This window comes from Meleagris gallopavo, chromosome Z (assembly GCF_905368555.1).
Source record: "Meleagris gallopavo chromosome Z, MGAL_WU_HG_1.1, whole genome shotgun sequence".
NCBI lineage: Eukaryota > Metazoa > Chordata > Aves > Galliformes > Phasianidae > Meleagris > Meleagris gallopavo.
The window spans coordinates 41,769,921-41,890,979 of NC_139435.1; the positions used below are offsets into that span (position 1 = coordinate 41,769,921).

At 38.4% G+C, this 121,059-nt stretch overlaps 1 protein-coding gene and 1 long non-coding RNA gene across 3 annotated transcripts; one reads left to right on the forward strand and one right to left on the reverse strand.

The window, feature by feature from the left end:
• Positions 1-2,516: 2,516 nt before the first annotated feature.
• On the reverse strand, positions 2,517-16,304 carry LOC109367427 (uncharacterized). The gene is made up of 2 exons (XR_014880317.1): positions 16,128-16,304; positions 2,517-3,938 (listed from the first exon to the last, which is right to left on the reverse strand). It is a non-coding gene; the product is annotated as an uncharacterized LOC109367427 (long non-coding RNA).
• Positions 16,305-16,533: 229 nt separating this feature from the next.
• On the forward strand, positions 16,534-69,073 carry ERCC6L2 (ERCC excision repair 6 like 2). 2 transcript variants are annotated; one of them, XM_085212787.1, is made up of 19 exons: positions 16,534-16,667; positions 19,342-19,766; positions 20,361-20,480; positions 21,401-21,612; positions 23,131-23,292; positions 23,697-23,904; positions 24,942-25,082; positions 26,559-26,672; positions 27,822-27,941; positions 30,817-30,888; positions 31,890-32,035; positions 35,912-36,007; positions 37,370-37,469; positions 37,802-37,954; positions 39,496-39,576; positions 40,615-41,812; positions 42,527-42,681; positions 58,549-58,736; positions 60,597-69,073. In XM_085212787.1, exons 1-19 carry the CDS (start codon positions 16,649-16,651, stop codon positions 61,564-61,566), a joined length of 4,680 nt encoding a protein of 1,559 aa, XP_085068913.1. In that variant the 5' UTR covers positions 16,534-16,648; the 3' UTR covers positions 61,567-69,073. The 2 variants fall into 2 exon arrangements, with proteins under 2 accessions (XP_085068913.1, XP_085068914.1); XM_085212788.1 differs by having other exon boundaries at positions 21,419-21,612.
• Positions 69,074-121,059: the final 51,986 nt, after the last annotated feature.

A 121,059-nucleotide genomic window follows, 5' to 3' on the forward strand; every position in this document is an offset into this window, starting at 1 on the left:
AAAACCATATTTGTACCTCATTTCTTCTGAGAAGAGCATCAGCAAAGCTGATATCTTCTCAACACGCAGCTTTGTACAGAAGCTCTGAGTACTGGCTGAAAGTGATGAGTTTAAGACCATTTGGAAGGGGGCTCAGTGGAAGCTGTTTTTTTGATTGGTGAAGAACTTTTTTAGATAGAAGTACTGGGGAGGAAAGGACTTAAGAGTTTCTGAGATTGAAAGCATGAAAAGCTTCATTCATCAGCTTAAACCAGTAAGGATACCAAACAAAAATATGTGAAAGATCTCGCTCACTTCCTAAACTTCCAGCAGAGGAAGGAGGATTTGCTGCTTATAGGGAGGTATGTCAGTTGCTCCACACATGAACCAACTCAGAATATTCTAGTAGGAGAGACAGCAGGTCTGATAAAATAAGCCTTGGTAATAGAGGAGGTGAACATGACAGTAAATATCCTGATTTTTTATTTTATTTTATTTTTTGGCTATTTCTCAGTATTTTAAAGTAACTCTTGCTGTAGTAGAAATATGGATCAAATATATTTTGGTTTATATTAAGGTTTTGGTTAGGACTAGGATTGGGTTTAGGATTAGGTGTTAGTGCTGTGGCTAGTGTTAGTGATTATAGTTATGTTTAGTTATAGTGTTAAGATTATGGTTAAGATTAGCGTTATTAGGCTTTTGGTTAGGGTCAGAGTTATAGATAGGCTTAGGGTTAGGGATATTAGGGATATTATGGTTAAGGTTTAGGTTTAGGGTTAGGGTTAGTTTTTAGGATCAGGAATTAATTTAAGGGTCAGAGTAGAGTATTAGGGTTAGTATTGGTGCTACAGTTAGAGATAACAGAGTTTTTGTTAAGGTCATGTTTAGGTTTGACGTTGGGGTTAGGGTTAGGATTATGATTATTACTTTTTTGCTAGGGTCAGGATTAGGATTATTAAGGTTTTGTTATGGAGTGGGCTAGGGATTAAAATTGTGGTTAGGTTAAATTTATGTTTAGCATTTAGGATCAGGAATTATGGTTAGAGTTAGGTGTCAGATTTAGGATATTAGGGTTAGCTTTGGGTCCTAAGGGTTAGCTTTAGGGTTAGGGGTTATGGTTAGGGGAAATGGTTAGGGCTAGCAGTTAGGGCTAGGGTTATTGTTAGTGGTTAGGTTTAGGGTTACAATTTACAATTAGAGTTATGGTTAGGGGCCATGGTTAGCGTTGCTGTTAGGGTTATTGTTAGGAGTTACAGTTAGGGTTATTGTTAGGAGTTACAGTTAGGGTTAGGGCTTACAGCAGGCATGTCCAACTCACGGTATGCAGGCTGCACGTGGCCCAGAGCAGCTGACAGTGCAACCTTGTGCCATCTGCTCCCCACTGTCTCTGCAGTTCTGCTCCTCCAAGTGGCCCAGCCCTGCCCCATGAGCGCACACAACCCTCAGCAGCTTCCAAATGTCAGAGCACTATTAATGCTGTCTGAGCTGCAACCAGGGCACAGGGAGAGTGCAGCCTGAAATATTATGCTGAGGAGATACGTTTCTGCATCTGCTGCTTTTCTGTTGACCAGAGCATGAATAGCATCTAAACATTATTTGTAAACGATCTGGTATTTAGCTGACGTAAGGACAACTAATTTGAGCCCAGAGCTAGCTTAACACTGCACAAAAAAGTATTTAATGCCACTGTGTAATTATTATCACAGTCTTGACACTCTGTATGGAAAAGATAATTAAATTTCCATGTTTTAGATAGCTGTAGAGATTTTTATGAGCACAGCACACAGCTCTTGTTCATTGCTGGCAAAAACGCATAGCTAACATTGGTGACAATGTTGAAAAATAGTGTTCTGTAACTGAGAATTAGCTCTGTCAAATAGTGTTACTGTGCTCTTTGTATCTGTCATAGTTTCCATGGAAATTAATAGGAGGCATTACTTTAGAGTTATCTCAATTTTATAAACACTATGCAAGGACTGCAGTCTGACATTTCCACCACTGTGTGTCATAAATTGAGTTATAAATTATCCTGTCTGCTGTTCTTGAGTCTCCAGGCCTATGTTTTGCCCAGCAAGAATAATTTTGTCATTTCAGAATCTCTTCTCAGCACTAAGACTTTAGACAAAACTAAGAGCTCACCCAGAGTGGACTTATAGGGCCCCTGTCAGAAGATTTCTTCTCTTTTATCTTGTACATGGTGAACAAAATGCAGTATTGTAGAAGACAACAGTAAAGAAAAGGGATCCTAAATTCATACATAAAAACATTTGTTACGTGGCACTGGGTTAAGATGCAAAGCTCAGAGCTGAGCTGTACCTGTATCTGGTTCTGAGAACCTCCCTGAGCAAGTCCTGCAGGTATAGCTGGTGTAAAACTACTTGTAACCAAGTTCAAGCGTAAAGGAGAAGGTTCTTTAATTCCTTCATATCAATAAGAAGCTTGCTGTTACAGACAGTGTTCAACATGAAATGAATGACACAAATCTTTTTAGGACAACTCCCTCATGCCCCCCCAACATACAGACAAGAACACATAAGTTTTGAACACATAAGTTTTACTTTTTCATGTCAGTGAGAATGGTGAATTACAATGCAGTGCTGAAATCCCAGAAGTTGTTCGAATTATGTTGTCATTTAAACATTTGTCTTCCAGCTCCAGTTACTTTTGTTTGTTTTTTCTTTATGGAAAATAAATATGTAAACTTCTACTTGTCTCATCAAGTGTGTCTGGATCCAAGGGAGGCTTCAAAGAGGATGTAGCCAGTCTTTTTCCAGTGGTGCCTTGTGGGGAAGTCTCTAGACTCTTAGGGCTCACTAAAGACATAACAGCACACCAATGTGGTTAAAAGCTATTAGTCTACTTTTTTTGTTAAGCACTACTCTATTTATACATGTTAACAGAGCATTCTGTAAAACACTCTTCAATTGTTCACACAGATGTTTTATCCAATCAAATCTGTGAGACATTCTTTGTTCTTCAAAAGGTGTCCTTGGTTCTCATACTGCTTATCTTGCTCCACAGCTGCTACTCTGAACAAATTTTCTTGTGTTCTCACAGTGCCCATTGACAGAACAGGACACAATGGGCACAAGCTGAAATACAGAAGGTTCCTCCTGAGCAGCAGGAATTACTTCTGTGCAGTGTTATGCAGGTGGTGGAGCAATGGAAAAGATTGTCCAGAGAGTCTTCCTCTCTGTGGAGTTCCTTTCCTCAGATATCTTCAAAAGCTGTCTGGAGATGGTCCTGTGCAACTGCTGTGGGTGTTCCTGCCTAGGCAGGGTTTGGAGGTGGACCAAATGGATCCAGAGACCCCTGCCAACCTCAACCTGTGATTCTGTGGATACAGCTAGTGCTGTATGTGGTTACGAAACGTAGCAGTGAGGGATATTGCAGTGAACTGAAAGCATATTTTGGAGGGCAGAATACCGCTACCTGGAAAAAAGTGGCTATTAGTGTCATGTTAAAAGTTTGAACTACTACTATTAAAGGAGACCTCCGTCCATAGTGCCAGCTGAGCCATTTTCTTTTTTGTTCTCCGCTAGTAAGTAACACACACACACACACACGCGCACACGCACATGCACACTCCCCCAGCCACCCACCTCAAAGGAAAAAAAAAAAAAGACAGAATGAATAATTACAGATAAAGTATCTGAAGAATTAGAAAGACACTGTTTAATACAACTCTTTAGTCTTCTAGAGAAGTCTGAGAAAAATCAAATTACAGACATTTGTCCTTTTATGAAACCAAAAGTTTTACAATATTGTTCATAGAATGCTATGTGTGGAAAAAAATGGCTTTGATCCAAAAAGCCAGTAATATAGACAAAGAAAAGAAAGGGCAAAGTATCAGAAGGCACACGACAGCAAAATGATGTATCAATGAGAATGAGCTTCTCTCTCTCTTTGCTTCAAATATGTTCTTTGTTTTTTCTTCTCTTTCTCCATTAGTCACCATACTAAAGAAGGGATTGAAAGAAGTAATAAGCTAAATATATTAGCAATAAATGGGAAGAAAATGACTATCAGCAGTTCGAAAAAATGCTTACTTGACATTAAACTTGAACTTAGCAAAAGCTGTACCTTTAAAACTAACCTTTCCTGAAAAGTACTTGCTTGTGAAACAAATCAATTAGAGACAGAACATAAGGCATTTAAACAAGGAGCCCATTTGTAAAGATGACACCCCTTTATCTGTTATGGAAGATAACAAGCCTTTACAAACTGCATTCTAGCTCCATCTGTAGGAAGCTTGGACATAAATAATTTTGTGAATCAGCAAACATGCGCATGGATTTTTGTGTTAGCTCTGGTATTTCTTGCAGGTCTTTTTGAAAGCCTGGAGTTTACCCATTAGGCATCTAATTCTAGCTGCCCTCTGGAATCTTTTCTGAAGTGAAAGAAAAAGAGGGAAAAGGGAAGATGAGAAGGAAATAAAATTGAAATCATATTATATGTCATCATCCCATATGTCTGAACTGCTTTGTATTTATTTTACATATATATGCATTAGAAGTTACAATAAGGCCTTTTCTTTTTTAATAAAGGATTTTGATTCTAAGGAACTAACCACATGGACAAGTCTTTTCTCCTGGTCTCAATTCATGTGCTATTGCTCATCCTAAGAGGCTATAGTTGTGGTGCTTATGAAAGCATGCATCATAAACTGTCATCATATGCAGATAAGAGTCTCAGCTATCATTGGATACTAAGTCTAACCTACTCTTAAACTGGCTTGTTTGTATGTAGTTTCTGTTTTCAACAAGACAGAGCAAAATGCAGTCTGCAAAGCTACCTGAAAAAAAAAAAAAAAAAGGAAAAAAAAGCCTACTCTCACTCAGCTGATGTGGCTTCTTGATATCCAAACTGACTCATTTAAAACTTTGTCACTGAAGGCAAGCTGAAGGGCTTGATTCCAGGCACAGTTATCTTTATTGCTATACAAAGGGGACTTTTCTGATTTATATACAATCTGCACTGACAGCAGGGGACTTGTTTTCTATAACTTATTCCTAAGACCTATTCACTCAGACAAATTATTGCATTAATTTTTAATTTGCAATAAATTTTATTTATATCACAATACTGAAGAAATTTTCAGCTTTTCATACATGTAGACTAGCTGGTTTTACCAGATGAACTGCCTGTGTTAAATGACAGTGGCTGCTTGTGGTAGTGTATTTCTATTGAAAGTGGTATACACACTGAAACAGTACTTCATTTTCTCTGCTTAGAGGCGCAGTCATTCCAAAACTATGAGCACTGAATTAGTACAAATTTCTCTATGGTCATTTGCAAATGACTACATCCATTGCAGTTGATATAAGAAAATGATTTGGGTGTTTGTATGTAATTATTTTAACTAGTTTGGGCATGAATTATGCTATTTCTTTGCAGATTTATATTTCTGCAGCTAAACTTGCCTTGATTTTGGGGTTTGTTGAAGTCTGTCTTAAATTCAAATTTTCAGCAGAAAATAATATACAACAGCAAAAATTGTGCACAATCAATGAATATACCAATGTTATGGTATAGCAGTGTACAGTCAATTAATATACAGACAGTATAGTATATCCTGGAGCTTGGCTGATGTAATTAGTATATTGGAGTAGGAAAAGAAAAACACTCACCCTATCCTAGGCTCACAAAATAGACTCTGATGGAGCAGATCTCCAGAAGAGATCCTTCCCCACTGGCAGTCAGCTCTTAAATGTGTCTAGGAGAGGTGGAGCCAGGTTCCACCCCTTCCTGCAGCACAGGTGAATTGCCTTCACCTGTGCTACCACGGCTGACTCATTGCTCGCCTCAGGTGATCAGTCAGAGGTTCCGGCTGTGCTTCAGCAGCCCCATACAAATTGATATTAGAATTTGAGTTTAGCAATGTGAATCTGGAGTTCTGAAATGAGAAGCTAAGAATCAAAGGATTTTTTAGTCCTTTGTTGCTCTAAGTATTCTTTATTCTCTGAGACAATTCTTTCACTCAACTTCCCCACACTTGGCTGCCTAGCTGTAAATGCTTTGCTTTCCTCAGTATCTGCAGCAATATGTTACTAATTAAGTATGAGAGATGCTGTGACAGGAGACGTGGTTAATATTAAGTAAAGTATTTGAATATATATAATTAAGAAATTCTTGCAGCTTATGTTGTATTCAGTTTTCAGTAACAGGTTTATCCTATCACCTATTTTGCATTAATATGTTTCAAACTTGGTAATATAGCAAATGCTTTATTGCAGAGTTGTTTCTACAACATACTGAAGTTCATTTAGACTACAGTCTCTGACAACAGTTTGAAAACTCCTGTAGGCATTTTCTCCCAGTGGCTAGATTTGTCTCTAGAGAGCAATAGAAAGGCACAAGGTTTGTTTGCCTTCTTACTGTAATGTGGACAGCACATTAGCATCAGTCCCAATCCCTTAAAAAACGAATCTAGATATACCCTGTAGGACATTCCCTATAGTGTATAAGACAAAAGCAGTTCCTTTCTGAAGTATAATACTTTCTCAGCATTTCTAGAATAGAAACAGTGTGCCAAATATGATACATGAAACAAAGTAGACACCAGAAGATTTTGATTGACTTCTCCAGATCGCAGCTTTTAAAGGACCTCTGACTGCAAAGGAGAAACTGTCAAGAACGAACCTGGTGGACAATATCAAGGGAAAAATGAACCAACTTTGCTAGGTCTCCTGTTTCTAGACACTTGGTTTTGTACTACTGACTGCTTTTTATGATGATTCAGTAAAGTCCATGGGACATCTATTCCAAATAGTGACAAATCTTATGGAAGAGGCAGAAGAAATGACCTTTTGATCTGTTAAAGGCTTTCATCAGAAATAAAAATACTATACATGTAATATATGTCTATCGTATTTTACAGACTGTAAATTCGTACCTCTGGAAGTCCATAATGGAAAACATATAATGATTTATTGAGTGGACAGGTAGCTTATCAGTTGTCCAGCAATGAAAGAAAAAAACTTTATATATACACATTTTATTGCACATCTGCTAATGAAACCTTGAATTCTTTGATATACTTACATTAGAGGCGTTACTATAGAAAGCAAAAACAAAATTTGTTTTTCTGGCTAATTTCATTGCTGTTTAAATTGGTAACCTCTGAGTATTAAAAATATGTATAACTTTAAAAGATACAAACAAATTTCAGCATAAAGTTAAATACTTACACTGAAACTACCCCCAAAAAATCAGCTTTACATAAGCATGGTGACAGCGGTTTTCTGCATACCAGTACTACAATCAGCAATACTTAGCAATTCAGCACTATGTATCCTTGAGAAGGAGACTGACGTCAAAACCACTAAGTATTTCAGGGATCCAGTAACACAGACTGATTTCTTCTTATTTCAGATGTAGAGCACTTTTGTTTAACTGACAAATTGGATTTTATTTCCTAGTCAACTATATCTTTCAGTGACCGATCATCATCCAGTCCTGAAATAAATGTTACCTGATTAAAGTAGTAAAGGTTAAAACATTTAAAACACATGCTGTAGATCTCAGAAATCAAGTCAAGATGTGTAAGGGCAAGAATTATTAGAGGATTTATGAAATCTGCCTTGAACAAATTAATTCATCAGTTTAGCCAAAGGCCTGTCAATGAATTCAAGAGCTTTACAAAAAAAAAGGAACATCTGTTGCATATTTAAGGGTTCTGTTTATATGCGAATGTAGTGGATTATTCTTTCTGAGACAGGACACACAGTTTCCATGAATGTATTTGAAAGTCAATTTGAAATTGCTCTCGTATCTTTGAGAATTGGGATAATCCATGGAGGATTGCAAAATTATTAGTCCTCAAGCCTTTGGAGTGACAGAGGAGCATTAGATCCTGAGTGAAGTTGAAAGATATATACATTACTCTGGATAATGATATTGTCAAAACAGCCTACTGCCTCATCTGATTAATACCAGCCTCCCCTCCCCTCCCTCTCCTTTCTTCTTGCTACATGATGTTATGATGTAGAATACCTGTAACCAGAAATCATAAAACCATAACACTTGCCCTTGTCCTTTTCCTTTTTCCTTTTCTTTTCCCCTTCCTCTTCCTTCTCTTTTTTCTTTTTTTAAAGCAATAAAGATTATATGTCTTTCCAGGAACAAAGCAGAAGTTTTCGTTTTGTTACTTGTATGCATTAACTACACTGTATATGCTGCCCAAAACAATCCCTCTTCACTCAATGCAAGACAAAGTCATGCCCCTAAAGTGTTGAAAGAAAACATCACACCACTGCAAATGCCATTCATATCACTCAGAAGATACAGAATATTAAAACAACAGTTTGACTGGGATCTTCTCTCTCTCTACTCTGCCTACTGTAGTGGCAGTACCCCTTCCTTTTCATGGCTTCCTCAGCTGTAGTAGTTATGTGACAAATATCACTGAAGACGTAACAACTACACATCTCTTGGACACAGAGTTATTCCCTCTTGTCTACATACATGGAGCTTTGTACAAATGATTCATTCATCACTTGTTTAAAATAAAAAGTGGCATGCAGTACAAGTAGTGACTATGAAGTATTCACAAGCAGTGACTATGAAGTATTGGGAAGTATTCTTCCAAAATCCATTAAATGTTCCCTTTCTTTGTCCCTTGTCTCTTTCACAAATGTGCTAGTAAAACCAGAAAATGTCTTCGAATTTAACAGCAAATATTACACACAGAAAAAGAGAAATCTGTTCTATTTAAATATAAGAAAAATATATTAAGGTTGCAATCCAATCCATAAGTAAGTCTGACTATTTGTTTTTTATCAGGTTTCAATTTTTATTTACTTACTTTTTGTAATAAGGAACCCTACTATATTTTCTTGAGATAAATCTAAAAAAAAGTATGTTTTTAACAGTAACAGTAATTTTTAAAGTAATGTGGTTATTTGTTTATTATTTATAAATAATATTTGGTTTACTGGATAAAGCGATTCACAGAAAATTATAGAACAGTGCACTTAAAAATAAATGCAAATTTGCTTCCAACTGGGTACATGTTTGCTTTGGATGATAAGACTTACCTGTTGTAGCATATGAATTAAGTTGTATATTTTGTGGCTTTACAAAGCTTTCATTGTTGGTACTTTCATTTGGACAACCTTAATTATAAAATAGGAAAGGGTTCCAGTTTGTCTGGGGGCCAGTGCCATACTGTGAAAATAATGCCTCCTATTTATTTCCATGGGAACTACAACACAGAGTTGTTATAGTTCCCACAATAACACTATTTGATAGAGCAAATTTTCAGCTACAAAACAATATTTTTTTGTGGGTGTCAACATAATAAAACAGAAGGCATTACTTTCTGAGAAGCCCTCCTACATTTATATGTATGTGCAGAAACTCACAATGTCTTTCTTCGGAGAAACCTACCAGAAGTGTGGCACACTGCAGTGATGAGGTACCTATCAACAGTTGTGATATTATCCCAAGAAAATGTATGCATGGCACCTCACCCTTTCACATAAAATACATAATACTTCTGATTATTTAAATTAAATTAACTAGCATATTAGTTCATCTGATGCTTTAGAATTCATATCACAGCATGTGATATTAGGCCTTCCTATTCAATTTTATAGATATTCAATGACTCAAAAAATACAACCAGTGGTTTTAATAGTATTGTAATTTACTGATGATGTCACAAAAATTTTTGTATTCTTCATGTAACAGCAATTATTGAAAAAGGGCTCAGAATTTGCTGAAATCAAAGGCACACTTTGCTGTGCAGTTTCCACTGTACTGTGAAATGTGTCTGTGTTCAGGGTAGTAGTTTAATAGATTATTATAATAGATATTATAATAGATATTAAGAGCTGAATCAGCAGGAATAATATGTTGTACCTGTCCCAGACATCTGTGGTTTCTGACATCAGTGGCAGTCAGATCCTCATAGTAAAAGAGGTTGATTGACTTTAATATCAGGGGAAAATACCTCATGAACAAAAATATCCCTGCCTTTTGCATGGACACACAGCATTTTTACATTGTTTAGGGACATGACTGGTGAATTGTTTGACAAGCCTTCATTTCAGCTTGTCCAGCTTCAGTTTGCATCTTTTAGCATATTTGCACACATCTGTAATGTTCCTCTAAAAAGTGCCACTTCATCAAGCCACTTCATGTTGATAGATGTTCCATATGAATAATGCAGAGAAGAAACAGAGGAAATAACTTGTATAAAGCACTGCATTCTACTCATAGTACTGGAACAGGATTTTTTGTTTAAAACGGGAGTCATATATTCTAGTGGAGTTTCAGAGATGTTTTTCAGCATCTTTATTTTTTTCTCTTTTGTTTTTGTATGACTATGTGTCTCTGCACTTTTTCTTAAAAATGTATGTGGTTCACACAACTGAGGCAAATTCCTTAAAATAAATCAGAAAGAAAATAGGTTTTATCTTTATGCTGATAACTACATGCAGTTTTTCTTCATTTTTGATCATCATAGGACCCTAATAATTCACAGAAGGTATCACATCTGAAAGGTAACTGTACAGTTTTATTTGATTAGAAATACATTGGGTAGGTTTGACCTGATGATTAAGTTAGATGCCTGTTTAAATGGGTTGTACATTCAGGTTTAGTGATTTTAGTCACAAAAGCTGCATGCCCACTCTCCTTCACCATACTGTATTTGCATTTGATCTGCTTAGGAGATTTAAATAATGACTTTCTTATCATTTGAGTATAGTTTACTCCACCCTCACATTCCCTCTCCAAGAAAAAGGGAAGGCAAAGGCAAAGAAAGAGAAAAAAGGAAGGAAAGGAGTGAAATTAAGTTTCAGGAAGCAAAATGTTTTATTTTTTTCCTGAAGGAAAAGAAAGGATTACAGGAACCAAGCTCTCCATAAACCTTTTCTACGACTACGCTCCTAATGGAGAGCTCTGCTCCATTTCTGAAATAGTTTTTATTTGTAAAGTAAAATGGGTAACACATAGTAAATGATCCTCTGAAGAACAATTATACTGATTTGGTTTAACCAGGCCCAGAGTAAATCTGAAACTGTTCCACAAGCCTTCTGAATGCTCACATATTTTTCTGAAACATTCAGAACTGCTCTACGCAACTATCTGCTACATAGTCAATAGAGCTGACAAGTCTCATTATCCAGTTCCCAGTCCAGGCAATCATGAAATCTGAGTGTTGCTGACATGATCCATTTATATATGATACTTGTTTAAGGACAAAACTTTCCTCAAGTTACCTTTTACCCTTTTAATTTGAAGGAAATGAATCAATACATTGTAACACTTGTGGAATCAGTCTCAGGTTTATTCAAGCTGTATATCGCATCACCTGGCAGACAAACTTCAATGGACAATTTTGCAGCATGTTGTTAGAATTATACTGCCCTGGCTTCTAAGATTTAGGACTGTCCTATCTTTTAGAGATAAGAAGTTAGTAATACATTAGTTAGTAATACATTCAAAGAAGTTTGTAATACAAGGTATATCTGATTTACTGGGTTAAACTCTCAAGATGTTATCTATTTTTATGTACACATGCAGGTGTTGTGCAGCACTTTCAGTCCTGCTTAGTTAGCATTTTCAGGCTGTTACGACAGAAGGTAAGAAAGCAAAGAATGATGTAAAGGTCTTGTGAGTCATTAACAGGAAGATGAGACTAGAAATATGCACCCATTTATGTAGGTAATAATATCACATCTTTTATCATTGGGCTAAGCGATCTGCCCAGTATCTAAAGCTCTTCATTTTTAAGCAATGGACAGAAGAAGCAGTTAGGCCATGGGTGTCCAACCTTTCGGCTTGCCAGGTTTGCACTGAGTAAACAGGAATTGTTTTGAGCCACATATACATAGGAGACATTACTTTCAGAGCAGCTTGTTTATTTCCACGGAAACGACAACAGATGCACTAGCAGAGATGATCCACTACTGTCACTGCTGAAACGCACCACCCACTGCCTCACTGTGCCGACATCCATTGTTAGGGACTCGATAAACATTCAGCAAGCATCAAAGAATGTCACTGGGTGCCATTTTTCTGCATGGAAGAATTCAATGACACACCTTTGCATTATTTGCACATCCATGTCAGATGCCATTATGTCAGACTGCCCCTCTGCTGCCATTTGTCACATGGCAACAAAATGCAAGGGAATAATGGTGGGAAGGTTCAAACCTCCACTGCCATCCCATCAGCATCTGCTCCTGATGTTCTAGTGGGATACTTGGCCTTGTTTTTGTGAAACTAATGCACCAGTTTGGTTCAAGGGAAGTGGTTGCAAGGTTTTGATCAGAGATTTTTCATGAACTTTTACTATTTCTGAACTTCAACCTTGACAATAGTTGTTCATAAATGCATGTACTGCCAAAAAGCGATCTCATGAGTAAGGTGTGATTGTGAAGCAAAGGACATTTTTCTCTTTAAGACAGATATTATAAAGGTCTAGTAAAGAGACATGATCAGATTTTTCTTTGAGTTGAATATCTGATTGCAGCTCTATACACTCCATTTGAAAACTTGCAGGTAATAAGTCAACTGCAAATGGAGTCGCAAATATACTAAAAACTTCATGACTTCTTTTGGCAATCCTGAGAACTATTCTCAAATTCCTTTATCAGCTTGGAAAGCATATTTGCATAAGTTTTTTGCAGTTTACAGGGCTGTGTTTAGTCCACGTATCAAAATGAATTCAATTGTTTGCCGTAGCTTGAGTTGGCATTGCTCTACACCCTCCCAGTGCCTTGGTTTCAGCTCAGATAGTGCCAGCCACACACCGATGTTTGGCTGTTGGTGAGTGATGGGTGTGATCCTGGAGCCAGGTTGGAATGGGCCCAGAGTTGCTGCCATGACAGTTTAGGGCAGGATGGGCTTGGCCAGGCTGCATGCAGCCCACAGGCCACAGGATGGACATGCATAGTCCAGTTTGTCAACCACTCCTCTCAATTGTTTATCAACTATGCACCTTGTCCCACCATCTGAATAATAAATGAAAACATTTTGGTTAGTACTGATGCCAGTATTGAACCCAACATATGCCACCAGTAATGGGACTGCAGCTGAATGTTGCGCTGCTGGTAACAATCCCTCGAACCATGAAGTTCAGCCAGTTTTCAGTCCATCTCACTGTTCATTTATCAGTCCATACTTTATCAGTTTGTCTATAAAGGATATTACAGGAAAGAATGCTGAAAGCCTTGCTGACATCAAAATAAACAATATATGATGCTGCCCTCCCCTAGTCCACCAAGCCAATTTTTCAAAAGGCTAACTAACAGGTTGGTCAAACATTGTCCGATTTCCTGAAGTACAGGGTTATAACCCTACCGTTTGACCTTTTCCCTTCCTCCATGATCCCAGACTCCACCTGACTACTGCAGCTAATTCTACCTGCAAGTTTCACATTTCTGACCAGATCTTCGCAACTATCAGACTCAACAGGGCATTCTCCATCTGTTCCTTCTCTGATCACCTGTGCCAAGTTGTTGTCATCAGCATCCTAGAAACCTCCTGGATTGCTTTCACTCAACTGTATCACTCTTCTAAATATTTCTGTGGAGGATGAAGACCCCAAAGGGTCAATTGTCCACTAGCAGAAGATTTTCTCAGGGTATCCAAAAAGGGCCTCATCTACCTGTTTCTGACCTGGAGGACTGTAGCAGACATCTATTGTAATGTTGCCTTCATTAGTTTGCTTGTCTCAGTTGGTCTGAGATTTGTCCTCAGGCAGAGCTCTTTTGAGTATTATCTGCCAGTCCCACTCCTCAGTGTCCTGGCTAGCATGTCCTAAACTGCCCAAATCTGTCGTCACCTGCAGTTTGGCCATGAGCCATATTGTCACATTTCTATGATCCCAACCAGACTGTGAGCCATACAGCTATACAAAAGGACTCTAATTTGTTTTCTTGATACCTTATGGTGCGTGTGTTAGCGTACTGACTCTTCTGAGTACTCTGCTAGGCTGATTTCCACTAAGAACTGTGAAAGCCTGTTGAATACTACTTTCAGAAAATGTTTTAAACAGTGTGGCAAATATCTGGGACAGAAAACAAAGGCCTTCCAAAGCATTTGTTCAGTGCATATCACATTACTGCATTCCTCTTAGTAGCGCTTCTAATGCTGCCATGCTTAATTTTTGTCACTAAAATAAACAAACTCTTTCACAATGTTACACACGAACATTTCAGAGATACAGCGCATCTTTTAAAGTTTTTATCCCCATTCTCCTATTCTATTTGGCTCTTATCTAACACTTCTCTTATGAAATCTAAATCTAAAGTCAAAATAAGCAAAGTTCAAATTTTCACATGAGTTTAGATATATCAAACTTTTCAGCAACAGCAATAGTTTTCCAAAATAAAGTCTTTTCACAAATCTTTTCCTGCAGAAACACACAGTGTGAAGTGTTTTTTATATCTTAGCAAATAGCTTCTATTAAAATAACTTGAGCTAGAAAGAATTTCTATATTCTAAAAAATTTAAAAGATAAATTACAGAAGTAAGTAATTCACTGACTTCTATAAACAGTTTCATTATGGGCCTGGTCTTTTAAGAATGTCCTCATGAAAGAAGTTTTGATCTCACTGGGCCAGCTTCCATTTTCCAGCCTTTTTTTTTCCTCCAAAGGAAAAGATACAGAATCTGCTTGTAATTCATGAGAAGAATTTTATCTACTGGCATAAAAGGTAACCAACTCCTGTTAAGTATGTGTTCCTCCCTCTTTTGCCCCTGCTTGAGAGAAAGCCTTACAAGAGTGTACTTGACTGAAAAGGAGACAAACACTAGAAGCATCCACTGGAATTTCAGTTCTTTCTCCAGCTAAGCCACTGACATCTTACCATGGACTTAAATGCAGAATGGAGCACAGGCAGAACACTAGCCCGTAATATTAGAAAAATTTAAGCAAGAGACTAATGTGTTTCTTATTTCCTTCTATTGTGACGTTGCAATATTGTGTTTACGACAGTAAAATAACAGCTGCACTCCACAGGAAAGAGCCCTCATTAAGCAGAACTATCTCTATAATAGTCAAATGCAACATAATATTCTTAAATAAACATCCTATGGTATGAACAAACATTTATCTTCAAACATGACCCAGTTTAAAAGTTTGCCTTAGAATGACAACTTACATGTTCTGCAGAATTTTCTAACATGCTTTGAGAGCTGAAATTCATTAAGTTTCTGAGGGCTACATTCTCATTATTTTGCCAAATTTTCAAAACATCATGCTGTTTCCAGCTTTGTTTTTATGATGGTCTGGCTATTGTCACATTCCTTTAGAATCAATGTAGCTAAACATGACTACATCTGTATTTTAAAAACAACTGAATTTATTGGTATTGTATTTTTGAACAACCTCCCCCAACATATATGGTATTCAATATTTATGTAGATTATCGCTGCAGCAACTCTATCACTGCTTTCATGCCTGCTATTCTTCTGTTAGTCTAATACCACTGGCTCATAAACCACCACCCATATTTAATTAAGTTGTTACAACAAAATTCCAGCTAACAGCAAAGACAATGTATAGAAGGAACTTCATCTTGCTTTGGGTTCTGTTGAGTCCTCATTCCTTTCAGAGTAGGCAGGTGGCTGCTACTTGCAGAAAAGCACACAGACTCATGTTTGCTGGAATCCATTGCTGTGCTTTGCTCCTTGCAGTGTTTTATTCAGAGGAGCAAGTGCCATGACACCCACTAGATTCCTTACTGGCTTGCTCACACAATCTCTTCTATTTTTCCTTCCTCTCTGGATATTGCTACAAACAACAGCAGCATTATAAGAAAATTCAGTTAAAAATATATTTAGTATGTATCAAGGTGTCTAATTATTCAAGCTGGCAACACTCCATTGAGGAGCTCTTCAGGTGCAAGGTCACACTGTTCACCTGTCATAAATCTGCACAGCAGTAGCACTACAAGTATCACAGTCCAACTCTCCACATATCCTACAAAAGTGCGTTTAAATCAGTGTGGGTACCACTATGCTGTTGCACTCTGTGCAGATAGGTGCTGCTCCCAAACAGCCCTTTCCCAGACACTGGCCTCACCACAACAGCCCCATGGCTCACAGCCCCATGACAGTCCTAAGGCCCCTTTTGGGGCCTCACTGTCCCAAAAGGGCCCCAGGCCGCTGCACTACAACCAGTGACAAACCGTAATAGCGAAGAAGGTCAACCCGAAGACCTCCGAACCACGCCCTGAGCGTTATGTCGCAAACTTCTCACTTAAGGCCCAAGGCTGGCAGCACGCGGCCCAGATTTCCTTCCGCTCTCGCGAGAAGTAGCGCAAGCCTCGCGATACGAAGAGCCGCGGCCGCGCCAAGGCCGCTCTTCTCGCGGGATCTCTCCCGCCCCGCTGCTTCGGTTCCGGGTTTTCCGGCGGCGCGGGTGGCAGTGTCCTGTAGGGTTGTGTTAGACGGCGAGGGTGAATCTGCCCGGCCGGTATCAGAGGCTGAGTAAAGACGGAGCCCTGTAACATGTCCTTAGCAGGCGCGGCGCGTGCGGTGCCCGTTCAGCGTCCTGGCGGCTTCCCGCGCCCTTTCCTGGCCGTGCCTCGCCGCGGGGTCGGTGAGCAGTGCCCGTCTCTCGGCTGCCCTTCGGGAGCGTGAGCGTCCCGCGAGTCCTGGCCCCGCTGCTGGGGTGGTGCTCGCCACACCTGCACTCACGTCGGTTAAGATGGGTGATGCGTCGCCAGGTAAGCGGGTTGACGTGGGCTCCCGGGTTGCGAAAGAGCGGGTCTCGGTGTCACCGGGCCCCTTGCCCTTCACTCAGAGTGTGGCCCGCGGGGCAGAGGCGTCCCGCGTGGGGCAGCTGTCCCATGGATGTGCTGACGGCCCCTCGCCTCACCCAGCAACAGAGTGACGCTGTGAGGAGTGCCGTGGTGCACGGCTTACTGACGTTCCCTTGCAACAAATGCTCCTGTTTTACATTTCTTCCTTGGGAAGATTGGAAGCGTGTGTTTAAAGTGGACATCAAATGTAGATGCTGAAGCATCTTTTAGAAGATGCACCTATTAGTCTCATATGTTTAGTGATTTTGCAATTAGATTTCAAATTTAGAAAAGATAATGCTTTTCCATTATGGTATCACAAGTTTGCTTTTGCAGTGACTTATTAGAGTGTAAAAAACCTTACATTCTTCATTAAGTTGTCAAACTTCAATAGTTAAAAAGCGTTTGTGGTAATTTGCTTATTTTGTATAGGAGTAATGAAATGAGCTCATCTGTGACTGCAGGCTGTTATCATCATGGTCTGAAATGGTCAATATGTGTCTTCCTCATATATGGCGAAAGACTAGCTATGAGCAGTCATCTTGAATGCCATCTGTTTTCGTTGATGGCCATGCTGGGAAGCTGCAATAGATAGATGTCCTGATTTGCAGAGGCTTTATCCTACATAAATGATTATTCAAAAGAAGAAGATAGCGTAGCAGTTTTTACTTTGGTTTGGTACAGCGTTATTTTCCAGAAATCTTATGGTACTGTCATCCTTAATACTGCTGTTTTCTTTTTTTTTTTTTTCCTCATTTTGTTCCTTCCTTGTTAGTTTGAGATTCGTTATTACGGAGTTTACTCTCCGGTATTCTTTATTCTGTTCTGCACAAGTCTTATGCAGCTTATAAAACTCAATAAATGTTAAGAAACAAAGACTTTGTCATATTAAGTTATACTATTAAACTGAACATTTAAATGCTGTGTGTCACTTCAGATAATACTATGAAAGAGGGTAATAATGAAAATGCTCTCTATTTTAAATTTTGTTTTGAATATTTAGCAGAGATCTGTATGTTGCTTGTTTTGTTTTTCAATATTTCTTCTTAACTTTGAGAAATTGCCCAAAGGTTTAGATGATATTGGGAGAAGATCATATGGTTTTTTTGTGCATGAATTTGGTCAGTATATATTTTTGAGGCAGTATATATACAAATACTTCAAGAGGAAAATAATTGACTATATTTTACTGAATATACTGTCTATAATTAACTGCCTCAAAACGTTATTTTCAGCTTCAGATATTTTGGAGAAGGTATGTAGTGTTTTACATGCAGGGCACAGGGTGTGGGATGAAACTTAGTTTGAGCAAGGATGATGCAGGATGGTATGAATGTTCTGTAGAAACGTTAATCTAATGGAAGGACTCCAGTTTGTGAGGTAGTTAGTGTAAGAACTAGTGAGCCATTGGTTTAGGGTGCAAATTTATAGCAGACAAAATCTTGTCGCACATTAGAGAGCAAACCTGTGAGACTCATACATAGTTGGAGGACACGGAGTGCAGGAAAACTGTGTATGTTGAAGGAAGGACAAAGCTACTAGGAAGAAAGGTTCACTGTTGGTAATTATGGTAACCATACCTGGCCTAGGAAGTCTCCTTACTCATACTTCAATTTATTCAAATACACACTTTCTCAATTCAGATTTTAAGAACTTCGCATGTAGTTGATATTTATTGGGCCTGCTTTTTCTGTTGTGGTGGTGGTGTTGTTGTTTTCCCCCTACTGCGAAACTCTTGCTTTTTCTAATATTTTGTTAGGTACTTCCTTGTCAGTTCAGTATGAATTCCTTTAACTCTTATACACTGCTGGTCTGATAGTTTTCTTTCTCTGTTAGCAACACATGCACCATTTAAAGATTGTACGAGAAATGTAAAAAATGATAAAAATAAATAAATAAAAGAAGCAGCTCAGTTTTCTCTGTTAATGTTTGATAAGCGGTATTAATGGGGTAAGACCTTACAGAGAAAGAGATTTTAGTAGTTGAAGACTTTACAGGTGTGTAAGGAATTCAGTCAGTTACCCACTTTAGAGAAGGACATAGGCAAATTCTATCCTTGTATATGTTCTTAGAGTACACTTCTATTACTTCTGAAATAAGGTTTTTTCTTCCTAATGCTAGACAATACAAGGAGAAATATGCTTCATACATGGTTGTATTTGTGAAACAATTTAATAAAACTGAAGTACTGGATTCAAGCAGATGACAAGTGCTATCTGTTATAGGTGGTATTTTGAAACAGGTGACGTGGTTTATTAATTGGATGCTAACCCTGTCAGTGTGGGCTTGTCAAGTGAAACTTATCAATCAGTGTTTACGTGAGGTTTTTTCCAGGCAGGCTTTCAGGTATTTTAAAAACAGCAATACAAACAGTAATGTGTCTATCTTGGAATTTGGTTCTAACCAATAATCAGTATTGTAATTCTAGTGCTGCCTTCAATAGAGTCTTGAAATGCATATAATCTTGAGTTATATGCCTTTCATGAAATGAGTTAGTATCTAATATTTAGATCAGTGTTTCCAAATTTTTGTGCATTTGGCCAGTTTTTCATTGTGTTTTTTGTTGTTGTTGTTGTTTTTGTTTTGTTTGTTTCCATAGATAGATGGCGTGTTGGGGAGAGATGCCTTGCGCCTTGTCCTGAAAATGGAAAGTTTTCTGAAGGAATAATATCATCAATTGAAAAGGACAAGAACGGAAAATCATTTGCTATTGTATCATTCTTGGAATCTGAAGATAAGAAAATACTGATATCTGAGCTCTGTAGAGTTGAAGCTGGTAGATGTTCCTGGAAGAGTGTGATATTTGATGACAGTGACCTGGAAAAGCCTTATTTTCCTGGCCAAAATCTTCCATCTTCAACAGCTGCTTTTAAGTTATCTGATGACGGTGATTTTATCCCATACACAATTAATAGATACCTTCGTGATTATCAAAGGGAAGGAGCCCAGTTTCTCTATTGGCACTATGCTAATAAAAGGGGATGCATTCTCGGAGATGATATGGGCCTTGGAAAGACAGTACAGGTATTTATTTTATTATAAGAACATTGAGACAATATTCATTTAATTGCTTTTTGGCAGCATGTTTTCTGTGAGGAGTATTTCTTAAGTTGACTTACTAAATAAAAGCCATATTGTTGAAGGTTTCTCTCCCTTTTCTGGCATGAAGTTGGAGGAGGCAGGATGTGGCTGTTTGTGATGATACTTGAGGGGTGGGAGTCATCGCTAATTTAAGATAAGCTTCTGACACTCTACAAAACTGGGAGGTGATCAGTTGTACTGTAAAGCTTGGTAGTTGTTGTGGCAGTTAAGATGTTAATTAGTGTTTGTGTTACGTTGAATATATTTTATGGATTGATACCCACACATCATGAAAGTAATTTGTTGCACTGGAGAATGCTATTAGTACATACACCACTTAACAGGTCTTAAAATGTCTTTTTACTTTTTTTTTTTGTTGAAAATGCATAGTTTGACTACTTACTAAGAACAAAAAGAAGATGCATGTACTACCCTATCTGGAAAAAGTACTTAGGTGTTACATAATATTTTTAACATTGTTGGAAATGCAAACTCTGTTGATGAACATAATTACTGAGAGTTGTTTTCTTTCTGAAGGTCATTTCATTTTTGGCTGCAGTGTTACACAAAAAAGGAACACGTGAAGATATTGAAAACAATATGCCAAAATTTTTACAGAGGACAGTGAAAAAAGAATCAAAATGTAACCCTAACAAGGTACAGCTTTTTACTGATAAAATTTCAAGAATTTTGGTAAAAAGCAATCCTTGTTTTGTTGTTTGTTTGCTAGCTTTTGGAGTTAACATATATTAATTTTCAGTGTTTGGTTAATTTAACATGAGAGGGTGAATGCAACTGCTGATTTCCATTGGTATTCTATGTTATTGGAAATTTGAGTGGCAGAATAATTCTATGATTGTATTTCTGTGAAAAAAATTGTTCCTTTGTAAATTCAGGCAAAGTGAAAGGAAAAGGTGAAAGGATATCACTTTATGTGAAAAAACATGAGTGCTTCTGATTAGCTGTAAGAGAAGTAGTTTACTTTGAGGACAATTATGTATTGGAACAGGTAACAAAGAGGTTGTGGGATCTTCCATCCTTGAAGGATATTATAGACTTGAGTGGGAAGAGTTCTAAATGTTTAAATTCAGCTGCCCCTTCTTTCACTGGAAAGCTGGACTAGAAACTGATTTTATTATTCTATGGTAATATTGTACAGGTTGTTTTAAATTTTTAAACCTTTTTTGATACCTTTTCTCATGTATTGACTAGATTTATGGTTCGGAGGAACTTCCTTACCATTATTTTTTCTTCCTCTAAAACACTGAATGGTGTTTGTAATAGATGTTATAATAAAACAGTGTGGTAGTATATTATGTCTTATTTCAGTTTTCTAAAATACCAGTGTAACTTTGGATACTTTATGTAGCGTTAGTGTATTTTTTTCTGTAGTATTTACACACTCTGTAAACTCATTACTTCTGATTTATATGAATATTCAGGTATTTTCTATACTGTGCTTTGAAGCAACCTAATTTAATAGTTCAGACTATGAAGTAATAAGATAAATCTCAAGATTATGACTTTACATATTGAGACAGTGCTGAACTGTAGATCTTCCAGTAATACTATAGCAGCTATTTCATATATTTCAGACTTTCCTCATAGTGGCCCCTCTTTCTGTGCTATATAACTGGAAGGATGAGTTGGACACATGGGGGTACTTTAAGGTCTCTGTCTTACATGGCAGTAAAAAGGAAGATGACTTGAATCGTATCAAGCAAGGGAAATGTGAGGTTGCCCTTACAACATATGAGACTCTTCGCCTTTATTTAAATGAATTTAACAAGTAAGTATTACTCATTGCATTGCAGAAGAGAATTATATTTGTTAATTTATTAATTAATTACATTCCTAAGTCCTAAAAATAAGTCCTTCTTTGTTTGTCCTATAGCTGTCAGTATTTTAAAACAGAGGAGTTTTGCCCTTCCTTTTGTTAAGTTTGAGAATACTTAACTATTCACTTAGTGAAAAAGGATCACTGAGACTGTTACATCTTGGAAATAGACACAAGCTGCATGTACATTTCTGTTAACTGATAGAGGCAGAATGCAATAGCTAACGTTGCTCTTGATCTTGCAGTGTTCCTATGCTAGGAGATTGGAAAGAGTAGTGAGCCTCAAAGAGTGTCTTATATTTTGAATAGTCATCACCAGTAAAAGTCTGATCTCCAGCTCTATTTGTGCACGTCTGAAAAAGAAGTGCAGATAGAAGACATTAAACAGCTATGGCTGGAAAATAAATGCATCTGCACAGCCCATGTTAGTGCATCAGGACTTATGCGTGAATGAGTGCACTGCTTCTGTGTAAGAATTTACCAAACTCAATCTGCTAAGAATGTGTCCATATAGGCATACAATGTTCATCGAACACTCTTAAAGGCTGTGGATTTTGCTTAGATAGAATGAGAAGTAGGCCTCAAACTGGTCTTTAATTGTCATTAATAGTTAGCAGATATTAACAAGATCATAAACTCAGATTTGATTGAAAGTAGTTAACAGGCATCATATGGGTCACAAGATTAGTTTTCAAAATAGTCATCTAAAATTCATGAAACCCAATCAGGAGAGAGATTTCTTTCTAAACATGGCTGCTGCAAGTAACCTTAGCATAGAAATGAACTTGTTCTGAAATATTCATGCATATAAAGCTGTCTCATAAATTTGTTTCTTCCTAGGGACTTAGTTATTTAAAATTTATATCACAGAATACAGTTCGTTTTTCCACCAAATTTGTACTTGATCTGCTTGCAAAGTATTTTTCAATCTCTACTTCTAACTATGATTTCCTTTGTTTCAAAATCACAAATTAGAATTCCTTCACAATATTCATACAGATCTCTAAGTAGTTGAGTGATGCCTTCGGGTAGTAAACTGTCATTAGAAATGCTTTCAGCATGTTTTTATCTGGATGGATATTGCTAGGAAAAGCAAAACACAACTGTGCTAATCGCAGATCAGAAGCTCACATTAAGAGATTTATACTGTTATTCTTAATCTTAGTTATGAGTGGAATTAGTGCTGGTAAGGTGTGTATACAGAAATGAAAAGCTGCTTTCTTCACAGAAAATATTTGATACAGTTGACGATAGTTCATCTATTTTATTGTGTAGTTTAGCCGTTATAATTAAATTTACTAAGCAGACAGGAAAGTGGGTAGTGTAATGTATATGAAATAAGAAAGCAAAAATAAATACTTTTTTTTGTTGTAAAAATCAAGGCTGAACATGTGACTGATGTCAGTTTTTGTGTGTACGAAGTAATGAGATATGTAATTTCAAGGGAGAATTTTTTTTCTTGCTATGAAGTATAGAGTGGTCTGCTGTCATAGTGGATGAAGTACACAGAATCAAGAATCCAAAGTCTCGAATAACTCAAACCATGAAGTCCTTAAAATGCAGTGTTCGCATAGGCCTTACCGGAACCATTCTTCAAAACAATATGAAGGAACTTTGGTGTGTCATGGACTGGTAAATAAAATACTTTTTTTTTTTTTTTTTCCTTTTTATCTTTGTTTATCTTTGTTTACTGAGGATGCCTTCCCCCCTCTTTCTCCCCCTCCCACCCCACACACAGGATCTGTTGCGTAACTTTGTGCCTTTGTTTTCTCCAGTATGTGCAGGTCATTCTGACTTACTTGGAAGTAAAAAATTCTTGCTAGTCCAGAAACTATTTATTGTAAGCCAAAACAATTTATAGTATGCTTTTAATCATTGGAAAAGCATAGGTAGCCTTGAAGATGTTGCAATTCCCTCATAACCAACCCCTTCCCAATGTTTTTGTTTTATTGTTTGGGGTTTTTTTTGGTGTTTTTTTTGGTTTGTTTGCTGCTGATGTTGTTGTTGTTGTTGTTGTTGTTGTTCCCTTTTTATAGGGCTGTACCAGGACTTTTGGGTAGTAGAATGCATTTCAAGAAGAAATTTTCTGATCCAGTGGAGCGTGGCCAGAGGCACACTGCAACTAAAAGAGAGCTAGCAACAGGTCGTACGGCGATGGTGAAGCTAGCAAGAAAAATGTCTAGCTGGTTTCTGAGACGTACAAAAGTGCTTATCAGTGATCAGTTGCCAAAAAAAGAAGACAGAGTAAGAGCGCCTGTACATTTCAAATATATCTTTTTTGTTGTTTTCTCTCTTTCATCATACCTCTGCTAGTTTATGACTTTCTTTTGGACTTACAAAATTGAGAAGAATCTAGAGCCTTAAAAAGAATGCATGTAAGGTTGTGTGCCTTGTTCGTATAGTTACTATGATTCCTTCTAAGTAGATGAACACATTAATTTTCAGATGGTTTTTGTGTTTAAAATTTTGTATTTGTTCTTCATCCTTGGATTATTGTAATGTCATCTAAACTGTCTTGTAAGGGGAAGATTAACACAAACATTAGTCAGTTGTCTTTATAAATCTAGCAGGTTTTATTTCCATTCTCTTGTTAGTCTATGTTCAAGTTACTGCTGTATTATTATAGCTCAGCGTGGTGCTGTAGCAATGTGGGTGGTCTAGGTTAGGGAATGATCTTCCCATATCTGTCTCCTGCTGGTTAAGACTAAAGATGTCATGGAGATGCCACCCATGGTCTCTGAGTGGAGGGATAAGTGTTTTAGTCATAGCTGCATATAGAGCACTGCATTCTCAGTACTTATTCTGTTTGTCCTGCCTGTGGTACTGCCCTGCAAACAGCTAGAGCCTAAAAAGAGAAAAGAAAGGGCAAATTAAGCAACTTGCAAAACAAGGGAATCCTGTATTATAATTATGCATTTATCTCTGTCACTCTTCCTTCGTTCTATTAGTCTTCCACAAAAGCCCAACTGAGAGGTTTGTAGAAACATAAAAGCAGGTTATTATAACTTGATATTGATACTCTTTCTAAAAATTTTGGGAAGGGATAAAATAAGTTTTATATTCATTTTGTATGTAATTTCCAAATACTTTTGTCAGCATACAAGTGGCTTTGTTCTTGTTTTTAATTTGGGTAGTATAACTTTCTATCAACGTTTGCACAAATATATTATTGTTTTCTACCTTATGTGCAGTGCTCCATGCTTTGTTGTTTTTATTTTGTTTTGGTGCTTTGTGTTTCTAATTTTATGCTGCATGTAACTGCATTTTTGGGACTTTTACAGATGGTGTACTGTTCCCTGACAGAATTCCAGAAAGCAGTATACGAGGCTGTGCTGAGGACAGAGGATGTAAGCCTAGTATTAAGAGCAGGAGAACCCTGCAGCTGCAATAGCGGCCGTATAAGGAAGAAATGTTGTTACAAAGTAAGAACTTTAATTCTTTAATTGTCTGAAGTTTATAACCTAGATTTTCTGGTTTGAGCAGGGGATAAGTATTTCTCAATATGCTCTTGCCAATGAGGAACTGCTTAAAGTGACTTCGTGGTCTTAAGTCATCTGTTTGTGAAAACTTGACTAGAAACATTGTGTCATGTTGAAGTCAGGCACTTGAGGATTACAGCATAACTGCTTTGCATGCCCTAAACAAAAGGTCATTATTAATACAGTATATTTGGGATATGTTGTATTAAATACACCTGCCGTGTAGTTGGTGTTGGAAAGGGTTTTACATTGGGACATTTTGTACTTGTCAGGTATGCAGATACCATGCATCTTAGATGGTCAGTACAGTAGCTGCAAATAAGAGAGGTCCTGGACCCAGCAGATTGTGTTGTTTTGTGATTACAGTTGGATTATGTCTTCACTCCTAAAAACGTGCTTTGATTTACTTTACTGAAGGGAGAGCTGTAAAAACAACTATCTTACCATGCAAGTAGGGCGTTATTCACTAGGAACAACTCTGCAGATTTCTTCCTTCTTTGGACTTCTGTAACGCTGATAAATCTAGCTTTGTTTTTGTTTTTCCATATCTCTTAGTAGTCTCAGAATGCTTTTTAAATATTTTCTTTCTTTTACTTCTAAACTGTTTAGGTTGTTGTGTACTGTTTTTTTCCTTTTTGTTTCCGAAGTAATGTAGTGTATGTAGTCTTATGCATCTTTATTTGAAAACAATCTATCGTCCTGTTGAAATATGCCATGAAAACTAACATTAGCTCATTGCATGCTTTATTTATCACTGTTTTGTAGGAAAAAAAGTGCTGTTGAGCTTTCTTCATTCTATGCAGACCTGTGGATACCTGTGTTGCTCTTATGGACAGTCTTACTCCAAAGTTAAACATGAAATTTAGTAACTTGAGAAGGGAAAGGAAACAAGTATTGATAGATCAATCGACTATAACCAGAAAAATAGGTTTTCTGCTATTCGACTATTCAGTGTTTAAAGTTGTTTATGTTAATTGAGATATTTATGATGCTCCACAAATTTTTGAAGTAAAGTAAGCAGTTGTAGATTAAGAAATCATTCAAACAGCACGAGTTGGCTTTACATTTATTTAAACTGTGAAGTTGCTGTCTTTTTTCTTCCCAAGGAATTCTTGGTTATTGTAATAATTTCTGTATATGTCATACTGTCTGAAATGTTTATCAAACAATTGGGTTTTTTTGTTTTTGTTGTCTAAAAAGCTATATTCCATTATAGAATCATAATGTAGAGAAGAAGAACGTGCCTCATTTTTGCTAGAAATAAATCATTTGGAATCAATTTTTGTACTATTTGAATTCCTAATGCACTGAATCTTCTTGAAGTAGTATCCTAGTGTATTTCTTATTTTTAGGAAAGTTTGTTTTTGAAAGCATTAGTGGTATTTGTTGGTTTTGCTTGTTTTTTGTTTTGTTTTATAGATGAATTCTCATGGTGAAACAATTAAGTCACTGCAATTCAGTTACTTGACAATCCTACAGAAAGTTGCAAATCATGTTGCATTGCTGCAGACAGACAACACTAGCAAGCAGCAGGTTAGTTTTGGAAGTACTTTAAAAGTGAACCTTTGGAAAATGAGATGAAAGCTCTTGAATAAAAACTACTGTTGGCTTCTCTTTCAGTCTTAACTTACTTAAATTCATATATTTTACAAAATTATTTTTCTGTTCAGTAATTGAGAATGTAGCCTTTATTTAATAGATAGAAATATTAACATTTCAGTTGATGAGTATCTGAAAACAGGGTTTGCCTTAACAATGGAGAGCTTTAGGAGAAAGTCATTTTTAGTGATTTAGTAATCCCATTTTTGTTGCATTTGTGAGAAGTGAGAGGGTAGATCTGTGCAAATAATAATAAACAATGGAAACGTTTTTTTTTTCCTCTGGAATTATATATTCAGAGCTGAATTTCTCTAAATAATGAGAAATGTTTTGGTAGAACAGGGAGAGAGCAGTATTGATTTATCTTGTTTTCCTGGCAAGTAACTATTAAAAAAATTTTGCTTTTTAAGAAGTTTCACTGCTAGGGTTCTAGGGCCATAAACTGTAAATACCCAAGTGTTTTCACTGTTTTTTTTTTCTGTATTGTATATGTAGTTTTTACTATTAAAACATTTCAGAGTGATTCTTGGGTAACAGATGAGGTATCTTCTGCTCTTCTGGAAAAGAAGACTTAAAATGTGTGGTTGCACTCTAGTTCTGAGTTACCCAGTTCTAGCAATAAAGTTTTATTTGACTTTTGAGTAGTTTAAATCCATTTCCCTTATTGTTTTTTGTCATATCAATTGAATTGTAGAAAAAAGATTCCCAGAAATGCAGTTATGCCAGGGGGTCAAGAGAAATGCTGGTACACAACTGCTGGACTATGAAATGTCAAGCCAACAGCTCGTGGGATTGACAGTTCTGGCCAGTTCTGTTGTAGTCTCTGCCCAGAGGAGGAAATTTTGGCCATCTCTTAATCTGGTAGCTGGAATTTATTCTTCCAGATTGCAGTCTTCTCTCCTTTTCGAATGAGGCAAACTAAAACACACAGTGTTTCCAATGTTTCTGTGCTGACTGAATAAAAATAAATAAGCAATCTATTTGATTTATTCCAGCACATTACTTGTTTCAGTTTTATGGTTTACTATTACCCAGTGTAATTCTGATTTTTAATGCCTTTTGAAAATTTTGCTTTTCTTTCAGGAAACACATATCAAACGAGTTTGCAATGAGGTGTTTTCCAGTTTTCCAGATTTTATGAAGTTAAGCAAAGATGCAGCCTTTGAAACAATTTCAGATCCAAAGTACAGTGGAAAAATGAGGGTAAATATATTCTTCAGAGACATAAATAAATATTACTAATAGTAACAAATCTGCTGTATTATATGGATGTAAGAAAATGCATGCCTAATAGGTTTTTTGTTTTAATCATTCTGTTTACAGTGGTAGTAGCACTTCAGAGATAAGCTGTCCTGAATCCAGATGCCATCGTGCAAAGACTAGAAAAGAGAAATTCTCTCTTGTCCTATGACTGTCTACCCAAGTAAAAAGTTGATTCCCCTCCTTTTTATAATCTCCTTTTAAATGATGGAAGACTGCAATGAGGTCAACCGTGAGCCTTCTCTTCTCCAGATTGAACAAACCCTGCTCCCACAGCCTGCCCTTACAGGAGAGATGCTCCAGTCCTTCGATCATCTTTGTGGTCCTCCTCTGGACCCATTCCAACAGCTCCACTGACTTCATGTGCTGGGAGCCCCAGGCCTGGATACTATTCTCCTGATGTGGTCTGTCAGGGACAGAATAGAGGGGGGCAACCACCTCCCTGCCCTTACTGGCCACCCCTCTTCTGATGCAACTCAGGATACTATTGGTCTTCCAGGCTGTAAATGCATGCTGCTGGCTCATATCCAGCTTTTCACTTACTGGGGCCCTAAAGTCCTTCTTCCACAGGGCTCCTCTCAAGGAGTTCTCCCAGTCTGTACACTTATCTGGGATTACTCCAACCCGAGTGCAAAACCTCACACTTTACTATATTGAATGTCATTAGGTTGATGTAGGCCCACCTTTCAACCCAGGTCCCTTTGGGTGGCTCCCTTCTAACATGTCAGCTGCACCACTCGGCTTAGTGTCATTTGCAGACTTGCTGAGGGTGCACTAGATCATAATTTTCCAAGTACATCACTCGTTCCAGCTCCTCTTGATTATTTCTGATGATGCATGCGTTGGTGTAAAGACAATTCAGCTGGGCTTTCTGATACACCACTTTTCTAGAGGGGCCCTCCCTCAAACCTCTAGAAGAAATCTGAAGTTTTACTGAAAGTGATGGACTCCCTGCCTGGTTGCAGTCAGGTTGACCTGACAGATTACGAGGGTTGGAAAAAAGTCCCATCTGAGCGCCATGGACATACCCCCCCAGATTGCCTACCCTGCTTCCCCAGGTTCCTGTAAGCAGTAGGTTTGGGGAGCTGGAAGGGGAGGTGAGGGAGGCCTAGGGGGCCTAGGGTGAGGGGGTCATCCCCACATGTAGAGTCTGCCTCCGCTAGGAAAGACAGGAGGGTAATTATGGTAGGTGATTGCCTTCTCAGGGGAACAGAGGACTACATTTGCAGACCCGACCCGACCTGTTGGAAGGTGTGCTGCCTCCCTGGGGCCTGGGTCAGCAATATCACCAAAAAACACCTGAGTCTGGTTTGGTCCTCTGATAACTATCCATTCAGGCAGGCACTGATGAAGTCACTCAAGGAAGCCTGTGAACTATGAAGAGGTTTCATGGGTTTAGGATGGTTGAGGGAGTGGGAGTGCGAGTGGTATTTTTATATCTCCTGTTTGGGAGTGATGGAGGATACAGAGTGGGCTGGGAAAACGCAGGCTTGATTAAGTGGCTGAAAGGCTGGTGCCACCACAGGAACTTTGGGTTCTTTGACCATGGAGCAGTTTACTCAGCTCTTATGAGACCCCATCTGGAGTATTGTGTCCAGACCTGGGGTCCCCAGCACAAAAAAAGACGTAGAGCTCTTGGAACGGGTCCGGAGGAGGGCCGCTAAGATGATCAGAGAGCTGGAGCACTTCTCCTGTGAAGAAAGGTTGAGGGAACTGGGCTTGTTTAGCTTGGAAAAGAGAAGTTTTCAGGGAGACCTCATTGTGGCCTTCCAATACTTGAAGGGAGCACATAAACAGGAGGGAGTATGTTTATGAGGGTGGATAGTGATAGGACAAGGGGGAATGGCTTTAAACTACAACAGAGCAGGTTTAGATATTAGGAGGAAGTTTTTCACACAGAAGGTGGTGACACACTGGAGCAGTGTAGATGCTGTGGATGCCCCATCCCTGGAGGCATCCAGGGCCAGGCTGGATGTGGGTTCAGGCAGCCTGGTGTAGTGATTGGGACCCTGCACATAGCAGGGGGTTGAAAATCGATGATTATTGTGGTCCTTTACAACCCAGGCCATTGTATGATTCTGTGAAGAAAGACAGGAGTCTCCTGGATGGAGTCCAGCAGAGGGCCGTAAAGATGATAAAGGGCCTGGAGCACCTCTCTTACAAGGAAAGGCTGAGCAACCTAGGTCTGTGAGAGAGAATGTGATCATGTGACCTAAGGTGTGGAAGGCAAAGGAATGAGACCACATGCTCATTTAGTGGTGCATGGCGATAAGACAAGGGGAAATGGCCATAAACAGAGGCATAGGATGTTCTGCAGAAATGAGCACTTCTTCATAGTAAGGGTGATGAAGCACTGGAACAGACTGCCCAGAGAGGTCGTGGGTTCTCCTTCTCTGGGGACGTTCAAGACCTGCCTGGTCACCAATGTGTGGAACCTGGTCTGCTTTGGCTGGGGGGGTTGGACTAGATGATCTCTAGGTGTTCCTTCCAGCCTCTGCTATTCTCTGATTCTCTGATTCTGGTGTAGCTTGACATAAACAGCATTTTGTTGCAGTCTGTCCACTGATAGAAACAGTTTGTGAGTTTATTTGTTAGGGGCTACTTCGTTGCAGTGGGATTTCAGTGGAGACTACTGAAAAATGAATACATGCATCAACTCTGTTACCTTAAATACTTGTTAATTAAAAAAAAATCATTGTTACACCTCTGTTTGGCTTTGCAAATAGTTAGCTAATGTGTCTTGTTTAAATGTTGTAGAAATGAGTGGCTGTGCATAAGATGACCTGTAGATGAAATGTCTTCATTTGCATTATTACAGGTCCTTCAGCAACTTCTAAACCACTTCAGAAAAAAAAAGGATAAAGTTCTTCTCTTCTCCTTTTCCACAAAGGTGAGCTCCTTATGGCTTTTCTCAGTTGACCACAGCAGTAAGTTCCGAAGTTTAAAGCACTAAGGACATAAGCAGCTGTCAATTGTGTTTCCCTTCTGTGCTATGGGAAATGATGATGGGAAGAAAAGTGTGCATTACTCCAGAAGCATGTTGAAACCTTGTTATCTCATGATGAAAATAGTAGTAGTAAAACAGATGTAACATCTGCTTCCCTCTGTAGAGCTTTTTATAGTTGTTTTAGTACATAGGTATATATGGCTCATACCAAATTCACTTCATGCATCTTCACTGAGAGCCGTGTCACTGCAGATTATGACAGAAGTATACAACTGTTACATTAGCACTGCAAAGCAGTAACATTTCCTTAAAACTCAGCCTTGAGACTAAAGTGCCATATCAGTTTGTTCAAGGTTTAATGCTGTTTAATAGGAGCTGGACTGAGACATGTTCTGAGATTTTCTTTTTGTGGAATAGTGTGTTTCCTGAAATGAAACAACCTATAACATAGATTTCTTTAGCTAAATGATAGTACTGTTTAAAAAATCATTAGAATACTGTGAATGATAGTGCTGAATCATTTTGTGGCTTGAAGGAAGATTGCAGTAGTTAGATGATTTAAGCTGTAATTCAGTGTTCAAGACTAGTCTGACTGCTAGTTTCTTGTTTCTTTTACTCCATGCTTATGAACTCTTGCTTTGCATACCAATCAGAAACTGTTTTAAGATACTACCACCTTATTTAAGTGAACTGATTCAGCATCACTTAGAGGTAGGGTGAGCAGTCAGGGCTAGAGAATGAAACCGTGGCAGACCAGTGTTAATCACATTAGAGTGCTATGAAATCATAACAGTAGAGAGTCAAGGATGTTGATACTGAGATGGAAAAGATTTGCTCTTTTAATTCTTTATTTATTAGAAAATACATTTAAAAAACATGCCTCAAATTACTACATTTAATTGAAAAGACACCAATAAGTACTTGATTTCTTTTTTTCCACCAAGTTGCTGGATGTGCTGGAGCAGTACTGTATGGCATCTGGGCTAGATTTCCGAAGACTTGATGGAAATACTAAATCAGAAGATAGGATCAGAATTGTAAGAGAGTTCAACAGAGTTCAAGAAATTAACATATGTCTTGTATCTACAATGTAAGAAAACTTAACGTGTAATCTTTGTGTTTCCCTCTGCCTTCCTGTTACTTAGAAAATTGGGTGCTCTGCATTTTACTTCATGATCTTGTGGGGGATTACTTTTTTGAGAGGGTGAATTGTTTTCTTGACTGCAGGCAAACATGAACCCACTACTGTGAACTGAGGCATTTCAAATTTCTAGAGACTTCTCCCTTTCCATCTCCTCTCCTGGTTAAGATCTGAAACAAGCATATCGTCTGAATCACAGTTCCAAATTTCCATTGCTGAGGGATATAGAAAACGCTCAAATCATGTTCCGCCAAACACTTACTTTATTGTAGACAGTCTCACCTTATTGTACAGTACTTGTAGAATGAGCGAGTATAAATGTGCAGTGGCTTCAAATTGAAAGCTAGCTAAACTCCGCTACACCACACTCTCACTCCTCCCCCTTCACAAGAGTGGGGAGAAGATAACGCAGGCAAAAAAAAAAAAAAAAAAAAAAGGACTACAAGTTGAGATAAAGGTAATTTAATTAGATGGAAAAAAAAAATGCCAACAAAAAGAAACCAAGTAACTGTTTGAGGTGAGGATAATTTAATTAAAGGAAAAGAAGAAGGAAGGAAAAAAAAATAAGCAAATGCTATGTAGAAGCGAATGGAGAAAACAATTATTCTCTACTTTCTATCAGCAAGTGTTGCATGGCTGCATCTTGGGAGTTAGATTGTGAATCCCATAGCAGTTGCTCAGGAGGGAAGATGCTTTCATAACAATAACCCCCACTTTTCTCCTTCCCCTTTCCCTTTTTATTGCTAAGCATGTCATCAGCAAGGGCATGTCCCTTCGGGGAGTTTAGTTCAGCTGCCTCAGCAATGCTTTCTTTTCCCCTTTTCCTCATTCCCAGCCTTCTGGCTTTCGTGGGATGGGAGGGTTGCTGAGATTATCTTGAAGCAGTGCCAGTGCTGCCCAGCAACCACTAAAACATGGATGCAGTGTCATTATTGTTCTGACCAGAAGTGTGTAACAGAGCCCTATATAGACTACTATAGGGAAAGTTCACTCCATGCTAGTGAGGCTGTCCTGGTTTTATCAGTATTTGATTTCGTGATATCATGCAACAGGCTGTGGGGTGCAGAGGCACAGTGCACTGCAGAGATGTACTTCCTAGTTTCATTAGCAGTCTCATGTGAGTTCTGACTCTCCAAGAGGAAAATCCACTGAGATGTACCACATGATTTCCAATTCCAGGTGATGGGGAGTAGCTCTCTCTTCTTTTCTGGGAAGCCAGCTGTGAGGGCTTGCTGATAAAGACTTGGACTGACTGTCTCTCTCTCTTCCCATTTATTTTTTGTTTGCTTGATTTATTATTATTAATTATTTTGTACTATCTCATATGCATTTTAATAAATTAGTTTCTCCTGTCTCAGACAGATTTTTTTACTCTTTGTTCCTCCTCTTATCCCAGGAGGAGAAAGAGTCGTCAAATGATTAACTCTTCAAAACCACAACATAGATCAAAAATCATATGAAATGCTATATTGAATTTAAAAACTATGTCATGCTGTTGCTGTAAGTTATTAATCAGGCTCATTAGTATATGTCTGTCAAAAGTACTTCACACAACAGATTTTCTGATAGAAATGTTTTTACCCATCGGATTTACTTGTAGATTTATAATAGATAAGAATTCCTTTTTGACACAGAGCAATATGTTCTACTGAAATTAATGAAACTGATCACAGATATTTGATTTTATTGTTTATTGATTTGTTATTTTTGTTACCTCCATATTTTATTTTACATGAATTCAGATACCAGATAAAGGTATAAAGAGAACTGAGATAAACTTACATCTTCCTGCTTAGGGAGAATGGGAGTGGAGCTGTGTGAAACATGCAGTCATGTGTTTATCTGTACTGCTATTTCTGTCCTTTGATGAAAGTTGTGAGTTATGTAGAAAGGTCCACACTAACCCCATTTAAATAGAAGTCAGACATGATCTTAAAAAACAGTGCAAAGACATCTTACAACAGTCCTTGGATACCCTCTGAAGCATGCAGGTAGGGTTATGAGGTGATTTGTGGTGCTGGTCATGCAACTTTGCTTATAACCTCACTCAGTTGCAGATTATGGCCATTAGCTTCCCTAAGACCTTGGTGAATTCCCCCTTGTCCCTGAAGACAGCGAGGAATTACTACATCTGTACATTAGAAGACTCATTGGATTTTCTTTTTGGAGTATTGAATTTATATGGCAAATGTAGAAGTGTTGAAAGATAAAATCTGTATAAAACTAAATATCCTATTTAGTTATTTTTATGTTTTTTATTTTTACTTATGTCTGTTTTACTTTCACTAGGGCTTTTCACTGAAATTTAATTAGTATTCTAGCTCCAAATACTGTTTTTTTTGTGTGTGCGTGAAAGTGTTCAGGAAACTATGTTGACTTATTCTTTAGTCTGACTGCAGAGTTGGCTTGGCAGGTGGGAATCTGAATTCTGCACTCACTAAAAAAGAAATACACCAAAATTCTGAAGAACAGTAAGTTATTTGGAAAAAAACACAAATATTTTTATTCAGTGTTTAAAACCAAGAATGCTAGTTTTCCAGAAACCTCCATTAATACTGTCAGGTTTCTATATCCTCTTTCCAGATTTTATTAACACTAAAGCACACGTGGTAGGGATAAGCCACGGCAGTATTTGCGTTTAAAAATATATGTATCTCATGGCTTTCATGGAATATGGTGGGACTCTATTTTGTCTTGGTTTCTGTCTCCGTTCATTCACTTCCTTGTAAACTTTACCTCTCCCACTGCTTTAAGTATGCAGAATATAAAATAATCTATTAAAAACAGTTGCTTGGTAGTTAAATTGAGTTGGCTTTCTCAGTTTTGCCATATGTAATGGAGAAAATAGCACTTATGAAATTAGTGCCACCTATGACAGTGTAAGTAGTTGGTGTAGAAGTTAAATACTATTATTTAGCGGGTAGTTGTAGAAGAGCTTTTGCCTTTTTGTAAGAATGTGGATTTTTTTTAATACCACTTGAGCCAGTATAAAAAAATTTACAGTATTTGCTTGTTTTGCAACTGGAAAATAGTATTTTCTTCACTGTGATTTCTATCAAATGGTACAGCTGTGTGCATGCAAATCAAGTAATTGAGCAATTTTGTTGGATTCATCAAGAGCGTTAAGTACTTAACTCAGTTTAAGCAGATGCTCAAATTCTTTGCTGTCTTGCTGGCTTTACCTGTAAGCATGCCGCAGGGGTTGAATATTTGAATATGAAGTAAGTAGTACCTTTGCAACTCTCACCCTGCAGTAGTAAATTTTCTTAAATGACTTTTTGATGACTTGTCCAAGAACTGCTCATATACAACTGTGTGAACAACTGTGTTTTCAACAGTTGTTTTAATACGGTACAAATAAACTGTCACAAGTCTATTTTTCTACATGCAACTCATTAAAATGGTCATAATGTAGAGAAAGATATATGGTACTATTTTCAAAACTGTGCAGGGATTAAGGGAAATAAAATGTCATGCAGACTCTCAAGTCCCTCTTAATTTAAACTATACTTGTATGTCATGCATCTATAATGTTAACTGGCATTAAAATGGTTATGAGTTTCAGTATTCTCTACTGTAGTGGAGGTAATGGCAGTTGGCTGTGACTTGCTAAGTCATGTAGTTCACAGTCATCTTGCTATTTGAGTGAGAAATTGACATTTTACAACAGTGCTTGTTTGTTATCATGTCTTCATTAACACAAAGCTGTACCCTGCTATTTTTGTGCTGTTATATTATGTCAGGGAAGAATATGCTTGTATGTACGTAATAGACTAAAACAACAGTGTTTTTTTGTTTATTTTTGTATCATTTTTATGTTACTAGGGCTGGTGGATTGGGGCTTAATTTTGTTGGTGCCAATGTTGTTATATTGTTTGATCCAACGTGGAACCCAGCAAATGATCTTCAAGCTATTGACAGGTATGTTTTCAAAATGCATAACTTGGTCTGTGTTCTTTTCTTCTGTTTTGTTTATGTAACCTGGTTGTCCAGCTAAGATTTTCTTAAAGGAAGGTCTGATTATCCAGTTCATTTTTTTTACCTTTGATATTCTTGTTTTTAACCCTGAATTTCATCTTATTTTCTATTTTATTTTTATGGCACCTTTTTAGCGGGTTCCAAAAAATATTTTATAGTTTTTGTAACTTTTTGTGATCTCTTAAGAACAAGTGCATATGTATAGCCAGATGACATTTTTCCTATGTTTTTCAAGGCAAGTACATTGTAGTGGACCCTAGTTTGAGTGATGTTATGAATTCCAGATTCCTTTAAGAAAAACATTTGTTTATTTTTTTTACCTCATCCCTGTGTAGATGAGTCTTTTACCAGCACTCCCTTTCATGTCTGAAATTATGCCATTCTGGAATATTTCTAGGAATTTGCATGTTTTTTTTCAGGCTCTGACTACAAGAGCCTGTCCCAAACTCCACTAGGAGTTCAGGACAAACATTTGAATTGCTGAAGTAAAAGAATATTGACAGCCTTCAAAATTCAGTAGATCTATATTTTTTTCATGAGCAGAAATGAACTTGTTTGTATTGTCCCATCCAATTATATAATTCTATTTTCAAGTTTTTCTGATCTCTAAAAGAAATTTATGTGCACTCATATATCAGAAATAATTGCTATTGGAAAAGACTGTCTTTGAAGAGAAAGATCACATAGCCATAAAATGGTTTGTCCCCTCATGAATTTTTGAAAATGAGGTTTTGAATATAATCTATTAGAAGTCTCAGAATTCACTATTTAGATACTTTACTGCCTGTCTGTTAGTTGTTTTTATGATGTTGCGACTTGTAAAGTGCTTTTTAAGAAAGAACAGACTGCTGCAAGTAATTCATGATATAACTTGTATATATAATGCAAATACAGTAATGTCTTGTGCAAGACCAGATGCAGGTGGAGGAAAAAAAAAGACCCTGAAGAAATACTGGAGGTTTTCTCAATAGGTAAACATTGTGATACAAGGCATGAAACCCTTTGCAACTAAATAGACCTGAGAAGAGAAACAGAAAACTAAAGAAAAAGGAAAAGAGAACGAACTACTGGGAAAATGAGGAGGAGAAGGAGAAAAGGCATATGGAATTCTGTTTTTTTTTTAAATCAAATTGGTTTAGAGTACTCGTTTTGTTGTAATGGTGATTCTTATTTTACTACCATAAAAGCTCTTTTGTTCTTTACTAATTAAAAAATATATATTTTTTAATAATCCATTTCTTTTTAATAATCCATTTAATCTATTCTTAATAATCCATTTTTTTTTATAATCCACTTTTTCTGCAGAGCTTACAGGATTGGTCAATGCAAAGATGTTAAAGTGTTTAGACTGATATCCTTGGGAACTGTGGAGGAGATGATGTACTTACGGCAAGTTTACAAGCAGGTAAAGTTCAGAAACTATTCAAATCAGTATTAGTATTGAGGAAAGATAAGTAGTCAAGATACAGAGAGTTGTTAGTAGTTTCTATAGCAGATTTCTGTTATAACAGTGAGGTAAAAGACTGTAAAGATATCTTTAGTATTCTTATACTATAAAACCAAGCATGTTCATACTCTACCACTGTCTATTGTATCAACATCTGCCAGAGAAATGAAAGCAAGATAGGAATTTCTGCCTTCTTCAATTGAGGATGCGTATATGACATAGATGCCAGGAAATTCTAATGTATTAGTGGAATAAACACTTCTGAAATCTCTTGTGTTGCTCTGTTTTAGCAACTTCACTGTGCAGTGGTTGGAAGTGAAAATGCTAAGCGATATTTCGAGGCAGTGCAAGGATCAAAGGAGCATCAAGGAGAACTTTTCGGCATCCATAACCTTTTCAAACTTAGGACTCATGGGTCTTGTCTTACTAAAGACATCCTGGAGGTGTGAAGTCTTTCACTTTTGCTTTGCAGTATTTGTTTTATGTTATTTCTTTCTATTTGAAGTATTTTGTCGTAATTTCAAATGGAAGCACTTTATAAAACAGAATGGTGAAACTGAAACAGTAATTGTCTGTGTAGTAGACCTCCTAATTTCTCTCTGATTTATGCCAGAAAAACTCCTCTGCATGAAACAAACAATAAAAACTTCATGCATGGATAAGTTTTATTCATCAGTCAGCTTAAACTGACCTTTCAAGCAACAATTCCCATTGTAAAATATTGTTATATTTATATTTAAGCAAAAACTGCTTAATAAAATATATTTTATAAGGCTTTATTATAAGAAAAAAGTACAGGAAGGAGATGTACAACTGAGACTTTAAGTTTTAAAAGACTATTGGCCCAGTTCCAGTGCAAATCCATTTTAAGTATGTGTATTATATATATTTCTTTCTATTCTGCATCTTTGTTGCAACAAAGTTTCTTCTTGGAATTTTATTCTAGCCTTTTTTCTATCTTTCCTTTTATATTGTTCAATTCCAATACTATGAGGTTGCTCTGAAAGTAATGCCTCCTATGTTACTTTATTGGCTCGTGATATTAGAGATGGATGTTGGTGTTGTGACAGTAGAAAATTGAACCTTCCCACTGATAGTTTGTTACATTTTTTTTTTTGTCATGTGGCAGATTGCAGCAAAGGGGAAGTCTGACAAAATGGTGATGTCTGACATGGAAATGCTTATGGAGCAAAACTGAATTCCTCTGTAGGGAAAAAGTGGCAGCCATTGACCTTTATTGACACTTGCTGAATGTTTATGGAGACCAAACATGCAAGCACAGTGAGGTAGTGAGTAGTGTATTTTAGCAACAATGCCAGTGGTTGCTTCTGCTGGTGCATATTTTTACAAGCATAGCATGCAGGCTCCTCTTGGCAAAAATGCATAGCTAATGGTGGTACCTATGTTGGAAAATAGTGTTTTGTAGATGAGAATTTGCTGCTCTATTAAATAGTATTATTGTGTTCTTTATTATAGTTTCCATGGAAATAAATAGGCGGCATTACTTTCAGAGTGATGTACATATGAGGAGGCTGGAGAGAAGCTTGTGCAATAATAATGTGCAATAGCAGTATAAGCATACCATGCAAGGCAGAAGAGTAAAATGAAGACATGACAAGATGTGATTTGGGGATATTTAGCTCAAATATTATCTAAATAAAATATGAATTATAATATGGCATCTAATATGACGATTGTAGCAGCTGTTCTGCTGTGGAAAAAAAAAAATAATTCAAAAACAGTGTATGCATAAGATGCAATTTTTGCAGTATGTAAGTTGTCCTGCAGGTTATGGGTTGAGTTGAAACAGCAGAAAATTTATTGTCAAAATGCAAAACCTTTTCTGAGGTTTGGTGATTGTGCTTTTGATACTTATACCTCTGTAGTAAAAATTATATATGTTGTTTTTTTTTTTGCTAGGCTTGCCTTCATTATCTTGAACAGGTGCTGTTTTACTTACATATGTATTTTTTCATTCTTTTAGAGGGAAGGACAAGTAGAAGCTGGAGTCATGACAGTGACTACTTTGTTAAAAGAAGAACCTCCTCAGAGCAGTTCAGAAAATGTGAGATACTTTGTGGGATACAAAGCAGAGCATGAAAGTCTGTGTAGTCTAACACCAGCAGTAGTATACTGTGAGGCTGGTAATGCTTTTGTCTGAGACTGCAGTTGCCATGTTTTATTGTCTGTTTGCCCATTGTTTTACTTATTTTGAAGCATTAAATGTCCCACTTTTCTGTATTTAAAATCGTGTATTCTTAACGTCTGTCATTACAGTATTCTGTGATCTTTACGATACTTAGGTATTGTCATTCTTAATGAAGGTTTCGCTAATATACTATTACAGAGCAACTTTATTGACTGAATAATTGCTCAGTAGTGTCTTAAAACCTGATACAACATAAAAGCCTTTTGACCAAGAAGTTATTTGAGAATCTTGCACCTACTATTTTTTGGAAGATTTTTGGTTACTTAATTAAGGTGGGGAATGCAGTTGATGTATGGTCATGGCCTTGAAATGGTCTTAAACATAAACTTTTTTAGTGTATGTTAAATACTTCCTTGTAAGCAAGGTTATATTGATTTTAATTTGTAAAACTTCTCTGCATGGGCAGAAGTTTGTATTTCCATTTGTCGTATTTTTTTGTCACAGAAATACACAGTTTTGGAGCTGTATTTTCTGTGTGTTAAGGTTGCCTCAAGGTAATTTTTGTTAAATTTCAGTGTGCCCCAAATAATTTTAGAGCAGAGTTTTAAATACTTGTAGCTCTTTTAAAATGTTAGTAACCATATACAAGGAGGTTTGCCATTGTGCTCTGATGTATTCTTAAAAAATATCTTTGCACAGTATTAATGCATGCATCGTGAGGTCACTTTTCAAACTTTTAAAAGATGAAAAGATGCAACAAACTTTGAAAAAAAAAAATACTGGTGTGGATTGGGAAAACGGAAGTTGTTTTAGCAGTCAGAAGTATACTTTATCTGAAAACATAATTTTTTATTGTTATCTTCATTATTGTTCTGCTTACGACTTTGATCTGCCAAACTTTCCACTATCTACCTGGTGTAAGTAATTGTTCCTTTTTTTTTTTTTTCTTTTCAGTGTGAACAACCAGATTGTGGGGGAACTAGAGGTCCTTCAAGCACTAAAGCGCAGTTAGAGAGAGAAGAAACTGATTTTCATGATTATTTTAGTGATGATGATATTCTGGAAATTTCCATGAAAAAAACTAACAGAAAGAAGTCTTGCAGTGCAAATAATTTAATGATAGCAAAGAGACAGCTTTCCTTAGTGCAATGTAGATTCTCTAACTTGTTGCAGAGAGAAACTGAAGCTACCAAAAGAAGTGGTAATAATAATGACTCTCACCATTCAGGTTCTGATGGCCAGGCTATAAGAGCACGTATCAACAGCAAGTGTGATTATGTTCAGAAATATGAAAGCTGTGTGCATATTTTGGAGCACAGGAAAACTGCTCAGTTACCAAATGGAACTGATAAACAAGACATGCATAAAGCAGATTGTCTTGTTTTATCAGACTCTGAAGAAGAGGTGGACAGAGAAAATGAGGATCTATGCATTTCAAGGCAAAGTGATGTAGTAATGGAAACTGAAAGCAGTTCTGAAGAAAATTGTGATGTCATCTTTCCTACCCAATTTCCAGCAGGTCCCCAAGCAATGCATACTAAAAAAATTGAAATACAGACTACAGGATCTGAAAATTGTGAAGAGTCACTAAAAGAAAAAAATGAGTTTGTACTTAAGGAAGAATGTAGACAATTTCATAGTACCGAATCAAATTTCAGCAAAATCATGTCTTTTAAAAGCATGAAAAACAGCGCAATAGATTTGAAAGGTGCAAGCGACATAAGTGATGAGTCTGATGATATTGAAATTCCCTGTCACTCCAAGTCAGGAAAGTTAAGAACATTTAGCTTCATGAAAGGGAAACAAAGGCATACACAAAGCAATGCACTAGGCAGATTCTCAAAATCTCTGCCTCAAAGGAAGAAGCCTTGGAAGAAAGAAAGAGGAAGTGATTCTCAGTATATAGATGAATTTTCATCCTTTGAAGATAACTTACAGGTTGAAAAAACTCATACTCGAGAAAAAAGCTGTAAATGTAAAAACCAGAGATGCGGAGTTCAGGTCAGATCTAAAATGCTCCATCCTATTCAGGATGGGATGCGCACCATTGCACAGATGAAGTCTGGCAATTATGCTGTGCATAGGAGTTATACACATGGAGCTCAGTTTGACCATCAGAATCAAAATGTGGAATCAATGGACAGATATTTAGGTAACTAATCACTTAACTTCCTTGTTTTTTTGTTTTGTTTTTTTTTAATCTTAAATAGTAGTGTCTCTGCTGCAGATTAAGTTCTTCCTTCTATATATCATTTTGTTAAAATAGACTAATAAACGCATTGTTAACTTACTTAATAATGTCTCTGTTGCTCTTTTTACCTGTTAGTCTAACTATTCTATCTTCCAAGGAAATGAGCTTCTCTGTAATATTTTGTTGAATATTTACTTGTCTGTTGAAAGATGCTAAGATAGATGTTTAATTAAGAATTCACAAATTTAAATACTTAAACTATAAAAGTCTGGACTGGGATGGTATGGATTTTTTATTTTCCTAAGTTTTTAATTGTGTGTGACTTGAGAGTTTGAAGTACCATGTGCAAGATTTCATTTCATTATTGACTTATCTTTAAACACAAGTATTTTAGCCATTAAACAATAGATGCTTTGAAATTTATTCTTTCTCTATCTGAAGAAGCCCCGTAATGAAATGGCAGCAGTAGCATTAAACTATCTGGATAAAGTTGATGATTGTTCTTAATTTAAGAGAGCTGAGAAACCTAGTGTTGAATGAAATTGTAGCAAAAGTTACAAGTTTCAAATAAAACTTAATGATTAATTAATGGTAGTATCTTTCTTGAGTGTAACTGTGTATCTTGAGAGTTTTGGAATAACCAAAATCTTCTATCTTTTTCATCTGATATATCAGATGGGGTTCAAGAAGTGGCGTATGTGCACTCAAATCAGAATGTGGTTGGATCAAGCAAGGCTGAGAATCACTTGAGCCGGTGGGCAATGCGAGATGTATTTGAGTTGAAGCAGTTTTCCCAGCTCCCTGCTAATATAGCAGTCTGTAGTGCCAAGGTAAAGATAAATGTTTGGGAAATGTTTTTCATTCTATTTGTATCCTCATTTTTCATCATAAAAAGTCTAACAAACTTGTTTTTCTGTTAATGGCCACCATGAATGCTCAGTGTCACTGGACGAGGAGGAGGAGGAGGCTCAAATAATGGTCCAATAAATTACCTTTGTGGGTTTTTTTGTTTTGTTTTCACATTAGTCAGCTCTGAAAGAGTTGAGAATTGTGCAGCATAGTACCCTCTGTGTGATTTTTGTGAGAGTAATGGTAGGAGTAAAGACTGAGTAGTATTTGTAATCAGATTCTGTGCCATCTTGGTGTGATTTGAAACTTCAAAATCTTCAGTTTTAGCTAGATCTAGTGAACAAAAATTGTACTTTCCACGGCACATCTGGGAATCTCTGTGGCATAGAAAGTCAAACGCAAGTCAGATTGAAGCTTTTCTTTTTCTTTTTTTAGGCTGGAAACATGGTTGCTATAATGTGTTAAATTAATGGTCACTGTAGGCTGTCCTTAATGTCTGAAATATAAAACTGGAGTTCAGTGAGAGTACTCTTGCAGCAAAATACATATTTTGTGGTTTTCATTGGTCACGCATTTTGTTTAATTACATGTGGAATACATAAAGTCCAGAATAAATTCAGGTATAGTTTGTATGGTTTTCTTCTTATTATATAATAGTTTTAATCTACTCTAATTATCTGGACACTTCGCTGTTGTTTGCCTTGTGATAAATATTTGCAGTATTCTGGGCTGATTAACAACTTAAGGCACAGACATAGAATGAGTAATTGATGGATATGCAGTTCAGTCTTCACAAACATTCTGACAATCATTACAGAAATGACAGACTTTGTCATTTGGAGTGTTGAACATCTGCAGTGGCTAGAAGAATTTCTTCCAGTGTTGCTGATGTACGTAATTAGTTGAGCCATTAGCAGGGATTTTTACACTGGAAAGATCAGACCAGACCAGCCAGTAAAAGTGAAGCCTCTTCAATTGTAGCACATTTGCATTAGATTGTCCTTTCTAAACAGAAAAGCAGGTCAAAAATACTCAGGAATACTGTGAAAAGACGCTTATTTAATGACAGTGGCTGGCAACATAAATAAAATCCAATATAAATAAATTAATACTTTTAAGGGACTACTTTGTGCAAGTGTCTGTTGATCCACATATCTCCAAAACTATTTTGAGGGAGTTCAGTTGTGTTGTTTGTGTAACTTACGTTCTATTACCTAAAGTTTGTATGACTTACAAGTATCGTAAATTAATTTATTTTGATTTACTTGTCAATCAGTTTAAGGCATTTTGGAAGCAACAGTAACAGCAGTTCTCTTGGAGACCAAATTAGGCAAGAAAAAAAAACATATCAGTAATTATGGAAAAGCTAGCCTCTTGATTTCATTTGTTTGTCTTACTTTGACATGGAGGCATTACTCTAGAAATATTCCCTAAATCACTGCCTTTTCTTAAATGTGAATCTTGGAATTCCTTGTTCTCTACTTTGAGAAAGAGCCATTATAGACTCATAGAAATCTTTGAAAAATTATCTACCTAAAAAACTACTGCTAATATTTTTCTTTCTTCATTATTTTAATTTCAGAAGATGTTCCCTGAAAAACATTCCTCTGAGAGAAACATCAGTGTTTTTGTTTCAGCCATCATCATTTTTCATTTGTTTCTCGTCGGTTTAAGGCAGAACATATCTGAGCAACTAATAGTTTTGTCCTTTAAAAATTGCTGATTTCAAGTAGAATTTTTTTTAAATTAAATTTAACAGATTAAAATGTTATTACATGGAATTTAAAACAATTACACTTTATTTTTAATATTACATCACTATCTTAGAGAAATAATTATATTATAAAACCCTGGAATGTTAACTGTTACCTGATAGTTCTTAAAAAAAAAAAAAAAAAAAAAAAAAAAAAAAATTTGTCAGCTGAAATTTCTTACTGATTTTGCTTTCTAGCATCATTATTCTAGCAATATGTCTAAAATGGTTGTGTAGCCATTATTGTTCACTTTGAATTACCACATTCTTAAATAATTTTTTTTAGTTTATCGAAGTTCTATTTGATAGCATATGAATAATGCTTTAATAATATTTATTTGATCTTAAGCATATATAATCAAATTGTCTGATTTGTAAGTACGAGTGGTCACAAAAGGATATTTTCATTTCATAGACAGGCCTCTTTTGGGCAACAGTTTAATATCCTTTGTGCTGTGCAGGTCGTTTATCTCAACTGTGTCTTCCTGCTTTGTACTGCAGTCTGTAATGAGATGTGTCTGCCTTTAAATACATTTTTTTTTCATGTAATGATCTCGGGGAAAGAGACACAGCAATGCTAAAAACCAATGAAGTATTCCATTGATGTGGATGTGCATATGTTTGGAAATACTGTTTTTCCTGCAAATCTTGAAAACTGAGTTAAACATTTCTTTCTGCTTACATATTAATCTAGAATGACAGGAGTAATAAGTGACATAATAACAAGTAATAGGAAAAAATAGTGATAAACAACTGAGACAATTTTATTTGAGAATACTGACATTTTCTTAAATTCTCAGTGTTGAATCAGCAGTTACTGTTATTTTGGCTTCACTAAATTCCTATGCCGTTTTACGTTTTAGCCATTGAAACTAAAGAACTCAAACAAAATTGTGGAAATTAGATGAATAACAGACAAATTAAGATGCTGGAAAGCAAAATTTAAAAAAAGCAATCTTGTTTTCTACCTGCAGTAGATAAAGTAGATTCACAGAATCACAGAATGACCAGGGTTGGAAGGGACCTCAAGGATCATGAATCTACAACCCCCCTGCCACATGCAGGGCCACCAACCTCCACATTTAATATTGGACCAGGCTGCCCAGGGCCCCATTCAATCTGGCCTTGAACACTTCCAGGGACAAGGCATCTACAACCTCTCTGTGCAGCCTGTCCCTTCCCCCTTGTCCTGCAGTTATCAACCCTTTCAAAGAGTTGATTCCCCTCCTGTTTGTAGGCTCACTTTAGGTTTTGAAAGGCTGCAATGAGGTCACCCCGCAGCCGCCTTTTCTCCAGACTGAACAAACAAGCTCAGCTCCCTCAACCTCTCTTTGTAGGGGAGGTGCTCCAGTTCCCTGATCATCTTTGTGGCCCTCATCTGGACCCTCTCCAACAGCTGTCTTCCTTGTACTGGGGGCTCCAGACCTGGACACAGTACTCCAGATGGGGTCTCACAAGAGCAGAGCAGATGGGGACAATCACCTCCCTGTCCCTGCTGGTCACCCCTGTTTTGATGGAGCCCAGGATACAATTTGCCTTCCAAGCCTCAAGGGCACATTGCTGGCTCATGTTAAGTTTTTCATCTATCAAAAGTCCCAGGTTTTTCTCCACAGGGCTGCTCTCAAGGACTGCTCCTTCCAGTCTGTATGGATGCCTGGGATTCCTCCGGCCCAAGTGCAAAACTTTGCACTTTGCCGTGTTGAACCTCATCAGATTCACCCGATCCCACCTTTCTAGCCTGTCGAGGTCCCTCTGAATGGCACCCCTTCCTTCTACTGTGTCAATTGCACCACTCAGCTTGATGTCGTCAGCAAACTTGCTGCACTCGAGCCAGCACTCGATTTCATCATCAATGTCACTGATAAAGATGTTAAAGAGCACCGATCCCAAGACAGACCCCTGGGGGATGCCGCTTGTTGCCGGCCTCCACCTGCATATAGAGCCATTGATGACCACCTTCTGTCTGTGGCCTCTCAATCATTTTCTTATCCATCGAGTGGTCCACCCATCAAATCCACATTCCTCCAATTTGGAGATAAGGATGTGGTGGGGGACCATGTCAAAGGCCTTGCTCAAGTCCAGGTAAATGATATTGGTCGTCTTTCCCTTGTCCACCAATGTCGTCACTCCATCTTAGAAGGCCACCAGTTTGGTCAAGCATGACCTTTCCCTGGTGAAGCTGTGCTGGCTGTCTCGGATCACATGCTCATTTCTCATGTGATCAAGCATGTCATCCAGGAGGATGGTTCCATGATATTCCCAGGCACAGAGGTGAGACTCAGCGGCCTGTAGTTCCCAGGGTCCTCCTTGCTCCATTTCTTATAAATGGGAGTGATGTAACCCTTCCTCCATTATTCTTCCATAGATTCATTAGTTCGTTATTGCTGAAGCATGAAAACTAATGTAGTAACTTAAGTTACCTACAAATTGCAGTAAATTACTAAGACAGAAAAGGATGAAAAATAATAGTAATGATAATAATGTGATTTACAGCACAAGTGCTCACCAGCCACTAACTGGTGCCTAAGCCAGACCATGAGAATCAGCGCCACCTCTCTACTTACCGCAGTTTTCTAGTTCTACATGATGTCATATGGTTTAGAATATCTTTTTGACCAGTTTAGGTCAACTGGTTCTGTCCCTGCCCAGTTCCTGGTAGTCAGCATTGTTTTTCTCCTGAAGCCAAAACAAAGCATTATATCAGATGAAAAAAATCAGCTTTGTTCAATCTGAAACCAGGACAGTCTGTTGTAAAACTCTTTTTTTCTGTGGAGATATTAGTGCAGATATACTCTCAATTTCTGTTTGTTTTTAGATGAATTGTGTAAAGTGATTAGTTTAGTTAGGATGTTCACTTTTATAATATGGTATCCTCATGTATGACCACTGAAAATTCAATTAGGTAACAGCAATCATATACTAAGTCTGCCATTGGGAAATAAAACATGATGAGAGCTCTTAAGGTCTCAGCTGTGAAAGATAAGAAAAAGTGTGAAAGTAGTAAATGTAATAATATCGAGTATGCATGAATTAGACACTGGAAATATCTATATATTGGATGATTTGTCAAAGGCAGTGCTGTCCATTTTCGGAATTCAAGAAGAATAACTATTTGAAGACAGTTTGTATATGACGATTGTAGTAACCAGTGAATGTGGCAGTGCTTTTTAATCACGTGCTCTTGAATAAACTGTTGTATTTTTTGGAAATATCTTCCCTTTACCACCAAATTCTGTGAGAATGGAATAAGTTTCTGTAACTAAGGGTGAAATGCAGCGGCATTTTCAAAGAAGAGAGGGACTGTTGTCTTGTTACAGAAGGAGTTATGAATACACAACTGTAGAGTGGATAAATGCCTTTCTTTTCAAGAATAATTTGATGGGTACTTAAAAGACTAACAGTTGTGTTTTTTTAGATAAACATGATATTAACGTAGTTAGTTTTCTGTCTTTAAGGAATAATTAGAGTTACGGGTTCTTCGTTAAAATATTGTTACCATGAATCATACCTACTATCTCATGTCTGAAAATTGTCCAAATTCTGTTGGCCACAACTGGCCCTGTCCAATCAATCAATGTAGATTTTGAGAATAAGAGACAGAAGAGTGGAACTTGCTGTTGTATGATAATCTCCCCTAAACAGCTGGTGTTTCCGGTAGCACTGTTCATGTGGAAGGTGCTGGAGCATCACTGAACAGACACCTGTTTGACAGAGGTGCTAAAGAGCCTCAGTAGTTAAAACAAAACCAGAGATTTTTGTTCTGTGACGATTTACAGCTGATAGCTGAAAAAATTTTGGAGGAAGATTATCCCTCATTAGAGTATAACAGTGGATTTAAAGTAATTTCCACTAGACCGATCCTCTGTAGTTCTCAAAATACATTGGACATTTCAGAACCTAAGTGTCTCTGACCAGTCAGACGTATCTCTTAGGTTGTAGTTTGTAGTCCTAAACTGAGGACAGAAATCAAAGTCAGCTGTCTGGTACCATCCGGCACAGTGTATTACGTCAGGTTTCAGTGTTTAGTTACAGTGAAAGTAGAAAATGCCTGTAGTTTATTGTGACAGATAGTGAATATTACTGAAAGGTAGTCTTTGTTCCTTCCTTATTCATTTGACATGAAGACACAAAAGACATTTAATCTGCTGTTTCACGGTTATATGTAATAAGTGATCTTCTGTAGAAGTGTAAGGATGACAGTTATATTAGATATACTAGAGTAAGTAACCTGGTTTTCCCACATTTTCTGTGTAGCTTTTAAGCTGATTGAATGACATACAGTCATTTTTGTTCTGCATTTTAGTTTCAGTTCAAATCTGTTTATAAGTCTGTGCAAATAGACTTGGTTAGAAACTCCCATCAAATGAGTGGGAGAGTCGCTTCATCTATTAAGAAAATACTTGGTGTTCAGCTATCTTCAGGTATTGAAGAAAGATATTGGAAACAAAAACTTGTAAAATAAAAAATGTGAATGAAATCTGTTGACCAGACTTCATGTTCTTTTAAAACCACAATATAATCTTTAGAGTAGATGTAAAGTCATTTTAATCTTCAAAAAAATGATAACAAAAAGTCATTCATGGGATACTTTCTTAATAATTCTTCTGACATTATTAATATTGTGGATGAAAATGAAAGTTATATCATATTCTCGAAGTTCTTAATAATCTATTAGGTATTTCTAGAGTATTTTTTTCCAAGTGTGTTCCAGGCTATAAAACTGCATGCAGCATAGGAGCTTGTTACCTAGTTTTTCAAGTATCTTACACTATTTTCTGAGAAGCTTTTTCTTGCATACATTAAGAAGTAGAAGCTTCTGAGGGCCAAGATTAAATATCTTCTTATAATGTTTCTCATCTATGCAGAATTAAATGACTGCATTCCTTAATTTCTTATAGGTTTTTTGTGTTAATTGACAAAAACAACCTGTGTGAAATATTTTACAGAGGTACAGAATTGTGAAGTAGACTTCCTTTACTTCCTGTAAAACTGAACTTATGAATTATTTCTTCAGTGAGAATCTGGCAGACATGGAGGGCGTTGGAGTATGGGGAAGATTTTACAGAAGGCTTGGTCATTTTATAAAAAAGTCAAAAATATGATCTGGGCATACTGAATAGTTTGAAAAATTGATTATATCCTGTATTACAGCTAACTTGCACTTCCTAATGTGTGAAAAACTGTTAGTCACATAGAACTTTTACTGTACCTGTTGAATATGTGGAGTCCTTTATTTTAGTCAAATGCATATTTTCAATTTAAGATTACTTAGTTTTTACTGAAAAGAAATGTACAAAGACAGCCATTCAATGAAGGATTAATCACTATGGCAACAGAAACGTGGTGACTGGAAAGGGGGAGGATGCATTCTCCCCTCTGCTTCCTGCCAGCTGTCATATTCAACCTCTGTGGCATGAATTCAGGCCAAAATATAGACTGTGACTAGCTCTAAGAAACTATATCTGTATTTTTGTAAATTGGTACAAGAATCTCACTGTAAAAAAAGACTTAATCCTCTGAGTTAGATGACAGACGTTTGGCAGTCTTGCCGATGTTTGACAGAGATGCTTTGTAGTAAAACCTGGATTAATGGTAAACCCTTCTTTATGTTATTGCAATGTGGTGTAAATGAGAGAACTAAGCATGCTGACAGACTAAGAAAAAACATGCTCTTTGTATTTCCAATGCAGGTTTAAGTGCTGTTGAGAATGCTGTAAATACAAAAGTTGTGTTATTGAGAAGTCCTCTTTATCATATCTGTATTATACTTACATTTTGTAGATTATTTAAATGAAGACTTTGTATCAGTTCTACTAACTCTGATTGCAGTTTGTTTGTACAGCTTTCAGATTCAACACGTTTAGATAATAGTTAACAATAAGTAGGCTTTTAGGAGATAATATTCCCTTATCCTTGCTCTTCTGGATAGGGAAGACTCAGCTTTAAAATAATTGTTCCCAAATGTCTGACCTATAATGTTGCTTTATTGACATTACTGCTTCACTTCAATGGAATTAACTATTTCAATATCATTTTTTAACCATATTTTTAAATAGGATGAATTCATACGTGATATTCCGTGAAGCATGTTGTTGCATTATCTGTGTGGTGTGTTGGGCTGATTTCTTGATTTGGTGCTGTTGAATGAAGGAGTAGGAGTACAAAGGAAATCCAGACTTCTGCTGGAATAAATGATTGCCTTAGCTTTGAATTCTGAGACAGGCTGACTATCTCTTTTCATCACAACAGTAACAAGTATGTTAACTTATGGTAAGGTGTTCAGTGCAAAATAATGTGATAAGGTTTATAGACGTTTATTCTGTTTACAAGTCAATAAATTAAATGAAACTGCTCCAGTGAGAAATTTTTGCAGTGCAAATTGGAGAAGAAACAGTGTTACTCAGAAGTTAAAGCAGAACAAAGAGAAAACAGTCCATCCTCAACTGATGTAGTAGTCTATTTTCCACTAGCAAGCAAAATATAGAATTTATTGAGTCCTTGCTCTACATTTAGATGTGTAAAAAAGCTGACCGTGACAAGCAAGGGAAACTTACTACATATTAATCCAATAAATTCATCAGTAGGTATAGCTTAACACTCATCTCTCTGTACTCTGATAAATATAAAAGAGTATTCCCCACTTTGTGCGTTGGCAGAATATTTTGGTGAAGTAGTTGGAAATGGGATAAACCTAACGTTTTGGATGTTATTTCAGTGATTATTCTGCTGATATCTTTGTCATGGAATTCACAGCCAGCGTCCTGAGTAGTTTTGTTTAGTTCGTAAAGTTTGTTCAGTTCGTAAAGTATAATTGTCCTAGAATATTTTAGAATTTCAAGGTAGATTAGCTTTTCATTGATTTTGACTGAGGACCTCATTTTTAGATAAGCTACATGGCATTTTTAAAGACACTATTATACTTTGTTTTCCTTGATAGATAAAATAGTTTAGGAATAAATTCTTGTTTGATATGAGTATGTATAGAAGAGAAAAGATGAGACCAAGGTTGGACAGTCAGGTAACAAGCATTTCAGAGTATTTATGTATGAAATGACCTGACAAGTATAGAATATGTCAACAAAATAAGAACAATGTCTAAAAATAGCATATGTTCAAGAACAGCTTATAGAAAGGTCATAATAGTAGTAGATTATATTATCCAGAACACTCCCAGGAAAAAGCACAGAAATGTATAAGGAAAAAAATGTATAAGGAAAAAAAAAGCTGAAATAATACAGAGTTATAACTAGTATAGACAGTGTCTATATGGAAATGGAGTGAGAATCACTTGGTCCGAGTAATGATAATTGCCCTAGTGATACTCACTGGAACACAATGTATCTGAAAAGTCTTCTGATTTTCCAGGTTTTGAGGATGGTGGAAGAATACAAACTATTTTATTAGTTGTTGCAAGCTGAGTTACTTTCCAGGACAATTATACTGAATTCAGTATTTTCATACTTTTTGTAAATCAGGTAACTGCAACACAACTGAAGCTTTGAGAAGACCTTTCTTGTTTGTAGAAATGAAACCAAACAATGAAAATGTGCAGTGGATGCTATCCTGGACATCTGGTAGTGCTGATTTCATGTGTGGAGAAAAGACAGTAAAACTGTTTCAGTTGTGTGTCAAATGGAAACTGCTGCTGAAAATTGTATCTGCCAAGATACTACCATAAAATAATACTTGAGTGAGGCAGTGAAAAAGAGGAAGATACTGCGATATCATAAAATTGTTTAAGGTAGAAGGAATCTTTAAAGGTCATTCAGTCCAACTCCCATGCAGTGAACAGGAACATGCACAGCTAGATCAGGTTGCTCGGAGCTTGGTCCAGCCTGGTCTTGAATGTCTCCAAGGACAGGGCATCCACTACGTCTCTGGGCAGCCTGTTCCAGAGACTCACTGCACTTATCATTGAAAAGAAAAACAAACAAACAAAAAAACCTTTTTTCTTATATCCAATCTGAATCTCCCTTATAATTTGAAACTATTTCCCTTTGTCCTGTCATAACAGACTCTGCTGAAGTCTGTCCCCTTCTTCCTTATAATCCCCCTTTTGGATAATGAAAGGCCATTATTGGGTCTTCCCAGAGAAGGCTTCTCCTCTCCAGGCTGTGTCTTTCCAGCTATCTCAATCTGTCCAAATTGGGGAGTTGTTTCTCCCCTTGGATCATTTCTGTGGCCCTTCTCTGGATGTGCTCTCACAGATCCGTGTCTCTCCTGTACTGAGGAGTCCACATCTGGATGCAATACTCTTGAGGCCTCATCAGTTCAGGGTAGAAAGGCAGAATCACCTTCTTGGATCACATTTCTTTCGATGCAGCCCAGAATATGATTGGCTTTGTGGGCTGTGAGGGCACATTGCTGGCTCCTGTCCAGCTTCCCATCTACCAGTACCCCCAAGTCTTTTTCAGCAGGGCTGTACTCAATTCCTTTCATCCCCTGGCTTGTACTGGTAGTGAGGGTTGCCTAGGTCCAGGTGCAAGATCTTGCATTTGGATTTGTTGAACCTCATGACGTTTACTCAAGCCATCACTCAAGCCTATCTAGGTCTGTCTGGATGGTATCCAGTCCCTCTGGTGCGTTGGCCACACCCTACAGCTTGTTGTCATCAGCAAACCTGCTGTGGGTGCGCTTGACCCCCCTGTCAGTGTCACTGATGAAGATATTGAAGAGTATTGGTCCCAGCACTGACCCCTGTTGGACACCACTCATCACTGATCTCCATTCAGACATTGAGCCATTGGCCACCACTCCTTGGGTATAATCTGACAGGCAACTCTTCATCCATCAAACAGTTCATCTGTCAAATTCATATCTTCCCAATTTGGAGAGAAGATTGTTACAGAGGACAGTGTCCAAAGCTTTAATGAAGCCATACAGCTGTGGTTGAGGAGTAGTTACACACGTTTTCAGATTCAGATTTCTGAAGGAACTTAATTATCTTCAAAGCCTGATGACTTGAGGAATTGCTGCAGGCATAAGAAAAAAAAGTATCATCCTTGAATGTTTGTACCTCTTTTTCTCTGCTCATCTCATTCTTGGACTCTGCTCTTCTGCTCTGTCGCATGTTTTTGTCTTATTGAACTTAGAAGGATGATCACGTTCTCTATTGCTTTACTTGAAGAGACTGTGACTTTCCCCTTCCTTTCTGCAGACTTAACGTGACCAGTCGTGTGAATGCTCATACATTTGTATTCATTGCCATAGAATGTAAAGATGCCTTTTTATGCCTTAAGTATTAATAACATATGAAGAGGTTCCATCAAAGAGAAAAATCAGTTTGGATATGTGTATGTTACTCTAAAAACTCTTAACTACAGCAGGAGCTACACAGAACAAACAGGTTCAAGAGCTGTTGCAGATTCAAGACGGAGTAGAAGTGACTTAAATTTCTGGTTGATTTTCAACTGAATGTCTCCATTCTACTAGAGAAGAATTAATCTTAATTGTCTACTGGTATAGAATTCTAAAGATGTAGAGGCTTCCATATATGCTGGTCTCTTGATTACAGTTTGTATGTAACTTAACTTAAAGAAATGGAAACTCATTACTGACAACCAAAACCTTATCATTTAAAGAATAAGAGACATACCTAACAAATGAAGAAGGAATGAAGAATACCTTCTGTAGTAGAAAAGGTAGATGTATTGTGATTAAAATTGAAAACTCAAAAGTTACATGGAATATGGAAAGTAGAAGTGAAAGCTTTCTCTGGCATGTTCTTTCATGAGGGATAAAAGTCCAGAGGTTTTCTGAGTACTTTTATAAGTATGTATTTTCTGTACATTTACATAATGATCAGTTTTCTTTCCTGTTGCATTATGTGGAAGCATCTTTAGAGCTAGTGCAGTAAATGAAGAGGGGTTAAGTGTAATAAGTGTAAGATGGAAAGACACATCTGTGCTTTTTCACATTATTTTCTCTAGTTTACAGTAGTGTTTTGTAATTTCATTTTACTGTTATTTTTCCCATTTCCTGGGATATTTACCTCAGTATAACATTTTTTCATATAATTTTTTGAAACCAAAAACCATTATTTTTGCAAAATAACTTGCATTTGTGGCCCTTTGTATGTCTTATATTTGTAAATAATGTACATAAATTGTCTATTTCTCCTGAACTGCACGTGGAGATGTTCTTGAGGAAGAGGAATTGCTAAGTTTTCTAGAAAGTAGTAAAATTATCACAGTTAATAATACAATAATTCATTAGTAGATCCTGTCTTCTTATATAGAAAGAATTTGTTTTCCCCTTCCTATAACTCAGAAAGGAGAAAAGGTGAAGAATGCAGTAGTATATAAAGGTTGCTGGTATTTCAATGTATATGCACATAATTACTGGACTTCAGAGAAATTATGTGGTCAGGATTAAGGAAAACATCCACTCTGAGCAGTGGAAATTTCAGAGTGTGCACTGCAAATACATAGTCTTTGTTCAGTATTCAATAAAGATAAACTGCTTTCATTACTGTTATCAATCCCTTTTTTTAAGTACCTTTAACACATATTCTATGATATTTTAATTCCTTTAGGTTTATATCACATATATTACAGAGGGCTAATTAGAAGATGTGCTATGCAATACATGAAAAACACATTCTTAGTATACAGTATGTTTGTGTTTGATGACGTAAAGTTTGGCAAGAATTATGTTGGACTTCTAAACTGTGGTTTTAGTTGTCATTTGGAATAGCTTGTCCATAGTTGTGTATTTGAAATTTTTAGACATACTTACATTTTAAAGTGAGAGAAAAATATATTATTACTCATTTAGGTACTAGTGGAACCTTCGTTCCAGGAGCAAAAGTTTCTCTTGCTATTTCTGCAATCTGAGTTTTTTGGTGGTTCTTCCTTTCTTTGTGTTACAGTTAACATTTTCTGTAGTTACTTGTATTGATTTAGAGGAGGGAAAAGAAGTTCTTATCTATTGTACACTTTCTGTTAAATAACTATTTATTTCCATTTCTGATATATGCTTATGGACCAATTGTCTTTCATGGTTTCCAGTAATAACCTGAAAACACACAGTCTTCTGATTTTACATCAGTAGCATGGTCTTCTGAGAAGTTCAATAACACTTCTAGTAAATTAATTAATGTACAGTTTTATAAGTTGAGCAATGGTAAGGCACACTTCTAATGCGCAGAATGCTTCTTTTGGGAAGGATTTCTGTTTCTTTTATTTGATTCTTCTGGTCTTTTTAATTAATAAAGGGCCTCTTATTCAAAAGTATGAATACGTTGTTAAATGTATTACCATTAGTGATGTAAGAACAACTGTCCAGGGTTCCTACCTGAGTCCACTTCCATTAATTTCAGTCTTGGCAAAATTGCTTAAGGTGTATGACATATGTGACAGTACAGGTGCTCAAAACTAGGGCTTATGAATCTGAATCCTATGTTGATGTAATTTCATCTAGGAGCTTTGATATAATGGAATACACAATGGTTTGATGGTAGAGAAAGAACTGTTGGTAGAGTTTTAAGGTAGTTTTTGTCATAAAATAGGTTTGGTGAGTTAGAAGGCAGTTAGAAAGGGAAGCATGAAAAAAGTGGCTTCTGAGTGGGAAGAATCAGTGCAGAGTTAACAAGTAACACATGATGTCATATTCAAAAGAAAGCAAAATAGTGCTGTGTTGGAAGTTTCCACTTCTTTAATAACAGTGCTAGGAGAAGGAAACAAAATTTTTTCATCTAGAGGCACAGAAACCTAAACTGTACTTAACCATGTATTGTTCAGAATAACAAACTTCAGATTGGACCTTTAAGATACCATTGAGACATCTCAGTGACCTGTTTAAAGATAAAAAAAATCAGTGGTTGGGGCTGTATTTAAACGGACAAATCTTCAACAACATTTTCAAGTTCAATTGAGTCATTTGTATTTCAGCCTGTGCACTATTTAAGCAACTAGCTTTTGTTTTAGAGAGCTGTGATAAGATTTTCGAAAAATAAAGTGAAAATACAGGAGCCACTAGCATTAGCTATTGCAGATCGTGTTAACTTGTAACTTGTATCAGGTAATTTGTTCCTACTAGCCTTCTTTACCTTCATGAAAAAATCTCTGAGCAGCTAATTTGGGTAGAAGAAAAGAAACTGTGTGTATGCAGTGGTATTTTGCTGTTGTTTTCTCAGGTTTAGCAATGCTGTTCACTCCACTTAAGTTTTGTACTTCCAGAATTGAATATGTTATTTGTAAAGTTATTTGTAATTAGCAAGATTTTTGACAGTATTTTTGATTCTTTAAAAAGATAACTAATTTTATGACTAATATTGTGTTAACAGAACATGTCTTTTTTTCCTCAAAGAGCTTTTTAATTTCTGCATTTGAACAGATGTATAAACTGAAGTTTATATACTTTGGTTTTGTTTAATAAGAGGCAGATAAATATACTTTTTGGAGGATTTAAAATACTTGTAAGGCAGGCATTGACATGATTGGGGTTGTATTCTACAATAAAGTGATACAATCCTGATTTCCTGAAAGAGTGACAAGTACACTAGATCTTGTTACGCTGAAGTCTGAATGCTTAAAATACATTTTATAAAAAAAATTCCATCAAAATATATTTATTTTAAAACTCACATTGCTTTGTTCAATATTATTCATGCATATCATTTTTTTAAGTTAATAGTTTATATAGTGTGCAGAATTACGAAATAACTATAGAATATATGCCGTAGATGATATCTGCTATTTCAGTGTTAATTTTGTTGCTATTATCAGAGCGTCACTAGAAGATTTTTTTAATCTTAATGGGAGACTTGATTTCAGTTTTGTTTACGATAATTTAATATTGCAATTAAATTGTGATATTTGGAGTTCCTCATGTAGCTTAAACAGAGAGAAATTATGCCTGTAGGTCCCTTAGTTTTAACATCTTTCTCTATGCTAGTTTGAGGTTATTTGCCGAAGTAATGGATTGAGAACAGCTGTAAGACCCTAAAGCAGAAGAACATTTTCAACAGCCCATGGAATTAAAGGAAGTGGGTGTGAATCAAACAGAGACACATTGCAAAGAAACGTAGATCCAAAACCAAATTTTGAACTGCAAGTGACAAGATGTGAACAGTTTGTTTTTTCGTCTTTCGGACAGTATCTATAAGGGGACAGAGGATATTGCTAAGCAGTTCTTTTTTTTTTCTTGACTTATTATTGGAGAAAAAAATAATCTGTTTTGCCCCATTATCAAATACGTAATATAACTTTCATATTCCTTTTGGGGAGCGGAGAAATGGTCACAAGGATTTAGGAGTTTCTGAATTGACTGTCAGTGTATGATGGATCAATATGTAACACAGACTTCTTGAATTCTCTTAATGGCCAATATGGTTAGGATTGACTTTCTCCATTTAGGAATCATTGTAACTGCTACAGTATGCTTTAATCTTATCTGTATCATAGTTTAAGTACAATGTGTAGTTGTTTCCTCTTCATTTTCAGACAAGCGTAGTAACGCTTTCCAAGGTATCTTTACAACTCTGATTATATTTGTTAGAGGTTTTGATATTAACAAAAATGTTCTTACCTTAACTTTGATACCTATATGATTATTTATGTGATTACACATAAACATATATCTTACCTTATTAATAATATTCATTTGGTAGTTTTACTTTGAGTGTTCAATTACTACAGTTAGTTATAACTATATATTGTGCACAAATTGTAAAACACGTTAGTAAGCAGAAAGTGGTGAATCTAAATAATCCTAGATTTTGCTAAATAAATCCAGGAAGATACTATATATCTATTTGGAGTGCAACTCACAGACACATACTTCTTTTTTATCTTAGAATAGTATTTGGAGCTTCTGATATTAAGTACTTTTGTAACACTTGTTAATGCTATAGAGAACTTAATGATCTTTCGTAACATTTTTGGGAAAAAAAAAAAAACACTTTACTCTTAGGGAACTAAGACTTCCCTTCACTGTCGCAAGGAAGCATGTAATACAGTAAGGAGCTTTCAGTGGATCTCTGAATCCCAGTCTTAGTGCACAAATTGTAAAGTCCGTGTGAAGACAGGAGCAGTCATAACATCATCCTGTCAGACACAGCTGTTTTGACAATTTGCATTTCTTATTTTGCTAGAAAGCTGAAGAGAAGCCAGATGAAGTGATAGCAGGGAAGAACATTATGAAGACAGAGCATGGAATTATGGTGAACAGTAACCAACATAACCTGTACATTTTGCATCCAGTGATCCAAAGAGACACTAAAGTACACAGAGTGGGTTCAGTCACCTTCTTGGTTGGAAAGACACCCAAAGAAATCCGCAGGTGAGACTCCTGTGATGAGAAGAAAGTAAAATTCTAAGTCTGAAAAATTAATGTTCTCTATGTTTCTACTTTCCCTTGGGAATTCTGATGTTCTTGTTTTTGTTTGGTGGGTTTTTTTTTGTGGCAAAAGCAGAACTAAACAGGAAACTTCCACTCTAACTTTACAGAAAGAAACATAATTGATTAACAAAATGAATTTAACCCACAAGTCAGTTTAATTTGTTGATTTGATCTGTCACACATTACATCGCTGTGCAGATGTCATCACCACAGTATTCATGGCATATGCACCATGCAATATAACGAACTAATGCTTAAGCAGTATAGAAACAGCAAATTTTTATAGTGGCAGCCTCTAATAGCTTACTGGTTTTGTCTAGATTTCATCACTTTCATTAAAAGACTGTAAAAAGAATAAACATTTTATATATTTTTTTAATGTGGAGCTTAATGGTTTTTGATACTTTTTTAATAAGTTAATAAGATTTAATAATATCCCTTGGAAAATTAAGAGTTTTTCTATCTCCTCACTTTTCCTTTTTCCCCGGGCAGTTGCTATTAGTAATACTAATGCTTAATTTCCATTGGTACATAGATAAAAATTCAGTAACAAAAACCAGGTGATATGTGGAAAAACAAAGGAAAAAACTGTTGTTAATTAGGCTAACCCATAGAACTGAGATGTATATATTTTTAAATTGTCTTTTAGACCGGAAAATTACTTTTGATAGTTGGTATCCAGATAATATTGTTCAACTTCCTTCCTAATAGCTAAATGATTGTAGCTACCCAAACCATTACTGATAAAGTGCCAGACTTATTTAGGTCCTGAAAATTTTAAACATGTAAGAGTAGGCAGAGAAGAACTCTTTCTGCTGAAAATATTCAAAACTGTATTCATTGTTATCAGTAATTTATTGAGATATAATTTTCAAAGGCAATGAAAAAACTAAGGAATTTATTGCATGGTTTAAGTCAAGTCTAGCTTTAAACACGTTCTGGCTTAAATGTTAAGTGAGTCAGATGTTAGTGCCTGGCTTGCTGCTAGACTTTGTAATACTTTTAAATCCTCTGTATAATGAATTAAAATGACAGGATTCCTCAGCTTGGTCTGCTGTAGTTGTAAGATTGATTGGGAAACTGTGTACAGAGGTTGTGCATAAAGAAGGTAGTGGGAGCCAGTCACTAAAGCAGTATTTGGGACTAAGGAGGATTACATCTCATTGTCCTCAGCCTACTGGAGCCCTCTTACAAGAAAGGCAGCATATATATATTGTCTTTGTCTCTGACAAGAAGGCATAAACCCACACCTTCAGCCTTCCAACGAAGTAGCTTGACCCCAGACTATGGCTAAATTTGATTAGAGTAATTTTTAGTTAGACATTGGCTTCTTAGCACAAGGCAAGTACTCATAGCTAACTAGAAGGAGTGGCAGGGACAGTCTCTGTCTCATCTGATGGTATTCACAAAACTCTTATTTAGAAAGTTTTTTTTTTTAAGGAGTTTTAACAACTATTCTGCTATCTTCCCCCCCCCTCTATCTAAATCCTTTCAGCAGATAAATACCTTCTGAATTTTGGCTCTTCAGCATGTGATATTGCCTATGCTGAAAGTTGATGTGTCTTCAGAATGTAAGCTCAGAAAATCACTTGTGATCTTGGGTTTCAGAATTAGCTGTTCTAAGATCATTATTCTTTCTTCACTAATAAAAACAAATATGGCTCCTAATAAGGAAGTTACTTTCAATGATTACTTTTTGGGGTATGTGAAATAGAACAGTGTAATTAATTGTTTAAAAGCTTCTTTTTTCCTAATTTGTGGTGTCAGAATAAAACATTTTTCCCCTCTGATTACTTACAGGAGACAATTTGAGGAAATTGTATCCCACTTTAAAATGGGATCTGTGGAAGAACTTGCAGAACATATTGCAAAGGCTACATCAGAATCACGGCAGAAGTTGCTGAGGGAATTTTACATTTCAAGGCATCCAGAAATTGAGTCTTTGTTTCCAGTGGAAGTACCAGCACAAGCTGCACATGCCTATGAAGAAGGAAATGCGGCTGCAAGAAAATCAAGGAAAAGAAAATGTGTTGTTAATTTTGGAAGATGCAAGTCTGGACCTTCATCAGCTAAAGAATTTCTTCTGAGTGGAACTACAGAACTGCAGAACCAGCAAAGCTGTGAAGTAGAACAATTTCACAATGACTCTTCCTTGCAAGATACTACATGTGTTGATGTGAAACATAAACAATCACCCACTGTTGCAACTCAGCATACTGAGAGGAGTAAAAATCAGGCATTCAAGGATTTTATAGCATCTGGTTCATTAAACAGTAAATCGGAAATAATTGAGGTGCTGTCTGTAAAAAGCTCTGAAGAACAGCAAGACCCAGAAGTAGCAGGGCTGCCAAGAAAAAGATCCATGTCTCTGTCAGAAAACAGGGAGAGAAGAGCTAAGGCTGACAAAAAGTCTGTTCTTGGCTTACTTGGAGATACCTCTATTCTCAATGTTCTCTTTAGAAATAGTGAGGAGAAAACTACAGAATCACCACGGAGAATTGCTTCAGGGCAAATAGAAAAATCAAAGGAGAGACCAAAAGATTTCTGGGACATGCTGAATGAGCAGAATGAGGAGAGCCTCAGAAAGCTCACAGACATGACAGTTATAGAGGAGCTATGTGAAAGAGCACCTCATCCACCATTGACAGAAAAAAGAGAGGTGTGTGAAAATTCTCTTTGGAAAAAAAATGAAAGCTTTCTATGGAGAAAATACAGTTCAGATGATTCAGATGAACCATCTTCTGCTGCATCTTTTAACGTAGTAAAATGATAGTTTTCTACATGAGTTGTGCTAGAATTATTTTATTAGTTAAATGAACATTATAATATATACAACTTCAGCAATATGTGGTGAAACATGGTACCTCCGTAAATTTGAAGGCGAAGTGATGAATTCCTATTTATAATAACCTCAATTTACATTTTACATTGCCTGTACTGTATATTATTACTAAGCTATGACAAACTAAATTGAGATAAAATTATTTTTAAATGTTTTGAGTGCACTTGCTTTATTGAATTATGATAATCCTAGATCTTATTATTCCTGCTGATATTCCTTGGTTGGCAGTAGTACTGAGCGGTTTTCCGCCTTCACTCACATTTCCTGTCTTTACACATCCTGTCAGAATCTATGTTATTACTGTATGCCAGTGAGTTCTTCATCTTAGTTAATATGGAGTATGACCAATTTTTGCTTGTTACCTATGTCTCTTGGTGCGAAATCTCAAGCATATTAAATGATGGCACATGTCAAATTTCATCTGTCATTACGCTTCCTCACTTTTATTGATTTATATAGACTATTGTTATGTCTTTGTTGGAAGGTGTGGTCTGGACATACTTTAATGTTAATAATTTTTATATGCAAGTAAAAATGTTTCCATTTTTAAATGTTTAAATGTTCATTTTCTAGTGAATTTCAAGAACAACTTAGTGCCATTCAGTAATTCATACTCACTGTTGTCTCTATTTCACGCATCGGTATGAGAATAAATGGGTAGGACAAAAATAAAAAGCAAATGTGATTTATTCTTGAAAACTGTAATTTCTTGCTCAGCACAAATGAATCATGTTTCCTTTTGTGAGCATTGCATACTGAAAAAAATTTAAATTGTAAATAGAATAATTTATTTAAATATGATATCTGATTGCATGTGCAATGTTAAATGTCTGATGTTAAAATCAGACTGCATCACAGACTGATTCTTTATTTTAACTCAGGCTTGTCTCTTAAAAGCGTAATGAATTAATTTTTTGAGGAAGTTAATCTGTTGAACTCATTTTGCTGTTGACACTAAATACTACTCTGTAAGTGTACTTCAGCTTCCATTCAGCTTCTGCCAATAGTCAAAAGTTTGTCAGTAATGTTATGTGTAATACAATTATGTAATTATAATTCTTTCTGTGTGTAAGAGACTATTTCTGCACCTTTACTCAAAGCTTGCTGTTAGACAACATGATGGACAAGTTCGGGCAAGTCTTGACAAGTCCAAGAAATCTTCTGCCTGAACACTTGCAGGCCAGGGATCCCTGGAGAGATAAGCAACTGTTACCAGCTGCTACATGGCCGGTGAGCCAGTGAGCAGCCTTTTGTGGCCACATCTATTGAGAGATAACCATCCAGAGGACCTGCATGCCTACAGGTGCTCCCTGTAATTCTAACCTAAGTGCCCAGGAATGCCTCGCTGGTGGAGGAGGAGGATTAAAAAAGGCACGTGCCCAATATCAGATCCCTCGTGGTGTGATGCTTGCCTGCTGCATGATTCTCCTGGACCTGCTACCTGAGCCCTGCCTGTTTCCACTGGACCCGCTTTTGGTTATCTACTGTTTATCTGCTTGCTGCCTAAGGCCAGCCATTCTTCTGCCGTCTCCTCCTGTGCCTTTATTCCTGCACTGGCCTTGGACTGTCAGAATGGCGCACAATGGGACACTGATTGGTGGTGACTGTTGAAAATACCCAAATAATTTTTTTCAGGATGGTATCTCTGATAAAAGCAGATTTTATTCGCAATTGCAATAGTGGGCGTCCTGCAAGCAGGTGCACCCCTAAGGACACAATGATAGCTTTTTGTACCTTGTTTCCCCCTTTGCCTATCCCCCTCCCGTTTCCCCATTGGCAGAGTACTCCAGGTTCACAATCTTATCAAAGTGTACATCTGTTAATTAGTGTGTTATCTGGTGTCAGTCAGTGTTCTTCTTGTTGTTTCCAAGATATCTCAGTGCTCTTCTTGTCATATTGATATGGTGATTTTCTTCAAAGTCTTCGTTAAACAAAGAGCACTGGGGAGCAGGGGTGGTGCCATGCCTTCCCAGTGTTTCTTCAGGCACTTCCTTGGCATGCCATGACTTGTTCTCTAGTTTGACCTCATGCAGGATATTCTCACAATGTGTATGATAAAATATACATATATACACCTATATACAGAGAGTGCATTCCTGCGGAAGGTTCATCTAGAGGATAAGTGATGCAAACTATCAGAGACGCCCTCCGAGTAAAGTAGAAAGACTCCCAAAAAGAACTGACAGTGGAGACTATGAAAATAAAAAAAACATTATCCAATTCAAATGCAGAAACAACATTTGATTCCCCCATGACTATCCATGTTTTATGTAATTCTTGATCCTTTTCTATCTTTCGTATTTGCCTGTTTTCTCTAAATTGGAGAGCGATGGATTTGAAGGATGGACTATTTGGTCAATTAAGAATTGGTTGGTTGGACGCAGCCAAAGGGTTGTGATTAATGATTCTGTGTCAGGGTGGAGGCCAGTCACAAGCAATGTCCTTGAGGGATCAGACCTGGGACCACTGCTCTTCAATATATTTATCAGTTACATAGATGATGGCATCAAGTGTACCCTCAGCAAGCTTGCAGATGACACCAAGTTGAGTGATGCAGTTGATACATCAGAGGGAAGGGAAACCATCCAGAGAGACTTCGACAGTCTGGAGAAGTAGGCCCATGAGAACCTAATGAGTTTCAACAAGGCCAAGAGCAGGGTGCAGTCTCAGGTATTTATACAAACTGAGGGAAGAGAGCAGCCCTGCAGAGAAGGACTTGGGGGTTCTGGTAGACAAGAAGCTGAACATGAGCTAACAGTGTGTGCTTGCAGCCCATATGGCCAACTGTGCTCTGGGCTGCCCAGAAGGAGGAGTAGCCAGGAGGGAGAAGGTGGTGATTGTGCTCTTCTACTCTGCTCTTGTGAGGCCCCATCTGGAGTACTGTGTCCAAGCCTGGGGCCTCCAGTACAAGAAAGACACAGAGCAGTTGGAGCGGGTCCAGAGAAGGGCCACTAAGATGATCTGAGGGCTGGAGCACCTTTCCTATGAGGAAAGGTTGAGGGAACTGGGTTTGTTTAGCTTGGAGAAGGTTCAAGGAATACCTCGTTGCTTCCAATATTTGAAGTATAAACAAGAGGAGGTACAACTGTTTACGAGGGTGGATAGTGATAGGACAAAGTGAAATGGTTTTAAACTAAGGCAGGGGAGGTTTACGTTAGATATTAGAGGGAAGTTTTTCACATAGAGGATGGTAACACACTGGAACAGGTTGCCTAAGGAGGTTGTGGATGCCCCATCCCTGGAGGCATTCAAGGCCAGGCTTGATGTGGCTCTGGGCAGCTTGGTCTGGTGGTTGGCGACCCTGCACATAGCAGGGAGTTGAAATTACATGGTCATTGCAGTCCTTTTCAACCTAGGCATTCTATGATTCTGTGATTCTAATTCGTAATAATCTCTGACCTTTCCTTTTTGCGTAACTTTAACTGGTCAGACAACATTTTACCTCACTTATGTTTCAGTCTCACCCTGGATATATCTAAGAATCTCTTCTCTTGCCCTGATAATTGGAGCTCAGCACTGTGCAACACCAATATGATACACAGTTGTTTCTGTAGCAGGAAGTTGGGGAGACTCCTCCAAGAATGCTACGTAAAACATTTAAAGTGCACAGATTGAACTGGACAGTAGGAGCTTCCTAAGACAATTTCAAGAGCTCACCAAAACTGCCACGGGGAGAGCTCCCAAAAATCCATGATGCTTGATTGTGAAGGTTCAGTCACTCAATTTCAAGTCAGATCTTCATCTCATGACAGACCATAATTTCATCTATGCACTTGATTCAGGGAATAAATTATATGAATAATAAGAAAGTGTGCATGCTATTAATATCTTCAGCGCTGAAAATGTGAGAGAATCTGTGCATAATTGGATTGTATCCCACCATTTAGCTTGGTTACCCTCTATGCCTATTTTCAAGTAGGCAAAATGGGGCAGCTGTGGATATATGCTGAATGGCATTCTCTTTCCATGAGTTAAGCCATATCTAGTGGCTTATGTCTGAGCCTTGTTGTGTACAACATGCCTGTTGGTTCTACTGCAAGGTCTGCTTAAGAGGCTTATTTGGTTGTGTATACTTGAGGAAAATCCTAATAGTGCTTTGTACCATGCTGGGATTTCAACTTCTGCTATGTAAGCAGATTTCTCTGCTATGTAGGCTTTAAATGCAAGTCTACATGTGCTCCTTTAGTTTTGGCATGACAACTGCTGTATGCCTGTTCTGTTCTACACAGAGCTAATAAAAAATTTACATGTGTCTTCTGTATTTAACTGCACCCTTATACCCAGGAGTCAAAATGGATATATGACCATGCTATGTAGAATTAACACTTCTCAGAACTTCTCATTACTTTTCACTCACAACTGTCAGGCATTATTTTATGTTGAGTTTTTTAAACATCCATTTTACCCTAGTGCTATGTATGCTTGGAACCATGCATTACAAAGTAAGGATTTATAAAACTGGGATTGAAAATTCAATCACAAGACTTATCTGTGATGCATTTGTCAAACACATGCATTGTCATCTAGGATGATGCCTCATGATGTTTTTCATGATACAGGGTGCAGTACACAGGATGTACTCTACTCATTCCATCATGGAACACACTTGTTTCGTTCTACTGAGGTGGTGAGGAATTTGACCTAAAAGTAAAAGCAGAATGTAAATTTTGTAAATGTTGTTAATACTTCCAAAGGTGTAGTTTAAGGAAAATAAGCCATTGGATCTTTTTTGTTCCAATATGTAATCTATCCATATTTCAGAAAGTAGGAGTCTATGGTGTCAATTTTTGAAAATATGCAAGCGTATATATGGAGAAAGAAGAATTTTACAGGCCCACAAGTTGTCATCTTACTCCTAAGAGACTGTCTATAATAGAATCTCCAAATGAAAACATTTTCACAGATTGTAGAAATGGTTATAAGATAAGTAACATTGTGTGTCATTTGCTAAATAGTCTGCTACATTTTTTGATACTCTGGTATCATATGAAGGAGTACCTTAACGTACAGCCAAAAGAGGCCAGAACTTCATGTTGCTCTGGAAACCTTAACCCTAATCTTTGATTCCTGTAAGCTTTGACGTCTTAAATTTAATGCTGTATTAGTATGGAGTTCTACATTGAGTATACTCTGTAAGTTGTTTTATGTAAACAGTAAACGTTATGAAATTTTAAAACCTTGAACAGTCAAGCTGCACAGCAGCAGTCTGTGAATGGTAGTGGTTTTTGTGGTCTGGATGACTGCCCATTGAAAAATAAGCTTAAATTTCATCTGGATCAGGTTTTACTTCAGATCATGGGAAGATGTTGTAGGCTTTGCTCTTGCCTGAGTTAACTGTTATGTGCTTATGTGCTTATTGTAAGTGGAAGTCATCTAAAAACTTACTGAGAAACCTAATTTAGCTATCTGGAGCAAGCAGATCAATATTTAATATACATGGTAAAATAGTAAGAAGCTTGGTCCTTAAAGCAACTAATGTGAATAAGATAAATGTATTCCCTAATAATCTCTCTCATCTTAAATCCGTGTTGTTACTATTTTATTATACCCAATGGCATTTAAGATACAAAATGAAATTCAAGATAGTCAATCAGAGCAGCTGTTTCAAAAAAAATCTCATCTAAGAAAATAAATAAGCCATAAAACTGTTAGTCATTGGTGCATTTAAATTATGTACAGTTGAAGAAAGTCAGCGAAAGATAGACAATATCTGGGCCTTCTTCTTGATGTTACTCAGTAGTGCATAAATTAGGGGTTTTGTTGTTGTTGGCAGTAATACTGATATTCTTTAGAGATCAGCATTCTTATGTGAATGAGGCAAAATGCTGCTTCTTATCCTAAAGATGAGATGGATAAAGAATATGCCTTTAAACACATAGAAAGGCTGCTGCAAAGAGGCATAATTCCTTCATATCTGTCGTAGAAGGACAAGAGGTGAGCGGCTTAAATTATACTGAAGATAAATTAGGTAACGGGGCAGCTCTCTAAGAGTAAATGCAAGAGGTTGCTGACTGGGAGGTCACTAAGTAGGAGAGAGACATGTATCCATTAGAAATTCCATAGATACAACTGGCCTTATTTCAGGACAGAGGAAAAGGCTGGTAGCTTCTAAAATAATCTGAGGGCCAGATAGGCTAAATAAACTTGTTTATTTTGGTTTATATCAGGGTACTAGAGAGTTTTCATCTGAGCACCACTAGATTTTCAGTCATTCTTTAAATCAGTAGATACTGGAGAGGGCGATATCAGATTAAGTCAGGATTTCTTCCCCTTTTCCCTTCCATTTCTTTAACTCCTAGGAGAACCTTCCATGCAGTAAAAATATGAAGGTACAAGGATGAAATATAGGACTGATTTCTGTATTTCCTATAAGAAAAAAAATTATTTATTTATTTATTTAATGTAATGTGGAAATTGTTTCTCATCTATAAGATGATGAAATGCTTATGCCAAAACTTCCACTGAAGTGTATGTTTTATTCGCATATACGCCAAGTGCAGTTAGTTTATTTGTTTATTTGTGGAAATGCTTTTTTTGTTTTTAATTTGTAATTAAACTGAGCTGTGTAATGATGCCGTGAAGTAAGATCTGTGTCACTCTGCATTTTCATGTGCAAATTTAACTTGTTTTACTAGGGAGTATGACAAAATGCATAAATATTGCAATTTAGTGCTCTCAGAATATGTGTACAAATATATTTGTCATGAATATGTTGTACGTTTTTCAAAAGATGAATTCATTCTAAAAGAATGAATTTTAAGCTATTACAAAAAAATAACAATAAATATAGCTTTAGATTATGGTACAGTGAGGTTTGTACATCTTCCACTCATAGGTTCCTGCATGTCTGAAGTGGGACATGGGAAATTTAACAGCCCCCCACATAAGGAAATGACTTTGTGATCACCTGATCTCTGCATAAATATGCCACAAAAAGAAGAGTTCTTTTTCATCCTTGCTTTCAGTTGGAAGTAGGTGCTAGTTTTTTAATGGTCTGTATGGCAGTTTCCTTGCTCTTGTAGTCAGTAGGGCTCCTATGATTCTAGCTTTGGGTCTCTGACCTGACACAGAAGAGATCAATGCTTGCCATTGGCTTCAGTGCAAATTCTTTGGGGAAAAAAATAGATGCTGGTGAAATGGTAAGAAATCTAGCCCAGCCTGCAGCAGCAAATACTGTTCATTCAGCAAACTCTTTACAAAACTGTCACTAGACCTACTTAAAAATACTGTGTCTTGGGTCTGATTTTAAGTGTAACTGAGATCTTAAGCACGTAGCAAATTGTAGCTATGCTTGTAACCAGATTTGAGAACAGCTGTGTGCTACGCAGATCTTGGGAGGATGAATGTGTAATTTCAGATAATGAGTATGCTTAAGAGTGTCAGGGTGTTCAAACAGATATTTCATGAACACAATAAAGTAATTTGAAATCATGAATTTTTTCAGCTTTATTGGGTCATGACTTCAAGCACTGAAAAATAGCGGTGCCAACACCATGGCTTCAGCGGCAGAGAGCAGCATTTATAGGAGGGAAGGGAAGTGGTTAACAACATAATCATAGTTTAAAAAATTAACACTAGATTCTGCAAAGATGAGAAGACAATTACTACATATGAAAAAAAAAAATTAAGTTACATGCTTCGGAATTTGCAGGAGGAAAGGATTCTGTGCTTTCAAAGAAGCATTTTACTGCCTTTGCTATTAAGTCTTTTTCTGCTCCAGCAGTGCTGTGCATATTTTATTCACTGCATACCTTCCAGCTTATGCAACAAATGAGGTAATATTCTTATGAAAACTTTTTCTCCTTGCTTTTGCCATTCTATGATTCAGTACACCTTGACTCAATGTACTCTGTAAAGAGTTATGATGGTGTAAGTAGTCTTTACACCAGAATCTATCTAACTGACTAACTCACTCGCTAAGATAACGTAAGATTATTCTTATGCAATTCAGTTTTGAGATCTAAATGGGACATGTACATAGTTTGAACAAATGAGAGAGGTAGACAGAGTTTCGGATAATTCTGGACATACACCTTTATTCCTATAGATCATGTATGGAGTGTCCCTGTAATGCTCTTTGTCTTGTGTGTTTTTTCACAGAAGTTGATACTAAAAGTAGAAGAAAGCACATCTAAACAAAATGGTTGGTAGGCTTCAGAATTGTTCAGTTGGCATCCCAGAGTTGTTTGCTTGGCATTCAAAAGGCTAAATTGCCTTTTTTCCAAAGATAAATGAGGACCCTACTCCAAAATGAAAGAAGTAGTTTACGTAAGCATTCCCTATATACATGATACTTGAGAGTTCTTTTTATTTTCTTGAGCTGAGAGAATGCAATCAAGTGGTCAGTCTGACCATGTGTCTGTGGGTCTACACACAGTGTGACTTGAGATTGCACACCCAATAATTTGCACATCCAATAAGTTACACAAATTGGAACTTGTGCAGGCCTGCTGCTCTAAAGCATTGTTTTTTGTAAATCCACACACAGAGCATAATTACATTAGAATTTGCCTCAGTCCACAGTAACATGAACCAATGGTTAAACAGTGCTAATATGTTTGATATTAACACTAGCAATTCCTACCACTGCTTTTCTTAAAGACAATGGTGAAGCAGTGTGGATAGTTCAGATGCTAAACAAATACCAGCTCAACTCAAAATGAATCTGTGTTTTACTTCACCAAAACTGTTTATACTAAAGGGATTTTCTTCCCCTATGATTTGATACTATGTTGTTTCCATCAAATGGACATTCATGTAAACATGATCCCCTGTATCACTCCAAAAATTGTTCTATATCAATTACTTTAAAAACAAATAGCAGATGTATGTTTATGTTGTTTGAGATAAATGCTCACAACTGTAGGCATCGCCGGCTTCTCTGTGATGATGAAGACTCTGATGGAAGTTCCAACACAGTTACTAATTGTCTTGATGTATAATACAATGGCAAAGAAAACAAATTTGTACTGTGGTCTAATTTGGAATATAGTTTATGTACCTCTGAGAAAACTGTTTATGTAGAACTTCTCTTTTTTACTTCTTTGGCCTTACCATGCCCACATTAGGTTCAGATGTGAAACTGGATTTTTCTTCCTTTTCTACATGCAGAAATTTTATTGGCACAGAGTAGGTTAGGCTCCTCTTGCCTCTCTGCCCGCCCTCCATGGTTTTGTAGCTACATATACGTATTACTGAATTACAATACACTGCTTAAGATTTAACAGTCCTATACTTGGAGGAAATATTGAAGAATATTTTGACTGCATGCTTTGGGAAAGATATAAAGAGTGGGAAGAGGGATTTCCCTACTCTAAGGGATCAAACTGGCTATGTCTGGTACCAACCTTCTAAAAATCTGCCAAATTCTGGTGAAATTCTAAAAACTGTTTTATCTGTACTCTGTATAAGTTTCCTAGAGAGAAATACCATTATTTTCTTAGGATATGTTGTAAGAATAGTGTCCCAGCTTAGATGATCACAGTTTTAAACACATAAGATCATCTTATTTGACTTACTATAGATTAAGCATGTCGGTGATCAGTGTTTTGCTATATCAGCCCTTCAGAGGCAAGAAGTGGGTGCTCAGAATTTTTGGGAAACTGCAGTAAATCTGTTCCTCCCAGTGCAGCAAACTTTTAGCCTCAAATATTTTTAGCCTTGTTAGGACTATAGAATAACAGACATGAAATCTGTGATATGTGTGTCTGGTTTTACCTTTCTTGTAGGTTGTGTAGGGAACCATTGTAAGAGATTATTTAATTTTCATTGTCTCAAAGCTTGCTGATAACAAGTCCAGGCAAGTCCTGGGCAAAGGTTGTGAAATCCTTTATCTGGGGAACAGGGATGGACAAGGCCAGGGGCAAGGGGAGAGAGATAAACTGCAGATTAATAGCTGTGAAGCGGTCTTTTGTGTGGACTTATCTCAGGATGATGGCCCTCTCAGGGAGTACTCACATGACTTTGCTCCAACGCCCAGGGATGTCACGTAGGTGGGAAAAGAAGAAGGATAAAATGGGGACCTACAATCATGAGGATTAGGTTTTCTGGCAACAGATTCCTCATGAAGAACAGAGGTTTCTGCCATGAGAAGCCTCACGGCCTGCCTTCTCTCTCTCCTGGACTTGCTCTGCTCTCTACCAGGATGCTACCAAGAAGAAGAGAGGAGTCTGCCATCAGATTACTCACTACGGAATTCCTGCGTGCTGACGGACTCTCCTGGGCCTGTTATCAGAGTCCTGCTGCTTCCTCCTGGATTGGCTCCGCGACTTCCTCCTGCCACCTGCTTGCTGCCCAAGGCCCGCCACTCTGCTGCTGCTCCCCCCCGCTGCTTCTGCCTCGGACCTTCGGAACATTGTGCAACAGGACCGCTGCTGGATCCTGGTGGTGACTATCCCCGCTTCATGCAATTCTTGCTTCTTTCCTATCTTTTCTATCGCCATCCTTCCCTTCCCTGTCTCCCTGATATGAAGGTATGATATGAAGGGGGAAGAGGACAAAATGAGGACCGCTGGGACTGAGGGGGCAGTTTGAGGCTCCAAACAGAACTTGATGGGTGGAGACAGTGGAGTTCAAAGGCTTGGAGAGGGGTGGGGGGATGCTGCTTCTCTTAAGTGCCTGTATACTAATGCGCGTAACATGGGGAATAAACAGGAAGAGCTGGAGTTCTGCGTGCAGTCGCGAGGTCATGATCTCATTGCGATCACGGAGACGTGGTGGGACAGCTTGCATGACTGGAATGTTGTCATGGAAGGCTATGTGCTTTTTAGGAAAGATCGGCTGGCTAGGCGGGGTGGTGGAGTTGCTCTTTATGTGAGAGAGCAGCTAGAATGTATTGAACTTTACTCGGGGGAGAGTGATGTAGCAGTGGAGAGCTTATGGGTGAGAATCAAGGGGCAGGCTGGTAAGGGTGACACTGTTGTGGGGGTGTACTACAGGCTTCCTGATCAGGAGGAGGAGGCTGATGAGGCCTTCCAAAAGCAACTGGATGTAGCGTCACGTTCCCAGGCACTGGTGCTTATGGGGGACTTCAATTATCCAGATATTTGCTGGACGACCAACATGGCCAGGCACGCACGGTCCAGATGGTTCTTGCAGTGTGTTGAAGACAACTTTCTGATGCAGGTAGTGGAGGAACCGAGACGGGGAGGGTTGTTACTGAACCTTATTCTCACCAACAGGGATGGACTTGTTAAGGAAGTAAAGGTTGGGGGCAGTTTGGATTGTAGTGATCCTGAGATGGTGGAGTTTCAAGATCCTGAGTGGAAGAAGCAAAGCAATAAGTAGGATTGCTACCCTGGACTTTAGGAGAGCCAACTTCAATCTCTTCCGGGACCTACTTGGAGCTATCCCGTGGGCTCGGGTGTTAGAAGGTAAGGGGGCCTCTGAGAGCTGGTCAGCATTTAAACAGCTCTTCTTCCAAGCTCAGGATCGGTGCGTCCCTGTGAGCAAGAAATCGGGAAAAGGTGGCAGAAGACCTGTGTGGATGAGCAAGGAGTTCATGTACAAGCTCAAAGGAAAGAAGAAGGTCCATGAAATGTGGAAAAAGGGTCTGACCACTTGGGAAGAATATAGGAATGTAGTCAGGGCCTGCAGGGATGCAACGAGGAAGGCTAAAGCCCGTCTGGAATTGAATCTGGCTAAAGTGATAAAGGATAATAAAAAAGGCTTCTTCAAGTATGTTAACAGCAAAAGGAAAACTAGAGAGAATGTGGCCCCTTACTAAGTGAGGGGGGTGTTCCGGTAACAGGGGATGCTGAGAAGGCAGAGATACTGAATGCCTTCTTTACTTCTGTCTTCAGTGAAAAGGCTCTCCCGCAGGAATCCCACACCCTGGAGGTTAGTGAGAGGGTCTGGGGAATGGGAGACTTCCCTTTAGTCAGGAAAGAGGACGTGCGTGAGCGCCTAGGCAGTACTAAGGTCCACAAGTCCATGGGACCTGATGGGGTGCATCCACATGTGCTGAGGGAGCTGGCGGAGGTCATTGCTAAACCGCTCTCCATCATTTTTGAGAGGTCTTGGAAACAGGGGAGGTCCCTGAGGACTGGAGGATAGCCAATGTCACTCCGGTCTTCAAAAAGGGCAAGAAGGAAGACCTGGGTAATTATAGGCCTGTCAGCCTCTCCTCTGTCCCTGGAAAGGTAATGGAACAGCTTGTGCTGGATACCATCTCCAGACAACTGGGAGAAAAGGAGGTTATCAGGAGTAGTCAGCATGGGTTCACCAAGGGGAGGTCGTGCTTGACCAACCTGGTGGCCTTCTATGATGCTGTCACATGCTGGGTGGATGGGGGAAGAGCGGTAGATGTAGTCTACCTTGATTTTAGAAAGGCATTTGATACTGTCTCCCACGACATCCTTATAACAAAGCTGAGGAAGTGTGGGATAGACGAGTGGACAGTGAGGTGGGTTGAGAACTGGCTGACTGGCAGAGTGCAGAGGGTCGTCGTTGGTGGTGCAGAGTCTGGCTGGAGACTTGTAACCAGTGGTGTCCCCCAGGGGTCTGTGCTGGGTCCGGTCTTGTTCAACATCTTCATCAATGACCTTGATGAGGGGATAGTGGCCACCCTCAGCAAGTTTGCTGATGATACGAAGTTGGGAGGATTGGCTGACACGCCTGAAGGCTGTGCTGCCATTCAGCGAGACCTGGACAGGCTGGAGAGCTGGGCAGTAAGAAACCAGATGAGGTTCAACACAAGCAAGTGTAGGGTCTTACACCTAGGGAGGAATAATTGCATGCACCAATACAGGCTGGGGGATGAGCTGCTGGAGAGGAGCTCTGCAGAGAGGGACCTGGGCGTCCTGGTGGACGACAGGCTGGCCGTGAGCCAGCAATGTGCCCTCGTGGCCAAAAAGGCCAATGGCATTCTGGGGTGCATTAAAAAGAGCGTGTCCAGCAGGTCGAGGGAGGTGATCCTCCCCCTCTACTCTGCCCTGGTAAGGCCTCATCTGGAGTACTGTGTCCAGTTCTGGGCTCCCCAGTACAAAAAAGACAGGGATCTCTTGGAAAGAGTCCAGCGGAGGGCCACAAAGATGGTGAAGGGCCTGGAGCATCTCCCCTATGAAGAAAGGCTAAGTGAACTGGGTCTGTTTAGCTTTGAGAAAAGACGACTGAGAGGGGACCTGATCCAGGTTTATAAATATCTGAGGTGTGGCGGCCATAGTGGTGAGGCCAGTCTCTTTTCAGTGGTATGTGGAGACAGGACGAGGGGAAACAGACATAAGCTGCAGCATAGGAAGTTTCTCACGAATGTGCGTAAGAACTTCTTCACGGTGAGGGTGACGGAGCACTGGAACAGGCTGCCCAGGGAGGCTGTGGAGTCTCCTTGTCTGGAGATATTCAAGTCTCGCCTGGACGCCTACCTGTGCGACCTGGTGTAGGGAACCTGCTTTGGCAGGGGGGTTGGTCTCGATGATCTCTAGAGGTCCCTTCCAACCCCTACAATTCTGTGATTCTGTGATTCTGTGATTCTGATCAGGATTTATAATAAACTGGTTGGACTGACATATGAACCGCTGTTTCTTAATCTCATGCCAGGTATACAGATATTAAAAGAACCTCATTTCCTCCTAAAAGTTGAAGCGATTCAACCAGGAATGAACTGTGGACTAGAAGAGATTACAGTCACCTAGTAGCTTGGCTGAGATGAGCTGAGATGGAAGCCACTCTGCCACTGTGGCCTCTTCACAGCCATGGAGGCTGCAGATGATCTGGAGGTGCAAACTGGAATTTCTTTGTCCTTGTCTTTATTCTGGCACTGTTCATACAGAAGAGCTGCAAATCTGAAAGGGAAAGAAAGAAAAAGCATTTTTGTTTAACAGGAACTTGTTCTGTGAAAATATGAAGAGTGACATTCTGGGGAAAAAAAAAATGTAGCACCAATGAGAATACAGTTAAGGCTCTGCTGTAATGCATATACAGCATTTTGCACAAATGATTTTGAGTGTTTTTGATAATGTGATTTTTTTTTAATTTATTTTAAGGAGAAAAAAAAAAACAAAATGGAAAAGCAATTCAATTACTCAGATGTGACTGATTCCCTCATGAATCATCATTAACATTTAGAATCACAGTTTCTGTCATTTGTCCAAATGGAATGGCTAGTAGCAGTATCTAGTAGGTTGCAGTCTCTTCTAGGACCAACCACACACAGGAAAAAAGAACTTAATTTCTAGCTGAAAACAAAGGAGTGCTGAGATCTGTGAATTATTGTTTCTACTCTACAATCTGGAGAGATTGCATTGTGTATTTAAAATGCAATGTATTATGCCTTGACTATTTTGCTCTTCTGTTGCATCAGTCCTGTTGCATCTCCCTTGCTTTTCCATTTCTCTCTTGTTACCCCAAGCCCATCAGCTTCTTTCCAAGTTAACCAGCTTTCTGAAATACACAGCATGGGTACCGCCAGTGGGTAATGATGGTACAGTTGGCAGAATTTATCTGCTCAGTGCTGATGCCACAGCAGCTTCTGGAAGTCAGAACTAGAAATTGCATAAAAAGTCCCAAACTGCTCTCTATATATCTTTCTCTAATTGAAAGCACACTGAACTGATCTGTGGGAGGGATGTCTGGTGGACCTGGAGGAAGTGTGGGAGGTCAAGTTTAAGTAAAGTATTTGAAAAATAATGGTACTACTCTCTAGGAAGCTTATAGAGCATGGGCAAGGCACAGGTTTTAGAGGTTTTTATCTTGACCAAAATTTGGTAGATTTTCCAGAGGCTGATATCAGGCAGGCCCTGACAGTCCAATCCCTTAAAGTAGGGAAACCCCTCTTCCCTCTCTCTGTGTTTCTCCCAAAGTACGCAGAGCAAATAGCTTCTCAATAGCTTTGTGATTAAAAAAGAACAAAGCAAAACAAAGCAAACACCACACGGGGAAGAAGGAGATTGCTCTACTTTAATCTGATATTCAAAACAGCTGCACTATTTTAGTTGAAACTCACCAGAAAAAAGATCAGCCTGACACAGATATCCAGCATGAGAAATTTGAGCTTGAGCACTTAGAGTTATAAACTGAAAGCAGGGTCCTGTGATGGAAAGCGTTAAGCAAGTTGAACTGTTGGTGGAAGAAACAGTAACATATAAGAAATACATTATATGCATACATTTGTACAAATAAGCAGCATGCAAGGTAGCGTGGTGTCACGACAATAGAGCAGATATCAGAGGAGATATTGGATTCTGGTGTTGCTTATAAGGTACACAACGATGAGAGACAGAAGTTGATCTGTAAGCACTTCTCCTGACTCTCTTTAAGCTCTGCAGTTCAGGAGACATGCTGCAGTTGTAAAGCACCAGAACTCCCTACCTGGCCACAGTGAAGCTGCTTCTTTCAGATCAGCATATTTCAGGAGACCTGAGCTGGGTTTGGCCAGTGTGTTTATTGTTAAGTGCACTCACTTTGAGACCCAAAATTAAACTTGGGAGATGATATTATAACAATAGAGTAACAGCTGTGGCAAGCAAAACTACAACTGCAAGAAAAGTTTGCTTTTTGCCTACACTGTATGTAGTTTGTTCTCACCAGCCATGTGAACACCTTCCTTGTGCTTGGGAGAGGAAAGGATGTGAGCTGTTTTTGTATGCAGTAAACTTTATCTGTCTGTTTTACTTCACCAGATTATAATGGAAAGTAATATTTGAAACACTCACTGGTTTTAGCTGAACTAAACAAGTCGTGTCAGAACCAACATTATTCTTTAACAGAATTGTGGGGAGGGCTTCCTGCCATCTCCCTGTGCAGTAAAAATAGCTTTAAGATGTTTGCATCAGCCATTTCTCCTCCTGAAAGATGTGTTTAGATGGCATAGGATTTTCACTATTTCTTTTCGGCATGGTATGATCATACGTAGTAATCCATATTTTCATCAGCTTGTTGCTAATAATGAGCCAGCTAAGCTCTGAAAACCTCCCTCTGTTTTTAGATGTAGAAGAATACTTAAAGGATTTAGGGATGTCGGTCATCATCTTGCTTTTTAGCAGGAGTGTGTATGTGTTTTCAGAGACAAGGGGAAGAGAGCAGAAGTTGGAGTTCAGAAATTATACTGTGGGTGGTCTGAGGTTATTTCTCATTTCATGAAATGCATGCTTCATTCCTGGCTCAGGCATAACTTGCACGTCATTGAATAAGTCCTTTATCCACTTTCCAAAACACTGAAGAAATTTGAAAGGTCTCTGTGGGTGGACTGCTACTATCTGCAAAAGCAAATAAGCTAACTTATTTAGCTAAGCATTTTTTAATATTTAAACATAATAACCTTCAGCAACACTTGAACAGTTGTGGCCAACCAAGGGAAGAGAAGGGGAAAAAATGCAGAACTTTATGTGGTCACACCTTAATTAACATTGAAGGCTGGATTATAGTTCATGATGTGTAAAGATGCTGTCTAATCAGCCCGGGAAGAGCACTGGGGCATGGCTAAATGAACTGACTGTATTGCTCAGAGTCCCCTGTGGTGTGCTGGTGATAGTTTTTTTCAGGATTTTACCTTCCCTTAATCAAATGTTGGGCAAATCTACTATAGTTATGCCTAAAAAGATGAATCCAAAGACTCCTTGTATCAGGCTTACTACGTAAGTAAATGGTGCTACCCCTGGAAAACCACAGGTGTTCAGCAGAAAAGAGCAATTACACCAAAGACTGCTTTAGTGCTGAACCTCAGCACCCAAAAATAAATTATGGTTTCTCTCATGGCAGGAAAAAAAAAAAAGAAAAAGAAAAGAAAGAAAGAAAAAAACAGTTACAATGTTTATGAACCGAATCAGCAGCTATGGGTGGGTGAAACCTAAATGACAAGGCAACAACAGGGAGCCTTACAAAATGTTGCTGTTAATCTAATTGGCAGTGATTTAGACAGTTCAAAGGTGCAAATTCTGTTTTCAGTCCCGTAGACTATCACTGATCTTGATAGATTTACTCTAAATCAACAGTGCTGCTAACACCAACATTGCCCAACTCATGTGTTTATAAAATTATCTGCATTATCTATCTGACGAAAGTTGGAAAAATCTCTTTCAAAGTGAATTCTCAGATTGTTATCTTGAAGACTGAGATTAGGATCTGTGAAAAGTGTGGGACAAAACATTGTAATGTATTTTGATCAAGGCATCCAGTGACAAGTGTGGAGCTGAGTAGATGCAGTTGATACAACAGAAGGCTGGATGGGGCTTTGGGCAAACCAGTCTAGTGGAAGATGCTCCTGACCATAGCAGGAGAGGTGGAAGCTTTGAGGTTCTCTCCAAATCAAGCCATTCTATAATATTCTCTGCTATTTTCTTGACCTAAACAGGATTCACCTCTTAAATCAGAGTACAGGGCTAACAACTTTTGCTGGAGAAAAATCTTACTGCATTGTGACATGAGAGGTGAAATACTTGACTTGAAGGTGCAGGATTTTGATGAGACTTGTGCAATCCAAAGAGCAACTTTGAATATTTCTCACCTGCCAATGCTAATGTCTTGGCTTGTTAGAATTTGCTTAGTGACTGCTAATAACCTATATCAGAGATCTGGTATGTTTCTCATTGAACAAGACTGTCCCGAAGGTCTCATTTTCTGAATAAACAGTGGAGAAATGAATGTCAATAGGTTGTTGAAGAACAAGGGAGAAAGAAAAGGTATTTGATGTTTTCATTCCCTTCAGAATATGAACAATTCTTATTTTCCCAGTGCAAGCTGAAAACTGATGAACTGTCTAAGCCATGTCCTGTGGCTTCACAGGATGTGGCAAGCAAGCAAGAACAAGTAACACTGTGCAGTACTTGTCTGTGGCCATAGCACAGCACTGCCCAGTGGGAGGCAGAGGGTGGACTTAGCCTTCCCTTTGATGTCTGATCTGCATCCTTCTCCAGTTGTCTTCACCCCAAGGGGAAACTGAGGCATGAGGTGAGTAAACAGCGTGTTTACTGGGGCAGAGTTGCCAGAGCCCTGAACTGCGAAGTTCCTCTTCCTTTGTTAGACAGTTTGTCATACTGCAGCACTTCTTCCACTGTGTTTGTCGGCTGCCCAAGCAGTGAGCACTGAAGAGGAGACTTGAAGCACTTGGTACAGATATCTCCAAAGTCTGTGCAGGTTATGACCTAGACAGGCTAGTCAATGCGAGCTCAGAAAATATCTAATTAAAATTTAAGGCTAAACAGATGTGTAAAAATTAACAAGCTAGCTGGATGCAAAAGGCAGGGTCGAAAGAAATATTTAAGGTTTACTACAGACAAATGGTACAAATAGTGTTCTGAATAGTATACTACTGCAGTGTGATATAAAAGTCATTGGATGTTTATCCTGGCCTCAGACAGCAGCAGTTGATGTGGAAGTTCTCCACATTTTCACCAGCTCTAAAGCTGAAATTCATCTTATGGTGTTGTTTATTTAGTCTGGCTAGTTCTGGACAAGGTGTTAGCCCCTCAGTTATTTGCGCTTACTGCACAGCAATTTCAGCTGCTGAATATGGGACTTTTCTTGACAGTTGTCCGCATTAGTGTCTGGCTATTAACACCAAGCTGTGCTGCTGACCTCCATGACATTGTCCAGACAAGGTTTCCCCAGAGCTGGATGACCCTAGGATAAGAAAAGGAGAAAAAATATCTTCATGAAATCAATGCCAGTTTCAAATACTGCACTATGAAGTCTTTCTACTTGTGAAGCTAGCAATCAGAAAACCTCTATCAGGAGGAATGCTCTGAACCAGCTCCTATTATCAGACCTGAAACACAATTCTTGGTGGTAAATGACCACATTACTCTTTGGGGCTTGTGGGTGTCAGAGAAAAGATGCATGTGAGAAAAGTCACTGACTGAAAACAGGGCATGTTTTGAACACTAGAGGTAGGTTAGTAGCTCAAACCTGTTTCTGATTAAAATCAGAGGCCTTCAGTTGAATGGAATGTAAACCACATACCAATTATTGGAATCCCATAAAGGAAACTCCCTTTTCCGTCTGTCTATCCATCCATCCATCTGTGCACCCACACAAGTAGTGTCTCAGAAATATCACTTTTTAGAAATCATGGAAAAATTCAGTGCTGCTTCACTTCTCCTTACCTCCCCGGTGCTGGATGACAACTGAAGAGATGAAATTGCAGTGAAGCCACTTGAACACTTATCAAAGAAATGGACCTACTAATTAAAAGGATAATATTTCCTGGCAGTGAGACAAAACACGCAAAGCTGAATCTCAAGGCCTTCCTCAAGCAAACTTTTGTGGGAATGTGGCTGTGTGAGGGCTGCAGGATCATTCCTTGAAGTAAGACCTGCTCCAAATGAAAGCATTAGATCAGTATGCCTATTCTTCCCTAAAATTACGGCACAGTATTCCTTTTCTTTTGCCAAATCTTACGCTGATTTGCATTCCCATTGCACTTTTTATTGAGGCTGTTCTGCATATTGATTACAGTAATTAATCTTTGCACCACTTTTGTGAGGCAGGATGTATATTACCTTCATGAATGAGGGCAGTATATGTTTTAGCGAGTACTCTGTATTGATATCTATGATCCTACACACTGATACTATATATATACAATACTATAGCATGTTCTTTATGTTCTTACTATAATTGTGGAGTTGTTCAGTCTGAGTACAAAAGGCAGTCTTTAGACAGCTGGAAGGAGTTTTAAATGTTAATAATTGGGTAAGAGTTGGTTGTACTGTAGTATTACAGTCTAATTCATGGCAACTAGTTTTTGATACTTTGCTGGCCTCTAGAGGGACAACTTATACAAAGGCTGAAGTAATAGCCTGGGAATTTAAAGCATAACAGCCTGCTCTTCAATCTTTCTTGCCAGGCAATTCCTTTCTATTTTGCAAGATATTTAAGCAGTGAGACTTCCTAGCTCTTCGGAAAAACCTTTCTTTTTTTTTCACTTCCATGATTTTTTCCCTCTTCTGCTTGAAGAAATAAGAGTAGAATATACTAGCAATAAACACCTCTCAACCACTGAAGTGAGAAGACCTACGGAAAATGTGCCAGAGAAGTGCATGAGAGAGAGAAATGTAGAAAACAGAATACAACTTTTTATGTATAACATTTATTTGTACTTCAGAATCTCCTAAATGTTGAGTCCTGTTCATGAGTCCTGTTACAGTCAGTGTGAAGTGTGAAATGTGACAGTAGGATGTGAAAAAAACAAACAGATGAATCATAGCTCTGAAATCCTCAGAAAGAAGCATTTTTTCTTTGGCTTTTTTTCTGATTTCTCTACATCCTACTAGGTTTTGCTGTATTTTCTACTTCATCCCCATGTTCTACTTTTTTTTTTTTTTTTTCAGGATACATGCATTAAACATGAGAAATACACTGAACAGAAAGATTGGCTGCTTTCTGCTAATGGTTTCTGAGCAGTAACTGCACTCAGGGAACATTGTGATATTCTTCATTATTAAGCATGCACTTTGTTTTGCAATTCTTTTCAGTAACTTTACAGCATGGCAAGCACCTTGGAACTTCCAGATACCTGAGTTAATGTTCCACTGTAGCCTTTATAGCACAAGCAGCACACATCTTCCAGTTCCTCAATTCTGTCTTAGCCCCTGCTTGCCCTCCATGTTGTTGGTTATAGCCGACCTGAAATGTTTCTTGTCTGCTGATAATATGTTACTGTCCTGCTGACAGTTTTCCACCCAGAATGAAGTTAGTTTGCCAGACCTCCACCCAAATGAATTTTTATTTCCTCTATGCCTACTAGAATGGTGATCACAGAACGTGCCTATAGTACTTTCTCCTTTTCCCTTTAAGGTGGACGTCAAAAGGTTCATTGTAGGGAGGAGCCTCATCTAGAGACAATCCTAATGTCAAATGCTATTTTAACATTGAAGTTGACATACTCATTGTCCAAATTCTCCCGCACAGTTCTTTGCAGTGTTTAAGCTTGTATGGCAACTGTTGCCAGGCACAACAAAATGTTGAGTAAGATCTCTGAAGCAATGTGTGGATCTGTCACAGGGTTTACTTCTGTTGAGCCTTTTTCTAGCAATAACACCAGAAGAATTAGAATACTGCATTAACCCAGATGCCCAGCTAGAGCAAATCTCATCTTGACTTCAGTATGATCAGATCCCAGTTTTGGGTGGAAAAATGCATCATTCCAGCATGGCTGCCTCCCTCAAAAAGATTTCCTCTAATTTCTCCTCTATGCTGTTATTCTGCACAGTGTATTATCGAAACACCAGAATTTGCATGATCATCTGCTATATGTCAAAAGTTACGTATACACTTCAGTACGTTCAGGAAATTATCAGGTTAAAAGACTGCAGTATAATGTAGCACCATACAAACATTTGTTGAGAACACTTAAAGTTATCTGCGTAGCTTCTCATCCTTGCTCTGTCCCACTTCAAAAGACAGAAGAGATACAAAACTGCACATCTCCTGGACAGAGTGTATTTACTGAACACAGTTGTTACTGATCATGGAGAATCTGTGCAGTATTGTTAGGTTTAAAAAAAAAAAAAAGTCTCTAAACAGAAAGGAGTAAACAAAGGAAATTCTAACTGGTTCAGTTAAGAAAATTAAAGGAACTGTGTTGATCTGCAGTTTCAGTGCTATGTTGCATGCTTGGTTAGTGTATAATCTGCAAAAGGAGGCAATCGAAAAGTAGCTATTAGCTGTTTTGGACCCAAAAATGTGCATTAGAAATTACTGGCTTAGAGGAGATGGTAACTACAGATACCAGGGAACTGCAATATGTCTTCTGTGCAACAAATAGGGGTCAGAGAGGAAGCACAAATACCATATTCAAGGACTGTGTCCTTTAGTTGTGCGAGACAGTCTCACAATGCATAATGCTCACTGGCTCAAAGCAACCTTGAAGAAACTGCTAGAAACTGGGGCAAATTCAAAAAATATGCAGCGCAGTACTGGTCTTTCAGGAAGAAAACACAGAGGTATTTCAGATTCATCAGCTTGCAGGTGACAATACAGAGCAGGAAGAGAATGCCATACAATTCTACATCTGCTACAATGACAATGTAATCACCACAAAATGAGAGTTAAGACAGGGCTCGGTACTACTCTGCTGTTCCCTTAACTTTGCAGCCAGGCTACCAAAGATGCCCGAGGAGTGAACTTGAGTACCTTAACTGGGGAAATCCCTCTTTTTCTCTTGGGCGTTATTACCCACATGTAGTTGTAAAAAAACTAGGCTTAAAGCTGTGCTGTGAAATACAGGAGCACAGCATTCAGTGGTAGAGAGAGGCAATGTTCTGCTGCAGTGCAGAATATGTGGACTTCCTGCTATGGAGCTTCTATGTGATGCTGTGTCCCCTCACTGCCCCTCCTCTGAGGCTCTGCCCTGAATCACCCATTATTCTCCCGAGTTTGGAGACTGCTGCAGGCACGCACTGGCATGAGCTTCTTCAGGCCTGAGGGCTTGCATTTTGATCTAACATCAGCAGAATTCAGCAGTGTTGGATGCTGAGGGAACTAGGCACCTCCTAAGAGCTGCTGGGCTGAAAATGGAATTCTCCCACTGCAAACAACCAACTTCTGAGTCTTCTAGGTATACATGTAAATGTCTTCTAAGAAGGAAGAGAAATTTGTTTCTTTATGGCACCAATTTTTAATGACAGTCATTTCAATCTACCAGTCAACTTGCAAATATCAGTTATTTGCCAGTGGAAGCAGGAAGTAGCAAAAATTACAACAAACTTGGGATGGCCATTTTATGGCATATTCTGATATGATGGTGCAAGGTTTAATATGACCCCACATTGTCTAAAATGTAGTTTATGTTGACAGATAAAATGTCTGCTAAGGTTAAAAAGTCTGAAAAAAAAAAAGCACCGAATTTTAGGAGCCTTGGCATAGTCACCCAAAATAGACGGGCCCTTTGTACATTCATCAGTTGGTACTTCAGTTCCCTCATAATAGTCCCTCATTTCAGAGCTTTACGTAAATGCTATCTGTGCAGCTCTAAAGTGTGAGAAGTAAGAAGTAACAGAGAGACCTGCAAGCTACTTAGGAATCCTTTATTGAGAGTTGTGTCTGAATTATGCAAAAGGTACACACAGAACAATGGGTACAGAACAAACTTAAAACTAGCATCTTGATCTGTAAACCCTCGCCATACTCCAAGGCACACACACACAAGTGAATCAAAGGAAGATTTTACAGGTGTTGGATGTTCTGATGTTCTTCACTTTAAAGAACTGAATTCTGAACTTTATTGTATATTATCAGTTCTACATGTGCTCACCATGCGTACAAAATATCACCATCCCTAATGTCCTTGTGTTTCAGTCCTTACAGTCCTAAGCCTAATTGGAGGATCTTAAAATGTCTCTTATATTCCTAAGCTTCTCTATCTCTAGAAAAATGTTTGTGGGATTTCTAAGTGATTTCATCTTTTATGTCTAAATCATTGGAATAAGTATTTATTTGTTCTCAAACACATAATCTCTCCTTCAAAAATCAAGACCAAAATCAGGAGCTTTGCACTCTGTAGCCTTGTCCAGTCCTTACCTGACTTCACTTTTAGTTCTATATGCAGTTATTTGCTGATCCAGTTGACATTTATCTTCTGCTTCATTTTCAGCTTCCCTACTCCTTGCCCTATCCTTCCTTCTGAGGATATCTTTTCTGATATTTCCATGTAGCAATTTCTCCAGTAACACTAGTGTTCATAAAAATTACCTCATACTGTGTACAGAATACTACATTCCTTTCCTAATGCAGTATGAGATGTTTTCTCCACTTTTTTTGTAAGGGTGCCTCAGTTCAGGTCCATCAAATAGCACAGTTTTCCGTACAAGTAAAGAAAACCTCATAAATTTTGATGGCTAGGATTCAGTATATTCCTCACTTCAAAGGCACTTCTGTTGATCTTACTCAAATTTCCCTTCTTGAAGATGTATTGTTACATATTATCATCTCTGGAAAATGAGAAGGTTGACAAGAGACTTTATGCATTTAAATAACCATAAGGGTATGGCTGAAAGATTCCACTTATTAGTGTAAGCCTGAGTGTGTAGGCTTCCCTCCCAATTGCTATCCACATGAAAAAAGGAATTTGCAATATACTACTGTGGCAATCAGAGCCTTGTAGGACATTTCTCATCCATCACACAGAAAATTGATTGATCTGTAGGGAAGCCAACAAATCTCTCACTTGTTCATGCTCCTCATCTGATGTGTGATTCTTCCTTTTGTTCCTGATCTGTAGTTCATAGAGAACAAATATGGTCTCTTTAGGTGAAACAGAAGACTAGGGGACTACTGGGCTCTTCAGGATTTGCAGCTTCCATATGTTTTACATAACTGTTAAAAATTGAGATGTTGTGTGAATGGCTTTCATTTTCTCTTCTTATACTACTCTCTTGTGCTACTTTGCCCCTTCTTCCTTTATGTGGTATTTGAGATGGTTTAAGGTAAGGGCATATATTGTCTATCCATTTTTATTGTGGCTCTGGATTTAATCAGTGCTGCTAGTGGTTAAGTGAGCTTCTCTGTCTAGCAGCTTTTTATAGACTTCTTTATACTGACTAGCTGTGTCTTTCTTCAGCAAAAATGTTGGATCAAATTGTCAAATTAATTTCTGAACTCTGCTAATGAAAAGGAGTAATGTGAAAAAATAAACCAGTACTTTGTAAAGACCTCTATGTTTTGTCTCATTAAAGAGCCTTCAGATGTTCTTTAGTTTTAACTGTATTTATTTTTATTACTCTTCTTAATAACTAAGAATGAAACCTTCTATTTATGTACTTCATCTTCGAAGTGCTTGAAAATATTTCTTATCTTAACATCTGGCGAATTGGATGTCCTTCCACAATTCAAAGTGTCTCCCACTACTACACAAGATAATCTGATGGCTTAAGTTATTCCAGCTTTGCCATGTGCCAGGCTCCTAGTAATGATGATTTTGCAACAACTTTAACCTCATGTCCCATTTGTCCAAAAGTTTGCAGTATATTTTTTTATATATTCTTGACTCTGGATTCAAGCACACAATACCAAAATAATACATTTCAATAACAAAATTTCAAAAACAGAATTTGACTGTTTCATAACCAGAGGTGTTTATTTTTTTAAACATATGTTACTTCATCCCCTTAATTTCAGAGTCTCGTACAAGTCTGGTGCAGAACAAATGTATATTGAGATCTATTGTTTTTACTAGAATTGCTTTCTAGATTGTTTACTGTGTTCTTCCTTTACTAAGATGTATTTCCATTTATTACCTGTGGTTGAATTTTCCCATCAAATATAATTACAAGAATTGAATGCCTTCCTTTTGACTGAGTTGGTACATTCCATCTTCTTCCATGGGAATCACAATTTGCCTGTATTATGCTGAAGAGAAGTTCTGAGCAAATCAAGTGATCAGAGCAGATCAACTCAGTGTGAAATATGCCCCACACACACATAGGCTGCTCTGGGCTATGGCTACAGTGGAAATCCTTAGTATCTGACGGATGCTACCTGCCACCCCCACTTGTGTTAGAGATTATTCCCCACCAACTCTGGAGATGGAATAGTAACAGAGTTCAGTAACTCCTTGCCTGCAGAGTTGTCTGTGTTAACTTCAAAGTCATTTAGTGTGATTACTGTGGTTTACAATGCTAAGCATCTGAAGGAAGAAAACTGCTCGGCAGAGAAGCAGCCAAGGAAATTCAAAGCCCCCACAGGATCGATTTCTGTATCAGCAAGATCAAACTGCTGAAAGAAAGAGAAAAATGATAATCAAATGAAGAGTTTTAATGTGAGACTGAGCATTCATTGATATCTCACATTAGTTTTCCATGGGGCATGAGTCTAGGTTCAGTGAAACAAACAAAATTATTATTTGCAAACAAAGTATAATAATTCAGCAAATTCAAATTTTAAGCTGCTGCTGTTGAGGAGTTATTCAGGGCTGTTTATCATATTTGAACCAATTTAATTTTTCTTTTTTTCGTTTGGTAGTTGAGACTGGGAAATGGAAAGTGATTCTGTTTTACAGAAAAGTTTAAAGGAAAGAGTTTATGCAGAGCATACTATCGATCATATATTGTAAACATAATTACAACATTTACACTACGTCACATCAAAAGCCAAACGTTATGTGACATCTCCACCATTGTACACTTTAAGGAGGCATATTTAAAGTACAGTAATCCATTTCTGAAACTGGATGCCTGCTATCAGTACTGAAAGCAGCAGCACTCTGGTTGTGAAGAGCTGAGAGAAGACCATGCAGATGCCAAGCTCTCAGTGGTGCAGCAGCTTAGGGAAAGACTAAGATTCACTGTCACCTGGTGCAGTTACAGTGAAGATGTTCAGCATCTCTCCAGCTGTGGCTGTGATGAAATCATTATTGACATCTTGCTACATTTTCTGGAGACTCATTTATGTCAAAGGACTGCCTTCCACTTCCTGATGTCCTACTTTGGTTAATCTCATTGGGTATTTTACTTGCAGAACTTCAACTTTTTTATAGAATTTTACTATGGTTGTGATTTTTTTCTTATTTGTGCCAGGATTCAGAAAAGTAAGTTGTGACTGCTGAGATGGATCTGAATAGAAGGGGTCTGAATTTTCTCTTGTTACTGAGATTAATCTAAGTGCAACCTATGTCTAGCTTCCAGTTGGAAACCATGATCCATAGTGTACATCTGGTCAATAACTCTGAAGCAAGAAAAATACATAACTTTGAGGAACACTTGTTTGTCACTTTGATGACTACACCGTCAAGGATTCTGGGTAATGTAGTCTACAGCGCTGCTCCTTGTGCTAAACAGTGCCAGTGAATTTTAGTGCTGTGGGAGATCCTCCTACAAGGAGCCCTAGGCACAGGAACTTCATGCAATACAGCTGTGCTGCCAACAGTGGGCTTTGTGTATATGCTGTATGCATAGATCTTTCTGAAAAAGAGAGTCTATGAGACTCTGCACAGCAAGGCTTTTGAAGGTGAAGAGGTGGAATGGGGACATGCAATTAAAAAGAAGTTTAATCTCTGGGTGCTGGGATCAGGAACAACGGGAACAGAAATGGTTGGGAATTGGAATTTCTGTTATAAAGGAAATTGCAATGGATTGCGTCTATGCGTAGTCTGAAACAGAAGAAAATGCTAAAATACTTCCGTCAATCGTAGAACTGATGGAGTTTGACAGAAATTGTTTCCATATTAGTGTTTTATATCTCACAGAATTTTCAACATTAGATTTAATTTTCCCATGTGATACATAACGCTTGTAACATGTAACTAACTTAGTGTGTATTGATTGCAGCGTTGTGTGGACTTGGTATTTTGTTAAAATGTGGGCAACTAAAGTTTAATGAAAATGATTAAACATAAGTTACATATCCCAGCCAGCTGAGAAGCTCAGCTGCTTCGCTGTGGCACTACTGCTAGGCAATAATGAGATAAGTTACTGCTAAGCAGTAATGCAGTGAGTGAGCCTGTTGTTTCATTACTCCATCTCAACACACCTTTTTCATCTGCTTGTCGCTACATATAACCAGTATTAGACTTCTTGTATGTACTACTAACACTGTGACATGTAAAACTAGTTTTTCACTTTTCATTTGTGATATATATCTAATGTAGCAGCCTCGTTGTCCCTGCTATATTTTTAAATTATCTTGTACATTTGCTGTAAGACACAGTTCTTTTGAGATTTGCTCAACAAGATCATCACATCTCTCACAACTGTCTATACACCTCTGGCAACTTGATATCCTCATTGTTGCTAAACTACTCTACTAAGTGCTGAAGACCAGCAAAATGAGGCTGGTTTTAACTATACCAGCCCAGAGTTGAGATGGGAATGACAGGGCAAGAGACCCTTTCGAATGGTTCAATTCGGACTCTAGGTCTCAGGAGATTAACAGGTTATTTTGCAGCTTGAGAATTCATCTAGATTTATCACTGTTTCATAATAATCAGGAGAAAATGATTGAGATAAAGAATCAGTCCAATTCCATATATTAACTCATTTATCACTTTACCCCTCTTTTGTTTGACACCATGGAAGGGATTCAGTTACCTAAACATCATTCCTTAATGTTATTTTAGATGTTATGGGTATCCCACCTTGCCTCCAGCTGCTGTCCCAGATGACCACAGGGCTCCCGTAAGTCCTTGACAAGGGTTTCAAGTGTATGAGTGTGTCTTAAAGTTCAGTGGGTATTCTTTTTTTGCTGCAGGTGAACTATGTTTCCCATGAGATATCTTGGCTTAACACCAGTGCTGTGGCACAGTGGAGCAGCTCTGGCTTTTTACCAGACCCAAACTTTTATTAAGAACAGGACATTCATGTATTATTGTAAAGGAATGAAAAGATCAGCAAAGAAAATAACTCCCCATGCTTCTATCTCACATATTGAGTATTGTCTCCCTCAAAGCACTACACCTAGAAATGGGTGTAGCGGTCTGGATTTCCAAACATTTATTACCCAGCTGTCTGAGGTCCTGAATACTTATCCGACCACAAGTTTCATTCATCACCTCACTCAAATCCCATTCTTTAACCCTTGGAAGATGATAGACCCAAAAAAGTGGCTACTCTCTGCAGTTCCACTGAGGTCTACCCATGCCTCTTCGCTAAGTCCCACTCTGCAGCACACCCATAGTATCTGTGATATCAGCCTTGCTTCTGCTTGCTGGAAATTTCAATGAGGTTAGCTTTGGGTGCCTGCCACCAGCTGTATTCCCACATAGATACTGTTGACCCGTCCATCCATGTTCTGAAGTCAGGTCTGCACCATAGTCATGGCTCCTTCCCATGCTTGGCACAGGCTCTCCACTTTGGGAATGCAGAGCAAAACAAATCCCTATGCCACCTCTGACTGTGCTTTTTCACTCTGTTAGCAAGCCAAAAGCTATGACTTGTAAATTCAGTGTCCTTCTGAAAGTGGACTTAGAATAATAATCTATTAGCAATATAAACACAGGCAAGTTCCAACCAAACCTTCAAAACTCAGCAAGAGACCTTATCAGCAAGCATGTAAACAAAGACCCCCAGAGCTGCATTTTGTTCTTCTGAGAGGAACAGACCTCAGTTTAACAGTAAGACTATCCCTCCTACATCTACATAAAAGGAGACATTTTTCTTGTCTTTTCTCTCCTTTAAAGTGATCACTTTAGACAATGTTTATTCTTTTCTCATCATTCCTCTTTTGAAATATTGTCCTCTGCTATGCCTTCTGTTTGTCATTCCTGATTTAGATATAAATTCTTTGGGACAGGGGAAATATCTGTATTTGTAAGTTGTCCAGTAAATTTATGGTGCTGCATAATATATGATTGTAAGTGAAGAACATTTTTCAGTTTGACATTCCAACTTATATTTTCAAAGCCATAAATAAAGTATTTATGAGCAAGATCTTGAATGTTTTATTTTTAACAGACTATACTTGAATGTTTATTTCAGGGCTGCATAAATACTGAAATAATGTGGGCAGAACTTTCTCCTTGTTCAGGGAATATTGAGGTGCCCTCTTTACTGCCAGAAAAGGGATATTTTACTCTGCTTATGAGGATCCAGCATACTGTGCGTCACCAGGGAAGAGTGAGCAATGATGGCTCCAGCTAAAAATGACTTCAGAAAGGACAAACAATGACTCCCTTTCAAAAGCAGTTTTGAACTAAGGTGATATACAGAAATGTTATTTTGATATAGCACAGAGTGAGTATGAATGTTCATTTCTTAAGAAAATATTTGAGTGCAGCTGTTGCTCTCTCTTGTTCCATATGGTTATGCTTTTAAGCATGGCTTGAACTTGAAGTGTTTTCCATTTACAAAAAAAAAAACTTCAATGAAATCCTTTTTCCAAAAATAGTATTCACACGTGCATCTTTGCTTCTGAAATTTTTCTAATTAGTTAATTTCTTGACATACGTTTCCCTCGTTCCCTTGCTCTTTCCTATCTGCATTTTATACCCACAGCTCCAAAATCTTCCTAAATGGCTCAGGGGTGGAAAGGTTAGGCAGCTTTGTTTTTACTGCAGAGGATCTCAGTTTACTATCATGACAGTGTGTTAAATCTTACAAGCCAGATATGTTACCTCTTTGTTATAGACTCAAACCAATCCTCCTATTTCGATGATATTCACTGAGTTTCCTGTTGTATTTGTCTCTGTTCTAAACTCAGCCCTCAGCTTGGGCAGATACTTAGTTAATGTATCACTTACATCATCATGAAAAAGAAACATCCCCTTAAATATGGGAATATGTTCATGCAACATACTCCGGGCCACCTGGCAGCGTAGCTGGGGTTATACATTAGGAGTTGGACTCATATCTATACTGACAGCGAAGCATGGCTGTAGACAGGTCATTTTCTTTTAAAGGTAATGTTCTGCATAGAATGTTAACCAGACGCCCCTTCCAGTAGCCACAAAGACGGAAGCAAACATTGCACCGAGCCTCCCAAAGAAGGTAGATATTAAATATCACTGGCAAGACAACAGTCTGAAGTGCTTGCTGCTTATCAAATGACCTTCAGGAATGTATTTTTTGAAGATGACATTATTTTAATGAAAGTCAGGTAAATAAAACTGTTTTGTCTCCCCATATGTAAACTATTACCAGCTAAGCAAAAAGGAACATATAGTTTCTGCATCTACCGCCGAGGCACAACTTCACAGGGGAGATGAGAGCAGTCTGCTGTTCATGCTACGGGGAAATGCTGAAATGAGTCTGATATATGAATGATTAACAAAAATAATATCCAAATTTGCTAATTTATGCTGTGCAAGCAGTACATCCATTGTGACATTAGATACTAGATTTTATTTTCCCCTGAGTATCCTGTACAAACAATATGCAACAGTTTAATAAACGCAATCTGTAATCTTCCACTATCAGCTTTGCATTCCATGGATGATGTGAGTAGCTGCTGGCACATCAGAGTCTGATGACAATGTTTCTCCATTACAGACTTGCTAAGTAAGATGGCTTGAGATCAGGCAGCTAAGTGCACTTTTCTTCCCACTGGCTGCTATGGGGAGGTAATTAATTAAATCATTGCTCAGCTCCTCCCTGGTTTTGAAAATGGTAAGTTTCTGAATTGAGCTCATGGGAAGTGTATGGTAAAATCCTACAGATTCTGTCTATATTTCCATAAAAGGTAGGACCTGGTCTACTGATTATCATAAGTTTCCTCATCTTTCCAGATACAGTGCTCTGAGACAGTTTACTTTTCAGGGCAGCTTCTTATTAATCCTCATTTTGATCACTGTTGGGAATAGGGATGATATATACCTTCAAATCCATGTAAAAATAGTAACAATTATATTAGTTTATAAAAACTCCTAGCCTCCACATTTATTCTCTGTGCTCTTTTTTTCTCCTTTCTTCTCTTGTCCCAACTGTTCAACTACAATGGATGGATGTAATGTATGTTTATGCATCTAGCAAAACAGAAATTTGCACTCTAAGAAGAGAGAAATGCATTTTTAACTAAATACCATTTAATGCTTGCATACATGCTGATGCACAGGCTTTTCTTAAATCCATGTTTGTGCATTTACATCTTTACAATCTGTGTGAGTTAGATCTGTGAAACGAGTGGATATTTTTCTCCATTACTATTTGATCAGATTCCAGCTAAATTTAATTCTGCATGTCTGTAAAACCTTGGTGTTTGCTGTCTGCAAATAGTGAATATTTGAGCTTAAATAAAGTAAATTCTTACAGCAGACGAGGAAAAGAATTTTAAATAAGCACTTGAATGCTCATGGAATACAAAATCTTCTATGTGTTTGGCTATGATGTGTGCATCTCAGAATTCATGCTCACCAGCACAGAATAATTGTCCCTTAAGTTTAAATATGAAAGACTGAACAAGCCCTTTTAAAAATACTCCATTAAAATGTCACAGTATTGATCAATGGAGACTATGGCTCCAGGCAGTCTCTTTCCAGATCATGTAGGTTTTAGAAGGGCTGGTGTGTATTGCCACCAAGGAGCAGGAGCTAGGGAAGAAAAGCACCACCACTTCTTTGGACCTCTTCAGAGAATCTGCAATCTGTATTTTTTATTTTTTTTTTTTTTGGAAGGAGACCTGATCTTATTCAGACACTAGGACATTTACAGAAACAACTAACTAATTGAGCTTTACAAAGAAAAATGGACAGCAATCTATGTTGTCTTGCCAGTTCTCCATCCTGATTCATACCAACACCGGTGGGTACCAATGGTACCTCCGGAGGAAAGTGCACTCTCCGTAAGGAGTGACCAGATTGCTCATAGGAGTGGATCTATGGCCCACAATAGTTATATGTCCTCATGCTATCGTTTAAACCAGCTCTGCTCCCAAAAAGAAATCAGGAGTACTTATCACTAAGCAAGAAAAGAAGCTGGTTTATCTCCTATAACAAAAATGGTGTTGTCAGTTCAAAATGTCAGAAGTGGGCTGATGGGTTAGAGGGCACCACATACCATTCCAGTTCACTTTCAAGCTCAGCAGGTGAGAAAATACAAACTGAATGGTCAACATTCATGTTTTGAGCTCTAGATTATTAAAAATTCTTGTGCTTTTCCATCACAAGTGTTCCAGCTTTGTAATTGGAACACTGTGTATTAAACCAGTCAAAATACAAAGCAGATCTACTGCCTGCAGTGTGTTAAAAGGGAGAAGTTTCCATTTAAGCATCATCTTCTCCCTCAGAAATTGTTTCTTCCTGGTCTCAGGTACCCAGTGACCAGCTTTTTCAATAAATGACTGCCTTGGTGGAGCTTGTGAAGGTAACACATATGCACAAGTGAGCATGCACTGGAGCTTGTATGATGAAAACCTTACTTCTTCAATGAAGCAAGTGATCTTGTTTCCAAGTTGACAGAAGTAAAGTATATTCAGAACCTTGTTGTTAAGTACAGAGTGATCTGTGAGTATAAATCTGCCCTATATTACTATCACTTTGCTCCCATCTTGGGTGTAAAGAGAGAGTAAGTGTTCTGCATATATAGTCTTTACATGGAGCACCATCAGAATCTAGAAAAACAGGTAAAGTCGTCAGTGATTTCTCCTATTATTGTGGAGCCCAATTATCTGTGCCTCCTACTTGTTCCTTGCAGGCCTGCCAGGTGTGAAAACCACCACAAAAATAAGCCTGTTTAATGACAGAAAAGATCATAGGATTCTGGATTCTTGGATTCTTTCTTCAGCTTGCCTAATATCATCTGATTAACCATTACAGTGCAGTAAGTTACTCAGATCAAAAAGCTCTCCATATTTACTGTCTTCTAATATAAATGCAAACTAAGAAGAGCTATTTATGTACTACTAAGGCTAACAAAATACAAATTTCATTTAATTTAACACTAGAAAAAAAATCTGTCAGAAATTCCACTTTTAGGAATGGCCATTATTGTAATGCATAGTGCAAAGTCCAGGAACATTAATGCATTTCAGCAACTAATAAAATAACTCTTTTGGATTTTTTAGTTTGCAGTCCACTTAGTTTATACATTCTAGGGATAAAAAGGAAAAATACATCAATGTTCTGAAGAAATGCTGTCTGAAATGGAGTCAGTCCATCTGAAAACAGATCAGCTGTAATATTACAAATACCTAGCTGTGATACAGTATCACAGAGTCACAGAATTGTAGAGGTTGGAAGGGATCCCTAGAGGTCATCAAGTCCAGCCCCCCCTGCAAAGCAGGCTCCCTACAGCAGGCTACACAGGTAGGCATACAGGCAGATCTTGAATATCTCCAGAGGAGAACCCACAGCCTCGCAGGGCAGCTTGTTCCAGTTGCTCCATCACCCTCACCGTGAAGAAGTTCCTTTGCATATTGGTGCAGAACTTCCTATGCTTCTGTTTATGGCCATTTCTCCTCGTCCTGTCCCCATAGACCACTGAAAATACGTTGGCCATGTCCCACACTTTAGATATTTATAAACATTAATAAGATCCCCCCTCATTCTTCTTTTCTCAAGGCTGAACAGAGCCAGGTCACCCAGTCTTTCCTCATAAAAGAGATACTCCAGGCCCTTTATCATCTCTGTGGCCCTCTGCTGGACTCCTTCCAGGAGTTCCCTGTCTTTTTTTGTACCAGGGATCCCAGAACTGGATATAGTACTCCAGGTGAGGCCTGACCTGCTAGACTAGAGGGCGAGGATCACCTCTCTTGACCTGCTGGCCATGTTCCTGTTAATACATCCCAGCAGCCCATTGGCCATCTTGGCCACCAGGGCACACTGCTGGCTTATGGCTGAACACTAGGACCCCCAGGTCCTTCTCTGCAGAGTTCCTCTTCAGCAGGTCATCCTTGTGCAGATACATGCTGTTATTCCTTCTCAGGTGCAAGACACCTGCTTGTGTTAAATCTTACCTGGTCTCTTGCTGCCCAGTTCTCCAGTCTGTCCAGGTCTTGCTGCGTAGCAGAATAATCTTCTGGTGTGTCAGCCACTCCTCCCAGCTTTGTATCATCAGCATACTTACTGAGGGTGGACACTATCCCCTCTTCAAGGGCATCAGTGAAGATATTGAACTAGACCAGACCCAGCACTGACCCCTGGGGAACACTGCTAGTCTCAGGTCTCCAACCAGACTGCCCCACCAATCACAACCTCTGAGCTCGGCCAGTAAGCCAGTTGTCAACACAACTCCCACTCTTCTATCTCACATCTATCCCACACATTCTCAGCTTCAGTATCAGGATGTCATGGGATACAGTATCAAAAGCCTTGCTGAAGGTAAGTCAAGGTAGACGACATCCACTGCTCTCCTCCCATCTACCCAGCCACTGTCTTCATAGAAGACCAACAAGTTGGTTAAGCACATTTCCCCTTGGTGAATCCATGCTGACTACTCCTGATACCCTTCTTCTCTTGCTTGGAGATGGCATCCAGAACAAGCTATTCCATCACCTTTCCCTGGATGGAGGTGAGACTGACTGGCCTGTAGTTTCCTGCATCCTTCTTCTTGCCATTTTTGAAGACTGAAGTGATACTGGCTATCCTCCCATCTTCATGCACCTCCCCTGCTCTCTAAGACCTGTCAAAGATGATAGAGAGTGGTTCAGCAGTTGCCTCTGCCAGCTTCCTCAGCACAGGTGGATTCACTCCATCAGGACCCATGGATTTGTGCACATTAATCCTACCTAGATGGTTCTGGACCACCCCCTTCTCAACCAGACGGAAGATCTCAATTTCCCAGACTCTCTCTCTTCCCTTCAGGGTTCAGGAGTCCTGAGGGAGAATCTTTGAAGTGAAGACTGAAGCAAAGAAGGTGTTCTGCATCTCTGCCTTCTCAGCATCCCCCGTTACCAGGACACCTCCCTCATTCAGCAGGGGACCCTCATTATCCCTAGTCTTCTTTTTACTATTAACATATTTAAAAAAACCCTTATTATTATCCTTTATCTCCTTTGCCAGCTTCAGCTCCTGGTGAGCTTTAGCCTTCCCTGTTGCTTCCCTGTAGGCCCTGGCAACACTCCTATACTCCTCCTAAGAGGACAGGTCCTTTTTCCACATTTCATAGACCTTCTTCTTCCCTTTGATCTTATCCATGAGCTCCTCATTCATCCACACAGGTCTCCTGCCTCCCTTCCCTGATTTCCTACTGCACCAATCTTGAGTTTGGAAGATGTGCTGTTTAAATACTGCCCAGCTCTCACAAGATCCCTTACCTTTTAGCACTCCCAATCATGAGATACCTCCAAGCAGGTCCCAGAAAAGGTCAAAGTTGGCTCTCCGAAAGTTCAGGGTAGCAATCTTACTTTTTGCCTTACTTCTTCCACTCAAGATCTTGAACTCCACCATCTCATGATCACATATCCCAAGTTTCCCCCAACCTTTACTGCCCAAACAAATCCATCCCTGTTGAAAAGAACAAGATCCAGAAGCACCCCCCACCTTGTTGGCTCCTCCACCACCTGCATCAGAAGATTATTTTCAACCATCTGGAGCATGCATGCCTGACTGTGTTGCTTACCCAAAATCTGTATGATTAAAGTCCCCCATGAGAATGAATGATTGGAATGGCAAGGCTACTTCCAGCTGCTTGTAGAAGGCCTCATTGACTTCATCTAGTGACCTGTATGTAGTACACCCTCACAGTGATGTCAGCCATTTCAGCCCACCCTTTAATTCTCATCCACAGGCTCTCCACACATTCTTCACCCTCTCCCAACTGGATCTTATTACATTCTAGTTGGTGTCTCACATAAAGGGCAACTCCTCCACCTTGCTTCTCCAACCTGTCTTTTTGAAAAAGGAAAGTAGTCCTTCACAGAGTTAATTGCACAGATAGAGAAATTGCAACATGGCCCAGTGGAAGTGGCTTGTGAAGTCTGTCCAGAGCAGAGCTGCTCTCAGAAGTGAAAGGTGAGGAATTTCTCTCAGCAATACTTGCACTTACCAGATCAGTTTAGGTAAGTCAGTGTCTTTTCTTGCACAATAACACAGTGCAACTCCGGCACCCCTGAACAGATCAATTGTAATGGGCCAATGAAATTCTAAGGTCTGGAGTCTCCTGAGCTTGTCACATCCACAATTGTGAAATGCCCATACATATTTTCAGTCATCCAATCCACTAAAAATGTAGTGGGATGGATTATAACTTTCTTACTTTTCAAGGAAAATGTTATATAAATATTGGGATACTTCATGAGCGTACAGAGTGAAACTTGCTAAAACAGTGTAAAAATTCTGGCAGGCTAGAAAGAAAATAAGAAGAGATACACTGAAAACGAGGCAGGCAGGTGTTGTGTAAGTGTTCTTCCTACACTAAGGACCTTCTGAAGATCTCAGTGCATTTAGGGCATGCCTGTCTACTCCCACCTCAGCTGCCGAAGTACTCAAATGACTGTTTGTGTGATGCTGGTTGGTTCTGATGAAGGCAGGTAGACTTTCTTGCTCCACTGTTTTTTATTTCTTTTTGTGCATCTAATTTGAGGTTTACAACTGCTGTGGCTCAGGGGCCACTGTAATTCCTGTTCTACCTGAGGAAGAGTGTGGAAGTGGTGGGGAGTCTGCAATTTCCTTTCAACTGCTGTTGCCTTAGTGAGATCACCTCTTTTACATTCTTAGCACCTGATTGCCCCTGAAAAATACCACCTTTCACTCGTACTTCACTCCTATAGCTGTCTGTGCACTACACTATTGCCGAAGATAGGGACTCACAGAAACTCTGCTTCACCATCACACTTAACTATTGCTCTTGCAGCTTTCCTTTCTGGTGTACTGAATAACAAAACAAAGCAACAACAAAAATGCACCAGGTAGTGGGAAGGGCCTTTTTACAAATACATTAACTGTAATGAGATGAACAGGAGAAATGTCTGACTACTCACCACACCAGGTGCTAAACAAGAGGGTAGCTGCTGTTTTTCTCTTAGTGCTGTTATAGCTGGTTTTTTCCCCCAAAAAGATATGCTGCCAATATTTTAATTCCATCAGTTACACAAGTCTCACTTCCTCTGCAAAATGCATGTATGTATATTCACTCATATATATGTAGTTCCCATAGTTCTTTCCTCCTGCTCATCCTCAAGTCCAGCATTACTTCACTCTTCTCTTTCCTAAAGCACATAAATTTGGGAGCCAGCCTGATAGGAGTTGCAATTTGCTAAGAAATTGAACGTAAAAGCTCATTTTGTAGATCCCCAGTTTAGAAGTTGCACTGGAGGAGAACAGGTTTCTGACTAGCCTGGGGATGAGTTCCCCTCAGAAAAGCTTCCACGGTCATAAAGATAAACAAGTCTCATTGCCTACTTGTCTGGGGACTTGAATTCTCACTGTGCCTATTTTCCAGACTGGTGGTGGCTCATCTGTGTAAGGGAGAAGAAAACATGAAGGAGTAAACTGAAGGTTGAAGCGAATAATTTAGATTTATTTAATGAAATATTAAGATTCAAATATTATGATGGAAAAGCAATGTGTGCATATAGCACAAATTTGGTGTGAATGAATCAAGCTGAAAGTAGTATTGCATACATGTGTACATGTTGCTTTGGGAGGAACAACAGTTTCCTTCACACATCAAACGCAAATTTTTGCTTAATTACATTGTGTTTTGCAATCTTTTGTAGAAAACTTTAATGTTGAATGTCTACATGGATCATTGTTGAGTGAGAATAACAATGCTTTGGTAGTAGAAGACTGATTAAAGGAATGATAGATACGTGACTTACTCTTGTGCTGTTATTTATTTGTTTTTGTATGAGTAGCAAAGCACACATATTTGGGAGCCCCATGGCAGGAGCTGCAATTTGCTAAGAAATAAAGTGTAAAAATCATCTTCAAATTGTAAGTAATCACCCTCCCTCTAGCTAGCCTTTGCACTATTGTTGAATTTTGCTTTGACTGCCAACCAGAATTTGATGAAAAACTCTTCATTTCTCATGTTTGCATCCTGTAAATGTTATGTCTTAAATCACTCTTTTTTACACATGACTTCATGTGCTAGCAATTTGACTTAATGAGTAGCTACAATAAATGTAAATTATGGAAATAATGTTGTAAGTTTGCTAGACCATTCCCATGTTTAAACAAAGTGTTGCATTGAAAGAGATGTAAAACATATAAAACATATAGTTGCATTGAGGCTTTGAACAAAATCCCACTTCTTAGCTAAGCGTTACCCCTTTTTGGACAATGTGAACAAGCCTTGATAATCTCTGCTTTTTAAATAGTATAGCTGAGTTTCTTGGCATCTGAGCTTTCCTTATCATCATCCACGCTTGCATTCAAACTATTCAAATGAATAGATTTCCTTGTTTATTGTTTATTTTATTTCAAGCTCAGACAGGTTCCTTATGTAACGATGTCAAAAAAAAAAAAAAAAAAAAAAAGCAACGAAAAAAACTCCATATGCCTATGGTAATTTATCTGGAAATTTAATTTACTGGAGGCATCAAACAAGCAGAACCTAGAATTAAATGCAATGAGATTTCCTCTCCAATGTATTTACAAGTATTAGACAAGTTAATTCTGCCCTTTGCTCTATTTCAATGCCAGCCAGCTCCCAGTTTGTTTTCCTTGCCTACAAGTCGTCATGGCTCCAAATGTAGATTCCATAGATGATGACTGGGATTTTTTTGTTTGTTTTCTGCTTCTTTTTCAACCATGACTCTCAAAAGGTTAAGGAAATAGGTTAGTGATGATTTATAATCTGAACAGCTACAGGCGCTCCTGTCCCTGCCTTCCAGACTTAGAAGATGAGCAGGTACTTGATGTATTTCAGGGTCACCTCGACACCATTTGCAGGGCTGTCCTTGGGTAACCAATGAGCTGATTGCATATATTTTGCATTTTTCCATTGGCATTCTGGGGATGCCAAGGACTTCACACCTGGGCACAGATTCCTTCTGTGAAACGTCTTCTTCCTCCTGCAACTGAGCTTTATCTGTCCTGAAATGTCTGCACAATGGTCTGCAAGACTGGTGAAGAAGAGGAAGAGCTGAAGATGCAGGGGAGGGGCTGGAAGGATGCAGACCACAGCTGAACCAGCTCTCCATGGTCTGGAGTGCAGTCGTGCTAGGCTGGCCCTATGGCAGCTGCTAAGAGACACACAGGCTACCAGGGGGCTTCTTCTCTAATCAGTGTCTCTACTGTACTCATCTGACCCACTTATGAGAATATTATGAAAAAATTATTCAAAACTCTATTGTGCAGCACCAGCACAATAATAGCACTGTTTTAAAAGGCTGTAATTTTGTTCCCTTGCTAGTATGTGCTAGGAGAACTTCAGCCTGGTGGTTTCTCCACTTGGTGACTGGCTTACTGCCTTGTAAAACAGTGTGACTGGACTGTTACTACTGAAGGAAAGGATAGGCCTCAGGCTATCTGATCGGTTGACACCTCTTATTCATTTGGCATAATATTTTTCTTCTTGGAAGTAACATATAAAACAAAATGTTTGCAACTGTAACAGCTCATAACTTACTTTTTCCCTACAATGAAAAACCAATTTTAATATAATTTCCTTAATTTATAACCAAACTACCGATACATTGTTTGCACAGCACAATGGATTACGGGAATATGACTGCCACGATGAATGGGTAATGGAGGTGGACATGCTACCTCACCATGAACAGAAGTGCCTGCTCCAAACCAAGCTGTGGCTGAGGGATGGCTACGGTCCTTGGTTTCTCTTCATCAATCCATGCTGGAAAGGCATGGGACACCTCATAATATTTGCCATGTTTTCCTAGGTAATCTTTTGGCTCCTCCTGAAAAAATATTGCCCAGTTGCAAGCTTTCCATGTAATAGAAAGTTACTTACTGTCCCAAGTACCAGTATGGACTCTGAGGCCCAGCCCTTTGCCATTTGTCTTTGGGATCAAACCTGCATCATTCCAGTCCTAGTGCAACACACTGTTCCCCTCCAGAATGGACCCTCAGCCAGAGGAAGTCCAGGATCCTGCAAGGAGATCCGTGCATGCAGAGACATGGACTGCAATGCCACTACAGCCTGAATGCTTTCATGACATTGGTGTATTCTCCACAGCTCCTGAAGGGCAGAAAGGGGCTTTGCACAAGCCTCAAGTTATTGCAAGCATTATTTCAAGAGAGAAAATTGTGCTGTGGAAAAGTTCTTAAAAGTACATTTCCTGCTGAAAGAGCAATTTGGCAATTCACTTTCCTACTCAGGGCTAAACAAATGCCAATTACCTGATGGTTGCCAGGGGCTGAGAATGTGAGCACACTTACCCACAATCAAGTAATCTTGGCAACTTCTTGCTTGTCTAAATTAAATGTATGGTAATAGCCACTGGCAACTTCATGTCTCAGAATCACTGGATTATAAGATCTGATCACAGATGTGTCTCTATCTAGTTCATTAGAGTTTGATGGCCATTGTCATAGATACCTGTTATTTTAGACAACAAGCAACTGCAAGCTAAAAATAATTTTGGGTCAATCCAAAAAAGAGGAAAACATTTTCTTTGCTGGAAGAAAAGACACATATAATTATTTTTATTTTTTGGGGGCACAAAACGACATATCATTTCGTTGTGAGACCCATTTTTCTTTACTTCCTCCAAAAGTAGGTATAGTCTTTTGTGATAAAATGCCTCTCCAGAAAAAAAAAAAAAAAAAAAAAAAAAAATCTTTCATTATCTGAATCTCAGAACCAGAGTTTTCTGTGTGAGAGATTTTTCTTTATTGTCTTTGCCCTGGAACGTTTTAACACATTTGGCTTGAAAGAGTCTATTATCAACCTGATGTTGAATTATCTGCAGGAAATAATGCATCCTGAACTTCTTTTCTACCCTGATCCTGGTTGCCTTTGTCTCTCAGGGCTATGGTTTCTCATGCTAAGTCAGACTCAATAACTATAAAGGATGCAAGGTATGGTATCATCACAAATCTACCACTGCTTGAAATTATGACATCAAATTACCCCTTACTATTTTTTCCTTTTAATTTTTTTATCCTAAATGAATTTGATTTAGATCAAATTCTGAGATTATCTGCCCAGCATAAGGTTAGGGTATCTTACCTGAAAACCTGGCTGGTGTGGTGATCCTCTGCAGTTTCTTACTAAAGTTTTCACCACCTTCCTGCCTCTGAAAAAGCAGCCCTATTAAGTGTGGCTGAATAACATGGCAACATTAAGGCATGCTTCAGCTACACCTTTCTAACATGGGGCCCTGGTGGCCACAGTGAAACATAAAACAAGAAAGTCCTCAGGCTGCTTCATTTTTTAGCAAGGGCAATGTGAGGCAATTCAGCCAATTAGCTCTTTTTTCATCTTGTCTTGTACAATTAATAAACATTGCTAAACAATGACCAGATAAATAGCATTTGACCTATTGACTATAAAATTGCAAGCTTCTTGCAAATTTGCCGTATTTCTCTATCTGTACTTGTTATCCACGCTTGCTCTCCAAGCTGCTACCAAATGATTGCTTTTGGACATACTAATTGTCTAAATGGTCTTGAATTGATGTTCAGTCCCACTTGTAAAATCTTGTCACTTGAGTGGGACTGATTTCCTCAGTCTATTTCTTCATTCATTGTTCTGATCTGAATTGCTCAGGAGCACTGCTTCATGAGTGTCCGAAGAGGATGTCAGCTCTCCTTTGTAGATACCTACTGCACCAGCTCATACTCCCTTGCTTGATTTTGCAGTGTCACGATCTATCCCAGCTGACAGCTTGCGCTTTCTCTGGCCTTCGTCAGTCCTGCTGCAAACTGGTATTCATGTGAACTGTGATTCACAGCCCACCATGTCCTTGTGAACCCAATTAATCAGCCTAATGCAGAGTATTCTAATAGCTAGGCTGTGAATGATTGCAGCTGAGAAGCAGGTTAGGTCATCCCGTCCACCACTGGCAAGGCTGGCAACATGCAGCTTGGAGTGGAAACCAGAGCTAATTCCAGCATACACTTGAGACAGGTCTTTTGGGGTGTTGTGTGCTAACGTATTTCAAACAGATTGAGGCTAATATATCAGTAAAAGATGTTTTTGCATTCAGTCTTAATAGGACCCTGTAGTTGTACAACACTAATTTACATTATTTTGAAACTACCAGTATGTTTTCCTGCTAACCTTGGTTGGCTAAGTGTTTCTTTATTGTGAGCCTGTTGAAAACATATAAAATCAAATTAATATAATGGCTGTTTTACAGATGCCTCAGGGTGGAACTCATGACCTTCATGTTGTGTAGGTCTCAACATGCACAAGTGTGTGGCGTTCAGGATGCTGTGCACTGTTCTGCCCCAGTTCTACCCATGCATCTCTTGTGGGTCCCAGTGGTCCCTGATGCAGGAGTGCCTATTTCAAAGCTGTGCAGCTGCTACAGAGTTGAGAAACCCGAAGGAGGACAATGGAAGCAAAAGGAGGACACAGGGATATGCTACCACTGTCAATACTTTTGCAAGAAAATGGAACTTCTTTATTTAAATTGTAGAACTCATTGCTCTGAGGGAAGCATGGAAAAAATGACATAAGCTCATAGTTCCAAATCTAGCAAGTTTATTCAAATCCCACATAACTATTTTTTTTTTCTTTAATTGAAGAAAACATTCTGTACTGAAAGTAGAGACTCAAGTTCCCACTTGGTAACATTCCCAGTGCGCTGCCTGCATTTTGGCTGTATCTCAGACTCTTCAGAGTGCTGCTGAAAGGATTTAAAACTCACCAGTGGTGCTGGGCTGAGTTAAAAGCCCACTGCCAGCAGCTGTGGGGGCTGTCTGTGTTTGCATGCATAGCTAATCAGACATTAATTAACATCTCCAGCTCAACAAATCCCAGCAGAACTTAGTTTAACAGATACCTCCTTAGAACTACAAAGAAAAACGTTACATAGTTCAGTCTGAGTGAGCTTGTAGAAAAGTGATTTGTGCCTGCAGAGTAGGAATATTTCTGTCAGGTCATAAGAGCTTTAGATAAGTTTATGCCCTTCTATGCAAATTGGAAGGTGAGACCTCTTATTGGGTTCGCTACAGTTTAATTCCGACTAGCCTTTTTTTTTTCCTTCAGATCCTTCAATTAAAACCATGACTGATCCTTTTATTGGCCCAGTGTTTCTGCACACCTGGAGGTTTTTACAGAACTTTAGTTTAGTTTAGGTCTAATTCGTATGGGTGTTTGTCCCCTTCTCTTAACAGGACTCAGAATAGCTTACATTCCTGCACCATGCCTTTCCTCCCAGAGGATCTTAAAATAATTTACGAACTATAAAAGCTGCTTTTTTTGTAAACAAAAATCACTTTGCCTATCAGTGAAGTGCAGCCACCTGGAGGGGAAGGAGAGACCACAGCAACAGCTGTCTAAAAGCACACTGCATTGTTACATTTTAAGCTAGAAAGTGATAAGTACCATGTCCAGCTGAATGTATGGTTGGAATTTAAGACAGTAAAATGTCATCTTTTAAACTGTAATTGACCAAGTGGGCATCCCCAGTTTTTGCCCCATGTGCAAACAGACATTTAATTTTAGCATGCAGCCAGGACACCAGGTTCATGACTTACCAGAAAGGAAGTCAGTACCTCTAGCAGGAAATTATCCAAGAGCTGTGTAGAAAGGAAATAAAGAATGAAGCAGATAATCAGCTCCAAGGAAAACTTAGTACTATTATTTCATGAAGGACTAAGTGTGAAGCAATCTCAGGGTACTTTGTTTTTCAGATTTCAAAAAATTGCAGCCCAAAGAGACATGGCTGCAACAATTGTCTTGACAGTGCTCGCACTGAGCAAAATATGAGAAAAATACTTTTTCTCATACTTGTTATAATAATAATAATAAAGTCTACTATTGATGATACAAGTAAAACCAAGATCATGCAAACATATTTGAGGATGGTTTTTGTTTGTTTTCAAAGAGATTTCTTTTCCATGACTCAGAACAGACACTAAGCTCTTCTATGGCAAGATGTGTACTTGGAAAACTGAAGTGTATAAAAGGTACAGCAAAATAGACTCATGTTTGGAACTATAATATATGTCTCACCCAGAGAGGGCTAATGCACCACAAAGTTCTAAAACACTGCAGCAAGAGAAAAGATTTGAAGTGAGCACCTTACTGAAATGGAGTTTTGCAGATGTTAACAGCTGAAGCTGTTAACTGAGGTTACAGTTGTTACATGATCCTCACAGCAGCAATAATTACTGCTAATTTAGCACTTCTCATTCACAGATCTCACGGCCATCCTGAGCAACTTCATGAGAGATGTAGAGGACTGCTGCTGTGACCAAAGCAACAGAGAGGCACCATTCTTCTCTTAATTAATAATTTCTCTATTAACAAACAAATAAATAAAATGGTGGGGCTTTTTGTTTGTTTGTTTTTGTTTTTCAGTCAGAAAGTTAAAGCTCCTGTGCTTTCTCCAGACTATTGTGGACGGGAATTTGCAACAGTTGCTCATTTACTGAGTCTGGCGCTGGGATGTGCCCCAAAAATGAGGCATGCCTTCTTTCAAAGGCAGGAGGGAAAGAAGGGTGTATTGCTTCCCTTAGTAATATTTTATCTGCATTTCTCTAAAATAAAACGATGTTAAAGCATTGTGAGCCAATAAGAAAAGGAAGGCAGGAGGGGGAGAGCTGAAAAAGACTGAATGTTCTAAGGTGGAATACTGGCAAAAAGGAGTGACCTGAGTCCTAAATGGCAACAGAGAACTTGTGCTATTCTTAACTGTGTTTATCCCAGAAGTACACAGACTGTACATATGACTCCTGTGTTCCCATACAACTTATTGCCAAGTCAAACATATGCCCTCTCTTCCCACCCCTACACTCATCTGTACTCCTGATGTGAAATGCCAGTGTTAATGCACTTTAACCTGGGTGTCCATCACTGTTTTAAGTGCTTGGTGGAGTATGAAGGAAATAATGTGTACATAAAGGAAGAAAGGAAGAAAGAAAAAAAGAAGGAAAAATAGAAAGAAGATAATTTTTCTGAATTTCTAAATACAGTAGATTGCAGAATTTAAAATAATTTTAAAAAATGGAAAGTTCCTTGGTTAGCTTCTTTTCCCCCTTGATTTTTGTTTTGTTTTGTTTTTGCATCTGTCCAAAGGAAATAATCCGATTTCATTCAAGCCAGTGAAATTCATGCTGGGAGAAGAGCTGTACCATCAGCTACATGTACATCCAAATGTCATATAAAGATATTTTCTAAAATTTGATTCTTCTTATTCTTAATGTAGATCTTTTTGAGGCTCTGTTAACATTTTCTGTAAGACTTTCTACTATAACTCAAAGAGAAATTACATTTTCCTACCACTTTTGTCAAAAAAAGGCCTGTGAGATGGTCAAGTTAGATTTAAAGCAGGTTTGTCAACCAGCCTGCAGCAGTTGGTACATTTAATTTTTTTTTCTTTTATTAGCACTAATTGAAGATAACCCTTTTAATTCCATTTGCTTCTCACATGCTGTTTCCATGTTAAAAGGTCATTCACAAAGTATAATTCATACCTGGGTTCACTGCATGGAAAGACAGAGTATGTAATTCTTGCAAGGAGATCTACTGATATTTTATCTCTCCGAGATAAGGGTCCATAACAGGATGAAGATAACATCAGAGCCATTGAGGAGAAGAGTAAATGTACCTGAAAAATACATCATGATCAAACCTGTAAAGTATGTCTGCAGGAAACTTTAGAAGGCCTCAATGTTTTTATCAACTTTATCTTTTTTAAGTACTAAAGTAATTTAAAAGCAGGGGGAAATGGTTATAGAATTTCAGCTTCTTTACAGTACTTCTTTCAAGGCCATGGGTCAAGTAGAAATATAACAGAAATAACCTTGACCTACATCATTTGAAAAATGTAAATGCAACGAAATCCATGCAGGGGCACTTTAATCATGAAGTTCCTTATCCAGCACACATTTCTACATCTTAACTAACACTGAGAGTACTGAGTTCAGTGAGCCTAAATATGGTGCAAAAATTTTAAGTCTTGTTGAGTATTTAAAGCTTTCTTTTTTCTCTGCTACACCTTTGTTCCTCAGTGAGTGTATAAATAGAAGCCAGTTATGCTTTGATAAGTTCACCTAAAAGCTATGATGATTTCTATAATACAGAGAGAAGAAAATTTGTACCTTGGACATCTGAACAAACTGTCTTTCATAAAGATATGCTCTAATGTGAAGAGAATCACAATCTTGTGATGCAGGGATTAAAGCGTCATAATGAATTTACATGTTAACCTGACATATTTTTTTTAACTAGGTAGAAGACACGTTTGCTAAGTTAGTGTCTGTATTAGCAAAGCTGCATTGTGAATATATTTTATTTTATTTATTTTTTTTTTTTTTTGCAGCCATGCAATTCTGATTAAATTACAGTAGTAGCATAGATAATTCTGGCATAGTTAAAGTATGGTGATAGATAGAATTTGTAAATGTGTATGTCAATATTATGGCTTTGGGATAGAAACAGAGACAAGGAGAACTGCTTTTCTAAGAGATCTATGACATTTACCATTTATTTATTTTCCTGATAAATATGAAAGAAAATCTGGATATGAGAACTGAAAAGACACTGAGTTTGCTAGAAATGTTGCTCAAGGAGTAATAATAAAAAGCATTTCATTTATACTTTGTGTAATAGTATTTATTTTGCAAATATATAATATCTTCTGTAATAATTTTAATATGTCCATGTGATTGTTCAGTAGAATGTACTTAATGAAGGAATATATGAAGATATATGACAGGCCAATTTTTATCACTATTTCTACATAACCATCTACAATATATGCATATGATGTGAAAGACATAGGACCAAAATAAGCAGACTTGGAGTAGACTTCAGGACAATATCTGAGGCAAAACTGGGGCTTGAATTCAGAGGAAGTTCAGAATCAATCCTAAGTCATCTTACCTCTTTTTGTAGGACTTAGTGTCATTATGGCAAGTAGAAGACATGAGAGGACTGTTCTCATAAATTATGAATACTGCAAACTTCACGTTAGTGGTAGTTTTTGTGAGTGTCTGCTGCTTGCCCTAATAATTTCAGACATACATAGGGCTATCTGCAAGAAATTCTAACTACATTTTTGAGACATGTAGATAAAACAACCTTGTGAGATTTCAGATATGATCTGAACCTTTGAAGGTGTTTCTGGTCTGAGATACCACCCAGTCCCTACACCTAATCCCCCTGATAGAAACAATCTGCTGTGCTGAACAGGACCTTGTTTCTACAGAAGCATGAAATGATTATATAGAAAGAGTCAAGAATCTTTCATAAATCTCTTGAATCTTCCCATTCAGTACTAAGGATATAATCCCTTATTACTAGAGGATACATCAGAAAGGTTTGTGCTACGTTTTTTGGGAGTTTTTAAGGTGTGTTCTCTTCCTGCCTTTTCCCTCGAGAAATTGCATACATCTCCAGACTAAGCTCCCTGACAGCATGCAAACTTTTTAAAATGAGCTGAATGAGTTGAATGGTCTGCAATGCCTTTGTTTAAATATGACATACAGCTGGGGGGAAAAGCCAGATATTTCTCAAAATACAGTCTTTTTTCATAGATATTCCAAATGGTTTAAATCCACATCACAAGATGATGTGTACTTTCATTACATCTTCCTTTATCTTTCAGACAGATGTCTGCTCTTAGGATTGAATTTGGCCTGAATACTACTTCTAAAAGTGATTCTTCCATGTTAAGCTTTAGGTAACCATACTGGTAAGGAAATGCCAATGTTCCTATTGCATCTTCTAGTTCCTATAGCTATTTATAAACTTGGTCCATCATCTAGTCAAACTCCTCTGCAACACACAGTTTGACCAGCTTGATAACCTTCTGTAATTAAATGACTGGTGAAGGAAGAGGAATGGATATCGTCTACTTGAAGTTCATTAAGGCCTTTGGTACCATCTCCCATAAGATTCTAATAGAGAAGTTATTTATATATGGGCAGTATGAACAGACAGCAAGATGGATCAAAAACTGGCTGAATGACTAGGCCCAGTGTATATTGGTCAGTGGTGAAAAATCTAATTGGAGGACAATAACTACCAGTGTACTCCAGGGGTCAAAACTGCACTCAGTCCTCTTTAAACACCTTCTTTAGTTATCTAGATGATGGGGTAGAGGGCATCTTGAGTAAGTTTGCAGAGAACACAAAACTAGGAGAAGCAGCAGATACCTCAGAGAGTCATGCTACCCACCAAGAGGGATCTGGACAGGCTATAGAAATGGGCTGACAGAAATTTCCAGTTCAGCAAGGGAAAGTGTGAAGTCCTGAACCTAAGGAAGAACAATCCCATGTGTCAGTACGTGCTTGAGTCCACACAGATGGAAAACAGTTTTGCAGAAAAGGTCCTAGAATTCCCAGTAAACCTCAAATTGAACATGAATAGGAAATATATCCTTGCTACATAAAAGACTAATAGTATCCTTAGCTGCTTTAGTCAAAGTATTTTCAGCAGGTTGATAGAAATGATCCTTCCCTTCTATTCTGCACTGGTGAGGCCAATTGCAGTTCTGGATCTGATTCTGACTCACCCAGTATAACAGAGGCTTGTGTATACTGGAGATAGTCTGATGAAGGGACACAAAGATGATTAAGAGACTGAAGAACTTTTCCTACGGGAATAGGTGAGTGTTCTATTCTCAGAAAGTCTGTATAGGCAGGAGAAGAGGAAGTTTGGGGAAGATGTCATTAATTAATAGATGTAACTGTAGGGAGAATATGAAGAGGAGGTTGAAGGCAGTATTCCAAGGTGCCCAGTGACAGGACAAGAGGCAATGGGCACAAACTGAAAAATAGGAGGTGCTCCACACACATTGTCCATATTCACTGTGAAGTGTCCTTCCTTGGAGGTCTTCACGACCACCTGGATGTGGTCCTGAGCAACCCACTCTGGGTGGCCCTACATGAGCAGGGGTTGGACCAGATGGCCCCCAGAGGAATCTTCCTAAGCCTAAGACATTATATGATCAAGATAGCCAGCAAGACACTGTGAAATAGCTTATCCGTCATGAATAGTAGAAGAAAAGGAAACTTGGGAAAAAGAAATGAAGAAATGACAGAAAAATCCTACTCAGGACTTACACCTATCTATGACCACAGATGAATAACCTTCATGAAATCCAATAGTCAGAAATGTGTAATCCAAAAAGAGAAAGCAACATGCCCAAGACTGTGATTCCTCAGTCCCTGATACCTTGTTCAAAGAAGATAGGGGAGCCATCTGATCCATCAGTGAATTAGAGTGCTTGATCTGCACAGAGGCAGAAAGAATAATTGGAGTTTTGAATTAAAATGTTTAGCAGCAAGTCTCCAAACTTGTAGCCTAACACAAGGAACAGACCGTAAAATGGTCTGTCAATAAACCACAAGTAATTTGTTGATTTTTTTTTTCAATTTTCTAACATAAGAGACATCTGATTTAAATTTGATACTATAAATGCAATATTGTTCCTAAATTTCCTATCTCTCTTTACATTATGGAATAAAGAAACTAGTTCCGGAGGAATTCCTTTCTGTTTCCTATGAAAAATGTTACTTCTAAAAAAGTATGAGTTTAGGCAAACTTGTTTCATATTTCATGATTTATTGGTGTTTACAAAGATTCATCAAGTTCTGCTGAACTCTGAACCAAATTTTATGATGATTAATGGAAAAGTATCAGACCAAATTCTCCCATGGACTATGGTCATTGTCATCCAGATTAAGAGCTCATAATGGAATATGCTTGAATGTCAGTGAGGTTTTCAGGTGGTAATGAACTGGCTTAGACTTAGAGGCTCTTCATTGATTCTACTTCCCTGGTGCCTGCAACAGGAGAAAATGGGCCACTTTAAACCATCCATTATCAATCTCAGAGTATGAGTTTAATTCATTGAAGCTGAGAGCTGGAATTGGCATTAGGTTTCTGTGACAGAGTATAGGAAATCAGAACATAACTGAAACAGGAAAGGAATTAGGAGGATGGAAAAAATAGAAGCAAAACAACCGCAACCTCAAAACAGTTCCTACTGCGTGCAATTTAACCCACGCCTATTGTGCTTAGCTCCCTTTTCCCATGCACTTGTTTTTGATCTATAGAACACACGATGGTGGTAACTGCTTCGACCAAGGGAACATTTGCAAGCTATCAGAGGAGGTGGAGTCACTTAGGCAACTGGAAAGGGAAACTCTTCTATTTCTCAGGATATTTATAGAAGGGTACCGCACTGCCATTTGTGCTTCAGGGAGGTCTCTCCCTTGATTACTGATAGTGTATACTTTAGCCATGTGTGGTGCAGCAGATTGGGTTCTGTATTGTAAGCCACAGTTTCCTTTTCCCAGAGCTTCCTTTGAACTTTGCAGCCTTATGCAATAAAGTTATGTGTGGTGCTGGACTGGCCCACCCAAAGAGCAAGATTTTTCTTAGAAGCTGTCTTCCACTTCTCTATGGTAAGCTGCTGTGAAACTGCTATAGCAAGGTCCTGTGTCAACAGTTTTCCTTCCTTTCCTTGCTCCAGCTTGCCCACTGGAGGCAGACTTGGACTGACCCCAGCTGCACCAGCACTCTTTGCTCAATGCTGTCTCCAGCTTGGGGCATCTTATTACAGCCTTACTCTGTGTGGACTGTTTGTAAGGCAGGATGTTCAGTGACAGTATCACATGTGCCCAAAACTATTGTTTCTGCTTTTATTTTTAATTGCAATGTTCTCAATAGTTGGACTTTTTCCCGTTTCTTTGATTATGGGAGAAAAGGGGCTATGTTCCATGTGTTTTAGTACTGACAGTGGCTTTTAAATCTCCATCATGTACTCAAAACAACAGTTGGAAAATTGTTGTCAGATCCCACTCCCAACAACAGCTGGTGCATTTTCAAGGACATCAGTTTAAGATGAGAGAGGGCAAGGGCACACTAGAAGGGGAGCAATCTTATCTAAACACTCTGTCATTTCCTTGACTTGGCCAAACTCTGGAATTCTTTCAAATATATTCTGTTCTGGGGTGATGTGAGTTTCAGAGGGTTGCTCTGGCAGGTGTGACTATATACAAATTAATATTAACTCCCCCCAAAAAGTATTGACTCCAGAAAGATAACAAGTACAATTTTCACAACTCATTATCTTTGAGCAAAGCAAACTGCTATAGAGCATAGAGATTTCTCTGAGAAGTTTATACTTCACTAGGCACTGAGCATTACAAGTAGTTGTTTAGTATATCTGCCAACAAATACATGCTTGACAACAGAACTATGAGTGTGTGTTTTTATTCTGTGACTTAAAAAACAAACATGCAAGAAGAGAAGAGAGAGGGAGAGAAAGAGGAGAAAGAGGAGTAGAAGGAGTAGGAGAAAAAAGAAGGCAGGGGAGAGAAAGGGAGGGGATGGAAGGGGAGGGAGGGAAGGGGAGGGGAAGGAGAAAAGAGAAAAGAGAAACACTGTACATATGAAGTAAGATTTTAGAATAGAATGCTGGAGAATATTCTCTTTACTCAAAAGCATCTTAAAGGAAAACTACTATGATATAGTCATTCTTTCACTGAGTTTAAAAAAATAACTTCAAATTACTTTAAAAGAGTTCTAAACTTGAAGAGATGTAGTTTTACTTCTGCTGTTCAGACAAGTCAAATTTCTGATACAATACAAAGCTAAATATAAATGTGACTCTATTTAACAACTTCAAATACATTATCTAAATGGAAAGGTAAAATAATAACTCACACATTTTAAATTGTACTCTCAATTTTGACATTCATAAATTAGAAAGGTGTGGTTTTCTAAGTGTTTATTTCTGCTGTGAACTGTGATTAAGAGTATACATAAGACTGTAAATTCAGTGTCTGGACACCTGTTTTAATGTCAAAATACAATACAAAAGCATTTCCTTCTTCTTCCTGAAACTGAATCATAGAATCACAGAATCATAGAATCACTCAGGTTGGAAAAGACCTTAAAGATCATCGAGTCCAACCATGACCTAACCATACTATCCTAACTAACAACCCTTCGCTAAATCATGTCTCTGAGCACCACATCCAAACAACTTTTAAACACATCCAGGGATGGTAACTCAACCACCTCCCTGGGGACTCCATTCCAGTGCTTAACTACCCTTTCTGTAAAGAAGTGTTTCCTGATAGCCAACCTAAACCTCCCCTCACGCAGTTTGAGGTCATTTCCCCTCATCCTGTCATCAATGAGAATAACACCAATCCCACTCTTGCTGTAAGCACCTTTCAGGTATTTGAAGAGAGCAATAAGGTCTCCCCTCAGCCTCCTCTTCCTTACTCTAAACAGCCCCAGTTCCCTTCAGTCACTCCATAAAGGGCATATCCTCCAAGTCCTTCACGAGCCTTATTGCCTTTCTTTGGACCTGCTCCAACACCTCAATATCCTTTCTGTATTGAGGTGCCCAAAACTGAACACTGTACTTGAGGTGGGACCCCACAAATGCCAGGTATAGGGACAGGATGACTTCCCTAGTTCCTGCTCACCACACCATTCCTATTACAAGCCAGGAGGCCATTGGCCTTCTTGGCCACTTGGGCACACTGCTGGCTCACACTGAGCCAACTATCCATCAGTACACCAAGGTCCCTTTCCTTCAGGCAGATTTCCAACCACTCCTCCCCAAGCCTGTAGGGTTGCCTGGGGTTGTTGTGACCAAAATGCAGGACCTGACACTTTGCTCTATTGAAACTCATGCAGGGCTTATTCTGTTCCCCAGCCCTATCTACCAGTGCAGGGGGCTGCGTTCCCAGGGAGTAACAAGTCTTACTATTAAAGACTAAGGCAAAGAAGGCATTAAGTACATCAGCCTTATCCTTGATCACCATGTTGCCCCCAGCATCCAACAAGGGAAGGATATTCTCCCTAGCCCTCCTCTTGCTGTTGACGTATTTTTAAAAATATTTATTGTTTTCCTTTACCTTAGTGGCCAAATTCAGTTCCAGCTGGGCTTTTGCTTTTCTAATTTTCTCCCTGCACAGCTTCACTATGTACCTGTAGTCATCATAAGTAGCTTGCCCCCTCTTCCAGAGACCATAAACTTCCCTTTTGTTCCAGTCAAAGGTCACTGTTCAGCCAATCCGGCTTCCTTGCCCATCGGCTCGTCTTCTATTACTTGGGGATGGCCAGCTCCTGCACCTTTAAAATACCTTCTTTAAAGTATTCCCAGCCTTCCTGCTCTCCAAAGCTACCTCCCAAGAGACCCTCTCAACCATGGTCCTAAAGAGTTTAAAGTCTGCCCTTCAGAAGTCCAACCTGGCAGTTCTGCTGACTCCCCTCCGTGGTTCAACAAGGATCAAGAAATCTAGCATCTCGTGATTACTATGCCCCAGATAGCCTCCAAACTCTGCAGCTTTACAAGACCTTCTCTGTTAACAAACAACAGGTCCAGGATTTTGCTTCACCTCATTGGCTCCCTCACTATCTGTATCAGAAGTTATCTCCCACACACTCTAGGAACCTCTGGAACTGTTCCCTATCTTCTGTATTATAAATCCAGCAGATGTCTGGGAAGTTAAAGTCCCCCACAAGAAACAAGGGGAGAGACCTTGAGACCTCACCCAACTGCTTATAAAGTGTCCTGTCCACCTCTTCATCCTGGATGGGTGGCCTGTAGCAGACTCCACAATAATGTCAGTCTTGTTGGCCTATGCATTTATTCTGACCCATAAACTCTCAACCCTATTATCACCACCATTAATATCCACACATTCACATTCTTTCTTAACACAGACAGCTACACCATCATCTTTCCTGCCTAGCCTGTCTCTTTGGAAAAGTCGGTAGCCATCCATCACAGCACTTCAGCTGTGCGAGTCATTCCACCACATTTCTGTGATGGCGACTAAATCATAGCTTTCTGACTGCACAATGGCCTCCATCTCCTCCTGTTCATTACCCACGCTGCATGGATTAATGTAAAGGCACATGAGCTGGGCCTCCTTTTGAGTGGCAGTAGCCCTAATACCCTCATGACTATACTCGGGTATTTTCACAGCCACCAACCTTACACCAACCCTCATGTTCTTCCTACAAAAGGGTGAGTCATCCTCCTTTGCCAAGACACAAGACTGTAGGATCTTACTAGCAAACCTCACTCCTACAAGCACTAAGATGTTACATACAGGCTCCATTCCAATAACCCCAGTTACACCCCTAACCCCCTAGTTTAAAGCTGTATGAATAAACCTTCCCTTCTTAAGACCCCTTTCCACTGGCGAGAGGAGTTACTCCTATCGGTTGCCAGCCAACCTGGTCTCATGCAAACAGAGCAGAGGCCAAAAAACCCGAACCCCTGCTGGGCACACCAGGCTCAGAGCTAGGTATTATTCCATTGGCCAATTATACTTAGTTCCTCATTATTCCCTATAGCTCATCATCTTTCTTTATTTTAGAAACAATACTTTGCACACATAACACCTTCCACTTAAATTTGCAGAAGAGGGAAAAATCTTCCTATGCCTCTGGGAGACCGAGAAGTATGAACTGAGGAAGACAGAATGCGTTAGGTTCCTAACGACCAAGGGAAAGTCAGAGCAGATGTTAAGAATCAGTTTCAGTTCATCTCTTTGCTAACATGTTGCTGTAATTAAACCTTTACTCTTTTCATATCAATAACTTTAATTCAGTGGAGAGTTACTCACTCAACTAGTGGATCTACTTAGAAGTATGCCTTTGCTGTGTTTTCCCAGGGTTTTCCAGAGACCAATAGACTCATAGGTTCTCTTTGGAATTGGCATAGGAGATTAAAAGAACTCTCAAACGTTGTGTGATATTAGTGAATCTATATATTTGGTGGGGCTCTCAGTTTTGCCAGCAGGCAGATGGGTTCAAATCAAAGACTGTATTCAGTCACTGCATGAGATTTGTGGCTGCTTCCATATGAAATACTCTGGGAATTTGCTGGTAGACTGGAAAATGCTGGAATTAATTTTGCTTTTACAATTGCTCTATGGTCAGTGCTTCATCTCTGTCACCAAAGGACAAGAGAAATTTTCTGCCATGGATGGGTCAGATTTGTCCGGCACAAAAATCCTTTTCTTGGCAGATCTTTACAATGAAGCCCATTTCTTGTTAACATGAATGCTGCAGTACAGTTTCCTCTACTTTGCTAGCTGCATAGGATCCCCACCTCTTTAAATTCCCAACTAAGTTTTTGCAGAGGCCAAACTCCTGCACGTGTCAAAGGCTGGAACCTTTCAGTATACTTTATGGCCAAATCAAATTGGATCACTGTGCATGAACCTCTTATCTATCCTGGCACACAAATCATACTCTAAATGAGAACTTTATTTGCTGTTATACCACTTTAATTGTATGAAGGCAACTAGAGTTTCATTTACAACTGGTTTCTAAATTCTAGCCTTGAGGATTTCATTCTGGTTTTAATTTCTTGAGTACTTTTGTTTTGAATATAATGTCAGTAATTGAAAGCTTATATGGGGTGGGAAGAGGAAAGACAGCAGAGGAGTTACCACACTGCATAGCTTGTGAAAGTCTGGAACAGGATGACTTCAGTCAAACAATGCACATTAGAAAGACACAGAGCCTGTGCTAGCAACTTTAGGGAAATCCAAAGTGATGTGGTTATAATATGTCCCCAGTGTGAGGCTGCATTTCTCTGCCAGAGTCCTCCAGTGGCAAAGTACTGCCAAAGGGTAAATGCAGAGAAGTTCCCATTGAAGAAAAGATCTCTTTGAACATGGCAGCTATGAATAGCAGTCGTGCAGATTGCTATATTGTTGCAAATACAGGAGAAACAGGACTGATAAAAGGAGAGAATTACCCTCTTCCACCATTCCTGATCTCAAATGTATTGACAGTGTGGTTTCTCTGGTCCTTCTGCAAATGATGGATAGAAATCATCTCTCTGTGGGAGTCACAGTTACAGAATTGCAGGGCTTGGAAAGGAACCTCTGGAGATCATTGAGTCCAAATGCCCTGCTAAAGCAGGTTCCCTACAGCAGGTAGGCATCCATGCGGGTCATGAACATCGTCAGAGAAAAAGACTCCACAACATTTCTGGGCAGTCTGTTCCAGACCTCTGTCACTCTCAAAGTAAAGAAGTTTTTCCTCATATTCCAGTGGAACTTTCTGTGCTCTACATTTGGCCCATTGCCTCTTGCTGTGTCGCTGGGCACTTGTGAGAAGAGACTGGCCCCATCCACTTGTCTCCTACCCATTAGATATTTATAAGCATTTATAAGTTTACTCCTCAGTCTTCTTGTCTCCAGGCTAAACAGACCCAGGTCTCTCAACCTTTCTGTGTAAAGATGCTCCAGGACCCTTGCCATCTTTGTGGCCCTCCACTAGACTCTCTCTAGAAGATTCCTGTCTTTTTTTTGAACTGAGGAGCCCAGAACTGGATCCAGTACTCCAGATGTGGCCTCATTAGGGTGGAGTAAAGGAGAAGGATCACCTTCCTCAGCCTGCTGGCCACGGTCTTTTTAATGCACTTCTGGTCACCATTGGCCTTTCTGGCTACAAGGACACACTGCTTTCACAGCCAATCTACTGTTCATCAGGACATCCAGATCCTTCTCTGCAAGAACTCCTTTCCAGCAAGTCAGCTCCTAACCTGTACTGATGTGTGCAGTTATTCCTCTCCAGGTATAGAACTCTGTATTTGCCCTTGTTAAAGCTCATCAGATTCCTCACTACCCAACTCTTGAGTCTGTCCAAGTCTTGTTGAATAGTATCACAGCCTTCTAGTGCATCAGCCACTCTTCCCTGCTTTATATTCTCAGCAAACTTGCTGAGAGTGAATCCATGTCATCAGTGAAGATGTTGAAGAATATCAGATCCAGTGACAACTTTTGGGGTATAGCAATGTCTATAGGCCTCCAAGTAGGCTCTGTGCTGCTGATGATTATCCTCTGAGTTCTGCCAATCAGCCAGTTATCAAATTGCATCACTGTTCACTCATCTATCCCACAATTCCTAAGCTTCATTACAAGGATGTTGTGGTAAACAAGTATCAAATATCTTGCTGATATCAAGGTACACAACACCCACTGCTCTTTCTTCATCTGCCTAGCTGATCATGACATCCTAGAAGACTACCAGAATGACCAACCCTTATTTTCCCTTTGTAAATCCACCCTGACTACTCCTGATAACCACCTTTTCTTCCACTTAAATTTCAGACTATTCCAGAATGTACTTTATAAAGATGTGAATCATTCCCTACTCCACATTATATATTGACTTTATACATGAAAAGACTCACAAATGATGAGCTTGTTGGCAGATTTCTACACTGAAAAAAAAAAAATAATCAGACTGTAACAAGATAAAATTCCACCCAAAATAATTCAAATTCAGGGACATTTTCCAGTATTGCATACTTATGCTTCTAGTGCAAGACAGAAATTATAAAAACCAAGAGCAGATTCACACTGGTTGTCATGTATGTAAAAGTAATAAAATTAAAGTGCAGTTTCTTGTCACTTTACATACATGACTACAAGATTTCTGCTGAAGTAGTTCCTTATGTAGAGCATAATGCTTTCTGACACAGAATATAATCTCGTAGTGACTTTTCTACCCAGAATTAATGTTTCAGGCATTGTTTTTTATTTACTGTAAACGTTTAATTATGCTCTATTCATAGTTTATTTGTAAAAAAATGTGCAAATTTAATTGATTAAATATTAAAAAATTAATTATGTGGTGGCAGCTCTGTGAATATTCCTTCCTTCCATGTTGGATGCTTGGCTAATAGATTACATTTCTATGAAGGCCAAATATTGGTTTTAGTCTATGGCAGGAATCCAAACTAAACTTACATATGTTTCTAGTAATCAAGTAGCAGAGCAATTACTAAAGTAAGGGAAATATGTTACCCTAACTTGTTATCCACTCCAAAGCTGAGCTGAAGACTACAGAAGATGATGAGGGTCAAGCTCCAATTAATTTCCTTTCTTACCTAGTTTTATTATTTTCATTAGTGCAGGTTTTCTGTGTAGTAGGGTGGTGGGTGTTTGCTTGCACTTCCCTTGTTTGTTAAAAGGGAATGTTATTTTAGTGTCTTTATTCATGCCAGTGAAGGTGGAAGGGGAGGATAGTCAATTAACAGCTTCTGAAGAGGAAACCCTACAGAGATTTAAACTTAGAAACAATGAAGTTAGGTGGGAAAACATTTGCCAGCATTCTCATAGTAGTCCAAAATATCTGATCCTCAAGGAAAGGTGTGAGAGGCAAAGGGGACACAAAGGAAGGAAAACAAACAAGCTGAGTAAATGGCCTTTTTGGAGGGTTGATAGTCTAAAATGATCTCATTATCATGCTTCAAAGAAGATTGAAAGCATGGAATAAGAAGAGGCAAAGAGAAATAAATCATAGAGTCAGAATTGTTTCTTCTTGATCTTATTCCTCTCATCTAATTCTATGGAAATACCTACATTCTGGTTGATTTAAATATAAAAAGTCTACCTTCAAAAGCATGTAACAGTGACTGGCTCCAAAGCTTAGGCAAAGATTTTAATAGATGTTAATGATTTATAATCTTTAGTGAAAGCTGTTATTGTTTAGATCCCATATAAACAAAAAGCATTGTTATATCTGTCATAATACCCTAATTTGTAGCTTAAGATAAAAGTTGTTAGAGTGATTGGCTGAGTCACTGCAAAAATTCAAAGGCTGTTTATCTGGATTAGTTAACGACCTTTAATTAAAGCAGTTTGACCTCAAGGAATGTAATTACTCCACAAAAGCTCTTTACAGGAAACCAGACATTAGTCTTGGCTAATTAGCTTGACATTCATAAGCTGCCCGTATCAGAATGCAGATGGTTTGACAACATGAGCATGAAACAACATCTACAAATGCTGCAGGAGCTGCCTCCTGGAAAGTATCAGTCCATCAGTGGCAGCTAAGAGTGAAATTATTTTTTTGATGGTTTTTATAACTTTCTTTCAGAAAAACCCCTTTTCCAGAAACAATTTCCCATGGAGGAAGATGGAGGAAGTGGATGGCAGCCTGGGAGACTTACTCAATTTATTATGGGAAAAAGTAGATCAGGCTGTTTCTGTAAACTTTTTGTTATTCTTGGTCCTTCTGATAGTGATTAGTTTTCTCATGCCTATTGGCACATTCTTCAATCCTTTCTCTTTTCAGAGCTTATAAGATTTATATTTAG

Excerpts from the sequence above, each read along its gene's own strand:
- ERCC6L2 (XM_085212787.1), top strand. Across the intron at positions 23,905-24,941 it reads TGCCAAAAAAAGAAGACAGA|ATGGTGTACTGTTCCCTGAC; the intron begins GTAAGAGCGCCT and ends GGACTTTTACAG. Across the intron at positions 32,036-35,911 it reads ATATGTCTTGTATCTACAAT|GGCTGGTGGATTGGGGCTTA; the intron begins GTAAGAAAACTT and ends TTATGTTACTAG.